Source organism: Cyclopterus lumpus, chromosome 3, assembly GCF_009769545.1.
Source record: "Cyclopterus lumpus isolate fCycLum1 chromosome 3, fCycLum1.pri, whole genome shotgun sequence".
NCBI lineage: Eukaryota > Metazoa > Chordata > Actinopteri > Perciformes > Cyclopteridae > Cyclopterus > Cyclopterus lumpus.
In genome coordinates, this window is record NC_046968.1 from 5,359,738 (window position 1) to 5,475,959 (window position 116,222).

General features: G+C 45.6%; 2 protein-coding genes across 3 annotated transcripts; one reads left to right on the forward strand and one right to left on the reverse strand.

Annotated features, from left to right (window-relative positions):
• Positions 1-3,803: 3,803 nt before the first annotated feature.
• Positions 3,804-67,628, reverse strand: mtss1lb (MTSS I-BAR domain containing 2b). 2 transcript variants are annotated; one of them, XM_034562669.1, is made up of 15 exons: positions 66,894-67,628; positions 46,569-46,630; positions 46,195-46,268; positions 19,589-19,673; positions 19,047-19,138; positions 18,530-18,604; positions 17,538-17,546; positions 15,218-15,375; positions 14,285-14,392; positions 14,031-14,128; positions 12,703-12,988; positions 12,544-12,618; positions 8,392-8,574; positions 7,796-7,961; positions 3,804-5,465 (listed from the first exon to the last, which is right to left on the reverse strand). In XM_034562669.1, exons 1-15 carry the CDS (start codon positions 66,978-66,980, stop codon positions 4,579-4,581), a joined length of 2,445 nt encoding a protein of 814 aa, XP_034418560.1. In that variant the 5' UTR covers positions 66,981-67,628; the 3' UTR covers positions 3,804-4,578. The 2 variants fall into 2 exon arrangements, with proteins under 2 accessions (XP_034418560.1, XP_034418570.1); XM_034562679.1 differs by lacking the exon at positions 17,538-17,546.
• Positions 67,629-81,460: 13,832 nt separating this feature from the next.
• dhcr7 (7-dehydrocholesterol reductase) lies at positions 81,461-88,239 on the forward strand. The gene is made up of 8 exons (XM_034529409.1): positions 81,461-81,572; positions 82,159-82,268; positions 83,023-83,245; positions 83,340-83,430; positions 83,564-83,777; positions 84,942-85,146; positions 85,909-86,040; positions 86,348-88,239. The coding sequence occupies exons 2-8, from the start codon at positions 82,180-82,182 to the stop codon at positions 86,810-86,812; spliced, it is 1,419 nt and encodes a 472-aa protein (XP_034385300.1). The 5' UTR covers positions 81,461-81,572; positions 82,159-82,179; the 3' UTR covers positions 86,813-88,239.
• The last annotated feature ends 27,983 nt before the right edge of the window (positions 88,240-116,222 follow it).

A 116,222-nucleotide genomic window follows, 5' to 3' on the forward strand; every position in this document is an offset into this window, starting at 1 on the left:
AAGCTAACCATGTGCTGGCAGGTATTTCCCAAAATGTCAAACAATTCTGTCAACACTTGACGGTCTGTGTGAGCTCATATTAGTCAAAGGTACATAGACACAGTGTCATCAGTTGCACTTTAAATGGAGTGTGCTTACTGTGTGTAGCTGTAAAATGAAAGAACTGCACCACGTTCCATGTTCGCCCCGATCCAGATGTTGCCCAGCTCGGCAACAAGGCCGCTAATGGCAAAAGGAATTCAAATCGCAGTAATGTCACTGAGAGTTCAGGTCGGATATGTTCAACCTTTTAACTCAATAAGATCCTGAAATGAATGTTAAAATGTTACTTTTGTCAGGGCTCGTTGGACATGCTGTACAGTAGTGAGTTAGGACTGTGTGTCTTTCTCAGTAGAGGAAGAGAGCATTGTTTTGTGTGTATATCCTATGACATGTGTGTGTGTGTTTGTGTGTACGCACGCATGCCTGCACGCATGTCAACCTGGCTATGTATGTTCCCACAGAGCGTCATGTTGTCCAGTTAGCCCCTGCCCCGCCAACGTGCCGGTAGGCCGATACTTCTACCCACATACAAGCACACTCGTAGAAATGGGCATATTGACACATCTGTAGCAGAGAGTAGTTAGATCAGCTTGTTTAGACAATTAGTTCAGTACACAGTTAATTCAGCATGTTAAAAAAAAAAGAAAAGAAGAAACATTATTGTTTAGTTAGATAACCTTTTTTTGTGCTGTTAACCAGGCATTTTAAAGGAAAATAGCAGTTGTATCGTACTCTCGTCTCACACTCATTCTACAGCCAGCAGTGTGATGTGGCTGTCTCGTCGCATACATTTCGAGCGTCCTGTCCTGGTCGTTGTCCTGAGTTGTTATCCATCATCCCCGGGGCAGTATTAACCCTTTCCTCGAGCAATACCGTACTGTAGATAACTGGCAGTGAAATCAGTTGTTTTCCGTTTTGCACTGGAATGAATAAAACACAAAGCTCATGCAGGCGAGTGGGATCGTCTCTAGCGGCGCCCCCGGACGTAAAAATGTGTCTCTAAAATCCAAATCAGAGCCGTCCGAGAGTGGACCAAACGGTATTTTCCTTTAACGCGCCCACACTGGAGCGTCATCGTGAATGTACGTACATGCACACTACCGCTGTATTGCTTTCCTACTGTTTTGAACTTCATTCAGTTGTACAAGAAGAAAGTCCCCCACCCCCACCCCCCTCCTTTCACCTTGCAGTACATTCAGCATACGTACAGTGTATTATATTCATGTACAGTGTGACCTCGATGGCCTTAGCAACACCCTTCAGATGAACATTTTCTCATAGAAATGTGTTTTTTTTCCTCCTTCTTTTTTTGGAAGGGGCGGCTGCTCTGCCCCTTCCACCCTCTCAACCAGTCAGATTCAGCTGATACGACACACAGCATCCACATGTGACAACACACATACAGTAGTCGCCCCTGCTCCCCCCTCGCCTCCCCCCTGTCGTGTGCTGGCAAATAGGGTGACGATGCCTAAAGATTGCAAAAAAATTCCCCTCTCTTTCTTTTTAAATTAATTCTCGTCATAACTGTCTCAATAAGTCAAGAAAAAGAAAAAAGGGTCTCGTAAGAGCGCTGATGACCAGCTGTGTTCAGGTCACTGCAGCCATGTTGATGATGAGTTCCCAGCCAAACGAGGACACACTCACTCGGTCCGCACGCCGCCGCACATCCAGATGTTACACAGCTGAGCAGTTTGTGTTTCAACTGGAGGTTTGGTCTTCTTTTTTTCTCTTTTTTTCTTTTTTTACATTGATTAAAAGTAAGACTAAATATTCAAAAAATACTGCAGAATGAAAAGAAAAGAAAAAAGAAATACTGAAACAGAATAGTCCATGTAATATTTTCTCAAAAACCTTTTAAATCTGTGCGCCTGATTCCCATTTACAAGTAGAGCACAAACAGTACATATTGTATGAACGGGCAGTGAAACGCTCACTCCACACACACACACACACACACACACATCTCCCTCTCTCTGTCAGCTTCAACAGTCTAAATTCAAACCCTCCGGCTTCTTTATACTTCTCACATCCGACTGTCCGTAAACAATCCTCTTAACCAGCCGCGTACTGAGTTGAACGGGGTTCATCTGCACTGTGCTGAGCTGAGCTGAACCGGACTGGTCCGGTCCACTCAAACAACCTGATTACTGGAACGACGTCTGCTTTTCGGTGACTGGACACGTGCTGGTTTTAAGTATTTCCGCTCATTAGTAACCAGTGAGCGGAAATACTGAAAAATCAGTTACTCGACAGCAATAGATGGTCACTTCAGAGATGTCTTCTTCCCAACTGAAGGCTGAGACAAAGCTACTCATTGCTAGCGAGAAGCTAATGGTGGCCCAACACTGAGCAACCAAACGTTTTGGTTTTTTGCCTCTTATGGTGACATTATTGCAACTATAACCCTCTGTACTAGGTGTTTGCATGGTGTCCGTGTATGCATTAAAAAATGTTTTTAAGGTTTTAACTGGAGCCAATCTGGGAGACAATTCAGCTTATGTTCGAGGTTTAACTTTCCCATTATGCAAAAATGTACAGTATTTATAGGTGACACTATATCTGCAGATGAGCTGGCGTGCTGATGTGTATTTGCACATGTACGTGAGAGATTAGTTTGCAAGTGTTTTTGGACATTGGCCTGTTGACGACGCCAAAGTATATTTATGTCTCTCCAACAAACATAATCTACTCTCAAATATATTTCAAGCCTATTGTCGACGAATGCTGAAGTGTTGTTGAACCCAAAATCACAAAGACATATTTTCTACTGTCTGCAGCTACATTGTCTAGGCGTGTTTTTTATCCGGCCAGGTTGTGAGATTTCTGCCTCCCCCCCCCCCCATCCCGATACAGCGGAGGGGAATCTCAGAGGCTACAGAGAAAATAGGTCTGTTTGTCACTTGGGTCAAACAACAACCAGTCTGACCTTTTTGTACCGTGTATTTACATTTATTGTAAACCGAGTCCTGACGTCCAATCCAATTTTGGGGTTAAATATTTTTGCTCTACTTTCTTTTCCTTTCTCTCATTCGACCAATCGCTCCACTAGTCTTCATCACTTCCTCTTTGTCCCTCCCGTCTTCTGCTCCTTCTACGAATTGGATCATTTACTTCCCTCGTATTGGCAACCGTCTCTCTCACTTTTACGCTCCCTCTCACTCAGTCTGAGTACCGCGACACTCATTGGCTATTGTACATGCTGCATTTCCATCAAAGTGCTTTACAGTTACTTTTTTCAGCATTTTTGTAATCCATTTCCTCCACCAGGAAGAGACTGGGACAGGGAGAGAGACACGCCAACAAAACAAAACGACGAGCCGTGGATTCACAGTCGATGAGTAATTTAGCTTTCCTGATGATTGCCTGAATGGGACAAAGGAGAACCCCCCGCCACCCCCCACCCCCACCCCCTCCCCGCCCCCACCCCCCATCGATCCTCCTCTCGGAAACAAGAAAAATAAAACACACATTTATTGCTCCATTTCTGATTTAGCATTCTCTCTCTGGTTCTAGAAAATATATATGAATATATCTATGCGCCTGGATTACTTCTCGCAACTTGTCGCACGGCTGCAACAAGGTAAATGACGTCACGATAGGAAGAAGAAAACACACGTACGACACACAGGAGAAAAAAAGCCCTGCCCTTGTTGGGTAACCAGCTGTCCTGCAGCAGAGCTCTACCCGACCCCCCCTCCCACCCCCACTCCCACACACAGACATACACACACACACACACGCGCTTACGTTTTCACATGCCTACACATGAATCTCCGCACACAGTACACACACACACACACACGCACACACACAGAGGGGAAGGGGGCACTAGCACGGTTCAATGCCAACAGTATTTTTCTCTTTTTTTTTACATTAGACTGAACCAGAGGAGCCCTCTGGCTTGTTAGCTCCCCGTGCTAATACCAAAGCGTCAGTTCAGTGGACTAATAAGTACAGTATGTTGCTGCTGAGACAGCCAGGGTTCTAATCCAGCTGGTCACACGGCACTCTGACCCCCCTCTCTCTCTCGCCCCCCACAGGGCCCTCCTTCAGTCTTTCATCTGGGATTAGACAGCCGGGTTAGTTGGAGAAGAGGATGGGGTAAGGTGTAAGTCGACAAACGGAAACCCAGTCTTTCTCTCTTTCTTTTGCCTTTTTTCCTTTTTTTAATCATATCTGTTTTTCCTGCGAGTCTTTTCGTCCCTGGGTCAAGGTGTAGAGAAGACAAACATGCATCCAACACACACTAGTTATAGTGGCCTGCTAGGAGCCTGTCAATATTCAGTATTTCACTTGTAATTGTCAGCATGAGTTAACATTATTAATGTTAATATTATCATTATATTATATATCATTTACTCTAATGGTGTCTTTAAACTTATTTTTTGTGTTTGTTTTCATTCATCTTCTGTTATATTATAGCTTTCCCTACGTAGTTAAGTGTCTGTGTATGTACTAGGCGGTTGGGTTGCACCACACCAACACCTGACTCCCTATTGGCTGACAAGTATCATCCTCTCGTTGCTTCTCCTCCAATCACAAAATGCGCGGCGCCGAGCGGTCATTGGAGACGGTCTTGCGGAGGCGGACTCCTCTCCTGATGGTGGTCAACATGTCACCGGAACCTTTCGCCCCCTCCGTCCCTGACAAAGCGTTGGTGGGGCCGGTTGGCGGCAGGGCCGGGTCATCGGGGAGGGCGGGGAAAGGAAACTGCCCCTCTCCGAGGGCGTGGGCGCTGGCTACCAACTCGCCGATCTTCTCCACTAGGCTGTGGCGATTGGCCGCGATCATCTGATCCTCCTCTGATCCGGCCGCCGAGCCCGCTCCCATCGCAAGGCCTCCGTGCTGCTGGGCGTAGACCTCCAGCGCCGCCCCCGACCCCCAGGCGGTGTTCGGCAGGCTGAGGCGCTTCGGTGAGGCCTTCACATAATCGAGAGCTCCCTGCCCGTCATCGACTCCGGTGAAGAACACGCACTCCTCACTGCCCACGCGCACAGGCACGCCACCCGAGTGCCCCCCACCTGCGTACCCCCCACCAGCTGCGCCAAGTGAATGCGAGTCTCCGGGAACTGTGGGTGTCTTGACGGGCACGATGGGTGGTCGGATGGGGATAGGCCCCGCACTGGACAGCGTGCGCCTCACGCCCGGTTTGGTAGATGGGGTTCGGCGGATGGTGGCGGTGCCTGGAGTACCTGCTCCACCTCCGCCAGGTCCGCCGGGTTGTCCTGGTATCCCATGACCCCCAGGACCAAGAACCCCGCTGGGTAGGCCGGCTGTGCTCGCCGGCCTCTTGGTCTGGATCATGCGGCGGTAGTTCTGGGCGATGTTAGAGTGTCGAGGAATGGTGGAGGACTTGTCAAACTCTGTCTGTCCATCTGGTCCTTCAGCATCACCGTTCACTGAGTAGCAGTCATAATCTGAACCTAAAGGGGTGGGCGGAGTAAAAAGACAAGGGATAGAGGAGAGAATTGGCATCAAAGGAAGAACATCATTTGGATGAAGGAAGCCAATACTGACAGCCATCATTGTGTTGCACAAACACATTGAATATTATTACATTTCATCTTGTTATTGCCATCTCCCAGCTGTTGTCAAGGAAACTGTCAGAACTCTCACATAATGTGCAAGCTGCTTGGATGATTAGGGGTGATTCACTTGTTTAATTTTGGCAACTGAATGAAGTCAAAATTCGACAGAGCTTGTAAACATTGATTTTTGTATTAAAAATAATTAGAATATCATCCTCTGACAGGTTGGAGAGAGATTTTGAAAAATATAAGATGATTAAGGCGGCCAGGAGGTATGGAATGAATATGGGTTACTGAGAATGAACGAGAGTATCTGTAACGGGACCACAGCATCTGTGGTCGTTTACTTAAAACAAGTCCTTACAGGCACAGCATGCACCTAAGGTCTGGAAGGATGCTGTGGTGGTCCCTAATCCAAAATCCAGTTGCCCCAAAAGTCTAAATGATTTTAGACCAATTGCTCTCACATCAATTTTAATGAAAACTTTGGAAAACACTGGTAAGGTCAGAAATGTTAAGGAAAACTGAGGTATCAGTTGATCCCGTGCAGTTTGCTGATAGGCCACAAAGAGGAGTAGAAGATGCCACTTTGTTTCATTTCCTTTTTAAACACTTAGAGGGAAATGGATCTCTATTTGTAGATTTCTCCTCTGCTTTGAACACAATTCAACCTCATATTTTAACCAGTCGGCTTTTAGAACAATTTGACTTAAGTCACAATCGTATGAGTTGGATTCTTGACTTTTTAACTAATAGGATACAAAGAGTCTTCTGTCGGACCAAGTTTGCTCCTCCACTGGCTCCCCACAAGGATGTGTGCTCTCACCCCTATTATTCATCCTCTACACAAATATGTGTGAGACCATTTTAAATGATGCAGATGATTGTTATCGTTAGTCGGCTCCAGGGCAATGAGACCAGCCGCGGTCCGGTCATCCACGACTTTACGAAGTGGTGTGAGGAGTCATTTCTTCAATTAAACATATCTAAAACCAAAGACATGATAATTGATTTTAGAAAACATGCCCACACACACATGAGGTTGTATCCATTAAGGGTGGAATGTGTGGAATCCTACCAATAGCTTGGGACAATTATTGACCCAAAACTGAATTATAATGCAAACTGTGAAGCCGTGTGCAAAAACAGGGACCTGCATTTGTTTCTTTGAGGAAACTGTTCCATTTCCACATAGACAAAGGCATGATGACCTTATTTCATCGTGCTTTCATTGAATGAATTTTATCTTTTTCTTTGGTGTCATGGTTTGGAGGCCTGACCTTTAACATAAACTCTCTACATCAGATTGTGAAATGGTCTAGCAGGCTGATTGGTGAGTCCCAGCTGAGCCCAGAGTCCCTGAACGTAACACAGTTACAACGGATAACGGGCTCCATCTTGAAAGACGACTCCCACCATTTGCACAGGGAGTTTCAGCTTCTCCCTTCTAGACGGAGGTATTTAGTGTGGAGAACAAAGCTTTGTTCCGGCAGCCGGCATTCAGGTGAACAAATTATAATAATAACAGTGCACTGATTTGAGGCTTTGTGTACTCTTATCGTCGTGTCTGTCTTGTTGTCTGTGTTGATTGTAATGTGTGTCGAGATGAATGCCTCACTTTCCATTGCGAAACAAGTCCACCTACGGGTACAAAAAATTCCACAACAAAACGGGCACGATAAGTCAATGTTGACTTAGTTTCACACTGGACATGAACCGCGGTCTCCTCGCTTTTTAAAATGACACCAGTTGCTCTAATAATGGCGCGGATGGCGTCGGTATGAGACGCCATGGGGCACTGACCACTGCATTCTACACCGTCAATGGTGAAATGATTATTATATTCATCATTTCTTCACTTGCTATTGACATTGCTATTTAGCCTAAACATATGCATGTATCCTCATAGGATAGCTGCTGCTTGACGACATGACTCTCGAATGCACGAGCATCCCGATGCCTCAGCGACTCCACTCTCCCTCAGCATCAACCCACGCCATATGTTAAAGCTTGATTGACAGGCTGGCTCTAATGCTGCCTTCAGCAATATGTAAGCGTTTCTTGAACCGTGTGTTAACTGTTGCCTTACGATGCAGATACATTAGGATTTGCTTGTGTGCTTTTGTAATTCTGTGGATGTTTGCCATCGACACCTCCAGAAGACACACGACATTGGGCCATTTCTTCATATCGAACAAAAGGTGGACAGCGGATTAGAGTCTCACCTTGCGAAGGAATGGTGTCCTCAGAGCAGGAGGGGGTTGTGGTCTCTGTGCTGTAGCCACTGGAGTACTGCAGGGAGTCTCTGTTGCTCTTCTGCTGCTCCATACTCAGTCCTCTGGTCAGCACCATGGCCAGGTCACTGGCGGCTGGAGACACCTCCTCTCCGTGCTGTGGGCGGACGGAGACAATACGTAACTCAAACTCTTCAACCTTTTTTGGTGATCACATGTTAGAAATGTCGTGAGCTTCAATGAGCTCAGAAATTGATGTGCACATTGACACAGGCATTACACATGCTAATAATTCACAGTGGAGAGAAAAAAGTGGATGAAACCTCTGGATGTTGGATGATCCATTTTAATCACATATGAATACATTACATACGGTCATCACTCCAAAACTGATACAGAAACCTAATCTGAATTTATTCAAATTCAGCTTCTATCACAGTTCCAATGACAATGTATATATATATATTCATATATAGGTTGCTGTCATTGTTTATTGTCTCATCCTTGAATGTAATTAAAGTGGAATAGCCTTCGACATAACTGTCCTAATCTATTTCCTCGTGTCTTTCTCCTTTTATCTCCGTTACCTTGGCAGCGATGTTAGCCGGGGTCATCCTGTGTCTCTGCGCGTCATCGGGGTGCGACGGCCCGGCATATCCCTGGGAGCTCGGCGACATCTCGTTCTCCCTCAGCCTATCGAGCGGTTCCTTCCTCCTCTGGACGGCCGCCGCGGCCACCGGCTGCTCGTACTGACCTGCTTTGGACCAATCCTGAAGGGGCGAATCAAATTAGTGAAACAGGAAGTAGCGAGGTGGGATGAGCAGGAGAGACGTGTCCACTATCCAGCAGTTTGAAGCCCTTCATCTGAGTGCAGAGAGAGGGGGCCTTTACGGGGTGGGATCGTGCGTGGGCTGCTTGGAGAAGAGTGTGTGAGTGCGTGGGTGTGTGTGGGCAGGGGCCTTTTGGAGCGTTTGAATGTGTTTATGTTGATGAGTTTGATTGGTCAGCTCTCCGCACCCTGCTGAGTTTTGGCCAATCTCCAGTCAGTAGATTGCAAAACCAGTGAGTGAGCCAGGGGAGGCCGGAAAAAAAAAAAGGATGCATGCACACACAGCAGGTGAGGTTGAACACGTTAAGGTAGCAAATCAACGAGGTTATGAATGAATTAATATCGGGTGTTGAAAATGAAAAAAAAATAAACAAAATAAAAATGCATTAACTGAATAGGAAACAGAAAAAGAGAAAAAAGCAACTGAAGAAATGGAAGCGAATGGAAAAAAACAAACCTTCCAGATAGGAACCTTGGATGTGGGAGAGGAGGAGCTGGATCCAGGGGGGCAGTTATAGGGTGGGGACTCAGCAACAGGTAGAATGACAGAGAGAGGCCTGGTGGAGCCAGGGTGAGAGAGAGCGGGGCGGAAGGTAGCGAAGGACGAGCCAAACTGCGGGATGAGAGACACAGTCACGTCGTGAGAGGAAGACAGAGAGACGGACGCAGAGCTCGGCCCCGAACACGAGAGAATGAAAGCCACACGAGTACACACACACACACACACACACACACACACACACACACTGCACGATACACACTCACACGCCAAGCCCTCAGCGTGAAACTGATGAGCGGGAAGAGATAAGAAGATAAGTTATGCGGCAAGTTGAGAATAGAAAGGGGCCTTGAAGATACAACTAGTGACTGCTGTCCATGCATCCCAACGACGAGAAAAACTAAGTCTGTGATTTCTAGAAAAGCCGACGGATCACAGCTACTCTTCATCTATCTGTTAGAAAGGCGATGTGATGCGGTTAAAGCAGCAGGCATTTAAATAAAGCAGACGCTTTTCTTTTCTTTTTGACAGTCCGTGCAGTAATGCTGCATCACTGTAGCGCAGAATTAGACAACGGGAATTTGATGAAAAACACTTTTTTTGTTCTGATGTGCTCATCCAAGAGTCTGTTTTGATACCGTAAGTGAAAAAGATAGTGTTGTCCCCGTGGAGAAACAGCTGAGAGAGGCGTCTGTGCTCCGTGTTTGTAAACTCTGATAAAACGTAACCTTTCACCTTCTCATCGCTGCCCCCCTCCCCTGAGGACTGAGTATGGACCTTCTGCAGTCATATCAAGTATTTCCTTTTCTTCCCAATTCCACTTTCCCCCAAAAAAATGGACCATCCACACAAAGGAGAAATGTACGCTTTATCAGAGTATTTTGGCAAACAATGAGAAATACTCGGGGACAGCCCCCTGCCCCCCAACCCACTAAGCATGTGTGGTAGAGTTCACCCAGACAGCTCAGTAAATAATGAATTAATTTAACTTAAAGCTAGGGTTGGTAATTGTCACCAAAAACAGCTTTCTCATAAATTGTCTTTACATTCCGACAGCAAACAATAAATCAAATGCTCCGACAGAAAAACAAAGACATGAATAAATGTGGTATGCCTGTGGCTGTTGTAATAAGCCCGTCCAATCGGCACATCCGTCCTCGAATGCGTCGTTTTGGATGATGGCACTCACTGCACGTCACCAGAGTGATCCACAACGTGCCAACAGACGTGAGTACCGATTGAAAGCCGCGTTCTCTGTCGACGTCACGTCGGCGATCATTTTGGGCGAAGAAGCGTCGCAGCAGGCCTGAGAGGACCAGTGCTGCCGGTTTGGTGATCCTAGTGCCGCCAGCGACTTTAATTGTCAACAAGTTTGTATCCATTGCGCTCTTGCTAGTTTCTGAAGAATCGCTTTACATTGTTGCTCTCGGTGAGACTAAATGAAACTTAAAGCAACACTGCTCTACCACGACCGTGTTGCCACCGCGAGCTCTGCTCTGATCACAAAGAACTCACATGAGCTGTTTCCTTTATGTTAAGAGTAACGCGACTTCTGATACAACCCACAGGTTTCATGTGCAGAGGATTGTTGTTTTGATGTGAGATGTAATCAAGGCAAACCCACGAGGCGGCCCTCACACATCGGAGACGCACCACACACCATCAGATGCTTGTGAGGGCGTTAATCAACCCCGAAAAGGGAAGGCAGTCATACGAGCGAGCTGCTGCGGATGACAGACGCTGCCTCCAAAAAGAAAACACATCCCGACATGAATATTTACTTTTTCCTTCGCGAGCGTCATTTGAATTGTATTCATGTTTTGCTGACAGATGTGCGCACTAGTCAAAGGATGCATAATGAAAATGGATGGAGACAAGCTCTCCGGCATGAATAAACAGGGTTTTGGAGTCTGCGGTTTTGGAGAGGTTTTTAATGTGAGCGCGCCTGCACCAGCTGAAGTGGTGGAAACAGAATACAAGCGTGCAGTGCAACGCTTTTTCTGTTGACCTGGTCTGAGTTGGTGGGGCGTGGGGGGGGGGGGGGGGGGTGTACAATGCTGGGAATCTTGTATTGCCACTGACACTCGGCTGTGGTGAGCCACCAAAATACAGCAATATACAAAACACAAGTAGGTCAAAAAAATATTCTCTTTGTGCTCAGGAGGACTCCACGTTGCACTGTGTGCCTGCACGAAATCAAAATCAAAATGATAGTCCTTTGAGTCCGATTCATGCAATAACATATTTGGTAGCATTGGAAATGAAGGTATAGCTCATGTCTGAGGAGCGTTTCTTTTAGCCATCGATCTGACGGTGCTTGATATTGTACCACCAAAAAGCATTCTCGGCCCACGGAGGGTCTGGTTGCAGCGTTGCCTCCCTATCTAGATGCCTTCCACTGTTTTCAAAAAAATCCATTAAACTCTTAACACAAAAACTCCTGCTACCTATCGTTTTAAACAGCATGCGTGCTGTAGTTCTGTCCCATAATGATTTTTACGCGACCACAATCGTCACAGTTGTTTGAACAATAGCGCTCTCTTTTCTATTCTTTTTTTTTTTTTACTAGAAATGAAGTTTCTGGCACCAGAAAACGGTATTCGAAAAAAAAACACGGAAACGTGTCGGTGAAGATAAATGTTGAAAGTTGAATCTGCAAGCTGTTTTAATGGATTCCTGAAATCACTAAGAGACCAATTTGGGATGATGAGCAAACTTGCTGGCGAACAGATGGCGGTATCCTCTGACCGTGGCGAAGGCATCAGAGGCTTTAAACTTTTAATGGGCACTGATGGATGGAGGGATAAAGAACCTTTAGGGCCCGTCGTGGGACGGCAACAGAGACGTCCCATCGCAGAGAATTCATGTTCCTTTGTTGGCCAAATGAAACTCCTTTGTCACTCCTTTTTGGACACATTTCAAAAGTCTCAACTAAAATCAAGAGGTTTTTTTTACATTTTGGAATCTGTCACTGATTCGCAGCGGCGCTAATTTTGATAATCAATACAGTGCTCCATAATACGGCAGCAATGCCCCGAGAGGAAATGAGGAGAAAAGCATTTTGGATTCAGTTGGGACACGTTTGTCCTTAAGGGTCTTATTGGATGTTATTACATTTACAAATTACACCTCACAGGTGTAACCTTCTGTTGCAAATGGGGTTAAATGTATTTGGACATAATAAAAATAACAAAAACGGCATCCAGTATAAATTGAATAAATGATCATTTTAAGAATTATTGGCATCCGTTATAAAATAAATGTATTTAAAGCTCCGATTAGATTAACTGATGCCAAAATGTACCTGTACTTCTTCGATTTATGCAAAACGTTCAATGCTTCTAAGATATTTGGTTTGAGTGCGATGCTGCGTATGACTGCTTATTGTACAGTGTGGAGGAGAGGACTTACGGTGGTGGGGGAGCTGCATTCACTGACTGACTGGCAAGTTTCTGAGGCCTCTGACGATGCCGAGCTGGATGACTTCTACAGCGGGTAAATCAAAAAAACACACGTGAATATATATATATAATTAAAAAATGTTCAAACATGAAAAAGCCAGCGACTCACCTGGCTAGTGATGTCCGAGGGCATGGGCGAGGGCGGCTTGGAGTAGATGTTCGCATCCTGGGACACAAAGCCCGAATCGTGGGAGGAGACGCTGCTGAGGCGGTGGGCGGCGATGCCCCCCGGTGGCAGAGGCTGGTGCGGCAGGCTGCTGCGGTAGCGATAGGAGGAGGAGGAGGAGGATGAGGTGGGTGAGTGGGGCCCCGAGCCTCCACCACCTACACCAACACCGATGCCGCCGCCTCCCCCTGATGAACGGGAGGCGCTACTGTGGGCGCTGTTGACACTGCTGCAGGAGGGGGAAGGTGAGGAGGAGGTGGAGGAGTAATGGAAGGGTGAGGAGTGTGAGGGGAGGATGAAGGTGATGATTGCCATCAGTGTTTAGGGGGATGGAGCACGATTACAGGGGCGTGTCGGTTCCATTTAGGAGGAGGAAGTTGACACAGCATTTGTAATGAGGGGTTAGTTTTTTTTTGGCGAGGATGATGAAGTTGATGATTGGAAGATGCGATGCAGGGGTTTTGTGATTGGTTCACATGATGAGGTGAGGTTCAGGAGTAGTTCACAGCAAGTAGTTGGTTCAGCACACGCATCAAAGGCACACACGAGTCACGAGAGTGGAGAGCCCCGAGAGAGGGAGAGGGAGAGAAGGAAACCAGGTGACCAAAGAAACCGAGAGAAAGAGGGCAAATCACATGACCGAGCGAAAGAGGGCAAATCAACCAATCACAGGAATGCACACAAACAAGATGCGAAAAAAAAGAAAAGACAGACAGACAGGTGGAGAAAGAAACAAGCACAGAGAATGACGGTGATGGTGAGGGGAAGGAGGGGAGAGGGGGGGGGGGGGGGGGGGGGGGGGGGGTTGAGGAGGGGGGGGGGGGGGGGGGGGAGACAGAGAGTGTGTGAGCTTATGAGGATCCAGGGCACACACACAACACACAACACACACACACACACACACACAGGGCGACTACTACAACATGCAAACACTGACGACAAAAGAACTACAGAAATACACATCTAGTTTACGGCCCTATACCTGGAGCATTCATTTTGTTATTCACAGATATTATAATATCATATTAGACAGGACTGGACGCATCTGTGCCGAAAGAATGTCGACGCTCAGTTATGCAAAAAAATCAATATCTTTGGTCATCTTTCGTGCAGCTGTTGGAAAGATCTCCAGAATGTTCCTGAAGGTGACTGGACAAACAGTAATGGTGGACGGACACACGGTGAAAACCCAAAACACCAGTGAAGGCTCCAAGGTGTTGCTTGTCTGTGTGTGCGTGTGCGTGTGTGTGTGTGTGTGTGTGTGTGAGCACCTGCACATGCTGCTCTTGCGGGAGCCGGAGCTGCTCGGGGACGAAGGAGGCGTCTGATAGGACCAGCTGTAATCGGACCCCTTCAGATCCTTAATCACCTGAGAGAGAGAATTGATCCTCATTAGTTTCCTTTTTCTCTGTCTTTCGTTTCTCTTTTCTGTGTGTGTGTGTGTGTGTGTGTGTGTGTGTGTGTGTGTGTGTGTGTGTGTGTGTGTGTGTGTGTGTGTGTGTGTGTGTGTGTGTGTGTGTTTCACCTGTTCACTAGCTGGGGGCAGTTTGTGAGGATCGGTCGTCAGCACAGTGAGGTCATCAATGATGGCCTGGAGGTGGGTGATCTCTCCCAGCATGGCGATCTCTCCTTTCTAACAACAAACAGCAACACTCTTATTTCCCGCTGACCTCGCCGTCCTCCAATATTGAGCGCTGCACTATAATCATAGGTGTGATATTTGACTTGATTTATGACTGAATGTTACGTTTGTCTCATATTAACACTAGCTCTAGATGTTCCCACAGGCCTGCAGCTTCACTGTGACGGCTGCAACAAGACGGTGTGTCAATCAAGAGAGATGAAAGTCTCACGATGATTATTATTTTTTGTTTAGTTCATTTTTGTTTTTCACATGTGATGATATTTTTTTTTCTGATGCAACACATAATAGCTCATCAATCATGTTTACTGCACTGAACATACATTTTAACACATTTTAAGATTTTTCCTAAAATCGCCATATCACAATATATGTAAAAATGTATATACATTTATATATATATATATATATATATGCACAATACATATTCTCATAGTTATTGTGATATTAATATTGTTCAGCCATATTTACAGTCTTTTGTCATACCTCCTCCTGACTGATTTATGAATTACTTTTTCTTTGGTTTTATAAAATCCCAGGTAGAAATGGTGTGATGTAACTTCATCCCAATACGTTTGAACCTTAATGCGATATAATAATTGACTGTCATATCTTTGGCCACAATAACTGTAATCTGACACTGTCGCCTCCCGGTGGAACTCGTGAGCATTGAAGGTGTCGCTCTTTGTATTTTTTTGTTGGGATCCCACGACCAACAAATGAGTAAAAGGCACTGCTCGTGGATTGCAGTCCGTGCCGTTGCTCGGCAACAACGGAAGCCGGTGGCCAACACTGAGCAGAAGGTCGCCTCCTCACCACAACGGGCTGCAGGAAGCCGATGACGGTGCAGAAGCGACCCCTCTCCTCCACGAGGGCCCGGCGCACCGCCTGCTTCTCCGTCTCCTCCATCAGCAGACACAGGTCCGTCACATCCTGCATGGCGCTGTCCAGCTGGGGCTGCAGGTCCACTCGCCCTGGGGTGGGTGTTGGGGAGAAGTGATGAGAAAACACATTTGAGATAGGAGAGAGTGAGAGAGTGAGAGAGTCGGGTCGGAGGTGGGGAAACTCGATGGTAGTCATGTATGAAGGGCAGAGGAGGGGTGGAGAAAGATGGGAGGTGCATATTGTGTGACATTAACAGGATGTGGGATTGATGGGATGTGTATCCCGTCACCAGGCCCCGCTTGCCCAGAATGCAATGCTCCATCAATCCACTGGCATACATTATGAAATTCCGACTGAGGGAGATGGAGGTCAGCAGCAACACTTTGTTTGATGTTTCGGCTCAGCACTTGTTATCATTTCTACGTATTATTATATTTTCATATATTCTATTATCCACAGACAGAGGCAACCCTAATGACACAATTTCCTGCGCACTACAAAAAGCACGTCTCTCGCTCGCGGTCCCCCACTCCTCTCGTCTTAACATCCCCGGATCGTCTCTGTGTGTGCACGCAGGTGTGTGTGTGTGTGTGTGTGTCTTCCCGTCCTGCCATCGATCTGGGCCCCGTCTACCTTCACACGTCATTCACACGCACTCCTCTTCCATTCTGTTAAAACCTCTCTCCCTGTGTCTGTTTCCTGGTGCCCGTTACATCTTATCCTTTATTAAGCTGAAGTTATTCACAGTATGTTTTAATATTTCTCTCCTTCATCCTCTGAATACTGAACAGATTTGATCATGCTTAGAACATGTTGGATTTCCAGGGCCTTTCCACAAACGCCTTAGTGAGACTGTTGGTGTGCAGTTTCCCCCGTAATGACAGTACGGAGCCAAGACACAAATAAAGTCTTTCTGCACTAAAAGCTCAATGCACAGCTTGATCACAAAAGGTGAGACGTAGGTGTGCACGTGTGGCAAAGAACATCTCAATCCACTGTCAACAGAAGAAAACGTGGAATGCAAAGGGATGGAAAGGCGAGGCATGGAATAAGTGTTGTTGTAGTGTTGCGGAGAGCAGAACGGGCCACCACAAAGCTCCGAGGAGAAGTCATGCAGGAGTCAGGCAGGAAGTTAAAGAACTACGTCATGCGTTTGTCGGGGGTGAAACTCCACCACTCCAACTTCTCAAACCGCTGCAGAGGAAACAAGCCGGTGCGTGGCGCTTCTTTAGGAGCCGCTGTGTTGCAGCTGCTTTTACAATAAAGTCCGGGTAGCGATGGTCGGAGATAAAATCAGCATGGATATCTATGACGTGAGCCAATGTTAGTTATGGAGCTAATAATATCATTAATTGTTGTTTTAATACTGTACGCACCCCAAAAGCACATCACAACGCTGACATAATCAATTATATTGATTACAAAAATGAAATCTTTAAGAACACGGCATTATTTTTCTAGTCAGATTCCAAAAACCTTTTCCACATACGATGCTTATAGATTTTTTTTTTTTTTTACGATGCTAGACACGGGCAAGCGCTTGAGAACTTGCACTTACATGTTTGTTTAGTTCACAAATCACAATCCCTGTTTTCCAACATGGCCGCCTTGTCCACGGTTTCACAGCCAAGCTTCCGTTGTCGTGCTCGTGCTTCTTCTCCTGAAACATCTCACTGACCGGCTGGCATAAACAATAGAATCCTCGTTATGTTTGGAGCCATCAAAAGAAAGGGCTGCTCTGCAGTGGACCTGGAGTTATGTAACATAAAGGAACGTCTACCCTTTCGTCTGCATGATATAGTTAATACAAATCCCTCATCGGACCAATAGAAGGTGGGACTGAGGTCCTGTGTGTTTCAGGGTTGAACTAAAACGCTGTTACCTGATCCTGGGATCACATCTAGCTTTGGTTCAAGGTGTGCTTTTGTGCTACATTTCACCAACTAAATCTTTATCAAGTTACCCCAAACTAATACCTTATTTCTTTAGGGATGGGGTAATCCAGCCTTGATTTCATGACTATTCCATAATATTGCAAAAACAGTCCCCGAACATACACAGAAACCTTCCCACGACCCCCAGAGGTCACACACATCACAAGTGCAGCAACAAGCCCTCAGCAGCATGCCGGATGAACCGGGTCGAGCTCCGCGACACACATGCACGTTTGGTCGTCTGCAGCAGAAGGTTGAGAGTTAGAGAAAAAGAGAGGGTGATGACAGGCGTAGCAGAGCGAGAGGCTGATACTTACCCTGGATCTCTATTGCAGGGGGGGGGGGGGGGGCAAAAACCACAGGGAGGGGGAGGCCGCGAAAAAAGGAGGCAAAAAAAGGAAAGGGGAAAATGGGGGCACAGAGAGAGAAAAAAGGAGGGGGGGGGGGCAGACATAGCAGAACTCATTGTTAGGGTTAGTACAAGGTAGCCATCCCAAGACAGCCACGTTGACACAGGTTAGAGTAACATCACATTGCTCTGCAACTGAAAAACAAATCCGTAAACGACAACAGCAGCAAGCAGGAAACAGGGAAGAAACCCGTTTCAATAAAATGCTTCACTTAAAAATGCTCTAATTCAATGTATGGATCACATTTCATGCAATACTAATATGGTCATTAAAATAAAACAATAACCTTTGTAAGTACATCATTTGCACTCAAGAGTTGCAGTCATATAATTGTCTTTTACAACAATTAAATTGCATATAAAGAAAAAGAGAATGTCATTTTAGAATTTTTCCCCTACAGACGTCTTTGCATGTATGCATCCGTCTGCCCGGCAACTGAGCGGAGGCTGCTCCAGAAGACAGCACTAATTATTGGTCGCTGCATCACTGAGCGAAGTGTTTGAGGACAAATGAGAAAGAGACCTGCAAAACACTTCAGCACCACTAGATGGCGGTCTAGACCTACCGATTATTCTGCACTAGACTGTATAAAAGCCTTTGGCCTTGAATGACTCAATTCACTGTCAGTGTGTGTGTGTGTGTGTGTGTGTGTGTGTGTGTGTGTGTATACGCACACACCAATGAACATCCAATTCAAGCCATAAATCCACATCTGATCTATGAATATTGTTGTTGGTGTTCTCTTGACTATTCACGTGGGATCAAACAGTGATCCAAATGAACATGAGGATTGATGTCGTCTTTGTGACCTTGCAAAAAACCCTGTTTGACCTCTCCAATGTGACTTTTTTTGTGTGTCCGTCACATGCGACGGAGCCCCACCGCTGACCGTTAGTTACCTTTGCGAGCCTTCTTCTGTAGTTTCATGGTGTCAGAGGACTTCTTCTTGATCTCGTGGCGGGACCTCTTGTACTCTGGAAACAGGACCAAAGGGGGGGGGCCGCTTCAGCAACAGGGATGTGAAGCTCACAGTTTCTTACATTTCTAATATTGACTTGAGTGGAAACACTGCATAGTGTTAGAAGGCGATGCCTTGCTACTCATGAGCATATGAATCAAACTGTATTTCCTGTATACAATGTCATCGTGTCACTGACGTGCGATGCTTTCCTTTGGTTCGAACATGTCAGGAGGTATGATGCTCTTTCGAGTTTAGCGGAGGTGATTGTTCCAGATGATTGACAGTTAAGGGATCTACTGGCCTTTGATCCATCCTTAACAGTGATCAATAAGCCACAGCACCTCACAGCGTTGGGACTTTGTTCTTTAAAAGCTCCTTCAGCCGTAGCGCTCATACGTAGTGATGAAAAGTTTTTTTAATACATTTCATCATCATAACCTGCGGTGGGTATGTACCTTTGGCATGATCCTTATCCAGCTGGTTGGCGGTCTTCTTCCAGTCCTCAATCTTGTCCTGGAGAGGAGTGATCAGACTCTCCATCAGGGCACTGTGGGAGAGATTTAAGAGGGAAGGCACATACAATTAGCGAATAACTGCCGCTTTGTGTCATTGAAAATTCAATCCCGGGGACAAATATTCTCATTGTGCGGTTGAAAAGAGACCGGCTCCGTGCAAACAGGAGGGACTCCCATGTGTTCCGACCACCGAGCCCCAAAGACATTCTGGATTGAGATCCTCCCACGTACACCCGTCCACATTTCCTTTGTAACTGCAGCATCGCTACACACTCCTGTGATCACTTGAACGTGTGCACATGTACACAAACACACGGCGATGGCATCGGAGCTTTCAGAGTGTCTCGGCCTTCAAAGTCTCGGCCCTGTCATTACATTACATTACATTACATTACATGTCATTTAGCTGACGCTTTTATCCAAAGCGACTTACAATCATGTTACATTATACACTGTAGACACAGCTAAGACTTGTATCTTACTTGGTGAACTGGCGAAGTTTGGCCTCAATGCTGCGATGCCTCATGCACATCCTGGTCAGAGCTGAACCGATGTCTCTGGTGGCCCCTGGAGATACAAAGCAGCCAGGTTCATATGATGAATCACACACACACACACACACACACACATACATACAGATGTTACCATCGCACATTTAGCACCGAAGGCCCTTTTCTGCTCCACAGAAACCACACGAAGCTGTGATCAATATTTACATTACTGCTATTAGTGCGCTGTGTGATGTAAACGCTGGTAAAAGCATTGTATTCCTCAAACAGAGACCAGGTTTTTTTTCTTCTTTTTTTTGGGGGGGGGGGGGGGTATCCTTTTATATTCAGCCAGTATTTACACAAGACCCCCGATCTGCCTCTCGCAGATCCTCCACACACTCCCCGCCCCGTCCAAATAAAGCAGTGTCTCGTGAGTGTGTGTTTGGGGGAGAGCCGAGCGCTCCGGGACCCGGTTTCTAACCTGCAACTGTAAACATCAGTCTATTTTAAGGCAGAGTAGGTCCGTGTGGAAAACGCTGCCCCCCCCCCACCCCCCCCAGAGTTAAAGTCAGTTTAACTGATGTCAGGAGCCGCTCTCTTCCAAACAAGGTGCTCGGCACTCGCAGCACAGGTGGAGAGCGTACAAGGAAACGATGGGATTAGAGCTTCCGTCTCATGTACTTTGAGACTTTCCAAGCAGAGGTGTGGTTTATATAGGATACCATAATCACCGCTGCCACGGAAATGTACACACTGGAAAATTCAGATTAAAGAGCAGCCAAATGGGATTTCCTTGAGAGACAGTGTTTATCAAAAGGGCTTAGACGGGCTTACACAGGGAAAATGCAGGGAGAGCAGAGAGGATGGGGGGGGGGGGGGGGGGGGGGGGGGGGTTGTTACTGGAAAATGTTAATCAACAGATTAATGTTTTCATCCTAAATTGAAAAATTCTGTGCTCGAAAAGAAAAGGGGGATGGTAAACCTCTATTTCCTCTATTTCAGAGTGAATATTGTTGTTTTTTTTAGACATTATTCAAATTGCAAAAATTGCAAACAAAATGATTACGTTACAAAGAGCTACTCACTACTTTTGCACCCACTGAATTACTTGATTACCTTTTATTTATTTATTATTACATCTACTTTGCAACTTTCCTCTTTGATAGCGCTTATCAAAGAGGAAAGTCAGCTTTATTGTCACTTATTACATTTGTGCAAAGATCTGAAAGTACGTTTCTCTCTTGTCCAACAAAAAGTGAGTGTAGTAATAATAAAGTAATACAATGCAAAACAGATAACAACAACAACAACAACAACAACAACAACAAAGAACATGTAGACAACATGTAAATTAACTTTAAGTCTGTATTATAGCAGCAGTCAATCATGGAGTTGTAGCAGCATTTCGACATATGAATCTAAAAGAGGAGGAGTGGGAGGAGCTTCCTGACAGTCTGGTGGTGCAACACGGAGGCTCCGGTAGCCTATCTCCTCCCAGAGGGCAGGAGGCTGAAGAGACCGTGTGGGGGGGGTCAGGAGTCGCTCACAATCATAGTCACTTTGCGGGTGAGGTGGATGTCATATATGTCCTGCAGGGAGAAGGGGGGGGGGGGGGTGAGGCACCGATGATGCGTCCAGCTGCATTCACTATGCGCTGCAGGGCTTTTCTGTTATAGTCCGAGCAGCTTCCGCCCCACACAGTGATGCAGTTGGTCAGGAGGCTCTCAATGGCGCCTCGGTAAAAGGTGCACATGATGGGTGGGGGGGGGGGGGTTCTCGCCTTCTTCAGTTTCCGGAGGAAGTAGAGGCGCCTCTGTGCTTTCTTTGCCTGGGATTTTGTGTTGGCTGTCCACGAGAGGTCCTCACTGATGCCCACCCCCAGGAATCTGGTGCTGCTCACTCTCTCTATGTCACCACCATTGATGGTCAGCGGTGGGTGGTGGGTGTGGCCTCTCCGGAAGTCAACAACAATCTCCTTGGTCTTGCTGTTGTTCAGAAGGAGGTTGTTGTCTCCGTACCACGTGTTATAGTTAGGGCTGGCTCTGGTTTGCCCTGGTCCAGCCCCTAGAGATGCTGATATAGGCCATCCTAGGATACACTGAGCTCCTGTCTCTCCTTCTGTATGAATGCATGTCCTATTATTGCACATTACTAACTATACTTCATCCCTGGAGTCTTTGTGCTTTCTCCCCTCAAAGGTTCACATGGATCGTGGTTATATCTGGACCCTGGTCCTGCCTCCTGCCATGGCCCTGCTGACACCCACTGCTATCAATATTATTATTATTAGTCACATTTCTATTACTATTGCTCTGTCCATCCTGTCAGATTGAACTTGCTCTCCCGAAGTTTTCTTCCCTTTTCTTTTTTTTTCACCCTTTCCCGACCAGCCGGTCTGTAGATGCAAACCAGGAACCAGTCATATCAGGCACACACTCACATATGTTACCACATACCCATACTCTGACAAATGCCAAACCACACACACACACACACACACACGCGCGCGCGCACACACACACTTGCACTGTGTGTTGTTCACATCCACAGAGAAGTGCTCCATTCATAATTAACAAATTCCTCCCTCACGCCTGCTGTTCTACCCGGCAACCATTCATTTAAGCACAGCCTCCCACCCCCAAACACACACATTCACACACACACACACACACACACACACACACACACGCACAGGCTTCAAGTTGACACCATGCATGCCGATCAGTTGTGACTGAAGTGGTATTTTGAACTGCGCGTTGACAGTGTGATCAATAAGAGGTTAATGGGGGGTTGGAGCAAATAGTTACATGACTGATGGAGAGAGAAGCGCGTGATATATTTTGTATCGGAGGAAGAATGAATATTGGGAAAGAAATGAGAGAGGACGAGACAAAGGGGGAGATGAGAGAGGATGAAGAGGAGAGGGGTCGTCTTGCACATTTTAATGAGCTCACTGCTGGCGAGAGAAACATGGGACTGGAGTTACAGCCAAGTGTGTGTGTGAGTGTGTGGGTGTGTGTATGTGTGTGTGTGTGTTTGATCTCTACATTTATGATGGGCCTCTTCCTGTTTGTCATTACCATGCCTCTCAGACCTCAGACTCTATTGGAAATCAACAACCGAACACACTACTCACATCTGGAATACAGCTACCGTGTGTGTGTATACGTGTGTGTGTGTGTGTGTGTGTGTGTGTGTGTGTATGTTGTGTGTGTGTGTGTGTGTGTGAGTCAGTGCCACTTTGCTTTCTTTTGAACTACACTTAGTCTGCCTTGTTGCGTCTCGTGAAATTACCAAAACAAGTAAAGCTGCAGGTTTGATGCTGATTATAATTGACCTACTGTAGGATGTAATAATGATTTGGCAAGAAAATGATTTTGACCAAAAATAATAAAATAAAGTGAACACTGGGATAAAAGACTTTCATGACACAATTTGTTTGTTATTCAAAAAGGTATGCAGCCTGGTGCAGTTGGAAAAGATAGTTAGAGAAAAATAGTAGCTCTTTTTGCATTAACAAAACAAAATCTCCATTTTCTTTTGGCTAAATCATTGTAACATTATGTGACGGTTGTTACTTACAGCTGCACAAATAAAAAAAATTTAAAAAGTCTATATAAATGATGGACGTTAAATATGGATCACTCACACTGAGGAATCCACAAAGCGGTTCCCTCAGCTCGACAGAGCACGGTTGCGTCTGTCGGCTCGTGGTTAACACCAGGAAGCAGGCGGTCAAAGGGAGAAAAGTTGTGAACAACATTTTTACAACAGACATGTATGTTTATGTATGAGTAGATACTACCGTATACTGTACAGATGTAGTAGAATTAACGACGTTGTGTCATTTTCTACAAGATCCATCATGAAAAAATGGTTTAGCTGTCCATTCCTTTGTGACCTGGGGAAATAAATTACTTTACAAAAACAAGAGTTCACGGAATCTTTGTGAAACCCTTTCTATGATATTTAGTAATTATATACCCCTTCTTCTAAATTCGACCACGCCTATATTTCTTTTTTTTGTAAAACAAACCTTGGGTCAACGTTTGTCCTGGTGGTTAGAGTATTCTAAATAGATAGAAGAACACGTATAACATCAGCAGCAGTTACTTCTTCCTACATGCCGTTCATTTCCCACCGGCATTGCTTTTATTTTTCACACAGTTCTGTTGAAAACATATTTCTTAGAATACATATAGAGAGAGGCTCGTTCAGCCTTCTGGCTCGCTCTCTCTAGATGTGGACGGTAAACTCTGATGCGTGTTGGATAATGCACACTAACAATCGGTATCAGTGGTTTACAACAAGCTTCGGCATAATATGCTCATGACCTTATAATATGATAATAAGCACTACCTCTAGCTCTGCTTTGTTGTTCATCAACAACTCTTTAGCTGCTAAAAGGTTCACCAGCTGGTCACTCACTGTGTCCTGAGCACAGAGGGGTTCATATCTGGAAACATGAAGCACGACGCTGGTAAATGCAATGACACTGAAGCTACATTTGTAAAACTATGAGTACTAAATACTACCAGTACAGTGCTAACGATGATAACATGTTTTATTTCCTGCATGTTTATGTTCCTCACTTTCAGAAATGAAATGTACAGCAGGCCTTACAGAGCTGAGCAAAGTCCCTTCAGGTGATTTCATTCGGTCTGAAGGAGTGAGACCAATCACACGCCTGTTCCTTCATGACATATGTATGGAGCCCATATGACTCATGGCCACATTTGTACTGATTAATATCTCGAAAACGAAAGAAAATAGCAACAATCTTTGGATAATTCATGTATCTGTTGATGTTTCTCGGTCCTTCCAGCTCATGGGGGCTTGAACCCTCATGACAACACTGGTGCAGATAGGGGAGTACCAAACATAACATCATAGTTACAAAATGACTGCATGGAAATGTTTAAATGAGCCTGTGTGTGCATGCACAGTAATGTGGATGACAGTGAATAAATACAGATGTAATGTTTAGTCATGTTTTAGTGTTAGTCCGTCCAGTGAATGGCAATGAAACTATTCTTCCTCGTCACCTAGCAACTGCCTTAACTGACAGGTTTGTTACGGTTTCCATGACAGCGCGGATCTTGTCCTGTTGCTAAGGTGAGAATCAGAACGTTTGTTGCTAAGGTCAAATCGTCTGTTGCTACGGAAATGAATGTCTGAACTTCACTGCAAGAGAGAGCGAGAGAGAGAGAGAGAGAGAGAGAGAGAGAGAGAGAGTGAGAGAGACTGAAGGACAGCGAGGGAAAGACACACACACACACACACACACAGTAACCTCACTGTGAAAACCGGAAGAGGGCCTGGAGCGGAGAGGGAGGGGCCAGGAACAGATAAATCAGCACACACGTACATATTCTGGAAATAATTACATAACTAAAGGACCAAGATCGCCACTAGTTTTAGGACATGTACGATGACACTGTCATGCAGCCAGCCGACATTCAACTGTGGATCACCAAACAAAACAGGAGTTGGAAAAACAAAAAGCTTTCGTAATGTCTGTTATTTACAACCGTGTCTCTGAAGAATTACGTTCCCATGCGGCTAAATTACATTTGGACGGAGAAGTATTTTTTGCCTGTTCACGGGCTGCAGTTTAAACACGCGTTGAACATTGTGAATTGATTCAAAACCATAATGCAACAACACTACTTGGTGATGTTGAGCAAACGATGGGTTAACATATAAACCGTATGTTATGTAACTGCGTACAGTAACGCCGTGGGTTTGGCATGGCGGTAAACTTTTTGTTCAAAGTGGACGTCGACGTTTTGTCCCTCAGCCGGACGTTCGTCAGAATCTGTGAGTCATCAAAAACAAACATCGGGATACAAAGTGTCGAAACGTAATTTGACAATGCATTTTCAGTGGATGGGTATACAAAACTAGACCGGGCCCTTTTTTTTTTTTTAGCTTCTCATCTTGTTTATATCCCGGAGTGATTACAGGTACTTTACTGTAAAATAATACTTATGTGCCGTGATATAGTGTTGCTTTCCCAGAGAATATCAATGAGCCTCTTTAAACAGTCCGCTCTGCTAATGATAACACGCTCCCTTCCTCCCTCCCTCTCCCTCTCTCTCTGCCTGGGGCATCTGTGGCCTTCCCACCGGTGCATCTCCATGGCAACTGTTATCTATGATCTTGCAGAGGGATTCGTCAGCCTCTGTCTCTCCATTCGCTGCGCAATGCAAGCAAACACGCAACTGCAAACGTGAACCGCAGCGATGACTGGACGCCCATCTGCCGAATCCACCCAGCGTGTGTATGCACGTGTGTGTGTGTGTGTGTGTGCGTGTGTGTGTGTGTGTGTGTGACAAAGTCCCCAAAGAATAGTCATGTTTTCTGTGACCGCTCATGATTAGACACACGACTACGGTTTTGCCACACACCTCGGATCAACTTTTGTTATAAATTATGAAAATCTGACATGTCACCACCAACCAGTGGACTACTGCCTGAAGGGATACTAATATTAATGTTTGGGAGTTTAAAGTGTTTGATAACAATATATATATATATATATATATATATATATATATATATATATATATATATATATTTGTAAACCTAAATACATAAAATAAACTAACAATCTTGATATGGGTCCCCTACTGTGGATTGTGTTTTTTCTTTAAAATGTATGATTTACATTTGAAAGATCAACTTATCAGTGGTAACCAAAACATAATTGTCTCAATTTCTTCAAACCTGCATGTCTGTACTGCAACCGCCTGTCGACATGTCCACTGACAATTTTAAACATGTATCTGCAATAAGCGAGTATCTGCCAATGTGTGAGCCTGGTCTCGACCTGGAATGGACGCCTCCTACCGAGACGGTCCGAACAAACACAAGCCATTCCAGGCATAATTGGCTTTTGGTTGGTTTTATTTTCCAATTTCTGATGTCAGTAGATACTGTGTGGTCCTTCGGCTGTGATATTAGTGATTAAATTAATGACAAATCATGTTCGGCCAACGCGCTTCGGGCGCCCACGTTAAACGGCCTCTCCATCTCAAAGTCCCGAGCAGATCTGAGTCCCAGTGAGTGCCTGTCTGTGAGCAGCAGCTCCTCTAAATGTCCAATGTTTAATAAGTCTGCATGAGTACAGCCCACTTCCAAAAACTGATGCTCGCTGATGACTCTCATGTACTAGGAGAGTCTGCTGTCAGCTCAGAACAACACAGACACACTCAGTCGAGTTCATGTCCACCACACTCAACCTGACTCCGTGGCTGTGTTGCCCCAGACCTAACTTCCTGTGAACTCTGAAGTTTATTTTGAAAAGACAGAAATCAGCTTGTGGCATTGTTGCATTCGCATGTGTGTGTGTGTGTGTGTGTGTGTGTGTGTGTGTGTGTGTGTGTGTGTATCGACTCACTGAATGATCCCATAACTTACTGGAAATAAGACAGTGTTTAAAAGTACATGGAAGAAAAAGGAAGAAATGGAAGGTGGGAGACAGTATCAGAAAGAGAAAGAGGAAAAGGATGGAGTGATGCGCGGGGGGGGGGGAGGGGGGGTACATGGAGTCGGAGATGACGGTGCTCTTGTGTCTTGAGCGGCATAACAAGGAGGGAGGGTTACCGCCAGAGCAGGTGAAGCTGCGGTTGCCAAGGTTACAGACGTCTGCGGCAACCGCCCACCCGTTCCCCAGTGACACCAGCATCTCTGCGGTGACACAGCAACAATAAGAGGAAGGGAGGGAGTTAGACCAAAGAGGAAGACAAAGAGGCGGTGAAGATGGAGGTGATGAGGAGACAGATTAAAGTGTGGTGGGGGGGGGGGGGGGGGGGGGGGCAGGCAGAGGCAGGGAGACTGCAGTAATAGCAGCGCCAGATAAAGCAGAATAATTCATGAGGCCTACATTCTCCTCTCACTATGAAAACCCAGTCAGAGATTGTGCTTCCCAGACAACCAGGCAGCCGGTCGTCGCCGTGGCCAAAACAAGCCATCGAACTCTGACATATCTACACACGCTGAAGTGTATTCCAGGGTCAACCCTGTGCAGCGATGCTGGAGGAATGCATCACAGCATGAAACACGATACTTACGCAACAAGCCGCAAGAGGCCTCGTTTGGGAAGGGTTTTTGACTGAGGAGTAAAGGAGCGACGCTGTAAAGGCTCCTTACCGTCGCTCATCAATATCGTAGCTTAGCAATGTGGTTGGCAAGTAACGTTGTGCTGTGTATTGTGGCCATGTTGTCATATATGGCAGAAAGATTGTAAGGGTTCAACATGTCCTTATACAAACAGTCCGATGCTTAATTTTCCTCCAAATGTCTGAGCGACTGAGGCGGGTGATCAGTGCGCCCGTGCTGTTCAGGGACAGAACTACTTGGTTGGGTTTAGGGAAACATCTTGGTTTGGGTTGTTAACACAACGAAGTACGGAAGTTACATGACAAAAAAAAGTTTTGTCAAGGTCTGACTCTCACGGGACACGAACCATGGTCTCCTGGGTGAATCTGGAGTGTTTGTTTAGTGCAATGCTTCCGTAGGAACAGCTATGAGAATAGCCTGAGAGCTCACAAGCCCAGTTTAACTCAACAGCAAATATAACCTAGTTTGATCTTCAAATGACTTTGTTCAAACTCAAACTAGGCATTTTGTGAACCAAAATCCAGCCATAATATTAAATCTGTAACAGGACTGGAACTACAAGTTGTCTTCAGTCAGACATTCTTCCAATCGACAGAAATGTACATTCACACACAGACCACACAACATGCCAACTTTGACCTCCGACCCCTTCTCTGGACCCATGACATCAGATGCTCATGGTGAGGTCACTTCCTGTCAAAACACATCTCTCCAGCCCAACTGCCGTTGCCATGGCGACAGGAGGATAAGATGGCCAATGACCGCTGAGCTGACAAACGCTCCCGAGGCTAAAAAGGCAACACGTTCTCACTCCCAACTTGTCAAATACACAGAGGCCCCGAGCGTCAACCTATGGCAGGCGTCGGTTTCCAGGCGGGGTTGCCGTGGCTCAGAGGTAGAGTGTCCTCTGATCAGAAGATTGGCGGCTCGACCCCCGGCCTCCCCAGTCAAAGTGTCCTTGGAACGAGATACTGTGTGTGTGTGTGTGTGTGTGTGTGTGTGTGTGTGTGTGTGTGTGTGTGTGTGTGTGTGTGTGTGAACGAGCATTCAGAAGAGATCCTGATGTGCAGCTGGTAGCTTTTATGACATGCAGCGTCCAGGGCTCTGATTGGTGGGAAGACTAGGAAGGCTACTTAGTTTGTGGTGAAAGTTAATGCCTGGTTCAGCCCCAGTGTTCTGCTTTAAGCTCTCAGACACGACTTCAAGACAGCAAGTTGCGTCCTGCGAACTGGGCTTCACTACCGAGGGACCAGCGGCTCACGTGACTCAGCGTGTCTGTAAAATGCTCGCATCTTCCGCCAGTTAGCATAGAAGTTAACATAAAGTGGCATTCATCTTGTATGTATCTAGTCTACATCTGCTTAGACCCATCACGCTGTGATGAACCTGAATAATCGCTGTTCCAGTCCGGTCGGTTTCCACGGCCGGTCAGTTCCGCCTCCAAGTCTCCTAAAAGAAGCGCACGGCATCAACGAGTCATTACGGGGGGGGGGGGCGTGTGGGGGGGGGGGGGGGGGGGGGGGGGGTGGCCACGACAGAAATGTTATCCGTCCGTAAGCCGAGTGACTTATTGATTAAAGAAAAACAGATTTCCATTACGTTTCGCGCTTGGCGATGTTTGTTTGATGTCTGGACCGACAGAAAACACCACACTCTTACTGAACTAAATCTGTGCATGTGTCTATTCTTTTTACAGATAATCCAACTCGTAGTTATTTTCCTTTAGAAAAAAATGACGAAAATTGTAAATTCATTCTAGTACTGACCCAAAAATAGAGCCCAGTTATCACATACCTTTCTACATCACTAAGGTGTAACTTGAGTTACGTAACAAAGGAGCGTATTCTTTGGTTAAACCTAACCAAGTGGTTCTGTTGCCTAAACCAAACTGTGAAATCTGCGCTTTGTACATTTAGCTATGTGTTGATGTGTCTCCTCCACTGGTCGGCCTTTATTCAGAAAACACTCTTGTGGGGGGCATTAGGTGGTCGGGACTTGGCCTGTGAGAGCTCCAACATAACAGTGGCTCCACAATTCAAACTATACGACTACTAATTCAAGCTGTAGAAAAGAATCAAGACTCTCACGGAAAGTCAAATTGGCAGCAGCCACTTCGAAACTCCACAGGAGTGAAACACACTGATGTGAACGACAGTGTAATGGTCCGACAATAGTACAATTTGTACATTTGCTTTGTGCCTTTATGTTGTATTGTTACATTCTTTGTCAGTGTGTCAGAGAGATGTTTACTGAACTGCTTAAGTTAAAACAGACAATCCAATCTGGCTTCTTTTTTGTTGTTGCCATAAACAGTTCCTTTATTTATTATCCAGATGTCCTATACAACGGATATTAATGTAGCAATACTAAAAAAGATATAAAAAAAAGATATATTACCGAGAGATGGTGTCACCCTACTCTTATGGGAAGAAGAGAATAAAGACGAAGGACCTACTGATCAGAGAAGCCAATGTGGGTCTGTTGGACCGAAAGAGGTCAAGGGTCAAAGCCAGAAGCTTCATCTTAAAAGCATTGAAGACACCTGACGTTATGGGAGTGTTTACCTCCAATTCACAGGTTCCTGTCTCAGGCAGAGATGTGTTGCTTCTCTCTCACATGGGAATACGCATGCAAACAACCTGACAGCTCAAAGCACTGACTAGAAAGTCTGTGAGCCATAAAAGAGCATAATAGGAGTGTCTTCTTCTTCGCACACATCTTCAATCGCATCCGGCTACTGTGTGATGCACTGTGAGCTGTTCTTTACATCGCAAGTAAAGCGTTGGTGTCCGCCACAAATAAACAAAATCATGTTTGTGTTCTACCTCGACATTTTAAGAGCTGACAAAGTGACTTGTGTTGAAGAAAGCGTACACATGTCTTCTTCTATATTAATGCAGTGTCCCTCACATCCAAATGATCACGGTCCATCATCAAACCCCGAGATCAGGAGAAATGTGGACGTGCACCCGCAACAAAGCATGGACGAGACCAGTTGGCAAACATCATAGAGTTTGCTCTAACACCGCAGAGGGAGCCCCCCTGCCGGGCGGCGGGGTCCTTGCCCGGCCGGACGGATACTCAGCGCCTTGGACCCATTATCACGCAGGATACTGTAGAGCAGAGAGCTGTGCTGGTGTAATGGGTTAGAGTGGAGTCAGCTGGGCCTGGGAAAGCATGCACACTCTCTGGCTTTGATTACACTGGCTTAAAATCTCTCACACGCACACACACACTCACATGAATACACAAACTGAAAGAAATCATATACACACTCGTTCCCCATGCAGAGACAAAGGCAGGGCTGAACTATAGGACTCCAGACAAGGGCATATTTATTCAAAAACTGGGGAGGGGTTGGACCGTTTCTGCAGCTAAATATAGCAACGCAGAAAGTGAAACCAGCACTGACATTACTCAAGAAAGTGTGGAAACATGTACAAAGAGGGGAAAAAAAGTCTGAGGGACTTAAAAGGCTTTCCCTTGGACATGTGGGTTGTAAAGTAGAAGGCCAGTTGATAGATAGGCCCCCAGGAGAGCTGCATACACATGTCTGGCCTGATCTCACCTGTCGCAGCAACCCCCCCCCCCCCCCCCCCCCCCCCCCCCCCCCACACACACACACACACACACACACACACACACACATGAGTACAAATCATTGGCTGCTGTGTGAATGAAAGGCGAGCTGGCCGTTTGGCACCGTTGGATAATCTGCCTGTTGTAGAGCTTGATTCCTACTTTAAAAAGTGCACTCTCAATCTCATTCGCCCAATTGTGCAGCTTTGTCAATGTTTGTTTTGAAGAGCTTGAGATCCAGAAAGCTTATTGTTGACCAGATCCCATTCCCACAGACGAGCACACAAAGACGTGCTAAGAGTCAGCCGTTGGTCCACGTTCAGGTACTTTTACCAGGTTGGTGACTGCGTAGAAGATAACTCACATGGTTTATGATGAACACAATGTTCCACGCAAATGAAGACGACCGGGAAAAAACAAAAAAGGAAAACTGATCGCTCAGAGTCCCAGAGGATCTGAGAGGAGCTGAAGATGTATAATATGTATAATAGTATGGCTTTATTATGAATTGCTCATCATTAAAACTGGTTTCATTCAGTTTCTTATGTGTTTTTATTTCTTATTTTATTTAGCTTTCCTTTTTTGAAAAAATCATTTTGACCATAATCAATTTAATCAGAGTTGTATTTTATTAATTCATTTATTTTTCTTGACTTAATTTGGTTTGCATTAGTTTATTCATCTTCTCTCCCTCCATGTTTGCCTTATTTTCATCATGCCAATCATTTTTAAAGCACTTTGAATTGCTTTGGATTAGTTTGAAAGGTGCTTTATGAATACAACTTAATTTATGAGGCATAGAATGCTGGCCCTGAAGGACCCATCACCTCTAAATATAATGCTGTAGCTACTGTTACATTGAATTGTTATAATCAGTTATATTTTGTTGCACCTCTGATTAAGTTGTTGTACGAGAAATTACTTTTTAAATGAGATAAAAACTACGTGAAGAATCATATTGTAGAGGAAATTGATTTGCTACCAGCTCCATGGTTGATGACCTCACTCATGCACTTCAAAACATCCCAGCCTTTACCATGTGAAATATCACCACATCATCACACAGCACATTACTGTTTCGCCTCCCCCTTTCTCTGACACTGACTCCCAATCAATGGAAAGGAAAATCAATTAAAGATACATTTGTGCACCTCAGCAAATCGATATCGATCTGACGTTGTTCCTCTCGTCGAAAAACGAATGTTGGAAATTTGAATTTCAGGTGGATGTCTCGTATCAGTTCATCCTTTTGTTCTGTAATTATAACACCGGGGCAACGTCTAAAAATGAACGTTGTATCCGTTGATTGTAATCTGGTGAGAACGTCGAGCGGTAGACAAAGCCGCCGTTTGAACGCGTAGGCGGTGGTGCTTCTCCCAGCGGCCGCTGCTATTGGGCGACTGATTTTCTGCACCGTCTGGACTCCCTCAGCTCTCGATGATCTTAAAGAGCTCTTTCTCTCTCTCTCTCCCTCGCTGCTCTCTCAAGTGAAAGCTTATCTCTATAACATATTTCTGTCACTCTGTTGGTGTGTGTGTGTGTGTGTGTGTGTGTGTGCGCGTGCATGCATACTCCAGCATCACATTGAGGTGGTCAGCTAAACAATATTGTATAGCCGCTGGGCAATTTCCTCACTTTGCACTTGCAGCAATTCAATGAGGATTTAACACGCAGGCACAAAGAACTGAGGGTTATCACTGGAGACAAGTCACGTGTTCTTATCCAAAAAAAAGTTAGATTGTATAGAAGTCTATGAGAAAATGATGCTACTTCAATCTTGATTTATTCCCTCAGTAAACATTGTAAACACGAGTTGATGGTCTCAATCTCTAGTTTCAAGTCTTCTTCAATAGAGCATGATGTTCATTTAGAAAATGATTTGGAGTCAAATAGACCAGTGGTCCCCAACAACCAGGCCGCGGCCCGGTACCGGTCCTCGGGTCCCTTGGTACCGGGCCACACAGAAAGAATGAATGAAAAACATTTTGATTGTTTATCAAGGTCAGAAAGATGCTTTATTTTGAAAAATGACCGGATCCATCCGTCTGTGCGTCTGACGTGATACGTTACCCCCAAAAATGAAACCTACAAGCTAGTAAAAATTAACAACTGACGGTGGCCTTAAAGGTTTCAGACAAAAACTCTGCTGGTGTTCCGGATTAAAATCAAGACAGAATATCCTGAGATCGTTTTCTGCAATGACAGCGACCAAAACCTGAGTTACGGAGTAGACTGGACATAAAGAACACACGTTGGGTCCCATCAGCCGGTCCCATCACCCCGAGATGGGACCGGCTCGTTGCAGAGAAACAAGCTCAGGGCTCCCACTAACTCGGCATAATGGTGAGTTGTATTTCATAGACATATCATGTCATATCATTTTATTATGTCATATTTTATCGCCCACTACGTGAAGGCCGGTCCGTGAAAATATTGTTGGGGACCGCTGAAATAGACCATAAAGCAAGGTATGCTTGAGGGCGGGCTTACTGCAATTGACAAGTAGCTGCCACAACCAGAGCCGTGTCTACGAAAAAAGAAAAAAAGCTATTTGGTGACAGCGGTAATCCAAGATGGCGACTGCAAAATGGCCGAAATCGAGGCCTCAAAATGGCGGTCCACAAACCAACGGGTGAAGTCACGATGACAACGACCACTTCTTATGTACAATTTAAGTTTTGAACACAGCCAGATTTATTCGGTTTTGTTTGACAGCCATGATCAAAGAGTCACAGGGAAAAAAGGGAAGAAACCTTCAGAAGAGCAACAGAGGAGGATCCCTTTCCCCAGATGGACAGATGCAATAGATGTCATGTGTACAGATGAACAGAGTTACAGAGTTACATAAACACATTACATGAATATGACAATGTATGAATGGAACTCCAATCCATGAAACAGAAGGAGGTAGAGAGGAGGGGGGGGCGGGGCGCATCAGTAGGGCCAACGCGGTAGGCCGGCTCACCAGGCATCAGACACCTCCAGATCCAATGGACCCGACTCCGGGGAGGAAGCAGAGGTGCAATGGAGAGATGTAAATTCATCCATAAGGAGAGAGAGAAGAGGAGATAGGTGCTCAGTGTATCCTAACACATCCCCCAGCAGCCTATAAGCCTATAGCAGCATATCAAGGGGCTCGACCAGGGCAAACCTGATTCAGCCCTAACTATAAGCACTATCAAACAGGAAAGGCTTAAGTCTATTCTTAAATGACTGTGTCTGCCTCCCGGACTGAAAGAAGCTGGTTCCATAAAAGAGGAGCTTGATAACTGAAGGCTCTGGCTCCCATCCTACTTTTTAGGACTCTAGGAACCACGAGTAGCCCCACATTTAGTGAGCGCAGCTCTCTAGTGGGGCAATATGGTACTACAAGCTCCTTAAGATAAGATGGTGCATCACCAATCAAGGCTTTGTAGGTGAATTGAATGATGGAATGGCTTAGCTTCAGTCAAGTCAACTGGTATTCCTTGACACGCACTCTAAGAGAAGAGCAATGAAGAAAGACACACACACACACAACATGTCACACGGAGTCCTAAGGGTGACTGCTCGCCACGGCTTCCGTACATGCTGCTTGCGTGTAGAGCGCATACAGAGGCCTGGAAACACGACTAACATACATGAGCCCGCCCCCGCGTGGAAAAAGGTGTTTGGGAATCCGCTTCTCGTTACATCACCAGTTGACACGCGGCCACGCAGAGCTCACATGCTCCCCGCGTACCTCCGCTCTTCACATATGCTGCGCCGTGCAAAATGAGCGTGCATTCTCACACGGCCTTCACAGCACCGGCGCGTCAACGTGCACAGCGGGCGACCATGCGTCATGCAGATGGCGGTACGTGCAGCGTGCCATCTGCGTGGACGCGTCATATGAGTTGCCTCCAAGCCAGAAATGTGTCTGGGTGTGTCGGGAAGCAGAAAGAGGATTATACACTCACGCACACACGCTTATGAATAGATATTAACCCTTATTGTAGTCATGATGACTGTTTAATCTCACACTAATACGTCTCCTCGGTGTCTGATGTGGATACAAACCACTGAACGCCTCTGATTAACGGCAACCATCACGCATTATAATCCTTCCCGAGTGTGTTTCAGTACTCTGGATGTTAGAATCAATCATGTGGCTTCCGGCAATGATGGTTGTTATGATGCTCCGTTAAATATGCATATATAACGGAGCAGTATAATGTGGCGGCACAACCAGCGAGAGCTGCGCCGTCAGGCCAGACGCTCGGCTCTGCTGAGTCACACACTGCAGTGGACTAAATATAGCATTGTGGGTAATGTAGTCCGGGCATCATGCATGCTCCTCTGTCCTGAACCACCCCACCACCCCCCCCCCACACCGTTTTTTTTTTTACAGACGGATAGTTTAACGTGTAACACACGTACAGCAAAGTCTGGGAAACATCAAATAAGCCCCCTCTCTCGCTCTCCCTCCCTCTCTCTCTCTCTCTCTCTCATTAACACATACACCACACACACACACACGCACACACACACACACAGCCGGTCAGGAGGGGACAGCGTGCCCCTGAGAACTCTTTAGCTCTGGCAGGAGGTCCGGTAGCTGTGGGAAACACTGCTCCGCTGTGTGTTATAATGCCTCCCTCCCCTCCATGCAGCCACCAGATCAGGAGAACCCTCCATACCACAACGACTAACTTCCAAACGTCTCCTGTCAGCTGGGTGAAGCTAATGCACAGAATAAGGCCGTCAAAGACTTCGTAGACACGATGTCTTCATCAGAGTGTGAGAGAAACTTTCGACTGCATCGCACCAGATGACCTTGAGTTTAGTTTTTTCTCTTTTTTTTTTTAAGGTCAAGAATGAACTTCCACCGTCCAAAGATATCACAGTTGTTGATAGAATAGAATGTGAGCCTAGAGGAATGTCTGACCCCTCGTTAGACACAGAAAGCCCCCCCCACCCCAAAAAAGAAACATAACACACTGGCATCTGTGTGTGCGCGCCACTGTTGCCATGGCGATGCGCCAGAGCCGCGCAGCTCGGAGACAGGGATGAAGGGTGGAGGAAATAATGAAAAATGGAATGGATGAAAGATGACGTATGCACGCACCGGGACACAAACAGACAATAGACATACGTCACATGTGACAATGTTTTCTTTTTCTTTTTATCTTTGCAAATGTCCAATCTTTTGGTTTGGGCTTTTTGGACAAGAAAAAGAAGACATTCGAAGATGTTAACGTGGACCAGTAGTTCTCAAGGCAGGAGGGGAGCGCTGAAGATGCCGAACTAATGTAATTAATTATTTTCAAGGCGGAACAGATATTCGACAGAGACGATGAGATGCATTCGTGACAAATGAGACAACGTGCTCAGCTGGAGGTGACCGGAAGAAGTTATGACGGGCTATTTTAGGACTCAAAACATCTGACAGTGTGAGACCCGACATGTATTGTTGATAATGCCCACACGTCTACTGTTTACCTCCCGTACGTTGCGACTAACGATAAAAACGCCGTGACAACCATGCAGAGCAGTGGGTGAAGCTTCTCTTAAAGGGCGTACTCTGGTCATTACAGTCAGGGTTTACAGGGTGGTGTAATCAGATGGAGTCGATGGAGGGCCCTCAGAGAGATGGCAGTGCATGTGTGTGTGTGTGTGCATGTGTGTGTGTGTGCGTGTGTGCGTGTGTGCGTGTGTGCGTGTGTGTGTGCGTGTGTGTGTGTGTGTGTGTGTGTGTGTGTGTGCGTGCGTGCGTACAGCTGAGCCAGCAGCAGCCACAACAGTTATCACGCCTGGCTGGTGGCTGTTAATGCTGCGGATTATCACCTAACTCTCTTTGAGCACACACACACACACACACACACACACACACACACACACACACACACGCCAATATACCCAGCTCTCACTAAGTGCTGCAGTGTTACATTATATTTCTACAAATTATTAAATATTTGATGATAAAACCCCCAAATAACTAAATAAAAACACAAAATCTACAGTAAATTTGAAAAGAACTCGATGCTGCAGTAAACAGCACATTAAGGAACTGATTATGCACCATAACACATACACACACACACACACACACACACACATACACACACTCTCTCTCTCTTGCATGCATGCCACTCCTCGCTCCAGCCTCTTCTCTCATTTAACAGGACTTGGCCTTGGAGCAGACTCACTGGGCTCAGCTTCCCATGCTTACTGAGTGTGTGTGTGTGCGTGTGTGTGTGTGTGTGTGTGTGTGTGTGTGTGTGTGCAACAGAGCATGTCGTGTGTTGTTGACCTCTGGGACAATGCTGCACTGTGACATCAGGAAATGTCCTTACACAGAGCTGCCAAAGACAGAGAGAAGCATGGAGGGAGGAAAGGGAGGAAGGGAGGGAGGAGAGCAAAGGAGCAATGGGAATGATGGGAGGCAGGATTTGATGGGAGAAACGTGTTGGGAAGGAAGAAGGAGCCGAGGGCGAACAAGAGAGAAGTAGCGTTCGGGGTGAGCGATTGGGCGAGAGGAAGCACGAGAAGAGTTGAGGAGTGAGAGAAAAAAACTCCACGGAGGAGGGAGAGAACAAGAGGGCGAGAGAGAGAGAGGGAGGGAGGGAAAGGGATGGGGGAGAAATACATTGAACTTAATTAAAAACAATAATGTTTTTTGTAGCCCTCCAAAACAACAGGCCTCTCAGCCATGGTCTACTTACAGAGGGAAAGAAAGGCTGTGAGGGATGGAAGGAAAAATACAAAGAAAGAAGGGAGGAAAGAAGGAAGGAATGAAGAAAGGAAGGAAGGAAAGATACACACAAAGAAGGAAGGAAAGACAAAAGAGAAATAAGGAAGGAAAGAAAGAGAAAGTATGAAGGAAGGAAGGAAGGAAAGAAAGAAAGAAAAAGAGAAAGAGAGAACGAAGGAAGGAAGAAAGACGACAGACAGAAGGAAAGAAGATAGCTGAAATAAAATGTATTAAAGGTATCATGTGTGGGAAGAAAAAATGAAACATTGATAAATATGTTTTAGAATGAGCCCTTTACATCTTCATGTGCAGCGGGTCCTCTAAAGAGTTTCTCATTTCCAGAGCTGCAAATCGATTAATGGATGAGTCGCTCGAGGGAAACGTGTATCTAAAGACTGTTTAGTCTTTTTCTTTTCACCAAAAATGCAAATCGTGTTTCTCAGTAGTCTAATTTTGACTATTTTCTGACTAAATCTATTCATAAAGCCCCGGGATAAGTTAATAGCCTTGCCTTCTATCTGACCACCCGGTGAAGCCTCAGTCCCAAACAAGGGCCCTCCCTTCCTGTTTCTATCTCCACATCACAAACATCACATAAACTGCCCCACTGGACACGTTAAGAGACAAACTTGGAGAGAGGCAGACAGTTAAATTATAGATTTGCATCATATATATTATATATATTTTAAGGGGTTACGGTCGGTTTGGCTCAGCCCCTCTGGTTGCATGAGGCGCCTCCAGTTGACCGTGACTGGCGTGCTATCTGCGATACGCAATTAAGCCATCTTGCTTCGATTCCTCCTCTCCTCTTCTCCTCTTGGCAACAACATGCCTATTTATTTGTTCCTCTATCTCTCTCTCTCTTTTCCCCCCCTTGTTGCCTGGCAACCGCGCTCGCAAACGTGATCCCGCTTATCCGTGATTGGCTGAGCGGGACGGCAGATCCATGTCATAGTCGGAGCGAGGAAGAGGGGGACACGCATGCACATCACAGATACACACACACACACACACACACACACACACACACACACACGCGCACACGCTACTAAAATGACCACGAAACATTCCCATTGCATGTCATGGCTGAACCATGAATGCTTGAGCAGCGCCTGCATGTTTACACACACACGCACACACACACACACACGTGCCTGTGAGCATGTACAGGAGTGAGTTTGCGTGTGAGAGAATATATGTGTTTGTGTGTTTGTGTGTTTGTGTGTGTGTGTGTGTGTGTGTTGTGGTATTAAATAGCAAGTGGTCTTGCAAGGGGGGGTGCCATGCTGCCAGCTGAATAAGGGAAACCACTATCGCTGAGTTGCATGTGTTCGTATTTACTGTGTGTGTGTTTGTGTGTGTGTGTGTGTGTGTGTGTGGGTGGGTGGGTGGGTGTGTCCGTATTAACTTAAGTGGCCTCACATCGGAGCGTTCCGTCTCCTCGTCCCACCCAAGGAGTCATCAGTGCAGCCAGCATGGAATGCCCTACCAAGCAGTCAGCTAGTTAATGAGGGAGTGTTGACTGCTTTTTTTCTATTATACTGAATGAACACACACACACACACACACTCAGCAGACAAGCTGTGCAACAAAGGAAAACAAGCAGCAACTTTAGTTCCTTTTATCGTGTTTAGGTACTTCACAGTTTGTTTGTGTTTCTTTCACGTACCTCCGATGCAACAATATGTCACTGAACCTTCCCCTCCTCTCAAAGTACCATTTGTCTTTAACGATGACCCGCTGAGTCAACTGTATCGCCCGAACGCCACATGTCACGAGTGAGCGTGAGAGAAGACTTACGGGCGTGTGAGCAGAGAAGATTAAATTAGCTCGCTAAAGGGGAATCTGTTCAAGTGAGTGATGGATGAAAGGTTTAAACAATTCGCTGAAAGAAATAGATACATGGTTTAAAAAAAAAAAAAAAAAACACACACACAGAGCAGTCTCCGAACCCGTCGGCCTGACGACCGTTTAGTCTCTGGGAACAAAAGCCAAGACTTCCTCATTCCGCATTGGTCGCAGTCCGGTTAGCAACGTGTCTCCTGCTAACCCTTATGAACAGACACCTGCACAGGAATGCAGATGCATTTTTTCTAAAAAGCAAAGATAAAAGATGTGTCGTCGTAGCCAACGCCTCTTTGGCTGTCCACAGCGCCTCCGATACCAAAACTATGAGGCCCATGGATTCAGATATCTGTTCATGGAGATACACAAAACAAAAAAGAGTAGCAGATTGGCATCTGAAAAAGGAAGGTTAAAATAGCGAAATGTAAAAAAAAAAAACGTGTTAGGATTAGCTTAAAGTAATGGTTGAAACAACTATAAGTAATGGTGGAATGATTCAATTAGATATAAGTAATGCATATCTGGTAGAAATATAGAGCGTCTACCACAAGTAGTGACCCACAAAGCCCTGCTGTGAATAACCGTTTGGGGTCCACCGACTTCACCACTGATGGCCGGATCCACAGCTACAGTGAGTCAAAGGCGACTGCCACACAATTCCCCACAGCAGTCCTCTGTCCGTTTCCCGTCTTCATCGCTCGCCGCTCTCTTAAGCGCCGACTTCTCTGTCTTGTCACTCCATTGAGGAGGACTGGAACAATTCACAAGCGTTTCACTGCCATTCACACAAGCTGTCCTTCTCCACACAACGCCACTGTGCTTTAAATCAGAGCGTTCTCTATTGAGAGGGAATCAACGCGCTCTTCTTTTTTCCGTCAGGTCTTAAATGTGCCGTGTGTCGCGGTTTATTCAAAAACTGTCAAAAACACTCTAATTTCCCTTGGGGAAATGAGTGTGAACGCTTCTAGCCTCCATGGTCACAGCAGTAGTATTATTGGTGGTAGTGTTTCTCAAAATCAAGACCACATTTGCCATAAACTTCATTGCTTCCTGCCGCCCTCCCCAGGCTCCCTTCCTGTGGCGTCACTGAAGGAGATAAACATGGTGGAAATGAGTTCTCCAGCCTATGTCTTTCTCCTTTCTCAAGTTGCTTCTGCCCCACTTCTTGTTTAGCGGAAGAATAAACATTCACTCATGTTCATGACGTGTACAGTCGGAGATCATTTCACGGATGAAAAGAAATTGGAAAAAAATATAGTCAGTATATAGTCAATATATAGTCAGTATATAGTCAGTATATAGTCAATATATAGTCAATATATAGTCAGTATATAGTCAATATATAGTCAGTATATAGTCAGTATATAGTCAATATATAGTCAATATATAGTCAGTATATAGTCAGTATATATAGTCAGTATATAGTCAGTATATAGTCAGTATATAGTCAGTATATAGTCAGTATATAGTCAATATATAGTCAATATATAGTCAGTATATAGTCAATATATAGTCAGGATATAGTCAGTATATAGTCAGTATATAGTCAATACATAGTCAATATATAGTCAATATATAGTCAATATATAGTCAATATATAGTCAATATATAGTCAGTATATAGTCAGTATATAGTCAGTATATAGTCAATATATAGTCAATATATAGTCAGTATATAGTCAATATATAGTCAGTATATAGTCAATATATAGTCAGTATATAGTCAATATATAGTCAATCACATGGCACAGACGTATAGTTGGACTGACTTGGTCAGATGAATCTGCATTCAAGGAATGGCGAGCTGAGTGTGTGTGTTTGTGTGCGTGTGCGTGCGTGCGTGTGTGTGTGTGTGTGTGTGTGTGTGTGGGTGTGTCACACACACGGTGGAGCTTTACAGCTGATCCTTGTGCCAAGTGTGCATAGTTAGAGACCTGACCCAGGTTTCACTGCTACTGCAGAGAGGGTGTGAAGAGACGAAAAGAGAGAGAGAGAGTCGCCGATAAAACAAGATGCATCATCATCATCATCATCATCATCATCATCATCATCATCATCATCATCATAGACATCGTCGTTATTGTCATCATGGGAATAAAGAGAGAAGAGTTGATGAGTCAAACAGAAAGACAGAAAGTGGTGCACATGCGATTTCCCTGAACACAACTTATAAATGGGTACACAGACACACACACACACTCACACAAACACACACGCACACATCTCTAGGATAGTGCTGGCTATCCACAGTGCTGACTTCACAAACTAAAAAGTCTGTGACTCATCTGCTCAGCAGCTTGTTACATTCTTACCTAATACCAATACAGTTATTTCAAACCAGATGTGTCTCAGTGAAGTCAATCTTGTTCATTATATACGTCCGTATCATAATTTCTGCATGACGTACTTAATATCGACATGGAGAGGGACCAGGGACGCCTTGCTGTCTCGGTTTCAGTTTGAAAGCCATTTAAATTCTGAAGACATTAACCAAAATGAAGGTGTCGGGTCGTGGTCGGATGGAACAAAGCTCTGGTGCTGGTCAGCGAGCAGAGAGATGCCCTCACACAGTCACACACACTCAAAGCCAGACGTGTCCCTGTTCTCCCTATGAATGAGCTCGTTTCAGATGAATATAAAATCATCTGAAACGAGAGACAATTTAGAATCTGTGGCTTCAACTCAATCCAAAAAAAGGCCAGCGAGGCCGATAAGTGTCGGCTGCTTCGAATGTAACAGCAGCCCACTTTGGACACGCTCTCTTTCATGGGGTTTCAGCTTTTTAGCAGAAAGTTCTCAAACTGTTTCCAGCAGAAAATAAAGTGACAAGAAATCCCTTTCAAATGCAACATAGAAGGAACAAACAATGCTGTCTGTCAATGGCAGCCTGTGTGTCTGCTCACTGAGCAAGGCTGAAGAGGAGAGGTTCAACAGAGCCACACGGACAGGTCTTTAAACATGGGAAACACACACACACAGACACACACACACATGCACACACACGCACACACACAGACACGGGCAGGGCCTCCATCTACCCACATCAGGTCAGTGGGCGTGTTGTGTGTTTGTTTATGTGCTTCCATTTTGCTGTGGTATGCTCTCTCTCTCACACACACACACACACACGCGCACACACACACACACATACACACACACACTCACACAAAGTCAGTTGGCCCTGGGGAAAGTGAATGTTTTGGCTATAACACAGGAGTGGAGAAGACACCTACATGTGCACTCAAATTCACCCCTCACACTTGCACATTTCCTCCTGCTTAATTTCACCAACTCTCTCTCTCTCTCTCACACACACACACACACACACACACACACACACGCACACACACACACACGTGCCATCACAAGCACAAGGAAAACAATTTCTCTCACCCTCCATGCTGCCTTATTTGAACGTTTTCAGTTCGAGATGGACTGCTGAATATATCTGGTGCCAAAAGCAGAAAAACAAGGCGTGGCCGTGATCCAGCGAGTCAGAACCACGAGTTGCTGTTTGGAGGGACTATTTCCCACTGGCCACCTGAAACAGTTTATATAGAGAGTATACAGCTATGTACTATCACCTGTCTATGGATCATACAGACAACCATGTAACACAACACATTATTGAACAGTCCAGCGTTTTCTGTCATCTAATCCTGACATGTGTCCTAGTGTGATTGCTTCCCGACTGTATTTATGATATATTTTCATTCTTCCGGTCCATTTCCTCAGCTTGCCTCAGTGAACTTTTGCAAACCCTCTGTCAGAATTCTGCTTCTGGGTCCAAAACTCCACTGGCCTTAACCCATCAGACCCCTGGGAAGATGGGTTAAGGCCAGTGGAGTTTTGGCCTAGGTGTGTGCGAGACGACACGGAGCGACGACTGTTCCTTCTTATCAACATTGGCGGCTCCTAAATCATCAACTAGAAGACAAAGTATATTTACCTGTGTTTGATTAAAAATAATGCATACTCTCACCATCGGTTTGTCAGCCGGGGTTCGGTTCCGATCGGCTTCATGCAACGAGCACGCTCACAATGCTAGCATGCTAAAGTAGATATGTGTAAACACGTCTTTGTTTAGCGTGCTACTGGCTTAAAGAGTACAGCTGAGGCTGATGGGAATGTCGTCCGTGTTTCAGTAGAAACAATGTTAAGAGATCATACGATTCATCCTAAGTTCAACATCATACATTTCATGGCAGGCCATCACGGCTGTGCCCACTTTCACGGCAACACAAAAATGTCAGTCTGGACCAAATTGATGGACCGACCCACATTGCCCCATTGAGCCACGAAGGTTAACCTCCTGAAAGATATGTCACATAGCTGAGGGGAAATGAGTTTGTCAACTATCTAACAAGACTTGGTATATTCAACCTGATTAAATATGTATATCATTAGTGGCTATACAGTGCCTTTGGAGTGGACTGTCACATTTCACGACACCATAATCCTTATAAATACACTTTGGTTGACATAGAACTTGCTTGACAGGCTGTATGGAAACGCGGCCAACGCAGGCTCTTAAATGTGAGAGTGGGTACAAAAGCACAGCACAGGGTCGTCAGTACCCTTTGGGCTCGATTCACACACACACACACACACGCACACACAAAACACACGGGCACTGTAATAAGCGGCACATTGACACGGCGAATGGCAGGAAGACAGAGAGCGTCATTATTGGCGCCGTCTTCTGCCTCCATCCATTTAACGAATCTATTAGAGGACATCACACACTGCGAAAGAGCAGCGAATGTACGGCAACGTGACAAATGGACTCCGTCGGCACTGACTCATCAGCACGGAGAGTACAAGGAGCCTCTGGTGCGCCTCTGCCTCCATCTGCGCGGCAACGCCGTCCGTGTGATAGCACGGCCTCTCGGTGGGAGTGATGTTGCAGCGTAATGAGCTGACGGAGCTCGGTGATTTCCTGTCTGGCCTGTAAAAGCAGCACGTTCCTCTTCCTGTATCCTCCTCTGTGGGGTCCCCCCTGCCCCCCCCCCCACATACCCCCCCCCACACACACACATCAACATCACATCCACTGTCTGGCAGCTGCACCTAATAAGTACCGACAGGAAGAGAAAGTCCCTGTGTTACAGCCACAGTGGTCCTCCCTCAGTGCTGCTGTAGCATTCAGAGGGCCTGCAGTGGGCGGTGAGTGTTTGTCTGACCCTCTCAGCTCCCAGCGCACACTTTATTAAAACTAGCAGCCAGCTCGAAGCCCACGCAGGGAATATCAAGAATGCCGAGCCAAAAAACACAAATAGAGTCCATTCACCATCCCTTTAAGAAGAGTGTAGCACAGTTTGCATTAACACTTTCAAATAATCCAGGATGTGCTCGCAGCAGGGGGGTAGAAGACACATCGGCACAATATCACGATAGATTAATGGACATTTAAAGTATTTGATCCAACTTGCTAAAAACAGTGAAAACATGAGTTAAACGTATATTTTCCACACTTTCTAACACATGCCCTGGGTCTGGCTGGCCAACATAACACATGGGCTTGTGAGAGTACACCAATTATAGCGCGAAGCAGGTCTTTACGCAGAGTTAGTTCGGCAAGTCGTGAGAAATAAACTATGAGCGCACCAAAACATCAACTGGCACCACAGGTTAAAAACACAATAATAAAACTCTGAATTCAGGATTTTCAAGCTTCTACAAACAGTAGATTGAATGAGGAGGTGCCTGAAACCTGGTGTCCTTCAGGGGGGCGACTCGATCAGGTTAAAAAGAAGAATGTATAGAAGTCTATGAGAAAATGACTTCTCTCTTGATTTATACCTCAGTAAACATTGTAAACATGAGTTTATGGTCTCAATCTCTAGTTTCATGTCCACCCTTTCACAGTGTGTTTTCCCTTCATGGAAGTTAATTGACAAATTTTTGTCCCCCTTTGTTCAGTGTTCGGTTGTGCTAAGCTCCACCCTCTTGTGTCTGGTTGCAACAAAAAATACACAGTTTGCAACGCGATGCAATGGAAAACTGACAAAATCCGTCCCGTTACACAAATAGGTTTTACTGCCCTCAACGTTACGAATACGTCTTTTTTTGTTTTAATCGTGTCTGTAAACAATGCAGATCAACTGCTCTAAAGTTTGGGACAAAGTGTACCTTCAGGCTTTTGGAAACACTTTCATCAGTTTAAGGAGAGTTGTGCAGGCTGGTTGATAAAAATCTCAACAGGGCGAAGGCAAAGGGACACAAACCAGCTGGGAATTGTTTCTCTCTTTGACATGCACAGACACACACACAGACACACAGACACACACAAACACACACACACACACACACACACACACACATAGCTGTTGTCCTACCTCTGGTGTTGGTAGCCATGTCTGCCACCTTCTGAAAGGCATCCAGAAAGGCCACAGCAGCCAGAACAGTGGTTCTAGAGGAAAAATAAACGCTAATTAATTAATTAATTAAGATAAAATGGTATTAGAATTATAAATGTTCTGTTGTTTTCAGAATTCTTGTTAATTCAAGGAATGGCTACTTCACACAAAAAATATGAGCATCAGTATCAGCCAAAAGAATTAAAAAATTAAAACAATTAAAACACAATATTGACAGTATGACTGTCTCATCCTAAAATTCTTTAGTTCAATGTACCTTAAAAAATTCAGTGTTACGCTTTAGAAAATGAATTCATTTGTTAATGTTTTACTTTGTTTGTTAAGAAACTTACCGGAGCTGGGAATGCAGCTTGGTGGCCTTGGCAGTGAAGTCCTCCCACACAGGATAGGAGCACTGGCAACACACAGACAACAATGGACATTAATATCGACAGAAGTATTGATTAATAACATATCGTACACACACAGTGGGTGGCAGGAAGAGAGAGAGAGAGAGAGCAATACTTCAAAAGTGAATACATGTTTGAGAAATGAAACCGGATTGGATTTCATTTAGACCTTTCTTAGTGGTAATTAACTAACTTTAAAGGAGCAGTGTGTAGAAGCCAGGGTCCTCCAGTGGTGAGATTGTACATTGCATCTAAATGAAAGCCCCTCTGCTCACCCCTTTCCAAGCACGTGGGAGAAATAAAGGTGGCCTTCAGGGGACGTAGGAATGCAAAAGTATGCGGTGTGTCCCTTCTGGACTACCGTAGAAACGTGACGGTGCAACATTACGAACTCTCTCCATGCAGAGATAAACGGCTCGTTCTAAGGCCGCAAAAACACAATGAATCTTAGTTTTCAGGTACACAAAAAAAAAGTTATGAATATTATTTTCTATTCCTGGCATAACCTGATCTCATACACGTTGTTCTCCTCCTTAACATTCACTTTCGTCATTGATCAAATTCACAATTCTCTTTTTCTACTCACACACACCCCTATCCTACTCTACCCCTGGTTCCACCCCCCGTCCACCAAAGAAAGCAGCCACCCCTCCTCTCCTCCCCATGCAAGCATCTCATCTGTCTACCAAAACACACACGTATATATATATATATATATATATATATATATATATATATATATATATATATATATATACAGATCACTTGACACTGGCATCAGGCAGCATCAAAGGGTCCGACTACAGCAGCCGGCACTGCGAACTCAAATGAAAGCTTAAGCCGTCTCTAATGGATGCTCCCCCCAGCCCCCTCCCGTAGACTGGATGACTGCTTTATCACACCCCCCTCAGCCTCAGCACACTTTACATTATACTTGATCCAGGTTAACCTACAACCCTGTTAAATGCCAGCGGATTGTGTGCATGGGGCGCGGGTGGAAAGAGGAGGGGAGGTGGGGGAGACAGAAGATACGGAACAGGAACATAAGGATACGAGAAATCTGGCAAGATGAAATAAGAAACTTAAGGAAATGCAGAGGATAATGAAAAATGAAAGCGAGAGTAGGAAGGAGTGTGTGTGTGTGTGTGTGTGTGTGTGTGTGTGTGTGCCGGGGCATCCTGTCGTGATGTCAGACTGGCACAGACAGTGAGGGCTGTATACTCTTTGATCTGGCCTGTTTGATGTGGCTTAATTTGGTCTGAAATCACAGTCCTATTTCCCCTTGGTACCAAAAGCTACCCCTCCACCATCCATACACACTCCCCCTTGCAGGCAGTTTGAAGTGCCCATGCCCTCCTCCACACACACGCACACACACACACACACACACACACACACACACACACGCAGCCCTGCATCTCATCAGCATATTTTGTGCATTTCAATCCGGTAAAAGAGCCTGGTGGCAAGTGACCAAGTGATGATTGACTGTGATTGCTTCCTTTACATTCAGATGCCCCCCACCCCCACACACACACACAGACCGACACACCTCCACACACTGCGAGGTAGAGTACTTTAAATGGATGACTACCTGAAACATTTCACTTTAACGAAACCAAGTCACGCGCTAAGCTCCCTTTAAATGTGAGGCAGTGGAAATGCAGCAGCGCTATCGATGTCCAGTCCGTGTTTATTCACCTCAAACAGCCCCTGAACAGACGTTGCGACAGCAGGAAACATACTCAGGGACTGTGTGCTGTGTGGGTTTGTGTTCTAGAACGAACTAGTCTGAGATCTGAGAGGAAACGTATTATTTCTTTTCCGTCTTCGTGGTCTCACCTCTAATAAAGTATGTTCATAAAGCCACTGGATACGCGTGAACACTCAGCATTTTAACCCTGGCCCAGATTCCTTTTTACCACTCAGACGCATGCTCTATGAAATATGATGAGACGCTAAACAAATTCTATTAAATCTCTATAACCCCTCAGGAAACCTACGATTTCTATGAGATGTGGATGTGGATGCGAACGCAACGGAGGCGTACCCAGAAAAGGCAGCGGGCCTCTCTTTACAAGAAGTCCTAACATAACAGAACATGTCATGAATGTCCATCTGTGGTGCACAAAACAAATACGGTTCTTAAAAACGCTGACGCTTTTCTTTGATGGATCTTTATAGGTCTGCGTGGTTGAAATTGGGGAAGCGACCTCACAAAGACGGGGCCTGTCTGTCCGAGGTCAAACATGTGCTTTGTGAATTCTCATGAAAACCAAGTTTTAAGGACGTCAGCCTGAGAGAGTTTTTTGTGTCGGCCCGGTGGGCTCAAAGACAGCGACGTCAACCACTGCGCTCACATGATTGTAGGGGTGTCACGCTGGCCCGGGGGGGGTGGTCAAATACATCGCTGTGTAGTGTGTGTGTGTGTGCGTGTTCATGTGTGTGTGTTTGTGTGTGTCTGCGAGGGACACGTAGCAGGAGACAGCGAGTGTGAGAAAAAAAAGCTTTGGGATTGTATACTATTACATCACCACTTCCTCTGTCTCCCCCAAAAAAGTCAGCAGGGCATGCATGATTGCCTCCTACACACACACACATACATACTGTCAGGATCTGTAGTGTTGTTTCCTGTCTTATTTTGAAGTCCTTGTCTCTCGTGTCCTCTGTTTCTCTTCACTTCCTGTCCCTGTGATTGTCTGCCCTGTTCCTGATTGTTTCCTCCTGTGTCCAATCACCTGCACCAGCCCTCTGTATTTAAGTCCTGTTCATGTCATTCCCCTTGGTCGGTTCGTCTTGTCTAGATCGTGGAAGATCTTGTGTGCATGTTTTGTATCCTGGTTTTTTGGAATCCTGTTTTGGAATCCTGTTTAGCAATAAAAGTTGCTTTTCCATCGTTGACGGCGTTTGGGTCCTGTGTTCCAAGCTGCACATAACAGAACGAACCGACCCCGAATGGACCCAGCCTACAACCCCTTCGAAGGGACCCGCTTGGCCTATGGGGGCCCTCGTAGCCTCCAGAAAGGGAACTACAACCCCCATAGGGTCTCGGCACCAAACCCCTTCGAAGGGACCCGCTTGGCCTATGGGGGCCCTCGTAGCCTCCAGAAGGGGAACTACAACCCCCATAGGGTCTCGGCACCAGACCCCTTCAACGGGACCCGTTTGGCTTATGGGGGGCCTCGTAGCCCCAGGGGCAGAGGTCACCCAGGCCCAGCCCCGGAGTGGGGGGCGCAAACCTCCGGACCGCGTCGGTGGAGGGTTCCGGCTGCCGCCTCTGTGCCGCAGACTACTCCGGTTCCCGCAGTCGCCTCCGTGCTGCAGCCCTCGCCTGTTCCTGTTGCCGCCTCCGTGTTCCGGCCAACCCCAACTTCCTGGGACCTATTGGACTTCCGGCCGGCCCTTGCTTCCTTTGCCTTGTCCCAGGACGCTTTCCGGGACATGATGGAGTCCCTCCAGGCGTTAGACAGGGTCCTGCTTCGGCCGCAGTCCCCGCCGGTTCCTGCCGATGCTGTCCCGTCGCCCCGGCCGACTCCAGCTCCCCGTGTCCCGTCGGCGCCCCGGCCGATCCCAGCTCCTCGTGTCCTGTCGGCGCCCCGGCCGATCCCAGCTCCTCGTGTCCCGTCGGCGCCCCGGCCGACTCCAGCTCCCCGTGTCCTGTCGGCGCCCCGGCCGACTCCAGCTCCCCGTGTCCTGTCGGCGCCCCGGCCGACCCCCGCTCCTCGTGTCCTGTCGGCGCCCCGGCCGATCCCAGCTCCTCGTGTCCCGTCGGCGCCCCGGCCGACCCCAGCTCCCTGTGTCCCGTCGGCGCCCCGGCCGACTCCAGCTCCCCGTGTCCTGTCGGCGCCCCGGCCGACCCCCGCTCCTCGTGTCCTGTCGGCGCCCCGGCCGACCCCCGCTCCTCGTGTCCTGTCGGCGCCTCAGCCGATCCCAGCTCCTCGTGTCCTGTCGGCGCCCCGGCCGACTCCAGCTCCCCGTGTCCTGTCGGCGCCCCGGCCGACCCCAGCTCCCTGTGTCCCGTCGGCGCCCCGGCCGACCCCAGCTCCTCGTGTCCCGTCGGCGCCTCGGCCGACCCCAGCTCCTCGTGTCCCGTCGGCGCCTCGGCCGATCCCGGCTCCTCGTGTCCCGTCGGCGCCCCGGCCGACCCCGGCTCCTCGTGTCCCGTCGCCGCCCCGGCCGTCCCCGGCTCCCCTTGTCCCGTCGCCGCCCCGGCAGACCCCGATTCCCCGGGTCACGTCGCCGCCCCGGCAGACCCCAGTTCCCCGGGTCACGTCGCCGCCCCGGCCGACTCAGGCTCCCTGTGTTCGGTCGCCACCCTGGCCGCTTCCTTTGACACGACCTACGGCTCCAGAGCCCGGTTCCCCTGAGCCCGGTTTTCCGGAGTCCGTCTGTCCGTCTGGTGACCGTCCTTCTGCCCGTCCCCCGGAGCAGGTCAGTCCTCCTGGTGGTCGCCCTTCTACCCATCCCCCGGAGCAGGTCAGTCCTCCTGGTGGTCGTCCTCCTGCCCGTCCTCCGGAGCAGGTCAGTCCTCCTGGTGGCCGTCCTCCTGCCCGTCCTCCGGAGCAGGTCAGTCCTCCTGGTGGTCGTCCTCCGGCCCGTCCCCTGGACTTCTTCTGCCAGGCTTTTGGTCCCGCCTCCGGCTCCCCTTCACCCACCCTGGGGGACTGTGTTGGGTCGTCTGGAATCCGCCCCTTGAGGGGGGGGGTTATGTCAGGATCTGTAGTGTTGTTTCCTGTCTTATTTTGAAGTCCTTGTCTCTCGTGTCCTCTGTTTCTCTTCACTTCCTGTCCCTGTGATTGTCTGCCCTGTTCCTGATTGTTTCCTCCTGTGTCCAATCACCTGCACCAGCCCTCTGTATTTAAGTCCTGTTCATGTCATTCCCCTTGGTCGGTTCGTCTTGTCTAGATCGTGGAAGATCTTGTGTGCATGTTTTGTATCCTGGTTTTTTGGAATCCTGTTTTGGAATCCTGTTTAGCAATAAAAGTTGCTTTTCCATCGTTGACGGCGTTTGGGTCCTGTGTTCCAAGCTGCACATAACACATACACACACACACACACACACACACACACGTATATACAGACAGTCATCTCTGTGTAAATGTATCACAGCTACAAATACATCCTCACTCTCTGCTTCTTCATATCACTTTAAATATTAGCGTGCATCAGATTCTTATGTTTCGTGTCAAAGGGGCGTGCACAATCCCAATGTGTCTTCGCGTTACATTTATGGGATGAGACGAGGGACATTTTCCTGTCTTTGCACACTTCCCCTGGATTCTTCACCTGTCTCTCTTCCTTTCACCCTCCCTCCCTTCCCCTTTCTTAATCGCTAGCCTCGGTCAGGATGGAGCCACTCTGAATGTGGCGAGCTGCAGCGTTCAGGCGGCCGAGATCACAGAGAGCTTTGAATATCGCAGCGATAACCAATCACACCGGAGATCTGGCTTCTGGCAGCATTGACACTTTTGGTGTGGCTGTAACTTCAGTCCGAAGCTCAGCAACCGTGTGAGACTCCTCCCTCTTCCTTCCTTCCTTCTTTTCTGAACAATCTTTGATTGAAAGATTTTGTTTCCTTTCCTTCCTTTTACGCCACCATCCCTCCTTCGTTCCTCTATCCATGCCATCCTTGGTGCTGTTGAATAACAAGGTTAAACAGCTGATGATCACTGACAATGGAGGATGGATTTTGTTTGGTTCATTGGTCACATGTCTCAGCCATATATTGTAAATATAGAAAACAATGTCAGTGGTGCTGCAGATCTAGTATAGTTCCTTTGGAAAGAAGCGTAATGCACTTTGAAATTGTTTTGGTGTTTTTGCCCGCATGTCCACAGGTTTTCCTGGTCTGAATATATCTGAATGGGAGGATGCTGCACATTCCTGAACTGTGAATTTGTGATATGTTTGTTCACTCTTGTTTAGTCTCTCCGCTCAGAAAGCTCTCCTTCCACACCGTCACATACTGACTCTTGGTCAAGACCTTTGGTTGGGAACCGAACACCGGTCTCCTGGGTTAAAGTCCTGTGTTTGTTGCTGCTGTAATGCGAGTCACGTGTTATGCCTGCATTTTAATGATGTATTTTGCCATTTGACTGCAAATGTTGGCTTCTAATGGCGTTAAAGCGGCACAAATTCCTTCCTGATTGGCCACAGACAGTGAAGGTCTTGAGAAACAGCGAGCTGGTTGGTCTGTGTTGTTCACTCTCCAGAGAAGTAGAGGACGGTTTGTTCTCATTAATTAGGACCGTAAGTGATAAACCTAATGAAAGTGTTTACGTTTCTCCTCTTTGTGGCAGATCTGAATAAATTACTTTTTTCAACACTCGCATGCTGGTCCACTCTTCACACTCACACGGGCAATTCTCCTCGAGTACAACATTTCAGATTAGAGCATCAATGTTCCAGGGATATAAAGCAAGAACTATTTTAATGGGACAAATTCGAGTACACAAATGTATTGATAGTGTGAAACCGTCAAGGGATATTCTTCACGTTTTTTGTTTCAACAGTGGAAATCACCATGCTTTGGATGGCATTAACAAGAAGTTTAATGTTGTCATGGAGACAATGGGTTTCCCATGGGCTGCAAATGAGCCCCCCCCCCCCCACTCCACCCCCAACACTGCTGAAGTGATAGAAATAGATCTGGTGTTGTGCCCACTGACTGCTGTTTCTGCCAGTCGGAGAAACAGTCGACCAATCAGAGTTAATAGGCCGGATTAAGAACGGGACGTCATCTTCACATTAAAAAGAACAAGAAAAAAAACCTGTGAAGTTATCCCCCGCATCCGCTACAGCAGAAAAGGGACATCGGATGTGTCACTCGCTACTGATTGGTTGGGGGCAAAATAACACCTTCCCACAACAAGAAATGTGCCAAAAAGAACAAAGTGTCATGCGGAATAAATGAAGCAAACACAAAATGGTAATCCAGTCGGGTCAGTCTTCTATATTTGTTGTCATGTTGATGAAGCCGCACCAAGAAAAAGTTATTTGCTACTAGCTACTAGCTTCCGTTTGCACTGTGACGAGAAGCGTACATACAAAAATCACCTGGATAAATTGTGTTACTGAAGAAAACCTCTGAATAGGATTATGAGGAGAATCTGATCAGTGATGAGGATCGTCAGTAGATGTGTGGACGTTCTCCTGCAGTCACCGTGTGTGTTTTCTGAGTAAACGGAGTGCCATTTCATATTCTATCAATCAGGTTCAACCCTTCTCTTTTGTGTGTGTGTATACAAATAAATGGTAAACAATGCTTCAGTCCATGTGTCTTATCCAACAGTGTCGTCGACCCTTCCATTGTCCCTCCAATAATCATCCCTCATTCCCGATACGGACCAATATATCGACTATATTTCTTCCCGTTTTCCTCTTACGGTGTTTCCTGAAGTAATCCTCCGTTTCATCCGGTCCTGACTCTGGACTCTGGGGTGCTGTCAACAGTCCTCTGGCCTAGTTCTCAGAGCACCACCAGTCTGCCCAGCGCTCTGCTGAGAGCTCCACTCCACCACGCACTGCAGTGGATGAGAAGCTTACTGTCTCCTCTCGGCCTTTTGTTCCCTTTGTTTCCCCCAACAGCAAGACAGGGAAACAGATGAAATCCAGCTAGAGAGACAGAGGGGAGAGCGAGGACGGGTGGAGGCAGGCGGAGAGGAGGGATGTCGGGATTAGCCCGATTATTTTATTTTTTGTATAATCGAGCCAATTCAAAGAGAAACAAAACAAAAGGGGCTAATTTCACAGTGCTTCGTATGTATAATCGACTGGCTTGGAGTTTTGAAAAAGTGGATCACACTCCCATTTTATTTGTCACGGGTGGCTATGGAGAAAAAAATGAGAGAAAAAAATGCTCCATATTTTCTATATCCACGTCTCTCAAAGAGAATGGTGTCTTTGGTCTGCCTGCTTTTGTCACTTACTGTACATAGGGCTCACTGTCCTGCTTTAAAATACAATTTGATACACTAATGATTTCACTATTTTCCAAATAAATAATTCAAACCGACAGGGCCTGGACTATGCAGTCACTTTACTTTCAAGTTAAATTGATTTCTTCAGCCTGCAAACATCTCCTTGGGTTTTAGAATATAAGGGCTGTCTTTGTTTCACGGATATGTCACCTGTTACCATCCGGGCATCAGTAAAATGTCAAATTATTCCTCAGCCTGAGGCATTTCTGTCAACAACATTCATCATAATACATCCATATATTTTTTGAGATATTCTGCTGACGAACGAGACTACCGTAACTAGAAAAAAATAGCAGCACCGGATTGGTCTTTGATCAAATATTTAAGGGGAAAATAGCATAAAATTAGGGCGCTGTTAAAAGCTGTTTTGCGAAGGAGGTTGGGTTGAACCATAGTTGGAAAACCCATCTGACTTTGGAAGGTTTCCCTCAGGACACGGTTCACCGGACATGGTATGCTGCACTGATTGATCAAATGCAGCAGCTTGGTCAAAGGCCCACCGTGTCAGACGATGACCCTCGGCATGGCCGTAGTTGCGGGGGGGGGAGTGAAGGAGGAAGTCAGGTGGTGTCGCGAGAAGCGTGATAAAGTCAGTGTTGGGAGTAGTTCACGGTGGATGGTTGGGTCCAAAAACACAACTTTCACACGGGAGACAGCTGTTCGAGTCCTGTGTGAAAAACCAACGTCGACTTCACATTGCCACGTCTCACACGTAAACGACTTAACTACGACACACATATAGACTAAGCCTTCGTCACGTTTTGGAGCTGAAGAAGAACCAACGCGGGAGAAATCGTCACTTATTTGATGACAGTGTACTTGTTTTGCACTTGTTTCAATAAAAAAGCATCATGCAGTAGATAAGCAGAGTCATGGTTTCCTCCTGAGTGAAACACCTCTCAAAAACACATCGGATGGCACTTTGTTTTCAAAGGGAAAAGGATCCGCATGCAGATGAGGAGACAGAGGCTCCCTCGCTGCATAATTGATGAAGTGCAGCAGCTAATTCCAGTTTAAACATAGTGATGAGAGGGGGAAAAGGAAACCATCTGTGTGTTGTTGTGTCTCTGCGCCGCAAGGCCAGAGAGCACAGACGCCCTATCAGTGAAACATCTGCCCGACGGGATGTCTGCACCATGTTTTTTTGGGGGCAAAACAATACCGATGAATGTCGTGTAATACGGCGGACAGGGGAAGCCGTGAATGTGTACACGTAGTCAGTCGCTACACGACACGCCGCTGCATCGCAGCAGGAGTGGAAGATGGGAGATGGGGAGGGGAAAGAAGCAAAACAAACTGGAATATCGGCTTTACGGTTTCAGAAAGTTGAAGCGTTGCAAAAATCAAACCTAAAAGAAAGAAAAAAGGTGGAGGCAGCAGAGGCCAAGATATGCTCAATTTTGTCCTTCCTGTATTAAAAGTATGTATGAAGCGCCAAAAACACTGGATGACTACACTTCCCATAATGCTGCCTGCTTGCCTAAATTCTTTCCCCAGACTTATTTCCTCAAGCTTCTCCAGAGCCACAGACAACATTACAGTTCACTATGATGAGTAAACGTGGTCCTCTTTCACCTCTACCTAGCCAACGCTGTGTTTTTTTTTATACATAATCATAAATGTTCAGGAATTAATCATGTTTTGTGGGCAGAGATTTACACACAGAGACAGCACACTGATATAAAAAGACAAGTCCGAGGTCGTGGCCCTCTACCTTATCTGTCATTGGGCAGTATGGTCACAAGCAGCCATCAATCACTCAGGCTCTTATAGGTTTATGGATGGCCTTTTTGGCCTGAGTGTCATTATTATCTGCACCGCTCCAATCGTGTGAAAGGGGCCGCCGATGCTGGAGGTGCGTCCGTCGGACCACTTAGTGTAAGTGACAGTTACCGTGACCCTCAGCACTCAGGGAGGCATGCATGCAGCCGGATGAAAACCCAAACAGATGAGACGGAGTGAGCCCTAAAATATCAACCCTGGGAGCAGAAGTTTGAAAGACATCATTATCTGAGTCTAATTGAATAAAGTCGTCAACAATGTGTGGCTTTAGACGCGTTACTGTTGATCTCCAGAGTTTCATACCGGGAAGAATTCAAGAGCTGACATGGAAGCTGCACTTATTATTATTACAATATTGATTTTGTACAATACCAGTGGGTCAAATGCTCGTAGTGACAAACCCATGGAGGACCGTCCACCGGCTCTGGTTCACCTCCGCTCCGTGGAGCATTTTAGTTTCATTCATCTCGTTGTTTTTGATGAAGCGGCCTGCAACGTCACGGTTTGGGTTCAGTCTCACCGCTTTGATCAGCAGGAAGCTGCTTGCAGTAAACTATCTTTCAGTAAACCAACAACCTGCAAACTAATGCACATCCTTCAGCTGTCTGTCCAGAAGATGATTGTTATAAATGGACTGTTCCGTGTCACAAATTGTTGCTGATGTTGTGTTGTCCTTGCCCAGCGTGCAATGTGGAAGATGGTCTAAATGTAAAGCTTCACAAACACTTGACTGACAGGAAGCAAGGCGGGGCGGGGCTGCGCAGCAGCGCTACAAGATGCTGCGAGACGAAGAGCCTGTCAGTGCTGATGGAGAGGAGGGGCGGAGTTTCTTTATGGCAGAATGCAGATGCTGCATTGTAATTTTCCATTTCTCAGAATTCCTCCACAGCTGTACCTTTCTACTCAATTCTGCTGCTTCTGGCACGAAGGAGGAGCATTTGAACGTCATACACTGTTACATTAACCCTTTAGCTCCATTTGTAGTCTGATACCACAGCCATGCAAGCCCCCACCCCAAGGAAGCACATACAAACTAAACACGTCTCTCTCTCAAATTAAAGATGTGATATATAGAGCATGAAGAGAAGAGAACTTTCTGTTCATTCAGTCGAAATGAATGAGAATATTGATTTGCCACATTCATTGTTATTCTCTGTCTCTGGCCTGTTCATAAGGATCAGTGTGTTTTACAGTGAACAGCTGAGTGTGATGAGAAGGCTTTGACAGGCCTGACAAAGGGCTCAGTGAGAGAGGCTGTCTTGGCTGGCTCCCAGCAGCCTCCACGCCTCCCCCGACCAGTCCTCCCCATTCATCTCTGCCGGCTCTAACGAGCCCCGGGGCCCAAACCACCTCGGAGATTTTAACAAGTTCTAACGAGGGAGATGCTCCTTTACTGCGTCCTGTGATTGGGCTGGCACTTCGGCACCTTTTACTTATGAAACTGAATATTTTACACGGTTGTTTTTGCATTGGAGAAAAAGTTCCAAGGTTCATCTGAACCATTTCAAGTCTCAACCATGCACGTCAATGAGGCAACTTTTCCATCACTTTCCCTGCCCGGCTCGCTTCTTCCTCACATAAAGATTACTTTTGATTAATTATTGCTCTCAAATGTGTGCAGAAACCAATTGCAAAACTGTCTTAGGACTAATCTTTGAGAGAACAGAAAGCCAGAGTCAAAAAAGGAAAAAGCCATCATATTAGCTCATTTGCTCATCAATTCTTGAGTTATGGCCTAAAATGTGTTTTGTGAGGTCACAATGACCTTTGACCACAACATTCTCAAGAGTTCATCTTTGGGCCCAGGTGGACGCGTGTGCCAATACCACTGCTTTCAGATTGGGAAATCATAGGCTCCAGACAGACAGACAGACAGACAGGCAGACAGACAGACAGACAGACAGACAGACAGACAGACAGGCAGGCAGGCAGACAGACAGACAGACAGAAAGACAGACAGACAGGCAGGCAGGCAGACAGAAAGACAGACGGACAGACGGACAGACAAACAGAAAGACGTACAGACAGATAGACGGACAGATGTACAGACGGACAGATGGACAGACAGATAGACAGACAGACGTACAGACAGAAAGACAGACAGACAGACGTACAGACGTACAGACCTACAGACAGGCAGACAGACAGACAGACAGGCAGGCAGGCAGGCAGACAGGCAGACAGAAAGACAGACAGACAGACAGGCAGACAGAAAGACAGACGTACAGACAGACAGAAAGACGTACAGACAGATAGACGGACGGACAGATGTACAGACGGACAGACGGACAGACAGATAGACAGATAGATGTACAGACGGACAGACAGATAGACAGATAGATAGATAGATGTACAGACGGACAGACAGATAGACAGATAGATAGATAGATGTACAGACGGACAGACAGATAGACAGATAGATGTACAGACGGACAGACAGACAGACAGACGGACAGACGGACAGACGGAAGTCAGCCACGACTATCAGGATGTTTTCCATGGTGAATGTGCATTCAAAGAAACAGCAGAAACATAGCAATCCCTAACTGCTCATCCACTGCATGACATGAGCACAGATAGATACAAAGACATTTTACCAAGCTAGTGTTAATTCAAAACGTGTTTTGAATTAACACTAGCTTAACATTAACACTAGCTTAACATTAACACTAACACGCTTCCTTGCATAAATACATTTATGTATAAATGTAATAAATGTCTGACCCTCTGCAAAACCCAGAGGGACCTCGTCATGATAGACACAAAAATGACCGACAGCGGAATTCTTTTCGGCTGCTTTGGTTCTCTGGTATTGTGCACGCCGGCCTGCCGTCACGCCGCTGTGGCTGAGTCACGGTTCGTGTTATTAGTCGCACCTGAGCTTTTTTTATTTTAGTCAAAATGTCCGCTGCGAAGAAGGCCGGTTGGACTGACGGCCACAGAGGAGCCATGACGACATGAGAGCGGCCTCGGCCTCTTTTGACGCGCACCCCGGGGGCCTCTGTTTTAACGACGGCCCGGCGGTGGGAAGTCCCCATGGACCACACACACACAAACACGCCACGCATTGGTCTAATGATATGCCTCCACAGAGCATCTTCAGTTCTGCAGCATGGCCCAGAGTCATAGGACATAAACGGGCTGGACAACAACGGGCAGTCTCTGTGAGGACGCAGACCAGTTCTTTCCCAGTTCTCCCATGCTGTTGTTGTTTTTCCAGCTCGCTGCTTTATGTAACGAGGAAGCAGACGGGCCTCAGACACCGTTTGCTTCCCCAGGAGTAGAAAAACCGACGAATTCAACTGCTAAATGAAAGCTTTCAATGCATTGTACTGTGAGCATTGAGTCTCAATGTGTTATGGTTAATTGCAAATCCCAGAGTGAGGTGACAATCGGGGGCCACGGTGCAGCAGTGAAGCCTTCACGACTTTGGGGGCATCAGGAAAAAAAAGGCATCTTCTGTTGAGACCAAACGTGACCTTTGTGGCCTGGATGCCAGCTGCTACTGGACAGCAAAAAAAATGTCCGCTTCATGGTTGGGACGTGTTTTGGAGCAGCAAGAAAAACAAGAGAGATCTTGTAGGAAAGTAAATCAGTAGTTGAATAATCGATATGAATGGGTTATCATTTTCTTCATTTTTGGATTTTAATCATATTTTTCAAAAGAAATTCCAAAACAATAATCCGGCTGTCAAATATGAGTGTTTGCTGGATTTCTTAACCTACAATGATACTAAACGTTGGACTTTGGACTGTTTCATCAATACGAGCAGTTTGGATATGTAAACTTGGGCTTCAGGAAATTGGATATTGCATATTGTAGACCAAATTATCAGTCTATTCATTGATGAACTAATAGTCAGATGAATTGGTAATGACAGTCAAACTGACGGGGGTTTGAGCTGTAGGGCGATATGCTCACATTCTGATGAATCAAGTAGTGAGATTTGATGATACACTGTTACATCATCTAAATTGATACTAACACCGCACTGAGCACATACTAACTCAAACGGATGTCTTAATGTGATGACTCTGTATTTGTGTGAATAGAAAATATAAAAAAAACATCAAACTTCTCAGCATTGAAAACGTAGTGAAAACTGCACGGACAACGGTGTGCTAAACTGGTAGGGGCCTCACCTGAAGGGCACCTCATCATCTGTGAACACATGCAGCCCAAAGTCTAAGACAGAGCGCACGCATTTTCACTCAGATCCCCTGCTGGCATCGAAGCAGAGACTCTCTAGGTACTGGTAGTGGTCTTAAAAGCAGATCCACCAGGACAGACCTGCACCGATCGTTTAACGCCGTCTTTTGGGAATTTGAACTTGTCACAAACCGTAATTGTACATTTAGAAAGAGTCACGCCACGGGGCGCTCAACCACATGAAAGCACTGCTTGCTGCAAGGCTGCAGGGACACAAGACATGTGAGGCTGCGTGTGTGTGTGTGTGTGTGTCGGTTGGTGTTCGATGGTAGACTACACACTCTGCCGTGTGAAGCGTGGTCATGGTCAGAGGAGAGAACCAAAGCAGATGTGGCTGGCCAACAAGCCGCAATCTCTTCCTGGTTCCCACCATAACCGAGCCAAGGACTTAACTCTGCACGACCGAAGATGAAGAGGAGGAAAAAAAAGTATTCGTCAGTCTCTTTATGACTGATATATGTGTTCATGGGGTTATTGAAATCCTCATATCCCATAACTGTGTAGCAGGGAACATGACAGTAATCCGGATTCCAGTGCAGAAACAAAAGTATTTAGTTTGGATCTGTCTGGATTTGGGGAAACCCTCCTTGTCTGTCGACACTATTCTCGTCCTTCTCGTGTTTGAAAATAGGGCTTTTAATGTAGTCTATAAATATAAAATCACAAGCTCCCAGAGCTAAAAATAAAATGCCCTCAAAGCTCCTCATTTAGTCTGAACGACAATCTACAAATTCAAATGGCATCAATTTACAATGATATGAAATGTCTAGTATAGTTCACCATGACTTAGCATAATTATAGCACCATTATTATGAATTCAACTGAATAAAAAGTAAAATATATGCAGGAAATATATACTATATATATACATATATATCTTACATTACCTGTTTTTTTCTGTAGCCTTTAAAGGACACATATCATGCTCATTTTCAGGTTCAAAATTGTTGGTTTTCTACCAGAATACAATTTTTATGAATATACCTGTAGTCACCCTCTGTCTGAAAACGCTCCGTTTTAGCGCCTGTCTCTTTAAGTCAATTCTGCTCTGATTGGCTTGGTGAAGAAGATGGCACACCTTTGCAAAGGTAGTTGTCAGTCCGTGGGTAGAGATGCTCAGAAGGTACATTCTCATGGGCCAAACCTGAATGGCTGGTTGACTCTCATGTTTTACTGATCGAGCCAGCCCTCAAAGAAACTGACTGGGTCGTCTAATTTCCCAGCTTGTGGGTTGGCAAACACTCCAGATAGCCAAATGTGTGTGCACAAGCACATATGAAGTTACTTTTACATGATATATCTCCGTAAAATGTATTTTAATTACATATAATCAACATACATCTGTATACGAGTATTGATGTACTTGTGTGTGCACTGGGTTTTTGAGGCCGATACTGACGATGTTTGAAATATGGCAGTTATCGGTATGCTGGCATTGTGGCTATTTAGTTTATTCACTAACAAAACATTTTGAAATAGATATTTCACACAGCAATTCAGGACTACGTGTGAATGCTTGAGCTAATAACATGCAGGTAATGGAACGGTACTAACAAGGTCAAAACCTTTAAAAACCACGCCCTCCTGTTTCTTAAGGGACCATGAAATCATATTCTTCTTTAGTGCATCCTACTGCCAAATATGACATATACCCAGTAGCCACCGGTCCATATTACCGGCTGACCGTGAACATGACCTCTGTGTCTCATCATATTACTCTCCTATTACCCTCTGTGACCTGTGACCCGTGTGTGTGTGTGTGTGTGTGTGTGTGTGTGCGTGTGTGCGTGTGTGTGTGTGTATATGTGTCAGTAATTCACTAGAGAGTTGCAAGACATAGCCTCCAGGGATACACATTGGCAGACAACAACATAATGTCCTTCCACACACACACACACACACACACACACACACACACACACACACACACACACACAATGTAAGAGCATATGGGAAGGTTTTACATTGTATTGTGTATTTTAAATGCCAAACATCCTCATTTTAAACACAGATGGAAGAATCTCAACCGCAAAAATGCAACTATGACGTTTTGACTGATGTTTTGTTATCATGATTTTCTTGGCAGCTCCCAATATACACCATTATTTATATACAATTATCAGGGCTATGCAACACCAGAGAGACCCAAGGTTCATATATCATGCCCACACACACACACACACACATACATAAAGCAGACACACACAGAGTGACCGGCTGCATTGGGTGGAGGATCTGCTGAGGCTATAAAGAGGAAGAGGAGCAGTAGGAGGAAGAGGAAGACGATGGAGAAAGAGGAAGAAAGAGTGCTTTCTAAACAGCATGGATTCAATCCGCTGACAGCAGCATTTAGCTTGGCTCTCGTCCAGAGCATGGGCCATGACACCTAAAACCACCAAGGACAGATTTAGGTCCACTAGTCGAGATGAAACCAGTTAACAAACTGGGCTGGCCGGCTGGCCTGCTGGTCCCAGAGTCACAGCTGAGTGGATTCAGACGCACGTCAAAACCTACTTTGACCAACAAGTCATCTCATGAAAAAACAAGTGCACCCAAGCATTCAGGCCGAGCTATTTTGATTCCCTTCTAGGTCGGCCACGGATATCTTCTTTAAATAGTTGATTTCACATTCTGCCTGTAAAATGTCAAAAAAAGAATGCGTTTGTCAAAAAATGAACGTGAGTTATTGAAATTGCTCATTTTGTTCAACCAAATGTTCACCGAACGACCATGTATGACAAAGAACAGCAGCAAATGAGCCCCCCTTTGAGCCGCTGAGGCACTTGAACTGCGGTTGGCGGTTGATTGCTTAATAAATGAGTATCAAAACGGTTGCAGATTCATTTTCTGTCAATCACGTTATCGGTTAATCCGCTAATTGTTTCCTGACACGCTGACTGACGGAAATATCAATGTTGCTACTCATTTCCACCCGTTTAATAACATTTGGAATGATATTGTGACGGTTATTTGAACAGTCGCGTCACATATCAGCTATCGCTATACTCTGCATTGCTTCTGTGGCCTCTCGGTGTCTTGAACGTGGATCATGTGGACCGTTAACGTCTGAGGAAGAAGACCGTCCCATTGCCCCGAGTCGGGCATCCACTTAATAACCAAAGCTGTCAAAACAAACAGCCTGTTTCCCAGAACCAAATGGAGAACAAGCTATTAATCCACTTGCTCCTTCTGACAAATGGCTTCTTCTTTATAAACACTGATCAAAGCCACATTGTTTCCCTCTGACTGCGTCCGCAGGGCCGATGACTCAATGAATCGCGTCCACTCGCCGATGTTCATTCACCGCCTCCTTGGGGATTCGGGGAATTGAGACCGGGCAGTGGTGTTTTTTTTGGCCCAGGTTGTAGTGACCCACTTATATCAGAGTGCGCTGGATAACGTAAACAAGGGGAGCATTAGAAACACCGATGAATAATGGATGCACGCAGAGGGAGAAGGAGAAGCATGCGAGATGCCTTAAAAGGGGGTTTTCCTCGAACGTCGATGATCTGGATTGTGTTTGAGCGTCAGTGACTGAGAGAAGTACGACATATAAATATATATTATATTATAATAAAGTCTTGAAGCTTTAGTGATATTTATGTTTGGTGATGATTTCTGGGAAAAGGCAAAGTGTCTGAGAACAACAATGTAACACCATGCTGCTCTTCAGCCATGGCTAACCTATATGGGTCACTTCCTCGTTGGGGGGGGGGGGGCATTTGACAAGAAATATCAGAGACGTAACTTAATGCCCCAACAAAGACTCTGACATCTCACTTTGCACCTTCATCCATGCACTCTGTCCACGAACAGTACAGGTGCTGAGTCATATGGAGCTGATGTTGCTATGCAACCAAACCCCCTGAATGGTTTTCAGAGGGATGAGCATCATTACAAGTCTGTCATCGTCAAGAAATGCTTGTGTTTTGGCGGAATAATGATTTCCCTTTTTCTCAGGAGCCGTCGAAACCGTCTTGATTTATGATCTGCACGGGTCGCTGGGTCCCATTCAGCTCTGAGAAGAATCTCCACCTAAAGTACAGGTGACCAGGCCCGTGCCTCTGGAACTGCTAATGTCCTATCACAAGACCAATGCGAATTTACCACGTAGACAATAACACCCATGCTTTGGAGTCTGCCATTGGTTGAGACTGCATTTAGACATTTTAATTTGCTGTTACACCGAGGAAATCCTTCCCAGTGCCAGATTTTAAGTCAAACGGATTTCGTGTAAAGTCACGAAAATCAGTAAATCCTCCAAAGCAAAACAAGGGAAGGTCAGGACGGTTGGTTTTGACCGGTGGGTCGGACTGAGAGGCATCTCGTGGGCGGGTCGCAGTTCTAAAACACCCTTTTCACCCCTTCACCCCTCCCATTGCTGAGGTGTAGACGAGCTACGGTGGCCTTCAGGTAGCATAAAACCTTAAAGGCGAATGAGAGATGGTGCCGGGATGCATTATGGGAATTAGGACCCAGTGTTTTTGGAGTGTGACTAAAGCCTTGTTTATACTCTTATACAACTGCATTACCTTTATACAAGCCCTGTAAAGAAGAAGTATTATGCGCAGTATAAGGAAGAAAAGTTTCAATATCCTTTAAACAATTGGATTTGGCTGCAAAATATTTACTCCAATAGATCTTTAACACCTTCTGTTTCTAAAGCATTTAAAAGAAGAAAAAAACCTTTTCCTTCTTTTCTGTATAATCCCCAGTCGTGTAGCCAGTGTTTTTAATCAGTGAACTATCTGTGACAGTCACATGATCGCAAGCGCCAAGTTACAAATATTCAGTTGGTTCAACCGACCGGGCGCCGCGACGGCTTCACTATATACGACGAGTACAAACTCAGCTTTAGAGTCAGTCATCGTAGCGTCCGCCTCTTCAATTCTTCTTTTTTTAAACCCTGGCGAAAAAAGCAAATCACTGGAATACACCTTCACAAATCCTCGATAACTTTACTAATTTTGTATTCAATCATTTCACTAGGTAATATATGGAGTATTTTAAGTAGTATGTGTTGTATTAGTATGTACCTGATATCTAGGAGCATATGTGTATCACTTATACACCCACAACAGACAGACAATAATCTCTCCTGGACCTCTGGCATTCGGGGTCATACAGGTGACAAACAACATTTGCAGAGTTTGGAGGAGAATTGAGAATGTACAGTATCTTTGATGAGTAGAAGAGAGACAAAGAGATAGAGAGAGACAGACAGACAGACAGGTAGACGGACAGGTAGAGCTGAATGGGCGTCTGACAGGCAGACACATTGACAGAGACTTTACCATGAACCATTTAGAGGGAGGCTTTCATCCAAAGCATCTGCATGGGTGGGTACTGAACCACTAAAGCCATGGCACAAGCGGCTGACGGTGGTCATGCCGGAGTCGTCAAGCCACCGACAGACAGACAGAGAAACAGACACACAGACAGACAGACAGAGAGACAGACACACAGACAGACAGACAAAGAGACAGACAGGCTGGGTGTCTGACGGCTGCGAGGCTTCTCACGCCTTCATGTTCGCCTGCCGGATCGGCCTGACAGAAAATCCATGACGCTGCACTCTCATGGAGACGCACAGCATAAGAAAGGGAACATGCGACGGTCATCGTGTCTGTGTGTCTGTTTCTCATACAGGTCACACAACAACAACAACAACAAAAAACAAGGCGACGATGAGGATGAGGATGAGGACGATGAAGCAGTACCCAACCAGGTCTACATGCCTATGTAACGGAATGCGTCCTAACCGACGCGTGCGTCCATTAGCCGCTCCCGGTTTGATTCGTGCGCTCTTATGCTTCCCATGATGAGGCCCATGGTGCGCGGATCAGGGCAGCGTGTGCCAGACGCATTGAGAAACCGTTGTGGTTTGTTTTGTGATCATGGTTTCTTTTATGTATTTATTTGGGGGGGGGGGGGGGGGTGTAAGCGTCACGTCAAGTGTCTCCGATAACGGATACATTTGCCTTTACATGCGCAGCCAATATTCCGGGGGGGGGGGGGGGGGGGGGGGGGGGGGGGTCACATCAACAACCGCTGCGCGACTGTCAGTATAACGGTGCCGCCGCTCCATGTTAACGTTTCAGTGCAATCACAATCCGCATCAGGGTATTGCTGCAAAAAGGGAGAGGAGCGTGTCCAGACATTTTCCACCCGAGTCACCCGGCTCCGTTCTGATTAGGCTGCATGCTTATTCTCAGGGAGGGAGCGCGTGCGTTTAACCACGAGCACGGATCCAGTGAAGCGTTCGAGAAAAGAAAAAAAACACCAGCTTTTATTTACCTTCATGTCGTTGACGATCGCCTGGAATAGACCCCCGAGGGCCCCGCATTCCTTCTCCACGGTCTCCATGTTTGCCAAATCCACCATTCACCGGAATTTGCAGAAGCGCGCACCAACTGCGCGCTACCAACACTCAGCAGGAAATAAAAGGAAAGAAAGATGAATGCCAAAATGTATTTCCACAAAAAAATCACGACCGAGCTCTCCGCGTTCTCCTTTCAACCGGGAGACCGACAATAACGGATGGGGGGATGCAGTAAGAACGGGAGGAGGAGGAGGAGGAGGAGGAGAAGGAGGGTGAAAAAAAGAGAAAAGATGCCGAAAGAAACGACTTGCGCTGCGGTCTCTTCCAAAACGAAACGGAAGATGGGTTGTGAGAGAAGATGGTTTCTCTCTCTCTCTCTCTCTCTAGCTCTCTTTCTGTGTGTGTGTGTGTGCGTGTGTGTGTGTGTCTCTCTCTCTCTCTATCTCTCTCTCTCGTTCTGTGTATGTGTGTGTCTCTCTCTCTCTCTCTCTCTCTCTCTCTTTCTCTCTCTCGCTCTCTCTCTCTCCGGTTCCGGGTCAGTCAGGCGTAGAGGGGGTTCAGATGGCACCGGGACGACCGCTCATCTTGGCGCAGCCGACGCTGCGCGGTGTCGGCGGGGGATGCATGTGAAGGCAGCGGAGAACCCGAGCGATGGATCGCGGTGTATAGGTCGGAGTCTGAGTCCGTGCGTTCCATGCGTGCGTGCATGTGCGCGCTTGTTCAAGGCAGGCTGTGATTGGCGCAGAGGTGGTGGGCTCAGCCGCGCGGGCAGAGCAGCCAGTAATACGATCCGTGCGACTGCAAAGGAGTCCAGGACAACTCCGGACGGACCTGTCACACGGCCGCACGCGCACACACACACACACACACACAGACACCCCGTAGACCAGCATAAAGTGCGTGCATGTAGGAATGCCCCGATGACCCAGATGAATCCCTTTGTTTTCTTTTTCAAAGGAATCACTCTCATAACCTTTCGGTGACCTGTGGACTGTTATTAGAGGTGCTATCATATGAGCCCTCTTTAACAACGAGGAGGTCATAATGTTTCCTATGAGGCACATCTATCTCGCAATTCTTGATATGGAAAATATAGTTCCGTAAGATTCATCTGCGGGTTGGGACGCAGCACAGCAAAGGTTACCGCCATGGGCGACGACGTTGAGTGACTTCAGTGTGTCTGAAGAGCCGAGGTTCCTCTCTTTGCCCATGAAGAAGAGAGCCTCTTTCCCTGCCTGTGTTGACCATGTGTTGCCAAGCCTATGAGCCAGTGTGCACCATTCACTGTGTGTACATGTTAGAAACACAAAGTGACACACAAGGCATCACACATGTCACATGTCTTTTAACCTCTGATGACTTTTGAACTGCAATGATCAGAGTCTGCGTCCTGGTGTCCTCGTATTGTCTTTGCCTGTCGTTGCCTTTTCTCTTGTTCATAAATAAAGTAGAATGTATGATCCGGAGTAGAAGCATATAAGTACTTCCTTTTGCATCTCCCGTGGTACGATATCTCACGGCAGACATGCTGTTGTGTCAGATATTTTCACGATTACCTTAATGAAAAGAGAACTCCTAGTTTCCCTCCAGTGCACGAGATGTTTCTTCAGCAAAAACTTAAACCTGCAGTACTGATGACAGCCTCTTTGAAAAGATGTGCATGTCTTGAATGCCAAGGCCAACAGCATGGTTGAGGAAATCAGTGTTTCATTAGATTTGACTGATTTGGTGCAACAAAGCTGGTCAAAATAACACTGCTCCACCTTCTATCGTCAGCCTCCTGTCTACGTTAGACCTTTTTTGGTGTTGTGTATGTGTGATGAGTATGTGTGTTGTGTATGTGAGTTGTGTATCCCACGAACCTCGGTCCTGAGTTTCCTAATAACTCTTATTATTATCATAATACCATAGCGGTTGCGTCTCTGTGTCAGTGTCCTTCCTCCCGAACAAGACGGCATCGGTCGTTTGGTTTGGACTAAACTAAGAGAGTGAGGAATAGTGTACGGGCAACATGCACTGTACTTACACTGCAGGGCATTCAAGTAACATGATACTGTAAGCGACCAGAATGATGGTTCAAAGGTCAAAGGTCACGGAGCCCTGGATATTCCTGTGACCGCAGATGGATCATGTGCAGCAAGTGGTGCTGGGAAATTAGATAGCAATGGAGATTAGTACGTAGGATCTTTTTTTCTTCTTCTTGTGTCGGTTTCCGGCAGTCCCTCTCACATGATGAGTTCAGAGTGTGGTATTATTATTAAATAATATTGTATTTTCCATAAGAACGTTCTTTGTGTCGATGCCAGAAGTCACAAACTCGACTCAACGTAAGTGGGAAAATGCAATTCCAACGTGAAAGTTTGATGTTTTTTCTGTGATATGATTTACAGAATACAGGAGAAAACAAGCCAAGGTGAGCATCTCCATTGTGTGTGTGTGTGTGTGTGTGTGTGTGTGTATGAACACCATATGTGCACTCTATGTGTTTGTGAGCATTCATGTGGCTACATTGGTCCTCTGTGGCGACCTTGACAGAAGGAAGGAGGTCATAGATATCACATAACCGGTGTTTTTCTCATCTTAGTCCTAACCCTTCCTGTGTGTTCGAGTGTGTCCTGTGCAGAGTTGATACACACACACACACACACACACACACACAGACACACTCTCTGGTCATTGTAACACCCGGCAGATCGACCCGTTCCCTTGGACTTGGCAGGAAACTGAAGAGCACATGTTCGCAACGAAGTCCCACTTCCTCATTATCTCCCACGAGGCCTTTGTATTTTTTTGTTCTCTCTGAAAATGGTCCGATCAGCGCAGAAGGTAAACAGACTTCAAAGAGTCGTGAAAACAGTGAGAGTGTATTAACAGCTGTGTATGTTGAAGTGACAGATTCCAGCCAGGTTAAATCAATTTGACAAGGTTTTAGTGCATTCCTGCCTGTGGACCTGGTTTCTATTTAAAGATGCATACACACAGCTACAGACGGTCTCACAGAAAGTCCTGACTCAGTATCTTTCTCCTCTTGGAATTGGACCTAAAAACATACCATTTCTAAGAAAAAGCGGCCCACAAAATGTCCATTTTGTCATTTTGGGGGATGAGGCGGCGCGTCCTTCATCACTGCTAGTTGTTCGATGTCGCTTCGGTGCGACTGGGCCTTTATTTGACTGTTCCATACTATAAAAACAACTCGTTATTTAGATATAAAACCATCAGCTGGAAACCAATTGAATAGATACATTATTAGATTTGCACGTGGCACTCACCCTCGTATTTCCACAACTGTTTAACTGCACCACACACAGTGATCCACTGTTAGCTTTAGCTAGCAAACAGAACGCATGGAATTCCAGTGAGAAGTTGCAGCCAGTAGCTTTAATGACACGAGTCACCAAGTCTCAGTGGGAATGAACTCTGAAAGGGTTGCGAGGCTGAAAAGAACAGAAGCCTTCGATGATTCTGTTTCAGGATATGGAAGTCTAATAAAAGAGCAGAGAGAAAGCATCAGCCGGCCTCTTGCTGTTATTTTCACTGCCGACTGCAGATGTGTCACATGATTCAGTGTCAAAATGTTTTAAAATGGCTTTAAATTCTTTGAATCGCCACACTAAATCCGTCTGTCTTTACTTCTGTTATCTTTTATATATTTTCTGGTTGGTGATTGAAATTGAAAACCATTGAATTAAAGGAACACTTTAGAGGTCAACTTTGAAGGTACACTTCATAGGGACACTTTAATTCAAAAGTTTGTTGTCATATTGATGTGTTTCCTCTTTTTCTACAGCTGTTTCAGCAAAGATACAAACGACTGTATAATTCAGACACCAAATATATTATTTATATTCTAGTTTGGCCCCAAAAGAAGGAGAATTAAATTGTCAAGACTTACGTTCAGTCAATGTCCCGGTGTTGGATGACAGGGAAGAATACTGTGAACCGTTTTAGGCAAATTTGTCTCTAAATATGTCGGGGGGGGGGGCATTTATCTCTGGGCCCTCTGCAGTCTACTCAGTGCTCACTAAACCAGATTAAATAGGTTGCACTGGGATTCGACACTCCATAGTATGTCCAGCTGATATTCCAATAGAAACTAACCTTCTACTCCCAGTGGGACGTTTTAAGAATGGCTTTCCCACAGCAACACTGTTCATATTGCAGCTTCTTACAGGCATTATTGTGGCACTTGAGATCTGCACGTTATGATGCTCGGCTTTCTCAGTTTCTTCAACCAATCTCAACATGGATTTCCTAAAAAAAAACTATACACACTGTAAAAAAAAAAGGATTGGCCTTTTTCATGATTTTCAAGTATTTGTGTTATAAACAAACCATTCGGGCAGTCGAAAAGTCATCGATGCGGTTCTCGTTTAGTGTTAGTCCGTATGCTTTTAGAATTCATGTCGTTCCTCAGTGTATTTTGGAGTGAAAGCAGCTTGACGCTCTGCGCTGCGGTGGACTCTGTCCCTGTCCCTGGGCGGGGTCAGGGGTCAGATGTCAGCTGACCGTAGAATCTGCTGGCTCGGCATTTTTCTTTTGAGAGGAAGCAGCAGAACTTGAGCGACTGACTTCGCCCGTCTCGAAAGCCGATGTGAGCAGTTCCCGACACCAAACGGCGTGCGGATACATGTGAACTTGTGTCGACGAGCTGCAGATTTGATCTTCAATTGAAAGTTCGTTGAACGAGAGACGACGAGGACCTTATGTTCGGTTTGGTCCGAAGAGGAACTAAAACCAGCACTGACACTTGCTGCTGCAGCATTCGTCAGCGATTTATAATTACAGAACACAAATTGTACATGATAAATGAAGGCGATCAGGATCAGACAAAACCACATTCAAACCCCCACAGGCTGATACTTCTGTTACGGCTTTGAATGATTACTGAAGAGTCACGACTGTGGTTGGACGAAGCAAAACCTACAGAATATATGGATGAAAGTGAATATAATGAGACGTGGTGACGAACGCAGTGCAGCGTTGTGTTGATTCAACTCGTCTGGTTCTTCGATTGACAGCTCGGAGTCCTGCTGTAGAAACGGCCCCTCGTGGTTTATCATTCAGGGCCAATGCAGAAAGGGACGTGCCCTCTTCATGTAGCGAGGAGGCGGAGTCGGGAGGTGGAGGTTCGAGGAGGCGGACTGGCGTGTAGCAAGTCTGCCCTTCCTGTGTTTCCATCCTGTCACAGACCTGCAGGTTGTGTTATATTTTATTAACCATAACCACGATCTTTCACCACACAGAACTATTCCCTCTACAGTAAGTAAATGACATAGTCTTTACGAGGAGATTTCTAAGAAAATACTGTATCAGCAAATAAAGCATTACAGTACCATTTACCAAAATGGAGGTCTAGATTCTAACAGAGCACTGTCTGGATAAAAAAAATCTCAGCACTCAAAGAAAAAAAATCCAAAATAAATAAATACTGGAATACAAATATGTGTACGTTCCTCCAGATCTTCTGCTGATCCAGTATTCAAGGTGCAGTATTCAAATGAGTTTGAGTTTATCTCTCTTGTGTTTAATGAGTCTGCAGTTGGAGCAATGCGGTCTTTCCTCACAATCCAGTTTTATTTCAACGGAAAACAGAAAGTGTGCAGAGACTGGGGTAACATCCCTGTCGCTTCGCCACCTCCACCGGTGTCATTCATTTGAGCCCGTCTCACTTTCTCTCTCTCTCTCTCTCCCCCCCTTCGGTCACACGTTTGCTCTCCCTCGCTTCCAGCGTCTCTTCCTCTCTGAGTGCTGAGTAAGTCTCTGCGTCTGTCAAGTGTCAGGACCAGAGGCAGGGAGGGTCGAGGAGGGAGGAAACAAGGAATGGAGAGCTTAAGAAAAGGAGTTTGGGAGGTCGCCATCGAAGATAAAGGAGGGAGTACAGGAGAGACCCCAATTTGTATTCCCCTACTGCATCCCTCCTCCTCCTCCTCCTTCTCCTCTGTATGGCAGAGCAGAATGTAGGTCTGTGCTTGCCTACAGCCATCAGCAACAATCAGTTCTGCCCCAGTTACTGACGCATCTCACAGACTAAACACACACACACACACACACACACGCGTCACAACATGCAGACGTGCGCACGCGAATGCACATAGAAACAGTATGCAGTATACAATATGCTTTGCAGAAACACACACAAAGGGAGCAGTGTGTCATAAGAACACACACACACACATGATGTGCAACATGCCTGCACAGACGCATGCGGAAGAGGATCATGTGTCACACCGTAACGGAGACAGCATTTGGTATATTTCTAATTAAAGTATTGCTATTATTATATAATACATATTATATATGCTGTAATATAAAATACATCATATATTATAGCACCTCTGTCTTACTGCATACCTGATCGGTACCACACATATGTTCAGTGTCTGCATGTCCTGCTGTGCCACACACACACACACACTCACTCACTCACTCACTCACTCACATACATCTTTATCAACATTAATGTTCAGGTCTATATTAACCCGATCAACATGTCATCCCTAATTCATAACCTGGGACATCCGTGTGTATATATATGCTTAATACAAGAAACACACGTCTCAGAATCCGACTGCAACAAAGATAAATCGCCACAATGCACACACTCGTTCTTGGCTCAATACAGCACAAAACAAAGAGGGGTACGCAGTAGTGTATGTATATATGTTGTGGCATCACAAGGGGACAGGTAGTGGAGGGACGCTACAGAGTGGCCACCAGTGCAAAAACTACATCTCCCAGCCTGCCTCACCGCTCACCCAGCTGCAGCTGCTTAAGGCACCTGATTGAGGCAGGGCTGGGAGACTTAAGGGAGAGCACCTGGGAAGGAGAAAAGAGAGCGGAAGGTGAACCCACGAGCACCTGGAAGAGGACAACAAGGGAGAGGACCTCGTAGCCTGGATTCACCAGGATTGAGTTTTTGTTTGGTTAATTAACCACTTTCTCCTCCGGGATGTTTTGTGTTACCTAACTGGACCTTTTTTTTGATACTTTGTTGTTTTTGGATGTTACCTTGCTGGTGGGATGGGAAATAAACCTGGACTTTTTGTTTAATACCCTTGGACGTGCCTGTGTTCATCTCTCTCTTTGCACCGCCCCAGGCTAGCCTGTCCTAGCGACAGCCCGTGACACTACAATGTATTTATCCATAACTCCACCATCAAAGATGCTGAAGGCCGTTTTATCGTCAGAAACATATCAGTCAACAGTCCAGTCACAATCTGTCATGTTTGTGGTACTGATGACACGGATCATTTTTCATCCTTTCTCAAACAATTCTACCCAGTCATAACAGGAGGCAACTTTTACACAGCTGACCCCATCAGCAGACAGAACTAATATTTCAATAAGCGTACCTGACAATCCACAGAAACAATCCAAACAGGTCATGAGTGATTTTGGTCTGCAGCGGCCAAACCCAAGAGAATACTTGCTCTTCCAACCAGTTCACCACTCATACACATTGACTTCCTCCTCACCAGCAATTCAATTATTTAATATATTTCAGACTCCAAGATCCATCCTATCATTATTAGCGACCGTGGTCCCGTAACATTTACACGGCACAGAGTTACTCGACATAAGCCCATCACCAGACGGCGCTTCAATACATCTCTTCTCAAAGAGAAGTCTCGTGTGAAAAAAGAGTAGAGTGGGCGTCCTTCCGAGAAATATATGATTCCACAAAGTCATCACCAACCCTTCTGTGGGAATTAATCTCATAATTAATTAACAGAAGCAATAGATGTCATGTGTACAGATGAATAACGTTACAGAGTTACAAAACAGTCAATGAATATGACAGACATGTATGAATAATGAGTAGTAGGCATGGACCACGATCCAGATTTCCACAATCCATGAAACAGAAGGAGGAAGAGAGGAGGGGGGGTGCCATGGCAGGGGGCAGGGCCATGGAGGCAGGAGGCATTGCGAAAGAGGCCTGACCAATGAGACAGGAGGCACAAAGAAGAAGACAGGGGCATTGGGAAGGAGGCCAGGCCCAGGAGTCAGGACCAAGGATGTCAGACACATGATGTCAGACACATGCGTCAGACACATGGCTGTGTCTGACGCATGTGTCTGACGCATTGGTGGAACGAGCTCCCCATTGACATCAGGACAGCAGAAAGTCTCTACATCTTCCGTCGCAAACTAAAAACACATCTTTTTCGACTATACCTTGAATAGGTAGCACTTAAATGCCGTAGGAGCACTTAAATGTCCCTTACCAATAGCACTTTGTTGTTTAGCACTTTAGTAGCACTTAAATGGCACTTACGGATAGTACTTTGTAGTTTAACTTTATTGAAGAAATTGTACTTGCTTGATTCTTGTTGTTCTGAGTTTGGACTCATGGTTTAATGCACTTATTGTAAGTCGCTTTGGATAAAAGCGTCAGCTAAATGACATGTAATGTAATGTAATGTGTCTGACGCATGTGTCTGACACGGCCTTTGAGACGTGAAGTCACAAAGACTCCGGGGAGGAAGCAGAGTTAATAAGATGCAATGGAGAGATGTAAATTCATCCATAAGTAGAGAGAGAAGAGGAGATAGGTGCTCAGTGTATCCTAAAACATCCCCCAGCAGCCTATAAGCCTATAGCAGCATATCTAGGGGCTCGACCAGGGCAAACCTGATTCAGCCCTAACTATAAGCACTATTAAAGAGGAAAGTCTTAAGTCTATTCTTAAATGAGGTGACTGTGTCTGCCTCCCGGACTGAAAGAAGCTGGTTCCATAAAAGAGGAGCTTGATAACTGAAGGCTCTGGCTCCCATCCTACTTTTTAGGACTCTAGGAACCACGAGTAGCCCCGCATTTAGTGAGCGCAGCTCTCTAGTGGGGCAATATGGTACTACAAGCTCCTTAAGATATGATGGTGCATCACCAATCAAGGCGTTGTACTCACATAAGATGCTCCACAGAATTCCCTACACCGGGCCAAAAATGTTTTAAATGGGATTCACGTCAGAAATCTGCTCACATTGCGCACAAAATAGCCACCAGAGCACCAGTGAAACACTCAAAGGTAGCACACAGTACTGAGGGCTGTCTCTCTCGTGGCATTGCAGTGCTTTTTATTAATTCACTAACCAGGAAATGAACCCTGGACCTGCTTCCAGGTCACTTCATGGACAGGAACAACACGCTACAGGTAGTCCTCTTTAAACGTCTGACCTTTTCTTCAAAGGAAAATACAGTAAACTGTAAATGCACTTTATTGTGCCTCCTGAGTCAGATTTCCTTCGGCTGCATGTACGAGCACCTATGAGGGCAGAATCATGGTGGACTCCCTCTACCGTAGTTATTCAGGGCCCTATTGACCAGTACCAGGACCGGATGAACCGATCCTCATCAAAGGAATCTTCTCTGAGCTGCATTTAAGGGTCCTCCCCGTTCGGAATGTATTTAATGTGAACAAATCATTGTGAAGTGACTCATCGTGATGCCCATCTGGGCTGCTTTCTAAAGGTCCCGTGAGACGCCCTGTGTTTTGGTTTCATTACTTCCTGTCCACATGGTCTCACACTCATTACCTCCTTTGCACATATTCTACGAACGCATATGTTCTAACATGCAATTCAATAAGTGACCTGCGTTGTAGTCAAATCCCTATGTGTAATGAGAATGTTGCAAGAATTATCCTTTATGAATGTATTTATTGATGTATTAATGTATTTATTGAGTTAACATAGGTTAGGGGGGGATCCCAAGGCCCGAATTGAATACTTGGCGACAATCGTGCTCCATGTTCTCATCCGTTTTGTTCATGATATGAGATTACTTTTGATCCTATATTAATTCTGGTCCACTTGACACAGAACCTTTTACTCAGGTTGCTTTCAAGAAGCTGCTGCTGTTTAGAAGCATGTACTTCAAGTACACTCTCTTCCTTTCTGGTCACACAATACAACAGAGAAATTATATTTTCAGAAAACAATTCAAACTAACATGAGCAATTTTATACACTTAGAGAAATATGAGGTCTTGTGAAGCAGAGATGAATATCCATCCGCCCATTTTCTCTTCCTGCTTCATCCAGGAAAGGTTGTGGGGTCGCAAATAACAACAACAAAGATTATCATTCATTTCAATCCTGTCTTCAACAAATAACATTCCCTGCTAATTTGTGTTGGTAATTACGCAGCCATCAGTCGGCTTCTGCTGATACCGTATCTTGATGGAAAGCGCCTCGTGTCTGACTAATAACGTACAGAGCCTCAGAGGTCGGGGTCGCAGAGACGAAAACATCCTCCGAGGGCGGCTCAGCATGTTTATTTGCGATGTGAAAGCTGTGACTGAAATTAGGAACGCAGCGGAGACCTCTGATGTCTGATGTAGTCTTCCCCCGTCCATCCAACTGTCAGCGGGCCGGTTCCAGGCCGCTCTCTAACACCCGGGGCTTCAGCGCTGACACCTTCTGAGGAGGAGGAGATGCTTTCTATGTCAAATATGCGGCCACACGTGCAAGAAATGCTTGAATTTTAATGTCAAGATGACGATGCTGATGGTGGGGTGGGGGGGATTTACATCAGGACAACAGGAGGGAGGATCTGCTCTCATTAATTTTTCACTTTCATTTATATTAAATTATTTAAGAGCCATGTTGCACTGCGTCTTTGATACAGCGCCGGGCCGTCGTATTCATAAGACACTTAAACACCAACAAAGGGGCACACACACACACACACACACACACACGGATACGCACAACCATGGCAGCACATGCATGCACAATATTCATAAATTCTGAATATTGTAGGCACACACGCTGTTATGCATACAGACACACATGCACTATCCCAGGGGAGCTGATTAGGGTGAGATTTGTCATGCAACCTGCCCCCCTCAACCCCCTGCCCCCACCCCACTCGTGCAATGAACACACACACACACACACCGCCTGCTCTTCTTATGTTGATCACACACACATCCATGCTTTGACAATATCCAATGGAGTATATTGGAAAAAGAGACCTGACTAGCACAACAACACAAAATAGACAGACATACGTGCATTTCATTTTCAGGCATGAAAAAAAAAATTAAATGCACACATTTAGCTCAATAATATTTCATCCTGCAATGTAAGATACACTTTCCTCACTAGTGGTCCCAGATGCTAGAAAGAAGACTTGGATCTCTGTAGCTATCGGTGTGATGAAGACAGGTTTGGAAGTGAGGGCCAGTCGGTTTCCACTCGTCACATTGAGGCAACCAAAGCACTTGTTTAGGTTGAGGAAAAGGAGCGTGGCTGACTAACGATTCACGTGTGACGACAGAGTGACAAACCCGTCACGTGATGGCAACTCAGGGGATTTACGACCCGGGTAAAGAAAATGAGGATGTTTGCTTGCTTTGAGTTTCGCACGGGACATGGACGGCGGTGTCCTGGGTGAAGGTCCTGTGTTTGTCCGACCCATACGCAAACATTTCTTCACCATTCACGTTGCTCTGAGCATTTAACAATGATGCCGGTGGGTTAACATTGGAGTTAGTTACATCCCGTGCTAATTTCACAGGGCTTTTTTTTCTTTCTTTCATTGCAGACATTTTGTCATCCCACAGAAGGAAAAGCAGAGGCCTAAATAATAATAATAATAATAATAATAATAATAGCGTGATTAATAGCGACAGAATCCCATGTAGTCGACCACTTCCAGGGCTCTGGTGTCGTGCATGCTGGCTCACTGGCAGGGCCTACTGGGGGACGCTTTCATGCTACCAGTTAGACCTGTTAGGGCAAGACAATGTAACCGGCCTTTATTTGTGCATGTGCATATGTCCGCCGTTCTGTTTTTATAAAGAAACAGTGAGAGCAGGGCACCAGGGCCGTGCTCCGTTTAACACACACACTCAGTAGCTCACTTCATAAATAGGCCTTAGCACCAAATTAAGATCAAAGACCCTTTCTGATCGTCAACATTGGCGTCGGCGTAGACTCTAACAACTGCAGCAGTAACTGGTGCATTTTTACATCAAATTTCACAAGGCAGCAAAAAGAACCAACGCCAGCGAAATCGCGTCTGTGAAGCTGATGTCTGCTGCTTGGCCCAGATACATCACCCTGTCTGGATGCCGCGTAGCAACAAGGCGTCTGATCAAAGAGCGTAGGAGGGAGGAATGAAGCGGGGGAAACGGAATAAGGACTGAGGAAACACAGACTGCTGGAAATCAGAAACAAGGGGAGTCGCAGAGGGAAGGAGATTAATAGACGGAGGAGGGGTGTTTGGAAGAGCAGTGGAAGAAAGACGGAGGTCCATTGGTGGTGCGAGATGATGCTGCGGGGGAGTTCTTCTGCAGGAAACCAATATTTTGTGGAGAAGAACCCAATTGGGTCTTCGTTCTTCGGTCTCATCTCAGAAATTAGAAATGTCCTTGTCACGTTAATGAAATTAACTTAAAACCGTGTGGACGCTGTCCAGCGAGCACACGGCCGCATGTCTTATAGCAGCAGGGCCGGAGAAAGAGGTTCAGTGTGTGTGTTTGGTGCTGATTACACGGAGGGGATAATATGATGCTGGAATGTCTAGCGTGGTGCAAAAAAGCCACAAGAAGTGAGAGAGGAATGTATCTGCGCCCCCCCCCAACATCAGAGCCAGGAGAGCAGAGAGCAAACACCGCGAATCAACTGTTCACATTTCGACACATTCCAAACCTGGACATAAAAACAAACAGGGTTCTCTCCTCCGCTCAGTGATTTATTTTTATTTTATTGTAAACATGATATAACACTCAGATGTGGGAAGTGGGTCATTATATTTTCTCTCCCTGGTGATTTTATTCTACTTTTTGTTTTCTGCAGATCAGGAGCAGAATTCTTTATTTTAAAAAAGAGGGGGGGATACTCTTATTAAAGCAGGTTTTTGATGGGTGTCACAACAATATTTTATACAGCAAAATACAGCATAAAGTTATGAAATGTATCAATATATTGACCATCGATAAAGTCCAGAATAAAAACGATGGTGCTGGTTTCTACTATGTCTCATGTCATGTTTCACTGGATCAGATTTTAGTTCAGATTTGCATAAATTATGCCCTGATATCGGCCCTCCACCTCAAAGCAATATGAATATTAAAACATATAGTACAGTTTGCCATAAATAATAATAATATCTGAAATATATTCTAGTAGTACGCCATACAAATGTCCTAAAAATATAATCATATTTTACGCCGTTAAAATATCATAACAATATCATTGACAATAATTCATGATATGGCATGCTATAAAAAGTTATTGTACAGTTTTCCATAAGAGCCATAAAAAATGTCGGAGTATATGCAAAAGAAATTACAAAAGATATCATAGTATATAGCATGCCGTAAAAATGTCAAAACATATCATAGTATAGTATGGCATGAAGATTTCATTAGAAATAAATCATTGTATGGTATGCTATGAACAGGTCATAATATAGTATGTTATATAAACTGCCATTAAAAAGTAATAGTATGAACTAACTCCCTGCATAAGTTCTCCCAGCAGAGAGAACTGTCACCAGGTATGAAGAGCACGTTGCATGCAGCGTCTGATTCCCTAACCCAGGTGACGTAATGGCCTCGTGCAGCATGTCCGTGTCACAGCTGAGTGCTGCCCCCTAGTGGATACTTGATTTACATGCGCCTGGAAACACAGAACCGTTTGCATCATAAGTGCTGCACATTGGAGCTATCTTGTATTAGTATCAGTGGGCAGAGTGACATTCTTCAGGAAAAACACAAAAGGATAATGTTAAATAAATGACCAAGGATGGACACGTTAATCATTGCATTCAGCTGTGACACCTATGATGTAGTGTATTGGAAATAAAATTATGACTTTCATGTCATTCAGGTTACACAAGAGACAGGTATCATCCGCAAAAGTGTCACATGCTGGGGCCCAAATTGACCTTGTTTGTGCTCTCTGGTCAGGTTGAAGGTAATTGTGTGCTCTGGTCTCTGTATTGAATATGTTGAATCTTCCCAGTTTGGGTGAGCCCGACATTTGACATGACCATTACTGAAATTATCATATTTTGAATTAGCTGAAACGCCATATAATTGTGTATTTATTGTATATTAATGTGTTGAAGATAAGAATCAAATGTTCAGCTGCAATTCAGTCCAGGTTGTGTGTGTAACAACATGCAGCCTCATGCGGGTCTCAAACACTTCTGTCCAAGTATGATATTCTATATTTATTCTACGACTATTTTGTGTGAAAGTGTTATTAGATTTTTTTTGTTTATGCCTGTTTTGACCATGATACAAATTATGGAATCATTGTCTTGCATTTATCATTGGCATCATAGCATCATACAACTATATTCAAAGTGTCGCATGCCAAAGGCCATGATAACGATGAAAGCTATTTCGTAATGTTGCCAATGACTCGTTTACTTTGGCTGAACCATTCAACCAGTGGAGGACTTGTGAGGCGCTGGTGGCTCCAGTTGCCATTGCCCAATCAGATGCCAGCTCACATCCCGGGGGCCCACCTTTGCACGATTGCCATTGGTTGAATCTTAAAGAGCAGTGGTGTTATGGGCGGGGTCTGTTGCACTAAGGTGTCCAGCTGTCGGACGTAACGTGATAACTCAGCACCTGGACTCCGGGAGGAAAGAAGAGACGAGCAGCCTGCCCCCTCTGCCTGTTATCTACGGGTAAGTGAACGACGGTGTAATGGTCATAATAATGCGGCGTGACGTGTGCTAAAGTGTTGAAGTGGCACGGTTCAGGAAACAAAGGACATACTGGACGTTTGACGTCACCGGAGTTATTCGAGGTAGTTCGCCGCAATTTAAGTGGCAGAGAAGGTGCGCGTGCATCTTATCGAATGCCAAAAAAAGAGAGAGAGAAAGGCTTCGTCTTTGTTGACGTTATGCAACCGTGGGTGCCCCCCCTCCCCTCCCCCCCTAGCTAACCTACATGTTGGAGAAACAAGTCTTTTATCTCTAATGTGTGTTCGTTGTAACGTTAGCTCGTGCGTGCTTGCGTGCGTGCGTGCGTAACATCATTATTGGTTCATAAATAATTCGCCAGTGGAACCACATTGCATGTATTCAAACAAAAGGGGGCACACAAAAAGACTGAATCTGTGAAAAATAGAAAAAAAGTAGATGACACTTTCATCCACTTCCACATCAGAATGGTCACTGAGTGCCATTTGGTCTGTAAACACAACTGTGTACGAAGTACAGCATGCCGCTGCATAACCAGTCGTGTCCTGATAACTTGACCCTTCACCAGAAAAGGAGCGGTGCAGCAGCCATGGAGGCCTCAAGGAGACGAACCCAGCACGGGGCCAACGGGAAGGACTCTGAACAGGGGGAGCAGCCGGCACAATGGGGGAGAGCATGGTGAGTGGGTTAAAAGTTGGTTAAAAGCTTGTTAAAGAGTACATTCAGATACTACGGGTACTGCCTTTGGATTATTGCATACATACATTTTGGAATCATATCTCGATATCGTCTTTATTATGGCGTAATTACTGATCGCCAGATCATCAGACTGTATTGTTGTTTGGGGGCATGCCAAGGAGTCAGGAGTGAAAATACACAATTCCCCTCAATTATCTGTCTCTTACTAGTTGCACATTGTAGTATAAAGTGCTGTAGTATAAAGTGCATCCTAGCGTTGTTCACTTGAAGTTTCTTTTTCTTTTCTTTTTTATCTGACAAATGTCACTTTTGGTATGGTATAGTAAATACAGGAGGAGGCAAAGTTCATTGTCCCGAATAGTTTAGCGAGAAAAAATAACTCTGTAACAGACATTTATTATTTGGAAAATAACAACGCAAAGCCATAACCTTCGTGTTACAAGATGTGGAATAGACATATCAGCTGTCAAGACGTGTGCATGTTTGATGTATGATAACACCAAAACTTATTTTTTAATCTTCTTTTAATGTTGTGGTCTTCTAACACTGAATTTGACTTTCTAGTAACATTTTAAACATCAGGACCCCTCACAGTATAGACCTCTGAACAAATAAATAGTATTTCAGGGGACTTATTTGTTCTCAAGGTTTGTCCATTAAACACACAGTGTCCCCAAACGTTAAAAAAACCGCCCTCACACTGTGTCTGTGCCCATATCTGACTCACCCTCAGGGAGGTGGACTGGTTCTCCCTGGCCAGCGTGATCGGCCTCCTCTGCTTCGCCCCCTTCATCGTCTTCTACTTTGTGATGGCCTGTGACCAGTACCAGTGCTCCGTCAGCCAGCCCCTGTTGGAGTTGTTCCGAGGGGAGACTACGCTGCTCTCCATCTGGGCCCGGGCACCCTCCTTCACCTGGTCAGCTGCCAAGATATACGCCGCCTGGGTGGGCTTTCAGGTAAGAAGAAGGCGAGTGAAGGAGGGGAGAGAAGGGAGGGGGGGGGGGTCCATTGTCCATTGTCTTTAGCTCTTGCTGTTGTGTCGTCCCTCAGGTGTTCCTGTACATGTGCGTTCCTGATGTGACTCATAAGTTTATTCCTGGCTACGTCGGTGGAGTGCAGGACGGAGCACGAACTCCTGCTGGTAATTACACACACACACACACACACACACACACACACCATAGAAACACACAGACCCCCCCCCCCCCCCCCCCCACCCCTCGCTTTTATTCCACATGTATTACCAAGTATTGTCTCTCACCATCCAACCACAGGCCTGATCAACAAGTACGAGATCAACGGGCTCCAGTGTTGGCTGATCACTCACGCTCTGTGGTACGCCAACGCCCAGCATTTCCACTGGTTTTCTCCCACCATCATCTTCGACAACTGGATCCCCCTGATGTGGTGCACTAACATACTGGGCTACGCTGTGTCCAGCTTTGCTTTCGCTAAGGCCTACCTCTTCCCCACCAACTCTGAAGACTGGTGAGTGCTGAAACACATGTTCAAGGATTCAAGGGTCATTTATTGATCATCATGCAACGGGCACGACGGAACATAGTTGTAGCCCGTTTGTAACACATGACAAACACAAGTAAACGGTAACATTTTCATCAGGGGGAATGTAAACAGCAACAACAAAAACAATTCTCTCTTCAAATAATATTGCCGACATCTTCATCCTCAACATGAGGAAAACATTGTCCATCAACTTACAACATGTTTGAGCACCAAGCATTATGATATTAACACAGGCTGAAAAAATAACTAAAAACAATGTCACACGACCATCCACGTACACTGGGCATGCACTTGACGGTGTAAATAGGAAACAGATTTTCTCCACTGCAGGCGAAAAGAAGGACCAGAGATTTCTTTGCATGGACCAAAGTCGAGGTCGAACTGTCGCTCAGAGTCATGTGATCGGGGCTGGACGAATCGGGGAAGGACACAGTGTGACTGCTAAGACCCAATCGCGGGCGTCTCCGTCATCGTTTCCAAACAGCTCCGTTAACGTGCGACCACACCAGGGTGTAACCCCGGAGTTTACAAACTCTCTAAAACTCCAGCGTAGTAGGGTGCTCAGTGTAAACTTAATAAAAGATATGCGTTTTAAAAATGAAAATGGCCAGAGTCCTCCTCCTCTCGTGCTGCTTCATCCTGGACGAACATTGGATCCAGGTCTCTGAAGATGAGGGCTCAACAGTCACATACCACCGTGGCTTCGCTGGTAGTCTTCTCTTCTACATCTGACAGCCAGCAGGAGGCCGAGTAGTGGAGGAGCCTCAGGTCCGAGCCGGGTTAGCTTAGCTTTCCTTTACTGCTCCTCCCTGGAGCAGTTCGGTGGCGTTTGGTCTGGCAGGTCTGGCTGGGTGGTCGGCCCAAGAGTCGCTGCGCTTTTATCCAATCCCCAAACCTTTTGTCCCCAAAGATGGTGAATGTATTCTTTCACATGGCATTCGTGCTCCAGTAATAAACACGAAAAAAAGCAACAAATTAAGACAAAATGTTTAGCTAAATTCATTGGCCCCACCGCCTTGTCTAGAAGATATACATGTTATCTATGTCTGCTGATAATATCTTAAAGGTAAACTATGTCTTCGCTATTAGTACACAACTGTATCAGCTGTTTTTTGTGTGATTCTGCAGCAAGTTCACGGGGAACATCTTCTACAACTACATGATGGGCATCGAGTTCAACCCGCGCGTTGGCAAGTGGTTCGACTTCAAGCTCTTCTTCAACGGCCGGCCCGGCATCGTGGCCTGGACTCTCATCAATCTGTCCTACATGGCCAAGCAGCAGGAGCTGTACGGACACGTCACCAACTCCATGATCCTGGTCAACGTGCTGCAGGTGAGGCGCAACGAGGACGTTCGGTAAACCAGCGACCCGTGTACCGATCCCGCAGGGAGCCAGGAGTGCTGCAGAACGGAAGACGTAGAAACGAACGTGTTATATGAAACAGGAATTTCTTCATGATATGTCTCTTCTCACACATGTTGCATAACTTTAGAGTCTCTTACATGTGGAGGTTGTGCAAGAATCCTTCCTAATCGATTAACATTCAGCATTGACCACTAAATGTTAAAGATTGTGATGTTAAAGGGCTGATCCATTAATTGTTAATTGATATTGATTCTTAAAATCTAGAGATTGATTGGGCTGAACAGGTAAGCTCAAACTAAATGTAGCATAAGTTAAAACAGTTACAGCCGTTAATCTCCAGGATCTGCTTAAATTCATGATTGTAATTTATATTAGACTTTCATAATCAGAGAGGAAACATATAGCGCTGAGAAAAATAAATCAACAGCGGCAACACTTTTGGGATAGTACAACAAAAGGACCGCAGGCTAACAATAGATTTAGAAAATGGACACAGCAACCATAACGGTTCACTTTTCATGATGGAAAAACATCCAGTAGGCAGATCAGTGTCATGATGGAGCATGTTCTAGGCCCGTTTAAAAAGTGCATTATATATCATACAGCCCCATTAAACATAAGTGTCCATCATTAAGTTTATGGTCCTCTAGCTACAGTTTGAGCTCAACGTGATCCCATCATTCTTTTTAAATAAATTAAATCTAAATTTAAATTGGATCTTTCTCGTAGGCCATTTATGTGCTGGATTTCTTCTGGAACGAGGCGTGGTACCTGAAGACCATTGATATCTGCCATGACCACTTTGGATGGTATCTGGGCTGGGGAGACTGTGTGTGGCTGCCATACCTCTACACACTGCAGGTAAAGCACATATGCATAACACATATTCATAACCCATATGCTTAACACGCAGTAGACATTAGGGCGTAAATGTGAGATGACGACTTACGTGGACCTTCGCGGCCTTCTGGGTTCATTTCTGTATCCGGTGTGTCAACTGGAAGCATGTGGATTAAATAATTAATTAAATATTAAAATAAAAATACATTTAAAATAATATAATGTGTGAGTGTGTTGTGGTGTATTGTACACTCTAAGGTGGACATTTAAATAAAGTTATATTGAGTGACAGTAGCTGTAAATCCATGAATGTGTTCCGGCTCTCCAGGGTCTGTACCTGGTGTACCACCCGGTCCAGCTGTCCAACGCCCACGCCCTGGCCGTCCTGCTGCTCGGCCTGGTCGGCTACTACATCTTCCGCTCCACCAACCACCAGAAGGACCTGTTCCGGCGCACGGAGGGCTCCTGCTCCATCTGGGGCCGGAAGCCGGCGCACATCGACTGCTCCTACCGCTCCGCCGACGGCGGCGTCCACCACAGCAAGCTCATGACCTCGGGCTTCTGGGGAGTGGCGCGCCACCTCAACTACACGGGCGACCTGATGGGCTCGCTGGCCTACTGCGCCGCCTGCGGCTTCGGCCACGTCCTCCCGTACTTCTACATCATTTATATGACCATCCTGCTGGTACACCGCTGCGTGCGTGACGAGCACCGCTGCGGCAGCAAGTACGGCAAGGACTGGAAGCGCTACACGGACGCTGTGCCTTACCGACTAATTCCCGGGGTGTTTTAAAGCAGGAGGGCGGGGGGAACGGGGAGGGAGGGTGGGGCTAAGATTTAAAAGGATTCAGAGTTCAGGGCAAGATAAACATGAGGGGTGTTTTGTGTTTCATGCGTATCCAGAATGCACCACACTGAGCATTGAACAGCACACGTGTGCAGGCAGCTGTACACGTGTGCTGTATGTGCAGGAACAGGCAGGTTATTGCTATATTCTAATTTGATACACCAGTCTGCTGCTTTCATTATGCTGTGACCAGTTAACACAGTTAAACACACTGTAACAGTACAATATAGCTGAGGAGCTATTAGGACCAGGTACTTAAACCAGAAGCCAAAATCAGGAAGAGATCTTGTCTGCAGTCAAAATACAACCCATTTGAAACATGCAGCCTATTATGGCCGGTATTTACATTTATAGTCAGGTGGCGACCTCTAATGGCCGTGCTCATAATGGCTGGAGCAAAGGAGGAAGTCGGGTGACGTAGTGTAAGGAGTGACATATGTTTGCGTAGGGTGGAGATCGGGGGAGGGGGGTGGGGGGGGGGTGGGGGGGGGATATGTACGGGTCAAACAAACACAGGACTTTGACTCAGGAGACCACCGTTAGTGTGACCAATCCAAACCGTGATCCGTGATCTTTCCCTCAACCCAACCAAACTGCACCCGTTGGACAACGTTAAATTAATCACGTCACGACCGGCCCGTTTAAGTGTTAATCTCCTGCCTTTCTATAATGACCATAAGAAACGACGTGTTCATTCCTCACAAAGCGGTGACGTTCCCACGTTGCATTTTGTTTCATAGTCATTCATCAGGTTCCACTTTCTCAAATATGAGAATCGTGACGTTTTTTCCGTTTTATGTCTTTGTAAATGTATCACCTGTCAGGATTGTTTCTGGCTCATGTTCATGAAAATCGAATTCGACGACAGCACTTAGCACTCAGGTAACCTACGAGGAGAGCTTTTCATCACTCTGCCTTTTCAGACTAAATGAGTGATTAGTAATGTATTTATGAATCAATATTGACTCATGTTTTGTTGTTGCTCGACTGGCTTAATGGACCAAATGTGATTGTTGGCTCGGCAGACAAGGCCTGCCTCATGAAAAGTAATCTTTATTTAAAGGTTGTCTGAACGCTCCGATTCACTCAGCCCGTTTCCCATCGGACTGCCGGTATGTTACAATAGTTTGGGTTGGCTTGGTAACGGGTCCGGTCCTTATATTATAGTTATAGAACAGTTTATTCATTCACTGAACCTGTAAAGTGTTCTGAAAATTACTTAAGTTAGTTGAATCTTTGTATTCGCTTTGTGTTGAACCAACATGTTGAGTAGCAGCTCTATGCTGATACATAGAAATGTCCAACCACCATGTTTTTATTTCCTCATGCCAGCACTGCCTTTCTTATAGCGATAAAGTCAAAAAACAAACTCATTTCTATTGACTGTTTGTTTCTTTTTCTATTTACAGTCAGAGTGGGGAAAAGGGTCAATTTGAGATTTGGGTATTTATCAATATATATATATATATATATATATAAACATATATATATATGTATATGTGTGTGTATATATGTATATATATATATATATATATGTTTTGCAAAACTACATATATTTGTGAATGTGAAGGCCAAAGCAGCTGATACAACAGCATCAACAGTGCATCATGGATTTAAAAAGACCACTTGAGGCCAGCTGATGTTGTTTCGGGTGTTCAACACTGGGGGGCAGCAGATGTCAGCTAATCCCAGTGTTCAGCTCAACGTACAGAGAGTTGTATTTACACATATCTCCAAAGGTGGAGTGGGTTTACCTAAAAGCACTTTAAATAGGAAACCAACTGCTCTAAACAAACCCCTGCAATATTATGTTAATGCAGGTCCTCTTTAAAATATATATTTTTTAAAAGTTCTGAAATTGCATCTGCGCACAGCTCCCTTTAATTTGAAAAGCAACATTTTGACAAACTACAGGCCAAAGAAAAAAGATGAACTCTCAGTCATAGTGTACTATAAAGCACAGAGATCACTGGTTTGAGGAGGTTGGAAGGAAAGTGCACCAGAAAAGGAAATTAACCCCTTGGATACACAACATTTATAATGAAAATATATATTTCTGCAGATCATGTGACCTGATCAAAAGTTCCAAAGAAGCTGAATTGGCCTTGTGTGTTCTCCAAACTTTCCAAGGTCAGGGATGGATTAAAAAATAAATATAAATTGAACGTTCAAGTTTTGTCATTTAAAAAAAGGATGAAATTCTGCTGCAACGTTGATACCACATCCAAAATATATTTTTAAGGTGGATCAGAGTAGATAAAGACGCAGCCGTATATGATTTGACAGCTTGTTCTCAACTGTTTTTAGTAACCCCCCCCCCGTGGGCCCATTATGCCACGTAAGCACCAGTGCTCCCTGAACCTCCCCATCATACAAGTTATGGATGTGAATCCGTTATGATAATGGTAGACTCATTAATCCCCCCCCCTCGCCTTTGTTCGACGCTAACGCAATATGCAACCACATCACCAATCACTTCAGCCCCAAGTTAATTGATTCCCAAGTTGTCCCTGAAGGCGAGGAAGCGTTGGTCGAGATGGACGCTGCTCCGCCGTGTGGCGGCCCGGGTTCGCTCATAACCCGCTTGACAAATAGCTCCCTTCGAAAGAAGTGGAAATATGAATAGGTGCAGGATCGCTTTGCGACCACACTAAAAGCTCGGCTATTGAATTTGCGAGCATGCGAGTGCGGATCCTTCTGTATAAATGTCCATTGTGCTCAATAACATATCGTGGAAGGCCCTGAAAGGCGTAGGTAATGAGGGTCATGGAGAGAGTTGGGAGTCGGTGGAGTGAGAGAATGAGAGGCGAGGCGAGAGAGGAGGAGTTAAGGGATACTTGGGGAGTTGGTGCCACTCCACAGCTACAGTTGGCTTGATTTCCTGAGAGGCCAAATTATCTTTTATTGGAAGCTTGGAGGGGGAGGTAAGAGACTTGTGGCTGAGAGTCATAAGACCGGGAGGAAAGGGGCACCTCGGTAGGGAGGCGAGTACATGATTCGTCAGCAAAACTGCGGGCACCCACCGATTCACACGTATACCGTGAAGTACAGCAGACCTCCCTGATAATCACGCCGCTGTGAGCGAGGTCAGATGGACCGGCTGCTCGTGGTTTGGTGGCGAAGGAGCAATTCCAGCCGTCACAATGTCAGTTTCTCGTAAGCTCGGGTGTGACGGTCGTGTTCATTGCGAGTGTGTCTTTATATAATTTCTTATACTTCCAACAGCCTGGCAACAAAAGCATCCATTAGTCGTCCTTACCTACCACGTCTACCTACAAGTACAAATCAAGTAACCTAACCTTCTGTTTCGAGGCCACGCTAGCAGCCATGGGTCTGACACTCAGTCGGCCCGCCGCTTCGCTTCCAGACTTGTATATCTCAATGACCATTTGATGGATTGTCATGAGGTTCCTCCAAGACCACATGTGCGACAACCGTTGGCGATCCCATGGCTTCTCCTCGAGCTCCACCATATCGATTGGATTGCCAAGACCATTTCATGTGACCCTCGGGACTTTGGGAGCCTTTCATGTAGCACCATCATTGGTATCATTTTATTTGAGCTCTACTTCAGTGCTGATTCAAAAACCTGTCAGCATGCAAACGTGCCTATTTAAGGTGCTGGCAAACACTCTGCCAATAAACACTTGCATTGCAATCGGTAGTACGTTAGCTTCCTGATGTTAGCATTTAGCTCAAAGTGAAGCCTCACAGAGCCACAAGCGTCTGGTTTCCTTCTACTTCCCACTTCGCCAGCCTAACATCTCTGTTTCCCTCATCGTACATCTGACAGACAACAAAAGGAGTCACTCAAGTCTGCCTTTTGTTTTCGTTTTTCTGGATTCTTCCACTGGCCCTCTTTCCTTCCTTTTTCTTTTTCTGCTCTGACCTCCGACCTCAAGCCCGGTCTGTGCTGTTAGCTAATGAACGGATGACCCCGCTAGCTTGATGCTAAAGGTCAGGGCGAGTGGTTGACGCTGGCTTTAACGGGGCAAAGATACAGTACCGGCTCCCCCTCAATCTTAAACGTTATGACTCCAGAAGCATCTTTCTCGAGCCTGAAGCTAGACACCACGTCCCACCTAAACTCTTAAAAAACCTTCCTCTTTTGTGCTCCTCCAGACGTATTGAAGCAGGTCTCAAATTGAGAAAAGGGGTCCGCCAGAATAAGCTGACAGAATCCCACAACTACATTTTAGCCTTAACTCCTTGTAAGTCACAGAGAGAGTTGAATTAAAAAGGGATTAGTAGCAGGGAAAGAATTAGAGGGATTAAAAAGGATTCCCAGGCTGCGTCACAAATCCATAGCTGATGTGGTGAAAATGATTGGTTGGAGATGCTACATCTCATATTAACAAGGCTTGTGGGGCGTAGAGGCCCTCTCGTCACACACCAGCGGCCACACCGGCAGCAGCCCGGGCACCAAAGCGCTCATATGTTCGGGGTGTGGAAGTCAAGGGCCCGATTTCCTTCTACTTCCTTAGAGCTGATAGTCAGACTCCACTCGAGTGCAGCTTGAATCCCGCACCGCTAACGCTGAGCCAAATTAAGCTTGACAGAGGGGAGCGAGCCGCTGTGGCTGGAGTCACACTTTTACACTGTTTACTGGATTATTGAAGATGCTGAGAGATCGCCAGCATTGAAGTTCACCCCCGAAAACACAACCGACGGGCAGAAGGAGTGAATGACTTCCATTAAACTCACAGATACACACACACACACACACACACACACGCACACACACACCACGAACTGGGCAAGTGGTTTGTTTGGCAAGCGGGGTTGCTATGGAGACATGCGTCTGTGGGTGTGGCGGAATCGCCCGGTAGACAGCCAGTTGTCCAGCGGGTAGGGAGGAAGTTATGGGATGTTAGTCAGCATTGGACCCCAGAGATGAAGTGAAGCCTCAACACCAAGAGCCTCCTCCGACTTGATCAGCCCGTCCTCGCCCCACACCAGAATTTGGGATATTAGCTGGCCTGGCATTCGGTGGCAATGAAAGCCGCTGACAGTAACTTGGGAGTCAGATTGATGGAGGTCCCACTTATCGGAGTCTCTAAAGCCTAGTTGTTATTTTAAGCGGACTCGGAAATGTATTTGTCCTCATCGCATCATGCTGAGAAAGTAACCAAATATGTACTTTGCTTTCCACTCTCGCATGGCTCACATGCAGTTTGAAAATGCAATTCACTTCGCAGCTTCTCACTTCGATATATAACTGTGTTCATATCAGATGTGATCAGCTGTAGCGAGATAATCTAACATGAGCTGGTTGACGGCTACATAATGGGATATTGTGCTGAAGGCAGCGTAGAGCTGGTTTATCTTCGTATGATGATGATTCATATTTAACGGATTAAAAAAAGAGAAAAGGGCTTTAAAAACTATTTCAACCGAATCTGGCTGGGGCTGCTGTCATCCAAGAAATATAGCTGACTAACGGCAGCCCACGGCTAACAGTTACCAAAGAAAGTAAAGGATTCCCTTTAGCACATGTAGATTGTTTGTGTACTCCTTTTTTAACATACTTCAGCCTCTTACATTGCTGTGAGGAGTGTGAAGTGGATTAAATGCTGAAGACCACCAAGACAAACAAAACCATTTCTCTGGAAGAACGGGGTCAAAATAGCTGTAAGAGTTGTTGAACTTAAGAGACAAGACACAACAATGTCACCATCCATGACCTCCGTCCCTGACCTCCGTCCCTGATATCTGATCCCTGACCTCCGTCCCTGATCTGATCCCCGATGCGAGTAAATGAGTTGAGTAAGTCTAGATGCCATGGCATCTAGACTTACTCATGGCGACTTCTCTCAGCTGATTACTGCGTGTTGAAGAGTTGCTGAACGAGCCTTGCACTTTTTTCCTTTATCAATTAGCTGACTGGTCTGAACCGCGTCTGATGATAATTGAAGCGGCAGCAGCATCTCACACAGCCACTAATAGCTTTCTCTTTAATAAATCACCATGGGCAATCACTCTTCCATTACCTTCGATCACGCTGGCCACAATCGCACACCATTACATCGATTATACGTGAGGAAGCCCGCCCCGTCTGGAGAACCAGTAGAATCAGAGGTTTCATACAGCACAGTCAGGCATTTCATATGTGAGCTGTTCAACCAGGCCTTTTGTTGGCAGTCGAGATGTGTGTTCTTGCTTTGTTTCACACCTTAACCCCGACCCCCCCCTGTGCTCACTCTTCTGCACGAGCACCATCTTGTTGCTGAGCCCAGCTCTTCCTCGCCACATTATTAGCTCTGACCTTTTGCATGTCGGTGGTGCCGAGCCAGGGAAACTCGGGCAGAACCCGAGCCAGAAATAAAGGGCTAACACATGTTGCATTTTATGAACAGTTTGGCCGTGGAACATACTTCTATGAGGATGAATACGGCTCTGTAGGGACTGTGAAACCATGCGAGGCTCTCCACTAACTCACAGGGGAGAGTCCATTCCCATCCACACCCTGCAGCTCTCCCTCGTCCAGATCATGAACTCTGTCTGTCTACGTGCCCCCCCCCCCCCACACCATCCCTTCACAGCTCAATTATTCCCGTTCCCTTCTCCTCCTCCATCTGGCGTGACAGCTCCGAACACATGCTCTCGCCCACACCCTGAATTCGACCTTGATCCCCGACTGTCCTGCCCGCCGTCTACCGACACCGACGGTCATCATCAGGTCACTTGCACTACCCTCCCTCCTCAATGACGATCACAAAAACAGAGACAAGACTTGATGAATTGAAGTAAACCGTTAAACGACATTAGACAACAGATAAACACGTGGTGCAGTATGGTTCAAGTGTCCTTTGTCTCTTTGCAGGCTCTCTACTTCTACACATGCATCTTCACTAAAACCTACCAACTCTCTGCCCACACGAGTCAGACGTGTATTAAGCAGGATAAGTTGGGAAATAGTGATCACACAACTGGATAAATGAGATTTGGTAGTGATGAAGACTTTTAAAAATGTTTTTGGATTCTCCATGAAGGCATACGAGACCAACTGTTTCCTTCAAGAACCCAAGGTAACACAGGGTGAGTAATTGAGATACAAATGGTCATTGTGTGGTTGAAGCATTCCTTTTTAAAGCTGATCAATGCAAGTAAATACATATATCCACCTCTAAGTGAGCAAAGCGAGATGATGCGATGATGATGCAACTGTGGTGTTGGTGTTTACACCGACCTCAGATGTCCTTACAGTTCTAGTCCTTTTGGTATTTCTTTAGTAGCGAGGGAGGTAAACATGAGCAAGCTGTGTGCTGGTGTGAGAGGAACGTCAGAGGAAAGTCCCGACCTCGAGCCAATCTTATCCGATCTTAGCCGATCCGTCCGCACTGAGCCGGCAAAACACTGTTGACGTGTGAAGATAACATGCATCCATGCTGCTGTTTTTAGATCTTGGGAACATTCATTTCATACTTGTTTTATTATGACTATTACAACTCGTCTGAAGGTGGTACATTCGGCTTCATCCTTTTGGGACCCTAAATATCGACGACTAATCTAATTGGCATATAACCATCAGTTTTTGAGATTCCATGCCACGGATCAAAGTGGCCTGAGGTGGACAGCTGCAGGGCCTAATCAAAGGAAAGGGTCACACCGAGGACACCGCGAGCGTCGCTCTGAATGATCGGGCTGCGGTTGACAAGATACTGCATCTCGCTTTTGAGTCCCCATCCACAGTAATCCTTTTTACATTGATCACTGTCTGAGCTGTCTGATAGACTTCTTTCCATTTCTGCAGTGAGACGCTTAACAGACTCTTTGGCTTTCAGGTGGACAAATTCATCACCGACTACCTCCAGAGCTCGTGTGGGAGATCAAATATTCCTGTCATCTTGGGTGAATTGAATATATCTGTTAACGTCAGACTAATTACACCTTGGAGCTGTTCTCTGCATCTTAATACTTGAAGGAAACAGACACGCTGTGTGTGAATCATTTTTTTGTCAGACTGCAGATTGCAGGAATTAGCTTTTACGTTTACGTATTAAAATCTGCCCAGTTCATTCCCTCGAGCGTCATATCATCAGCGGTCGTCAGATGTTAAAACACAAGTCTCTAAATCTTTCGGAGCAGCAGTGTCTGACCTAGCTGTGCTGTGCACGGCAGTAGGATGTGGAGGGTATTGTCATCAGCCACTCTGTGCTTCCTTTCTCCACTTCCTACTTCCTGTCTGGACAGCAGAACTACGGTATTCCTCTGTCAAACGCTGAGAATGAAAATGTCGTGTGCGCGAGTGTTTATTTAGTTGTGATGTCCACGAAATGTGCCTCCTTCTTCTGTGGTTGGAGAAGTGTCCCACTTAGTGCGCGGCTGCGTGCCCGTGTGCCTGCGCAGGATGTGGCAGGGTGTGTGTGTCCGTGAGATAATATTATCATAGGTGTGTGTTTGTGCAGGTAGAGGATGATAACAGATGGAGAGGCAACAGGCAATGAAGACATATTTACACTTCTATGAACTGCTGCTGAGCAAGCATGTTTTACGCAATGATGACCATGTGTTTTTCGGTTTTATGAAACGTACCCTCCCCCCCCCTCAGGTAGTGTTCATGTTTTATGGCCACACATCATTAAATTCAAGGGACAGAGCGTTGGATTTGGCCAGCGGTGTTGCCGCAGAGCGGAACACCCCTCCGTCGTGCAGCAACACCTCTGCACGTCTCTCCGGACGGCAGCAGGGCGAGCAGGTTGTGGCTGGAAGGGTTTTGTCTTTTAATATCCTCTCAGCTCTTCCCGAGGCTCCTCTTCTCACCAGTATCACGATGCTCTGTAAGGTGGGGGTGGGGGCCAGTGATGATCACCCGCTGGAGAGCCCCGCCTGTGCTGGGCCGTGCACATCCCATGTCAGTTTAGAATGTTTCCAGTCACGATGCTTTCTATTGCTCCTCTGATGAAAACATAGAATATTATATTTTCTGCTAACAGATCCCCAGAAATGCTCCACACAGGCCTTTTTAAAGAAAATGTAAGAAGCGTTGGCACTTTATTCTAATTACTCAGGCCCTCCAAATCAGTATTTGCTAGATGCCCCTTCATCAACAACCACAGCCCCTCCAGGAGATCCACATGTTGTTTCAAAGCCATTCCTGTGCAGCTTTGGGCCCCGATGTCTCTCTGGAAAACTAATCTTCTCGCAAAAAACTCAACGTTGCTCTCATCAGAGGGTTCGAACTCCCTGCATGCTGAATTCTACTGAACTGCAGCTCAGATGTCATGCGAGTTTTTTCTCTTTGCCATCCCTCATGAAGCTGCGACTGATAAAGCAAAGTCTGCTCCACTGTACCCACAGTCTCTAGCGGGTCTCCTTCATGCTCCCTTCTTTTGGCTCGAGGCAGATCTCCAGCTGTTCAATTTCTTTAAAGATTGTTTTATGAACTCCAGGGGATGTTCAGTGTTCTTGTATCCAACTTCTGACTTTTCAATCTATATATATATATATATATATATATTTATTTATTTATATATATGCGTGTATGTTTTGGTTAACGTGAACTTACTTCTGTCCCCTCCGCTGACCTGGCAGGCTAAATGGGCCTCGTTGCTGATTCCCATTAGCGATCTAGCGGCCGGGCTTTGTGGGCGAGCTGTTTTTAGATGGAGGGAATGTCACTGGATTTATGCGGCTAATGTCAAAACAGCTGCTGCCATGAATAGCTGAGTGTGGCCCCGTAGTTCATATCCAGGCGGTGGCATTCAGGAAGTGCTGCAGGTGAAGGTTGAGACAATAGAAAGTGAGCACATAGAACTGTATCAGGCAGTCTTGACACTCTTTAACGTCCCTTTCAGTTTTTTATGTCCCACACACACGCACACACACACACACACACACACTCACACACACACACTCACACACACGCACACCAGCTTTCTCAGTCAGCCAGCTGCTGGCATCGAGTCCGTTCTGAGGCCTGGTTGCCATTTATGTTTCCAGCTCTTCCTGTGTGTGTGTGTGTGTGTGTGTGTGTGTGTAGTCTGTGTGTGAAGTCTTTGTGTCTTCCTGTGGACCAGTCCTTTGGGACACATAACATAGTCACTTTTCCACACCCAGTTCCTTCACAGCTCCATCCCCATTCACACTGTCACAGTACGTCACACACACACACACACACACACACACACACACACACACACACACACACACATACACACGCACACACATTGACGGGCTGGTTTGGTAGCTGAACCTGCTGTTACTGGAAGTGAGCTGTGGGTGGAGCGAGCGGTGGCAGGATGTACGAGCAATAGAAGCGTGTTTGACGGAAGAAAAAGACGAGACAAAGTCCAAAAATTGGCTTCATGTTACCAGCATGTATTTGAATATTTATGAAAAACTAATTCAGTTCCTATCACACCAAACTCTCCCGATGTTGGTCAATGACTGTACTCATATCCACAGCGGCAGTGTATCCATTCTGGACTGAAAGGAGACAGGTCTGACTAAGTTTAGCCACAACACAGTGAGTGAAGGTTGGGGTTAGGGATGATCACGGTTGGGTTACAATGACTACTTAGTTGAGGTTAGAGGTCGTGCTTAAAACAAACTTCCATTGACTGGAAGCAAACAGCCTGTCTCCAATATCAAAGTGCCGAGTTGTTTGTTGAGCCCCTCCATCCCCTCCCACCTCCTCCCTCTGTGGAGCTCAGCGTCACAACACTTCCTGAAGGACGTGAAGCCGTTGCTTCAGCTGCCAGAGGGCCAACTTCACACTTGTCATCGCGAGTGTCTCGTGTCCAGAGGAACACCAGAAGAGACGTAAGACACTGCTTGGTGGAACACGAGGAATAACTGGATAACTTGCATATACGGGCAAATACTCAAGACGTGCAGGAAACGATGGAGCGCTCAAACACAGATGGATGAGATGTATCCAGCGCTAGATACACGTGTTAGTACGATGGATTCATTGTTGGTTTTGGTCTTTTCACTCTTTCACGTTGACAAACAAAGGATATCACCAGCCTTATTCTTGGAAAGGAATTAGCTGATATAACTCACCTGGGATGTATCCATAGGAGACACAGCCTCGACGTATTTATTAACTTCACAGTATTTATTATTTTTCCAGCCCAGTACACCGCTTTAGTGGAGACAGAAAAGAGATCCGTCTCGATTAAGAGCATTTGAGTTACGGTGAATATTAGAGTGCCTGTCAGGGTCTGTCTGTGTGTGTGCGTGTGTTCGTGTAGATGTGTGTGCACGTGTGTGTGTGCGTTGTGAATCTCTTTATAAATCCCGGCTGTCAAGAGGGGATGGGATGTATAATGCATTATGGATCTTGTAACCGGCCCTAACACACACAAATCAATGTAACGCACAATGTGGACTCGTTGTGATCCAATGCGCAGTAATCTCATTACAAGCGATGTTAACGCTAATCAGTCTGCTAATGAGAGTCGCTGCTTCCTCGTCCTGTGCTTCATGTGCGACTGCAGACCAAAAACAACAGTGACTGAGGGAGAGATGAGAGGCAGCTAATTGTGTTACTCAGCAGGACCGAGGACGTCTCACCCCGTGTTGTCCACCCAGATGATGAACTGTACCTCCTGTACTGTACACCTAATGCCATTTCACTCTCTGATTGTACTGGAAATGATGTGGTCCTACCTGTTTTAGTCCCAGCAAAGGTTGTAAGTACAGATTGCACTGCGTAGAACTCGCCAGTGAAAATAAACATTTATTCAAGGTTTCATTCAAATCTTTAATTACAATCATGTTTAGAAATATCAACTTTGACGCAGTGTTCTCCATGAGGCCAATCCAAGGGACCAAACCCAAGTTCAGATTCACCGTTTATCACATCTGTACACAGTGGCGATTTCAGATTAGTTGTAATCGTTTGATGAAGCTTTTTAGTCACAAACAAAAAAGAGCTCAAATTTAAGGCCACTTCTTTTGTTTTCCATCTTTGATGTGTACAGTTGCCGTGGCTACAGGTGTCGTTCTCACCCAATGCGAGGTGAGAGGAAAAGGTGACGTTAGGTTAAACCCCGACGTAATAGTTCACACACACGCACACACACACACACACACACACACACACACACACACACACACACACACAGTACCGTTGGAACGCCGATGCACATTGTGACTCGCTCACTTGACATTCCCGCTGCAGCCGCTCTGGATAAATAAATGCAAAAATGTTCCTTTGGAAGGTTGACAGGCTGTATTGATCCTGCACTAAATCACACCGATACGGTACAGTCCACATCCACAGCTCTTGATAACCCTGCATTAATATTACCGAACATGTTTTCCTGTGTAAAGTGTCAGCGTGCCGGCCTGCCTGTTTGTGTCCCAGCTATTAAGATGCAGCTTCTTGCCTCATATCCAGTTGGATTAATCTGTTTTTTTTCTTTTTAACCCTTGTGTGGTGTTCATATTTTTGTTATTCAGCCGGCGTTCGTGGTTCTGGTGGACCCGCATGCGATTTTGTGTTTTTGATTCAACACAATCAAACAATTTTATGTTAAAATACGCAACAGATGTTTATCTTCATCCCAATTACAAGCGATATAAACAGCATATATGGTTAATATTTGCAGACTGTTTTTTCCATATTGTTCCCGCCATGATCCCCTTCCCTTCTTTATGAGCTCCATAAAGCAATTGTTGCATGTGATGTTGTGTCCACTGAGTCCCTGAGTCATGTCCAGGATGACTCCCAGTCCTTGATGTAGGAGTGGCTCCTCCATCAGGCTTCATGTGTAGACTTGTGAGCTTAGGAGGAAGTGGCATCACTGGCAGCCATTCAAGACCATTCAATTTCACAATTTTTTGACATTCATATTTCTTCACTTGCTGGCCGATGACAGGCTTGTTCTGGTCCTGGAGCTGGCTGCTGACGGGCTGGTCCTGGGGCTCGTCTTCATTTTGCAACTAGCTGATGCTCAATCTCATCCTCTTCATCGAAGTCACTGTCAGACTCTGAATTTTCACAGATCCTCACATTCTGAAACCTCTTCGTCAGCATCATCATCAAAAGCTTCTCTCTCTTCCAAAATCAATTGCAAGGCCCTCTGAGCAGAGCATCGTTTGGCCGTCTTGATCACTTGTGACAAGGAACCACACGGGCAAAGCTATATTCATTGGGTCACGCACCCAATGTGCAGCTGGGATGGAGTTTGAGTAAATAAAGAAGGTAACATGTGCAGGAGAGTGAGAGCAGACAGGTGTCGGTGCTTGAATTATTAAAGTATTCAACGCAGTGGTGAAAGAATTTGTTGATGTACAATTCGTGTCAATCATTTTTAATTTGTCTCATCGATGTCACGCACAAAAAAAAAAAAAATGACAGCTGTGCTTTCATAAGCAATGAAGTCAGAAGAGATTCGGATGGTGGTGAAAAGGCGAGAAAAAAACAACCTATACGCGTCGCCACCGAAAGGAAGTGGGAAAGAAGAAAAAGGGGCGAGAACCGCTCAAGGGCGCGTCCTCTTTGGACTTTTTGTCGCGTGTCCAAATGTCCGCACTCGAGGCTCTTAAGTGGAAATAAATCAGCTGACGAGCCTGTGTGTGAATGACAATCAGTAGTGTTTGTGTGTGTACGAGACAGAGGTGCACTCTCATTTATTTCCGTTGTGCCGGACAGACCCCCCCCCCCCCCCCCCCTCCCCCAAGTCACGTTGCACAGGCCTTAACGAGACACATAGACTTTGCACAGCCCTAATTGGTGAACTGTCTGCACATCAGTCGCCTGTCCGCCTCGCTTTGTGCTCCGCTCCCTCTAATTAGGGGGGCACTTTTTTGTTTTTCTTGTCTTTGAACATCCGTCTTGAAGTATCATTTCATCTGTTTCCACCCTCCGCCAGTCCATCTATCACACTCATTGGTTTGTCCTCCTCCCTCAACCTCTCTGCGCATTCATTTGACTCTGTGGCCCAGCGTATTGTGGTGAATGCTAATAGGTTCCCACGCTCACAAGGTACAATATAGTGAAGAGTAAATGACTGTATGTGTGTGTGTGTGTGTGTGTGTGTGTGTGTGTGTGTGCACCTAGGAAGCTGGGCAGTCAGTCCACAGTTCCATTAGTCTGATGGAGTTTCTATTAAATTAGAACTCTCTCTCTCTCTCTCTCTCTCTCTCTCTCAATCACATTAGTGCTCTTATCTCATTTGTGGAAGCTCTGCAGGCAGTGAGGGGTGGAGGCAACGGAGGGGTGGAGTTATGATCTGGAAGAGGACAGGAGAAAAAAAGAACAAGCCTCTGTGAATTAGAAAAAGAAGCAGGCGGGCGGGCAGATGATGTGTATCTACAGTGTGTGTGTGTGTGTGTGTGTGTGTGTGTGTGTGTGTGTGTGTGTGTGTGTGTGTGTGTGGTATGTATGGATGTAGGGTTGTTTAAAATGAGATTGGTGATCGGCAACTCTGACGGACATGGCGGCCTTTAGCTGCCTACAGACGACAAAACGCAGCAGAGAGGGGGGGGAGACGACCAGTGTGTGTGTGTGTGTGTGTGTGTGTGTGTGTGATTCTAAAGACAAGATGTCAGCTACACACACACACACTATTGACAATAATTGGTTTCATTAGCGGGCTAATCGGGGGTATGAGTTTGATTAGAACTGGATAAGATTTAGGGTAGGCCTAAAAGGAATAATTCGACATTTGAGGAAATATTTTGGGTTCCTACCAGGAGTTATATTAGAAAATCAGCGCCACCCTCATGTCTGCGTGCTTAGTAATTATGAAGCTATAGAGTTGGAGGGCTGTTATCTGAGCCTAGCATGAAGACTGCGGGGGACACAGAGCACAAATGAACGTCTCAATTGTTTAATTTAAATACAGAAATGCATAAACAAACTAATTTGGGCTTTTCGAGAGGATTGCATGCTGTAACTATTCCTTCACAGGACTGCTGGTAGTCTGAGAGCCGCGGGGGTGAAGACTCGATTCAGGGAAGTCGCTGCGCCTGGCTTTCGTTCTGCAAGAAACAGTAACAGTAACTCACCGTGAAACCACAAATTCTTCCTTGTGTTGAAATCAAAGTTAACAAAGATATAACATGTTTTTTTTTAGGAGAGAACTGAAGAGATACATTTCTCAGTGGGTGCTAAATTGACCGAAAGAGTTCTCACAAACCTAAGAAGTACTTTCCGATCTCTTCCTAAACCTAACTATGTACTTTAAGATCGCTTCCTAAACCCTACTACATACTTTACGATCTCTTCCTAAACCCTACTACATACTTTACGATCTCTTCCTAAACCCGACTACGTACTTTACGATCTCTTCCTAAACTCGACTACGTACTTTACGATCTCTTCCTAAACCCGACTACGTACTTTACGATCTCTTCCTAAACCCGACTACGTACTTTACGATCTCTTCCTAAACTCGACTACGTACTTTACGATCTCTTCCTAAACCTGACTAAGTTGTTTTGTTGCCTAAACCTGACTGACTTGATTCCTGTGAAGTTTATTTTGAAAGGACCATATCCATGTCACGCGTTGCTGGCTTTTGTGGGAGAGCCTATACAAAATGACCAGTACCTTTTCGAGTGATGTCATACGTCGTACGAGGATAGGTTGTTCGCCACCACCCACCCCGGGATCATAGAGGTCACGACTTAGCGGAAACTTGACAAGGGACGTAATGAGACGAGAGAGAGAGAGAGAGAGAGAGAGAGAGAGAGCTGGACGCGTGGAGACAGGCTGCCATAGAGACCCGCCATACTGAGACAATTTGTCCCTGGAATGTATAATTATGAGCGTGTGTATGTGGGTGTGTGCGGGCGACGGTGCGCCATTAGCCAGGTTTTAAATGAGGGTCTGCATCAACAGCAACTATTCTAATAATGACCGCCTTCCCTGCACAGACGAACTAATGCACTGGTGGCGTCTGCTGGGTCCTATTGTGTGTGCGTGTGCTCGTGCATATGGCTGAGTAAGGGAACATGCCTCTTAAATTGTCCAAGGTGACACAAGGCCGCTATGTGGAGACATCCCTTGCAATGCAATTCTGGCAGCGATAGTGTTTCTCTGTTCTGCTGAGCGCCAAGTCACACACACACACACACACACACACACACACACACACACACATACCTAAGTCAAGCAGCATTGGTTACAACGTAGACTTAATACCTGTTCATAAAAACTTTTTCCTATATATTCTTTTATATTTTTAATGAGTAGTTCCACGATAAAGTTGCGCCCCCTTACAAACATGTGACCTCATATACAAGCACGCACACACACACACACACACACACTTGCTGGCAACTACAGAGATTAAATCAAAAACCGAAGAGGTTACCTCACCGCTGACCTTATTGGTTAAACCTCCGCGTGGTTAATTTGTGCCATTTTGAGTCATCTCTCAATCTCTCAATGATTGATATGCTCTCTTTCTTCTCTGTTCTCTTTGTTGTTCCCAGTAAGGGCCCTTGACTTTTTTTAACCTTTCTCCTCGTCAGCTGTTTTTGAATTGTTGTCCCCGTTATTATCTCCAAAAGGCCTTTCCTCGCGCAGCAGCCTCCTACAGAGGTCACGGCAGGTCAACGGACTCCCGAAGCCACATTGCGGTAGCAGTTTCAGCTCTGAGGCCCTCTCACGCCGCCATGTAAAAACGGGGAAATACCACAATCAAATTATTTCTAATGGATTGAAAGGATTCAGTCGAGGGAACGATAAATCAACATTACGTTTTCACATTGAATAAACAAGCCTTCTTGACACTGCTGACCTTTAGGCAAACTGATTAGCTTCGTCGGGCCACTGTTGATTTCGTTAACCGTAACTATGACAAACTATGTCCAGCCTTTTATTTTCTCTCTCTCTTTGTGCCAAACATGCTAGCATGTTCCAGGCTTGCTAGCGTGTTAGCTCACCAGCTATGTAGTTCATCAACGAGCCCTGTGAACGTCACCAAGACACGTGGATGAATTTAGCCACTATCTGATACACATACCTTCCATTTGTTTTTCTCTGCACAATTTTAACAGCCTAATTAAGGTGAAACGCCAGTAAATCAGAAGAAATCATCATTCATCTCAATGCTCAGGGCATCAGTGTGTCCTCTCATGCATCATGTTATCCTTTATAAAAGATTTTCTTTTCTGTTTTGCTCAATCATATTTGATCTTTAATTCCTGATTAATACCCTGTCACATTTCTGTTGCACTAATCTCTCTTTATTAATGACTAATCTAATCCCAGCTGCAGTGTTTGTTCTGTACAAGATACTTTATTTTTTTTATCTTCCCCCCCAAACAGTTAATGAAATTGATCCTGAGGAGAAACACAATACCAGTGTGGGATTTGGTTTTAAAGAAACGACTGGTTAACATGCAATAACAGAATAAGAGCCTTGATTAAGATAAAAACCCTATTTATCTGTCACAAGATCTCAACTCTCTGTTTTCATTTGCACGGATACATTTTGTTAATCAGATTACAGCAAACAGACACGTCTTCTATAAAGATATTGGCTTCAAAGAAAATGATGTTCCTCCATTGCTCTGATGCCCAGAGGGAGAACAAGTAGTTCCTCAAATGCTACAAAATAATCCATATTACAGTTCCAGGGGAAACAACTTTTTTATCATTACCACTGCACTAATCGATTGGCCTTCTCGGTCCTGGCCTCCAGTCATCCATCTGTCCAGATGTCATGCGTGTGTGTGTGTGTGTGTGTGTGTGTGTGTGTGTGTGTGTGTGTGTGTGTGTGTGTGTGTTGTTTCTCTCAGGATCTCCTGCCTCTAGGTCCTGGGAATCAAATACAGTAAACACAGCTGGGGTCATGTGTGTGTGTGGGGGGGGGGTATATAGGTTTAATGTGGTCATGGTCCGTTTACACATTGGGATGGGAACAGAAAGAAAGCTGCATGGGGTGTATCACTCTATTTTACTAAAAGAGCAGAAGGGCACCACGTTGGCTTTAATCCTATGAATTCAGATTAGTATTATCTAGCTTCAGGTCGTATCCGATATCTATTTATCAATTTTGATTGCCTGCCAATGTTGTGCACCTCCATAACCTTCATTTCTTTTTACAGTGCAGGCATTATGACGTCTGGCAGCCTATTTCATGGGCGGGCGTTATCAGAGCATGTTGTGAACGTGAAACGTGAAATATTAGTAATGGATACAAAATAACCTTAGGCTTAGACAACAAAACGGACCTCTCCAGCGCCCCTAATTGGCTCTTTACTTCCTCCTTTGCTCCCGTCATATTTACTTCAGTCACTAGAGGTCAAAGTGCTCTTCTCGTATTGGTTTCGGTGATCGCATGTGAATAGACTAATGTTTGACCGACTGTTTTGTAAATAGCAAACTATCTTGACTCAATTCACTATAGGTCTCATCAATAAATCGTGAGAAAAGCCAATTTGTGTGCAAATGAACGTCCCAGACTCCATTTTTACTGCCATCTTTCCATATCACCTTATATCGTCTCGAAAAGGTAAACCAGCCATTTCCAAGAGATTTATGTTTTATGTTTTATTGAGAGCATGTACACGTTCAATATTTTATGAATGAGACCAAACTAACGCACCAAGGCGGGGTTTAACAGGCCGCCTCGTGTGGCTCAAGGATCTACTGCCGATATAAATGTTAATTCTGCACATTTATCTGGCAACCCATGACCCACCTGTGGCTCCTAACCCTTTGGAAATGACTGGAAAAGACGATAACAGCCTTGTATGTGTAGCAGCCTCCTTCTTATCTCGCAGGCTGCTGACGACTCATAACGCCCATTCAATCTGCTGATAACATTCAAAGCAGGAGCCCGGTCAATGATTGACAGAGGTTGTTTCAGCGTCCCATCAGGCTGCACATGTTGTTCCTCTCTCTTTCTCAGCCAGATTAGAAGAATAACTTAGATGCATCACTGAGTTTTTGAAAGCATTTGTGATGAATAACGTCTTTTTTTCAACTCATTCAACCCTTTCTGCCCGAGTGGAGCACAAGTCCTCCCCAGTTCTTCACCACCGCGCCAACCTTTTCATTGCCCCTCCAGTCGGACAAAGGTTTTGATTTGTCGGTGGACGATGTTGTTTCAATTCAATTCAATTCAGTTTATTTTGTATAGCCCAATATCACAAATTACAAATTTGCCTCAGAGGGCTTTACAATCTGTACACATACAACATCCCTGTCCCAGGACCTCACATCGGATCAGGAAAAACTCCCCAAAAATAACCTTTCACAGGGAAAAAAGGGAAGAAACCTGTTTCTCTCCATGTTTCTGAACCGAAGAACAGCGCTGATTAAAAGGAACCGTGTTCAGGATACAGTCATACATCGATACCACTTTGATATCTTTCGCTGTAATTCAAGGCTGCTCAGGACGAATTGTTGTTCACACCTTTTCACACCATGGGTGTGATGAATAAACACGATATCTAGTGGTGAAGTTGTGATTATTTCGCATCGAAGCTACTCACGTAGCGATGCCATTTTGTGACAGTTGCGACACAATAAGAGGTCAAAATAGATCTGAAGAGGCTGCGGATCAACTCCCAGGATCCTATAGATCCAGATCGCCGTCTGGCATTCTGTCTGAGGTAAATCGTTGTATGACTTAAGCTACTGTAAGCCGTGTTATTGAGTTTCCTTTTGTCAAAATTCTATGAATGGATGTGAGCTCCCTCTGGTAAACAGTGTATATGTCCAGGGCTTTTATTGTGAAAGGTAACAATAGAGGCCTACATATTGCCAGGCTAGCTGTTTCCCCTTTTCTTCCAATCTCCAATCTCAACCCAACCATTGAAGGCAGCGAGTAACAAGGGGTAGAGTGGTGGCTCATGCTTTAGCCAGTAGGGGGAAAAATGAGGAATGTGCAATGACATCATTCCGCTTAATAATTAGCCATGTGCTTCTGTTTGTTGCAGGGAGAGCTTCACAGCAATGGGCCTTCAGAGTATTGGCTGTTTATTTTTGGGATAACAGGCTGTGGGACGAATGGGCTTTCTGGTCCAATCGGACATTTTTAAAACTATTGGGGTTTTAGAATTCATTCATGGACTTAAGACATAAACACTTTATTGTTGTAAGTGTGAGTGTGAGATCCCAATACAGCCAGACGCTAAAACACTGAAATCGAGTCATCATCTCCAGAAACAGTTTGGTAAAGGTAAGTGCAGTGTGCAAAACCATATCAATTTGCTGAAAATATTGTTCATATCCATCTGGAGTGTTGTAGGTTGTATTATGAGCATGTTTTCCACTGAACAACTGGAATGTCTGCCAATAGTGAGGCCTTTTGAAAGAAATTTAAAGGGATAGTTTGATATTGTGGACAAATCATCCTACCAACTCTAAAAATTAATAACAATGACCACATATTAACGTGTTAATTTCATCTGTGCAATAACGAAGTGGTTTCAGGGGGAACAATGGGATTTACAATGAGATTGAAGGTGCTAGTGGGACGATTTTCTACCTTTCATGCGTTGAGCCTTTATGCTAAGCTAAGCTTATTACCTGTACCTGCTATAGCTTCATTTATGAGAGTGGTATCTATTTCATCAACTCGCAATAAAAAAGACAAAAAGTGTATTCCTGTCAGTGACATTTGCGAAAATGTGGCTTTTATTAAATACTCTACTAAGCAAATGTGTTTGAATTTGCTAAACGTTTTTCTCACTCAGAAGCCAAGCTCATCACAGATAAGAATGATTCAGACTTTCTCCGTCGCCATCAGGTTTCCTGGTAAACTTGGTTTCAGGGGAGTAGATCTTCGGACACTGTGATTGTTTTCCAGCATTCGACACCATCGAGGGGGCAGAAAGGACGCGCAGGGTGGAGACTAACATTGTTATGTCCTGTCTCACCACAGCCCATCCTCAAGACACGCACACACACACACACACACACCCACACACACACACACACACACACACACACACACACACACACACACACACGCAGACACGCAGTGTATGACCTGTAGCTTTAGAAATAAATCCTCCAAAATGATCCTGTGTTCATATTAAAGACTGCTGCACACACTCTCTCTCTCACACACACACACACACACACAAACTTTCCCCCAGCAGCAGCACATATTCACAAACACATTTGGAAGAGGAAGGAGGTGATGTCACCTGCATCTCTTCCTCCTCTCCTCTGCTCCACCCCTCCACTTCCACGTCTTCTCTCCATCTTCCGACCGAAAGGAAAATAACTGAAAAACACCTTTTAAATAGCAGTAAACCAGAGAAGACATCGACCTCTCTTTGGGATATTTGGGCCTTGACAAAGGGGGTAAAAAAGGAAGGAAGTTGAATGAGCAAACCAGTAAGAAAAGAAGTAAAAAGAAAAACAAGCTTTGATACAACATGAAAGCCAGGTTCAGCTACCTCATATTATTATGAGTAAGCATTTGCTATTCAGGTTCCTTACTGAGCGAGCGGGCCTGACATTAAAGAGCTGCCACTTTGTGTGTACGTGTGTCTGAATGTATGTGTGTGTTTTGCATGTGTGTGTGTGTGTGTGGGTGTGTGTGTGTGTGTGTGTGTGTGCGTGTGCGTGTGTGTTGCTCCATCATTTACTCCGCTGCGCCTGGCTGTGATGAATTAGTATGACCTGTGACCCCTCCATCAGAAAAGAACGGTGGTGAGTTAAGCCCGAGGGTGTCTCTGCCGGCTCAGTCATTTAGAGTGACTGCTGGTCAGAAAAGGCTTTGATTGCACTGTGCTGTAAAAATACAAAACAGATTTTTAAGGGTTGGACTCAGCTGCATACAGTTCGGGGCTTTTAACAGTGATTCATAAATATAACATCAACATATATATATATATATATCAATTCAGAAACATGAACTGCTTTGGTGCAAAATGCAACTAAAGCCCATCATACTAATATATACAGATATGTAGTCTTTATATGCAGCATTGCAGCTTGGGGAGTCAGCAGACATCTCAGCATCACAAAGTTGTGTCCTTGGAAGGGGTAGATCAAAACCATGGTTCAAATTAAACCATCAGATACATCCTGACTGTTAGTCCCTTGTTGGGGTTGAAGAGAGACTGTGTATAGCTTTTGAAATATGACATGACACATTCTTGCTCTAAAAATTAACACGCTTACTCATTTAACTACATTCAGTGCATCAGAAGTGCTTCCTATACTTCCCATAATGCAACTCACCTATTTTTCTTTTGGTCTTTCCCTGACCCTGACCTAAATGTTTTAAAACTCCATGTCACCGGCTCATGAAGCTGGCTTTCTGCTAAAAGATCTCAAAGTCTCCGTCCAGGATGACCCCGATGACATCATCAGGGTTCATGATGACAGAATTCAACTGCTTTCTCCAGCTCAATAGTGCTCCTTGGGATAAGTAACCATATAGTCATATATAAAGTAGGTGGAGGGTCCCTTTAATGCAGCAAAACTATAAGAAATTGCTAATTAAAATTGGTTGCAGGTACTCAGTCTCTCACACTGCTCAGAAATGTCAATAAATCTGTCAGAGCCTGCTCTCTGAAAGTGACATGTTTCACACAGTGTTTGTGTTTTCATGCAGTGCAATTAAATTCATCTCATCTGTGTCTGAACCTGCACTGACCCCAAATATGTGCATGTCTCATTTAGAAACCCCATCGGAGTCCAGATCCAGATTAGGCTGATGCGGGGGCTGCATACAGAGAGACAACTGTTGTCATTTGCACTGCAATGCAGGGAGAAGGTGATGAAAATGAGGCCCAGAACAGAATCAGGACGGGGACAAAGGTCACCGTCAGAACTCACGGCCTAATGGGGATCATTATTGGGAATTGAGTCCATTACTCATTTTGCTTGAGGAGCTCCACTTTGAGAGCTACTGGTCTGGAACCGTGGTGGTCAGATAATAAGCCACTGTTTCCTCAATCCGTTTCCTCTCCTCCCTCTACTCCCTCTCCTCCGTTTAACCTCCTTTTCTCTTCACGGCTCTTCTCCTCTTCCCCACCCTCCAATCCATCATGCTTTTGCTCTTTGCCCTGGCTGCTGTCAGACGGGAAAGAATGGTCACAGTGGTGAGTGGACATTGCATCATGTTTTCCTCACTAACATAGCCGTAAAAATATGCCAATTACCATTAACATTAGCAATGGCAGCATAACATACGCAGCGAGAAAAACATTGGAGCAAGGCTGGTTATTAAATCTACTGAAGCATCGATGTAAAAGCAATCAATAAGTATATCAATGAGGCTCGTGATTGATACACCCTGGGATCCCTGGAGGTCAATACATATTGCTCTGCTGCGGTGAATCCTGTCATTGATACCGCTCACTGTTCTTCCAAAGGACACGTGAACCACAGCTTTGCATCGTGGGCAGGTGAGTTATACAGAGAGGGACGCAAAGGTGATCCAAGCTGGTCCTTCATCTGGACACGTGTTCAGTCGGCGTGGCTCAGATGCAGCAACATGGATAAGATCCCTCTCTGGCTTCCCACCTTCTTATCATTGTGGTTGTTCGACCAAAGGACCAAATCTTTACAGTAGGCTATGCACTGTGCACGCTAACTGCCTCGTGCGTCTGTGATATTCGTCTGAAAACGACCAACGAGCTTTCTAAAATGGGGTCCATAAGTGAACAAACTCATTGCATGGGTTGTTTGGTTGGATTTCATTTGATCCGTGGTACTCCGAACTTGTCGAATAAAAGAGTGTGATGCTCTAGCTTTACCTCTATAGCATCAGATTTCTGTGAGTTCAAATGCACAGTTCAAATACACAGTCAAATAAGTCAAAGGATGGAGGAGAAGCAGGTGTTTTGTACACTGGAGGTTGTTGAGAAAGAGAGAGAGGAATATATGTCACAAGTTCTTGAGGAACACGTGAGATCTGGAAATCTCCATTCCAGTTAATAGCTCACAAAAACAACTCAACGTTCAAATATGAACAGCGGCTGAGCAGACTTTCTTGCTCTCTGTACTCCATCAGTTGTGTCTAATGATCCTGCTCATGGGTTTGCTTTGGAGTTAGTTGAAAGCCCAGTGCGCCTCGCACCGATGCCAAAGGGCGCCTCGGTGCAGAGGGGCCGTGAACCATGGAGTCCAAAGATGACTGATGAGATAGGAAAGGAGAAAAAACGAGTACTTGTGTCATATACAATATAATGTTCCGATTTCTTTTGGAAACACTAGAGCATTTTACTTTTTCAGGACACTGAAAGATTCAAATAAAAGGTAATAGAACTTAAAATGACTTAAAATCACTGACTGGAGGTCCCACTGTTGGCTCACATTTTTATTTACCACTTTTATTAGCTGCAGCAAATAAGTGAATATTTAATTTCTCCAGCAGGTCATCCTGTTCTGAACCCCCCCCCCACCCCCCCCACCCCTGGCCCTGTTAGCCTCTAGTCCACTCTCCAAGTGATAAATAGCCACTGAATCGTGGCATCGATCCATCAGGAGGAAAAGAGTCCATTGAATTAAACCGTAAGGTTACTAACAATGATGGAGACTTTCACTCGGCTCCTAGGAATTGATCAATGCTCTTAAAAGAGGCTCAGCGTGGCTTAATATGGGGCTCAACTCTCCACGGCCACACCAACACATGGTAGCATGAGCAGAGCCGGCAGCAGGGCCGGAGGAAACAAGATACGCCTGTTTATTTGTTGACCTTCCAATGAACTGAGGTCGGTCCGCCACCACCCATGGCGCAATGTCCCCATGCGTGGGCCGCGGAGCTAGACGTAATTACCCGAGTCGTATGGAAATCCACTGAAACACAAGACAATCGGCAAAGTCGAGCCGGGTAGGCAGACCTAATCTGATGAAGCCCTGTGATTTACATAAATACGGATAAGAGACACGAATAAAATGAAATGAAATGTAAAACGCCTTGTGTTTGTCATCGGAGTTGTGTGTGTGTGTGTGTGTGTGTGTGTGTGTGTGTGTGTGTGTGTGTTCCTATATGTGTGTGCGAATGAGCGTGACGGATGGAGTAGGAGGCAGTAATTACAGGAACACCAACCTACACAGCAGATATTGAGATGGATGGATGAATAAGTGGTCAAAGAGAGAGAGGGTGGGGGGGGGTGGGGGGCATGAACAAAGAGGAGGACGTAACGGTGCCTTTGAAAGACTGAGAAATGTAACAGTAGCTCAACTTGGCTCCACTTAGCTCAACGTGCTACATCAGGATGTTTTGCATTGCAAAGCGGCTCTGCTCTCTCACCGGTGGGGAGAATGGAAGCCGGTTCCGGTCCATGACTTTGCTAATCCACTCAAATCTCTCTGCAGGAATCACGAGACCAATCGTGTGTGTCGAGCTGATCAGCACAAAACGATTTGTCTACCATTTATCTGTAATAGTTTAAAGATATTGCCCGGGGGGGGGGGGGGCGGGCGGCGTGTGCACGTGCACGGAGCAGTCCTCTGTGCCCTTTTCTTCCGTGACCCGGAGTGCTGGTCCCCTTGGTAACAAGTCATTTCCTGGTTGGTGTGATTGGATGATGGGAGCCCACCAATGTTCCCTTTGGGATCTTCATAATGAACTCAGGCTTGCACTCTGTCTCGGTTGGAGTGAAGAGCCCGTGGAAGTACACTGAATGAGGACTCCTTTATTAATACACGAGTAATACATTAAATATGAACACGAAATATTAAGATACAATTGGTTCATGTAGTCATAATTAGTTATGTAATTTAAATGATTATCACTTATGAAATGCTGTTTTTTCAGGCTTATTTTTTACAATGTTATTTGGTGTTGATTTGCGTCGACCTCCAGAAATCCTCGGAGACACTTTAATTTCCTAATGGAACCTTTCCACAAATCAAATACTGCACGTGTGCCCTTCCAAGTGACGGGCTGACCTTTAATAATACGGACCACACACACACACACACACACACACGCACACACACAGACACACACACTCTCTCTCTTCAGAACACAGAAACCTCGTCAGATGCACACATTAATTTAGTCTCACTTTCCCCAAATGTTTACCTCTCTAACTGTACGATACAGTAATCGTGGCATGTGTAGATTCATATCCACTGCACCTCCATCCCTCCATGGATCACTCCGGCTCACGTCAAAACAACTGCATTTGCTCCGGGCCATGTGGTTTGACTAATTGGTCTCTGAATAATTAAAGCGTTTCATTTCAAAATGCCACATCCACCATTTGTACAAAAAGTGGCGCCTACTTAAACACAAAGATTGATGGCACCATTTAAGACATATTGTGGTGCTGCGAGAGTCCTTCAGTGACAACATTGCAATACCTCCACAGACGAGATCCACACGGAGTAAATGCTGAAAATGGGCCGGTGTTTTCTTTGTGGTAGCAGATGTTTGGACATGAAGACAGGGAGCACTCCAGTAAGAAATGGCTCCGAGATCAAGCCGCCAGGTTCCCGACAAATCACGTCAAACACTTCTTTTTGTGGCTTTTTACTGGAAAGAGTGCAGCAAGGATCAAGGCACAAATATCTATCTTTTTTTTTCTTCTTTTTTTTTACCATGAATGCTGGCTCCCCTCCCACAATGCTCTGTGCCAGGGGACAGAGGCCGTAGATTGGCTGACCTCATGCCTTGGCTAACTTTCTCTTTCTCTCAGCCGGCCGCGGTGCTGCTTCACGTCCCATGTGCACGTCTAATGGGAAGATTACTGTGTACATGAGGGGCGTGTCTGCAGTAGTCTGTGGGAAACATGCAAGGTGAACATGATTACCATGTGACTCCGCAGCTTACTGCCATCAGTCACAAAGAGATGACGAGGTTCGATTTCATCAGCAAAGTCCTCGTTGACGACCATTTCCTCGTGACAAGTGTCAGCTAGGCACAGTATATGATACGAGGGCTAAAATAAAATAAATCCCATGTGGTGATATACAATTAGTGTGTGCAAATGTCCTCTAAACCTGGATGAATCACTTTTCTTCTCTCTCACACACACACACACATACACACACAAACACTGACACGTGTGGAACACACATCCGCATTCATTTGAAGCGGTGTTCCTGGCCACCTGACACGCGTGAGTGACAATATTCGCTTTCCTCTCAGCTCTTTTTTTGGGGGGTTTTCCTGAGAGAAATATCTGTCTGTCATCTGGGAAATGTTCCACAAAGGTCGGTTCGCTATTGTCGCATCAGAGCTTTTGTGCTGAAATCGTCTGCCTGTTGTGACTGGAGTCGGGATGGATGAGACTGAATGAAGTGCTTGTGTAGCTCGTGTATTCTTTGAGGGTTTCTTTGAGCTTTAAGTTTAATGTGAAGAAAAGACCGTCAGTCATATGAAGAGGCGGATGAAGCAGATTTCCTTCACTGATCTCACAGTCAGCGAGAACAACTCCTGCATCATGCATCATGCGTCATGCATCATACGTGTCACCAAACATTTTAAATGTCTTCAAACTTGTGGCAAAATCTGAAGAATTTGATAGACATTTGTTAAAAGAGTGTAATGGTCAAAAAAACTAATACAGGAACTCATTTATTTCAAGGAGTATTTAGAGAAGGAGAAAAAGGAAAGCTCAGTGACAGGACAGTGGAGTGAGGACATAATTGTGTGTGTGTGTGTGTGTGTGTGTGTGTGTGTGTGTGTGTGTGTGTGTGTGTGTGTGTGTGTGTGTGTGTGTGTGTGTGAGTGTGCGCGCGCGTGTGTGTGTGTGTGTGGTCATGATGAGGTTTCACAGATGCTGTGTAATGGAGTTACGAGGGTTCTTTCTTTAATGGATTTGGACCTGTCTAGCAGTGTCTAGCAGCTGGTTGTGTGCGCCCACAGAAGGTGTTCAGATCAAATGGTCCTCACTGGTTTTTGTGGACTCGCCCACCTGATGCAACCTGCGGAGCGTCTGGCTAAAGCAACAGTGTGGACTCCCCCATAACCAGCAGGGTAGAAACATCGCCACCGGCATGTGCTCTTCCATAAGTGAACCTAACTGAAGACAGAACGATCTTAAAAGGGACCTAATGGGTCTGAAAGGCCAGAGAAGATTCAGAGATACATTCGTCCATGTTGTTCTGCCTGAATCAGGAAGCAGGGTGGAAATCCAGATAAGCATCCAATCCAACTAAATCAATTCACTGTATGCTCAAATAACATTGTGGTGTTTGAGCACCACAGGGGAAACATTCTTTGCTCGGGGAAAGTGATGACTCAACTAGAAAAGAAACGTAAACTGTCTCCTCAACAGCAGTGAGCTGCAGTCCGTCCAGAGAGGAGTGGCCTCCCCCCGACATTCGACCCTAAAGCGAACAGCTTTAAAGGCTGCTGTTACCAGCCTGGCTCACAGGAATCAACAGTTAGAATGTGAACAATGGGTCAAGCTGTGAAGGTGTTGAACCAGCCAAGACTTTATACCCATTTAGCCTCTTTTAGCTGATCGTTGTAGTTTTCTACGCTCTCATCCATCTCATTCCAAGTTGTTTATTCAGCAATTGTTTTTCTTCCAATTGTAACTTCAGAGATGATCGTTGATTGATTTGTGATCCGATCTTTTGCTCCCAACTGACAACTTTGAATCCTCAAGCTGACGTCACACTGGAAATAACGATGAAGGAAGGCCATATCTATAAAGCCTTAACCCAAAGATTAAGGACATCATTTGAAGCCACACTGCATTCACAGCTGTGGTCATACGGGTCGTTTTTGGACACATCGACATTTCTTGCAAGGCTGTGTACCAACAAGCTGTATGCTGTTTATGTTTAATAAAACTGACACTATCAATGCATACCAAACTCTGCAGTATCAATATTTCCTATAGGCAATAATGTCAATTCTGTCTTGTTTACTTCTTTGTAATATCTTTCTGTTTATTTTAAATGACGCTTCTTGTTATCACCTTTCCTTCTGTAACACCGCAGCTTGTCCTCACATTTTTTTTGTCAGTGCGAGTTACCTCACACACACAGAGAGAGAGAGAGAGAGAGAGAGAGAGAACAAGACAGAATTATTCATATGGAGGCGTCTTCGTAGCGACAAGATCGTCTTTCAAAAAGTTTCTCATTTCACAGTGAAGTCAAAGACACTGTGCCAGTACTTTCTAGCACTTACATTCTTATATATATCTGTATATTTATATATATATATTTTTTTTTTTTTCACTGTAAGACAATTTGTAGCTAGCATGGAAAACATCACATGAGCTCAAAGCGAGAGACTGAAAGTCCCTCAAAGCCAATGTGTACACAACATCCCATGTCCTGAGGGATGTTGGGTTCATTGTAATTCCACTGATGAGACATGGGTGCCCCCGCCCCCCACTGCTCCCACACACACACACACACACACACACACACACACACACATACACGTCTTGTCTGCTAGTGGTTTAAGGTCTCACTTCATTACATCCTCGGGCTCATTTTTGACATTCTTAACGGCGCCCTCTCCCTTTGTACTTCTTGCCGAGTGCATGAAGATGTTGCCCCGAC

Bases quoted from the DNA above. Each gene is read 5' to 3' on its own strand.
- mtss1lb (XM_034562669.1), bottom strand. From the start codon at position 66,980: ATGGTGGATTTGGCAAACATGGAGACCGTGGAGAAGGAATGCGGGGCC. The intron at 12,619-12,702 runs GTGAGTCGCTGG...TACCCGCTGTAG, and splicing joins CCTCGGACATCACTAGCCAG to AAGTCATCCAGCTCGGCATC. The intron at 8,575-12,543 runs GTAAGTCCTCTC...TCGCCCCTTCAG, and splicing joins AATGCAGCTCCCCCACCACC to GATTGGTCCAAAGCAGGTCA.
- dhcr7 (XM_034529409.1), top strand. From the start codon at position 82,180: ATGGAGGCCTCAAGGAGACGAACCCAGCACGGGGCCAACGGGAAGGAC. The intron at 83,778-84,941 runs GTGAGTGCTGAA...GTGATTCTGCAG, and splicing joins CCCACCAACTCTGAAGACTG to CAAGTTCACGGGGAACATCT. The intron at 86,041-86,347 runs GTAAAGCACATA...CCGGCTCTCCAG, and splicing joins CATACCTCTACACACTGCAG to GGTCTGTACCTGGTGTACCA.